Here is a 140,037-nt window from a genome sequence, read left to right as displayed (position 1 = left end):
CCCAGGACCAGAGGGCTGCCCTCTCCAGCCCCACCTTCTTTGCCTGCAGCATACAGATGGCAGCGGTCCCTCTAGGCCCTCACTCTGGCGTACTGTTTTCCATGTCCCATCCCTGAGGATGCCCCTCAACTCCTCTTCTCTGACCTCCACGCCAGGCCAGCCCAGGTGCCCCCCACTTCTGCGGGTGCTGGGCCCAGCACATGTGATTCCCCTTTGCCTCCTCCTGCTGACTGAGCGTCCTCCGTGTCCCCATCACAGGACCACCAGGACAGTAAGCCCTGGAAAACTTAATCTCCACCCTGCTACGTGCCTCAGATCCCACCTTTCTTGATGTGTAGGGGGAAGTGCACGCTGGACACAGCTGGATATAGGTTTATTGTGGCACTGGACGTGAAGAGGGGCCGGTGAGGCCAGCACCAGTGTGCGGAGGTGGTGGAGGGAGTGGGGGGAGGTGAAGCGGGTGGGCAGGGGCTCGGGGAACCGCAGGCTCAGGCCAAGAGTCGGGGTTGGGCAACTTTTGCTGGCCCTACCCAGAAATCTGGGGCGATGACTCCAGAACCAGCAACCCCTCCAGCTGGACAGGGCAGGGTGGCAGCAGTGGGTGGGAGGGGCTCACACGTGGGAGAAGGCGTGGCTCTTGCAAAGGGGCTTGTCCTTCTTGGAGTAGAAAGTCTTTCCTTCCAGGTTGATCTGACATATCTGGGAACAGCCAAGGTCCAGTTACATGGGGTTGGAGGTGGCAAGAGAGGCCCCTTCCCAACCTCTTCGGAATCCCAGAGGCAGGGGTGGGAGGGAGGCTGGTGAAGAACACAGGGCTCTGGGGGCGGGGCCTGAGTCGGAGGAGGGGCACTCACCGCGCACACGAAGCATGTATCGTGCCAGCTGAAGCCCAGCGCCTCCAGGAAGCGGTCCCCGGCATCGATCTTGAAGTCACAGCCTCGGCATTTTGTGCCAAACATCTTCTCATAGTCTGGAGACACACAGAGAGGAAGGGGCCCCTGGGTTCTCCCCTGCCGCGCCCCGCCCCCTCACCCAGCCCCGCCTCCTTGCCTGTTCCACCCGATACCTCGCTCGCAGTAGGGGGCCCCCTCCTCCATATAGAAGGCCCTATTCCGAATGGGTGTCTTGCAGGCCGCACAGGTGAAGCAATGCACGTGCCAGGTCATCTTCAGGGCGTGCATGATCTCCTGGGAGGAAGCGACAGTCACTTGGCAGCTCAGCACCCTCCTCTCCAGAGCCGGGGACACAGGAAAGCAGGCTTGGGTCCTCTTTCTTTCAGGGTAAATGTTACGTCTGCACACGCATTGCTGCTACTTTCTTTCTCCAACCCTGAGGTCTCCCCGTGGCTGTCCACCACGCCACGTCTAAAGCTCAGCTCCCCATCTCTGCACCCCATACCTCTCGCATTCCCACAGCTGTCTCCATCTCAGTTGATGGCAACTCCATCCACGTGGACCAAATTCCCTGCTTTCTCCCACACCTCACTTCAGGTCCACCAGGAAATCCTGCTGGGTCCACCTTCAAGATGCGTCCAGATTCTGAGCACTTCTCACAGCCTCCCTGATGTGAGATGTGAGCCTTGGGCACCTCTGACCTGGATGACTGCATGAAACTGGCTTCTGTGCTCCTCCTTCTGCCCTTACAGACTGATATCAACCTGTGCCAGGCCACATCCTTCTCTGCCCCAATTCCTGCCTAGTCCACATTTCTCTGAGCAAAAGCCAAAGCTCTGGGAAGGGCCCAGAGGCCAGCAAGTCTGGCCTCTGTCCCTCTGCTCTCCCCATATGGCCTCTCATCCCTGGTTGACACACCAGGCACACCGTCTTGGGGCTTCACACCAGCTGTCCCCTCTACCTGGACTGCTCTGCACCAGATACCTGCAAGGCCCACCCCTCACCTCCTTCAAGTTTCTGCTCAAAGGTCACCTTCTCCATGAGGCCCACTCTGACACCACCAGTTCATAGGCCAACCCGCCTTCCCAAAGCCACACTCCCAATAGCGCTTTCCTTTTTTCCATAACATACTACCAGGTAATTTACCTATTTTGTCATTGCTTATTGTCTGCTCCCCACCCCCCTCTTCTTCCTGATCCAGTGTAAGGTCCAGGAGGGCATGAAATACCAACTGTCCTGTTAGTAGGTATATCCCAACAGTGCCTGGTCCATGGGTATGCATCACAAGTGCTCGTGAGTTGAGTTAACCTGCTCCAATGGAGGCCTGCCAAAGCAGAGGCTGCTGGTGGGCTGAGCTCTCCCTGGGGCTGGGACCCCCGGGCCAACCAGGGCAGCAGCATTCCTATCCGGAGCAGGCAGAAGGCAATGTGGAGCCCGGAGGGGGGATCAGATCTTTGAGTTCAGCCAGACCTTAGCTGTGTGGCTTGCCCAACAGCTTTACCTTCTCTTTACATTTGGCTCCTTCCCTTTTGAACTGAGAGCCTAATCCCAGCTTTGCAGGGGTGTTGTAAAGATGGTCCCACATCTAAAGCCAGGGGTCCCAGACCCAGTACCTGCCAAGGCCAGGTGGGGACTGTGCTGCGGGAGAGCACCTGTTCTCCCTGCGGGGGTGGTGCTGACCACTTCATTCAGGAACGCCTGGAAGGCTCAGGTGGAAATCTAGGTGTTAAAGTCAAATCCAGTTTTTCAATGTTGGCCATTAATTTAAAAATGAAGTGTGGACCAAGTAAGACAAGACATAAGCGTGGGAAGCACCTAACTCTCAGCTGGCCCGTGTGACCTCTATAAAATCTGTCACAGGAATTCCCTGGCAGTCCAGTGGTTAGGACTCCATGCTCTCACTGCTGAGGGCCCAGGTTCGATCCCTGGTCGGGGAACTAAAATCCCACAAGCTGTGTGGAGTGGCCAAAAAAAAAAAAAAAATTTGTCACATCTCACATATACCTCTCAACCACCCTGGCCAGAAAGTTACTGCCACCCCCATTTTAGTGAGGCCCAGAGAAAGTGACTTGCCCCAGGTCATACAGCCAATAGATGGTGGAAATGTGTTTTGAGCCCAAGTCTGGCTCGCTACAAAGCTGGCCCTTCCCACTGCCTGGTGTTGCCTCTTTGCAAGGAAAAGACAAAGGGTTGGGGGAAGGAACTTGGCTGTGAGCCCACAGAACAGGGTCTTGGCAGGAGCATGGGGAGCCCAGAGCTGGGCCCAGTGGGAACATGGGCAGGGAGGCAGGTCTCTGCCAGTATCCAGAAGAACCCGTGAGCCAGTGTTCCCTGTCTCATGACCAAAGCTTCCTAAATCTATCTGCCTCTCCCATCCCACCATGCTGACCCAGGGCCAGCAGCTCAGTTCTCCTCCTCTAGCTGTCTCCCTCTGCCCCAGGGAAGCTTGCCAGGCACACCTGACCTCAGAAGTCCCCAGCTCTGAACTTCTAACACGGCCCCTGCCCCCCTCTTCCGCCTCATCTCACACCCTCCCTGTGTGTTGCCTTGTGACACAGCTCTTCCCTCCTCTTGGAGCACTTTCCCCTGATCCTTCTCCAAGCTAATTCCTACTCATGTTTTAAGTTCAGCTTAGAGGCCACTTCCATCCACTCCTTCAAGTGTTAATTGACCACTTCCTATATATTGGGCACAGCATAATGTGTGAGCAAAACAGCCCTGGTCCCAACCCATGAAGTGCACCCTGCGGAAGAGATGGGACAACAGGACTGGAAGGTAGTGAGCAAACAGTGGGGAGCCTGGCTGGTGGGGAGGGTGGGTATCAGGGAAAGTACCCCTGAGGAAGTGCTATTTGAGTCCCGGATGAGAAGAAATGAGGTAAAGAGAGTGCTAAAGAGTATTCCTAGCAGAGAACAGCCTGTGCAAAGGTCCTGTGGTGAAGGGAACAGCACACTGGCAAAATGGAGAAGCGCATGTGGCTGGAGCATAGAGTGAGGGGGGCTGGTGGCGAGTGGTGAGCCTTGAGAGCATAGTGTTCCAGAGGGTCCCCAGATCAGGGGACAGGTCCCCTCTAATGTGTCCCCTCCAACTCTGCTGAAACAACCTGATTGTCCTGTGTTTCTCTCCCCACGCTCCACTCTGAGCTCCGAGAGCAGGCATAGTCCCAAGCACCAGGCACAGGGAGAGCCCAAAGCGCGTGGTAAATTGGGAAGGTTAGCTTTCTGCCCCATGCGAGGGTGAGGTAGGAGCTTCCTGGGGTCTGTCAGGCCCTGGAGTCCCTGCAAGAGGGGAAGCTGAGGGCCCTTGGGCCACACTGTGGAACCACTGGCCTGGGCTGGGGCAGGAGCAGGGCTTGCCACCTTACTCTGGGCTTACTCTAGGACCCAGGAGCCAGTCAGGCTCTGTGAGCCTTGCCTCCTCATCTGTGGCCTGGGTGATAACCCTGCCCACCCAAAACTGGGGCAGGGAGGGACAAGAGTGCCGTGCAACACAGGCAGAGCCATCAGCGAACAGCAGGGCCTTGATCTGTGGGAAACAAACCCAGATGCCAGCTTAAGAAAGGTCCTGGGATCCAACCCGTTCCGCTAGAACAGTCCAACAGGGTATGGCCTAGGCTGGTGGAGAAATTACTGTGATCTTGGGCAAAATTTCCTCAACTGTAAGATGAGAATAATCAAACTGACTTCGTAGTACGATTAGTTGGATGCCTACGCATAGTAAATTACCCACAACACAAGACTGTGATAATATCCTTTCTTCCCTTCCAGTCTACTGATGGAACCCCCATTTTTTGCTGGGCACATATCTATACCAGACTATATTTCTCAGCCTCCCTTGCAGCTCAGTGTGGTTATGCGATTGAGTTCTGGGCAATGGGATGGAAGCGGAAGGGTTGGGTGGCAGCATCTTCTAAAGATGGCTCCCAAAAGCCTTCTTCTCATTCCAACATCCTGCTGGTTGGAACGTGGAAATTTTGCCTGAAGCTCAAGCGGCATCTTGGACTACAAGTGGTAAGTAAGCCAATGTTGAGAATGTCCGAGAAACAAGATCCAGGAGCCTGGATCTGCCTACAAGTCCCAGATTGCCCACCTCTGGACTTTCTTAGGTAAGTAATAGCCGCCATTATTTTTTCTATCACTTGCGGTCAAGGTAATCGTCACTAACATGACCATCACTACAGAGCTCTCTAGCCACATCTGGAAGCTCTGCCTATGAATCCAGAAATGGGGAGAAGCGTGAACGGCAAGAAGAGCCCAAGCTGAAAGTCAGCAGTGCCTGGGGCTGCTCTGGCTCGGCCCTCATGCTCTGCAGCCTTGGGCAATTTCTGCCTCTCTCTGGACTTCAGTTTCCATACAGGTACAACTGAAACCCCCTCAACTTGTTACCCTGCCTGTTATGCTCCCCTTTCCTCAGGCTGCTGAGCCCCTGACACCCTCAGAGTCCCCTTCCTCTGTGTGAGCTCCTGGGGGCAGGGCCACGCCTGTCTCTTCACAAGGTGTCCCTAGCGTGGGGCATACTGCCCACACTCAGTAAAGAGAACGAATGGGAGAAGGTAGATAGTGCATCACTCTTAACCCATGACCTGTGCTGACTCAAGTCCCAAGCCCAGCTCTGGGTGGCAGCTAGGTTGCCCTGCCGGAGACCAGGCCAGGCTATGCTGCATATTTAGCCTCAGCGAGGAGAACAGGATTTTGAATCACAAGTTTTTGAGCCTAAATTTCTGGCTTTGCAAATCAATAGTCCTGTGTCCTTCAAGCCCATCAAGTCATCTTTCAGAGTTTCCGTTTTCATATGTACTAGGGGCGGCAGACACGGTGCATTAGCCTCCCAAAAGCCTGTCACAACCCCCTTCTCTTTTGCCTTTCTCCCTTACAGAGGACAGAAGCTAAAATACTGGATTTGCCAGCTTCCGCCATGGTCCAGGTGCTCACAGGATAACAATTCCAACAACTGAGATAAGGATTCAAGTTCCTGGTTTTTCTTCCAGAGTCAAAAGGCAAAACCTCATTAAAAGAAAGCATCTGCCCCAACCATGATACAATACACTTGAGGACAAAGATCTACATGCTAAGGGTTTCGGAACTTAAAAAGAGGAAAAGCCTAAAGGCATCCTTGAGCTTCTATTCCACCCCTGGAATTCTTGTGATTGAAGTAAATATTACTCCTTCTGTTTCAACCTCTGTAGTGGGGTTTTCTATTACCGAAGCTGAATGCAATCCCCACACAGCAGCCATCTCTTGTTTTGGCCTGACTAGCACTTACCTCCCTTCTTTGGGTAATGTCATCCTGGTTTTATTTTCAAGGAACCAGTCCTGTGGTTCAGGCAAGGCCACCAGACCCCACTCCAGGAGGGGGTGTCACCCAGGCCTGGCCAATTAGAGTCATGGGGCTTGGTTCAGAGATGGGTATCAGCACTGGGACTCTTTATACATCAACTGGCACAGAGATGCTCTCTTTCACTTTGTGGTGCTAACCTGGGGAGATGTAACCCTGGAGCCACTGTGGCACCATCTTTGCCGCTTTCTAGGGAAAAGCATGCTGGGAACTAAGCCAACAAAGATGAAACCAGAGGCAAGTAGTAGAAAGACTCCTGATGACCCCGGGATACGCATTCAGCTGGGCCTGAAGTTAGCACCCCTCAGCCTTTCTGATTATTTGCGCCAACACTCTCTTGCTTGAGCCCTTTTGAGTGGGATTTAGGTCATTTTTAAGAGGATCCTGATTAATGAAAAGTAAGGTCAATATAGCAGCCCGACTGTTAGGCTGGTAAGGTTCCAATAGGCTCCTGCAGGGAGAGCTCCCAGGCTCAGGAGTTGCTCAACAACACTCCTCAACACTCAAGGGTCAGACTTGCCTTCCCAGCCACCCACCAGCCCCACTCACGCCAGTGATCTTCTTCTTGCATTTGGCACAGCTGGGTGCATAGCGCACGTCATAGCAGGGCGGGCAGAAGATGGCGCCCTTTTCCTCGAAGAAGCCACCCTCTTCCAGGACCTTCCCACACTGACTGCACACAAACTCCTCGGGGTGGTATGCGTGGCCCAGCGCCACCAGGTAGCGGCCCCTGGCGGGAGGCAAGGGCAGTGAGCAGGAATGGATGCAAACGAAGTCGGGGTTCCTGGCTAGAACCCCATGGAGTTTACCCAAAACCTACTATGAAGCCTTGAAGGGAAAGTTAATTCTCTCCATCTCCAAATAGGGGAGAAACAGGCTTGGGAGGTGACTTGCCCAAGGTCACACAGCAAGAGAGACAAAGCTGCACTGTTTTGATGACAGGAGATGAGGGAGAGGGGCAGTGTTGGAAAAGGAGGAAGGTTACACTGGGTGAGAGCTGCTGATTTGGGCCTAATAAGTTGAACCCAGGGAATTGGTGCCCTGGGTGGGGGGGGGGGCAGGACGCCTGGAGTGCCCGTGAGCCCTGAAGACCAGTGGGCACTTGAGCTGAGCCTGGTGCCCACCCTGTCCTGCTTGCCTGTTCCATCTGGCCTGGGGAGGGCCCTGCAGGTCCCAGAGAAATGGGGATGTCTGAAGGAGGGGGTGCTTCACAGAGCCTAAGAGCTGACAGGAATCTAGAGCAGTGCAGGGCCTGGGATGAGAACTACGAAGGCACACTGTCACACTGATTCTGGGGGGCTGTGTGACTCTGCTGGGCCCCGGGGAGCAGTGCAGAGAGGGAGGGACTTCAGAGGCTTAGCGGAGAGAGACCGAGTGAGCAGGAAGGAGAGAGGCAGAGGGACTGGGAAGGGGAGGCCCTTCCTTGCCCAGAGAGCAGCAAGTCTAGGGCTGCAGCTTGGCTGTGTCATTGGCACTTCCTCCATTTCACCAGGGCAAATGCTGAACAGAGGCTAATGACGGGTGGGCTGCGGGTAAGGAGTGCGGGATTCAGAACCTGAGGAACCAGCCCAGGTCTCTACCCTCACTCCAATAGGGAACCGAATCCTCATCCTCCCGCAGGGGCGGCTGAGATGAGTGGGGAGATATATGGGGAGCAGAGATCAGAAAGACACCAGGGCTGGACTTGAGGTCAGGAAAGACCACGGTAGGAAAGGAACAGGGCCACCCACCGGATGACCTTGTGGCACTGGTGGCACACGGGAGTCTTGCCATTGCTGCCACCGCCGCCTCCAGGGCCCCCTCCAGCGGCAGCTTGCACAATGGAGGTGCGGTTCTGCATGGGCGTGGGTGTGGCTGGCTGGGTGTGCCGGGTCAGCACCGTGCTGGTCTTGTCCGGGGCGTAGCGCTCGGCGAATGCAGGGTCCACAGCCCAGGGCGGGCGGCTGGTGGGGCTGGGGGTGGTAGGGCCTGCCAAGGCCAGGAAAGTGACTCCAGGGGGGTGCCCAGGGATGCCACAGGACCGTGGGGAGACCCCAGGGCAGCTTGGAGGGGCCCACCCCCATGCCTCTGGAGGCTACCCACCCTTCCCCAGGCCCGAGCCCACTCTCTCTCACCAGGCCAGGGTTCCTGGGGTGTAGCTGAAGCTGGGGCTGGGGCTTCTGTCCTGGGCACCTGGCTGTAAGATCTGCCATTCAAGGCCCTGCACGGCTAAGGCTCCTGGCATGGCTCCACCCCCCAACCTTGGTCCTGCTGGCCCCATGGGAGATGTGTGGGTGCATGAGAGCTGCTGGGTTGGACTCCAGGTCCCACTGGGGTAGGGATGGGTAGGGCAGCTTCTCCTAGCCAGGTTCCAGCTGGCTGGTCTGTGGCACAGGGCTGGGAGGTGGAGCAAGGCTCTCACTTCTGGGGCAACTCTTGGGTCTCCTTCTGATGGCAAGGCCCCCTTTTCTGTGTACCCCCACCCACTGAGACCCAAACTGGCAGGGCCCATACTGGATCTTATCCATCTAACACCCCCTTACCCCAAATGCAAACCAAGCCTACAAAGATAGAAGACAGAGGCAGAAAAAGCAGGGCCGAGCATGTTTATTTTCATGCCTAAGCCAGCACAGACCTGGCAGACAGCAGTACCATAGGGCAAAGAGTGAAGACAGTGTCAGATGGAGCCGGGCCCTGTGCCAGGAGGGCAGCCGAGGCCAGGCCAGTAGGAGGCTCAGTCCAGGGGCAGGAAAGGGAGGGGTGAGGTAGGCAGAAGCTGGAGGCACCAAGGTGGGGGTGCCTGGGAGGAGGAACAGAAAAAGAGAGGCAGAGAGGGCAGCCAGCCGGCGAGGGCCAGGCTACGACTGCACGTTGAGCACGTGGGCAGAGCGCTGGTGGTGCCAGTCCCGGAGGCGGGTGTAGCGTGGGCTCTGCAGCTCCAGGACATACTTTTCCCTGAGGGGCAGAGAGAGAAGGAGGAGAAAGTGGAAGGAAGGAGAGATGGAAGGGAGGAAGGGAGGAAGGGAGGAAGGGAAGGAGGACTGAAGAAGGGAAGGAGAATGGAGAAGCCTGGCTAGGGATGGCCAGGAGCAGACACAGGATGGTGGGTGGAATGGGAGAGGCAGGAAGTGAGAAAGAGGGGCTGGAGCTCGTCCTGTTACCTTGATTTCTTCAGATGCTCCTCATCCGGGTCTTGCACTGAGAGGGCAGAGGCAGGCATTGACCAAGAGCAGACAGAAGGCCACCCCAGCCCTGAGCCCTGGCAGAGGGTCACGGGGTGCCGGAGCAGGCTCCAGCTAAGCCCAGGCCCGGGTTGGGGGCCAGGAAGAGAGTCTGCCCTGCCCTGGGATGGCACTTACTGAACTCGGTGCCCGTGAGGTGGGCGAGAATGCGGAAGGAACGGGACTGGCCTGTCCCAGGCCTCGGCCGCCAGTCCTCCGTGTCCTCCATCAGCCGCTGCTTGCTGGCATCTGGGACCAGCGGTCGGAGCGGCTGTCTGTGGGGAGGGTGTGGCTCAGAACCTCATGCTGGGGTGGGCAGTGGGGGCAGCCCCTCCCCAGATTTGGTACATGTGGGCTATGGTGATGGCAGAGTGGGGAAGGGCAAGGCCAGGGCCCTGCTGGGTGGGAGGTTGGATAGGTAAGTGAGAGGGGAGGAGGGCAATCAAGGTGAGAGTAGGGCAGCCAGGGTGGGGAGGGGCCACCACCCAGAGTGCCAAAAGGAAGAAAGAGAGGGACAGGCAGAGGGGGCTCACTGACTTGTCAGGGGTCTGCACCTGTGAAGGAAATAGACACATGGACAGATAAAGGGACAAAGAAATAGACAAGGGGAGGAAGAAAGACGGCATGGGGTCAGAATAGCTTGAGGCAAGGCTGCACTGAGCGTCTAGGGCTCAGACGGCCCGACACTAAACCCCAACCCCAGGCCACCAGCGAGGGGGCGCTGCCTCGTTCAGAGCCTCCAGGAGGACAGTGCCCAGGCAGCAGCCACACCCTCGGTGGGGCCCTGTGCCTGCAGTCCCCGCCCTGGCCGCCAGGAGTCGCTGCCGCACGGTTCCGGCCGGGCTGGGGCACAGCGCAGACTGAGCAGCAGCGGGCAGCGGGCGGGCGTGGGGTTGTGGACAGATGGCGTGGGCGGTGGGCGGGCAGGAGGGATGTGGGCGGGCAGGGTGGACGTACCCATTCTGCTGCGGGGCGCTGTCAGCGGGCTGGGGGGCCCCGAAGGGCCGGGCCGTCTTGTTGAGGGAGGCGCTGGGTGCAAAGGTGTACCGCGGGGGGTCCGCGGCTGGGGCCAGGGCCTGGGCGGAGACAGAGCGGGCAGGGCGGGCAGGGCGGGCAGGGGCGGGGACCTGGCTAGAGTGGGGTGCCCCCCTGGCGCGGAGAGGACTGCGGCGCTCCAGCCCCACCCCCACACATCTGGCCTGAGGCTACGGGGAAGGGGCGACTCGGGTTTCAAGGGTTTCAAGGGGCCCATTTGGGAGCGATGATCTCAGCCCACGCGGCCCGAGGGCTAGGGCAGACTAGTGCAGCTTGCAGCACAGGCCGGCGGGAGGCAGACAGGCAGACGGACAGACAGGCAGATACGCGTGGTACCCTGACCGTGCGGCAGCCCCCGGCCCAACTCCCAGTCCCCAGACTCCCCAGCTCTGGCCTCCACCCTCTACTCCCAGCCAGGGATGGGGGTACCAAGGCTGCACCAGGGAGGGCAGTTCAGCCCAGACGTCCAATCCCACCCCGCCTGCCACCCAGATGTCCCAAGCCCCTCACATACCTTCTGCGGTTTGCTCTGAGGCGGCTGGGCCCTAAAAGAGAAGGGAAAGGGGTGTTGATGGGCAGCCCCAATGGCATGCCCACCTGCCAGGCCTGCTCAGCGCCCGCATACCTGCTGAGACCCAGGCTGAGGTGCTCCCCACAGGCACGGATCTTGTTCTGGGCTTCGATGTGTGTGAGGCCCCCCGCATTCTCACCATCGATACTCAGCACCCAGTCGCCCACGGCCACGCCGGCCTGCGCAGCTTTACCTCCAGGAGTGAGCTATGGAGAGACAGAGGATCGTGGAGGCCCAAGGCTCTGCAGGCCAAACTCAGGCCAACAGCAGCCAACCCTGCCTTTCCTTAGCTGCCCCACGTGCAGAACCCAGAGGCCTCTTCATTCAACATATTTCTGGGCAGCTGCTGCATACTAAAGCCATCTGGAAGGGGGTGGGGCTCACCTGAGCTTCACCACCGCCCCAATCACCCTGCTTATTTATTCGTTCACCTCCAGGGACCCTCCCCACAGTCCAGAAACTGCTGACATCAACAAGCAGCCACCTTCAGGCTAAAACCCAAGCTTCTCAGCTCCAGCCGCAGCCTTTTGAGGCCCCTGCTGGCCTCTCGCCCAGGCCATTCCACCCACCAGACATGCCCTCTGGCTTGTGCATGTGGCATGTACCTCCCTGAGCACTGTTGGGTGCTCTCATTGACCTCTTACATTCCTAGCACCCTGTCCTGGAGCCATCGTCAGGGATCTACTGGAACACTTCAAGCACCAGGAATAGGCCCCCTCACCTCTAGGTTCCCGGTGATCAGTGTGACTGAATGGGGTCCAAAATGTCAGCTGGGGCTTCATAGGTTGTAAATAAATATGGATGTCACCCCCAAGCCCTCAACTGCCACATCACCCTCTGCCCCCAATCCTTCAGGCTCTGAGTTGTGAATCCCTGGTTCCCATGGCAAATGAGAAGCAATACTAGGCTGGAAGGAATGGTCACCACCAACATGAGCTGAAACCATCAGGATGACTTCTGGGAAGTGGTGGGCTTTGGCGAAAGGAGAGTGGGATGGGCTGCCTATGGTGTGAGAGAGTCCAGCTATTTACGACGGCCTCAAATGCTGGAAGGAACCAGGATTTGGCCTTGAGATTGGGAGGAACCAACAGCAGTTTTAAGGCCCAGGGTGGGGTATTTGCCAGGGTCCAGATAGAGGTGACCCTGAAGAACCCCACTGGGCCCTCCCAGCCCTCTAGCCTAGTGGCAGCAACACAGGCAGGAGTGGCACTGCTGTTCATAAGTCTAAGCCCACAGGGCTGCCTGGCCATCTGGCAAGGGGCCTGGCATTGAGCAGGCTTGTGGGGAAGTGCTGGGAGGCAAATTCACAGTGAGATTTGAGGGGTACAGGCTGTCTGTGGCCCCATGAGGCTCATCAGGTAGGCTGATGCTCAGACTCAGTTGAGGCAGAGAGAGGAGATAAGGGGTTCCAGAGAGATGGCAGAGGGACCAGATGCAGAGACTAATGGCACTAGGGAAAGAAGGGAGAACTGGGTTTGATGGCTCTATTTCATGCTTGGGAAGTTAGAAGGGTAAGATAGCTGGGTGGCCCTTTCTTCACCTGCTAAATGGTAATAGCAGCTTACGCTTATTGAGTACCTAGTACTGCCACACACTGAATCCTTCAACAACCCTGTGGAGTAGAGTCTGGGAATATACCTATTTTACACATGGAAAAACAGAGAGGTTAAGTAACTTGCTTCAAGTTACCCAGCTAGCAACTCAAGAGGCAAGGCCAGGACCCTGACCCTAAGGCCCCACCCTACCAGGCCATCTCTGCTGAGAGCTGGGGCCCAACTCAGAGGTCAGCCCTCTGGCTTGAAAGACCCCCTGACCTCCTAGCTGGGTTTAGGGCTTGGATCCCCTACTTACCTCTAGTCCAATCCAACCCCTTATAATGGGCATGGGGAAGTGACGCCCTTGCAAGGAAGTGACTTACTCAAGGTCGTGGTGAGTCAGTAGACGGGAAACCTGGTCTGGCCACTCCCTACCCACACTGGCTGGCTCCTGGGAGGTGTGGGCTAAGCCTGAGGTGGGGGTCTCAGGTTGAGCAGGAGCAGTTGGCTCCCAGAGAGGAGATGGGGAGCTGGGGACTACTTCCTTCTCTCGAGTGAGGAGGATAGGAAGCACAGGAGGGATAGGGGAGTGATCAGAAAGGTGGAGACAGAAGCAGAATGGGGGGGGCCGGGGGGGTGGGGTGTGTCTGGAGAGAGAAGCAAGAGGGCCCAAGGGACCAAGGAGGGGAAAAGCCAGGGGGCTGGACACTGCATGGAGTAGCGGGTGAGTCAGCCTGAGGGCTCCACTGAGCAGCCCAACCCCCAAGTCCCAGACATTACCTCATCTCCCAGGCCCGGGCCTACAGCCAGCCCTAGCCCCTCCCTGCCCCACTCCATGCTGGGGTCAGGGGAGAGAAAGGGTGCCAGCCCAGCTCAGAAAAGACCACCCCACACACCCACCCACCAGGGCCTAGGTCCAAATCCAGGGATGGGCTCGGCTAGTGGCCCCACCCACATGCTGGGGCTGCTGACAAGGAAGCCTGGGCTCAGACTGCCCCCAACAGGCCACATCTGAAAGTCCACCCCTTAGGCTACTTTGTTGCCCATCCTCACCAATGAAGAAACTGAGGCTCAGAGGTCAGCCAAGGCCCCAGCCACACTGGCCAGCACTTGCCCAGGGAGGGGAGTATAGGGTAGGTTTCCAGGGCTGGCAAGGCTTGAGAACTGGGTGTGGGATAGGTGTATGTGGTAGGGACACCACTGCCCTTGGCTACCTTGCTGGTAGGGCAGCTTCCAGGGAACCCTGTGGAAGGGTCCCTGGGAACAGTGACTGCCTGCCTGCCCTGGCCACCAAGCCCAACTCTGACAGACTGCCTTGGGGCCCCCTCTAGCTGGGCCCTCTGGCCCCCTCCAGGCTGTGCTTGCCCTGGGCTTTCTGCCAATAGCTGCCTGCCCACCAGGAGCCTGGGTGGGCCTCTCTGGACAAGCGGATATGGTGACAGGAAGTCCCCACCCCCTCCTGACCCCCAGGCCACAGTCAGAGACACCAACCCAAGGGCTGGCCTCGTGCTCTCAGTGCAAGCAGTTTGTTCTATGTCCCACAACTGACCCCACAGCTGGAGCCACAGCCTGGTGGTGATCAGCTGAGGGGCCCACTCATGCGGTTCAGGGGTCCAGGCCTAGGCCAGCTTTTTTCCAGCTCTGCAGACTCCAGCCACCAGTTGGCCATCCCAGCATGGGACTGCATTCTTGGGCTTATAAGGCAATCCCCCTGCCATAGGGAGGAGCCAGCCCTCAGCTCCACCCCCACCAGAACAGGCTCTTGGGAGCTGAAGTCACAGCTCTAGAGCCCGGTCCTAACCCCTGCTTGGGGTCAAAGGCCACTGCATCCTGAATGGGACCAGTGGCTGGGATAAAGGTCCTCACATAGGCTGGGGAGAGGCAACCCACCCACCCACAAAAACTACAGGCCATCCCTGTGCCTGAATTCCAATCCCTGCTTTGCCATGGAATCGCTGAAGGAGCCCCTTCACCTCTCCAAGTTATCTCAACTGGATAAACAGGATGACAGTTGCTATTCCTTGGGTGGCAATGAGGATGGAGTGAGATCCTGCAGTCAGAGTGCCCTGCCTGGGGTCCAGCTCCAAGCATTGCTCCCTGAAGCAGCTTAGGCCCTTCCTGGAGACCTGAGGCTCCCCTCCTCCAGAAATGGCATCTCCCTGAGCCTCGAAGGTGGCCCCAGGAGCTTCGTGGACTGGCATCAGGTACAGTGCAGTGCTGTGGAAGTGTGGGAGCTCCTTTCCTAGTATCTGCCTAGTTGGCAGTCCTTGTGGCAGGAGCCCACATCTCTGGACCTGGACACCTCCTGGCCTACTGGCCTCAGCTCACTCCTGCTCAGACGCCTCCCATCACTCACTGGAGATCTGAGCACCCAAAGATTCCTGAAGGAGCCCCTGCCTCAACCTAGGCTCACCCGGGAGATGGAGAGGGGCACATTGAAGTCCTTGCCCCCCTGCAGCCGGAAGCCCCAAGGTGCTGGCCCCTCTAGCACCACCTTGAAGGAATCCATGGTGCCGCTCCTGAGAGGAGAGAAAAGGTGAGTGATGCATAGTGGGTGCACAGGCAGGCCCATCACAGGACACCAGCCTCGGACTAGTGCCAGGCAGGCACGGGCAGACGCTGAGCACACCCAGGGGGAGGGTAGGCGGGCACCTTGTTAGGTTTGGCTGGGCTACTAGCTGGCAGACCTCACTTTAGAAAGACAGGGGCAACCCCCCTTCCCTAAGGAACTGGGAGGGTGAGGGGAGCCCGCATCCAGTCTTGAGGTTCCTCTCATCCAGGAGTGGATCGCAGGGCTAATTTGGCACGGCCTCCTCCCAAGCCAACCTTGAGCCTCGGACTGGACGGCAAGGCCAGTCCGGGGCCGGCGCTCCTCTCCCCCGCCCCCAGGTCCCGGCAGGCAGGCCTCGACTGGAGCCTGCTCGGACTATATAAGGCATGTAAGCTGACACTGTGCGGAGAGCCAGCGGAGGGAGCACACAGGGGCTTCGGACGCGAGGGGGAGGGGTGGGGAGGGAGGCGGCTGGAGCGGGTCCTAGCCATTCCAGGCCCAGTCGAAGCTGCTGGGAGCCAGGGCGGGACCCCTGGGCGCTGGGGGGGACTGCGCGGGGGCGCGGCCCCTGCGGAGGCTGGTGGGGGCTGGGACTCCAAAGCGTGGCCAGGAAGGGGATTCATCGTGGAGCTCAGTGGGGGTGGTGCCTCCCACACAGGCCTGCTACCATCCAGACGTGACTCAGTTTCTCCCGCCCGGGCCCCATGCACTGGCCGAGTCCGGGGAGTAGGGAGCGGCGCAGGCGCCAATCAGCCCCGCCGCAGCCGGCTTTGCCGCAGGAAGGCGGGGGCGGGGGTAGGGGCTCCGGCCCACCGGAGGAAGCGCAGAGCTGGCTAAGACCCCCAGTACCCTCTGTGGTCCCCAGTAGGCCTCTGCTACCCGCCTGGTCCTGCCCGAGACGCCCCGCGCTGTCTCATGTACCTGCCCGGCCCCGCCGGGGCGCTGCTCGCCGGCGATCTCCAAAGAGCAGCGTTGGGATCCGCCGCCCGAGTTCTGACCCCGCCCCCGTGGCCGTCGTCCGCTTTGAGCCCGCGTAAGGGGGCGGAGCCAGATACCACGCCCCTGTCAGAATCACGGCCTCTCGGGCGGTGGGAAGCCCCACCCAATCCTTCCGCTCCGCCCAATCACGAAGTCCCATCTCGCTTTGAGCTGTAAGACACGGTCCTCGGGGCTTGGACGGGGCCTGGGCGGGGACTGGGCTGCTGGACGCCTTCCTCGCCCCGGAGCCCGACCCGCCGTTCTCCTGGCCCCTTGCGCCTCCCGTTGGAGGAATGGAAGGAAAGCCGCCTTGGAAACCAGACAGATCTGGACCTCAGTCATCTCTGAACCTTAGTTTCCAACTCGGAAAAATGGGACAATAATACTCGCCTCTCAGGGCCGCCGTGAAGATAGGCACAGTTTGGCGTAAGGCACAGCCATTGGCGGTTCCAGAATTTCTAAATCGGACGGATTTGGTAGAGAGTTGTGGGGGGGGTACCTCGAGGTGGGGTTAGTGGAGGAGGACACAGGGGAGCTTGAAGTTAAGTTTGCAGAACACTCCACTGAAAGCAGAAAATAATGGCAGCGGACGGAGGTGGAAGGGCCCTTGGCTCGGCCCCGATCCTGACCTGTGGGCCCTGCCCTTACTCCTACCCCCGACCCCCGGCAGTCAGCAGCCTGTGGCCCTGCAACCACGGCTCAGCGCTGACTGTCGCGATGGGCTGTGTCCTGGTATCCCGCTCCAGAGCGTGCAGCGCCTCCAATGGTGGTGTCAGCGTCCCCACTTTGCCCCAGTGCTCAGCCCCGGCAGCTAAGCGCAGGCGGCGGGGGAAATTGAGCAGGGACCGAAGTGTGTGGGTGGACGAATAGGCGTTCACCCTTCAACTCTTTTTAGGGCATGGCCCATGCTATTCTCCCCCCTCCACCATCATCTTCTGCATCACCCCCTCACTACAGAAACCGATGTAAGCGTTCTCATCTTTAAAGAAATTCTCTCTTGATCCCACATCCCTCTCCAGCTATCTCTCTTTTATTCTACTCCCCTTGAGAGTAAAACTCCTCTTGAGTTGTCTATCGCCCTGCCACCCTTGCTTTCCTCCCGTTCTCTCTTGAACCCACTCCAGTCAGGCTCTTGTCCCCACCAGTCCTCTGAATTAATTCCCTCTTCAAAAGGTCTATAATGATTTCCAGGTTATCAAATCAATGGTGGTTTCTCAGCTTTCCTCTTACCCTGTCTAGGAGCAGCTCTGGTCCAGGTGCACTCCCTCTTCCCCATGGCTTCATGCCTTCCTCCTGCCCCACTGACTGCTCCTTCTCCACCTCCTTTGGCAGCGTCTCATTTACTTCCCAAAGTGGCCATCAGATGTTTCCTCTCTACATTCACTCTCTGGGACCCCATCCTGTTCTGTGGCTATCAATAACACCTACATGCCAAAGACTCCCAACTTACCTGTCCAGCTCTGGCCTTCCCCCAGGAGCCCCAGACTCTAGTATCCAACAGCTTGTCAAACCTTGGATATCTACTAGGTATCTCAAATCATCATGTCCCAATTTAAACTTGCAATTTCCCCAGCTCCCTAACTCCTTCCTCACCTCGGTTAAACAAAACAGAAAACAAAACAAAAAACCCCCGCAATACTATTCATCTGCCTGGTCCAGTAAAAATTATGGTTTTCCTTCCTTTATCTTCTGTGTCATACATCAGATTCTGCAAATTCCACCTTCAGAATCTGTTCCACACCTGGCTTCCATGGTTGTCCCTGACACTTGTCTCATGCCTGGACGTCTTAACAGTCTCCTGATAGAGCTCCCTGCTTCTACCCTTACCCAGTCCAGAGTCTTCTCCATGCAGCAGCCAAAGTGGTATTTTTATTTTTATTTATTTTCTTAAAAGATGTGTTTATTATTTTATTCATTTATTTTATTTATTTTTGGCTGCATCGGGTCTTAGTTGCAGCACGCAGGATCTTCATTGAGGCATGCAGGGTCTTTAGTTGCAGTGCGCGGGCTTCTCTCTAGTTGTGGTGCAGAGGCTCCAGGGCGTGTGGGCTCTGTAATTTGTGGCACACAGGCTCTCTAGCTGAGGCGCACGAGCTCAGTAGTTGTGGCACACGGGCCTAGTTGCTCCGCGGCATGTGGGATCCCAGTTCCCTGACCAGGGATCAAACCCGCGTCCCCTGCATTGTAAGGTGGATTCTTTACCACTGGACCACCAGGGAAGTCCCCAAAGTGGTATTTTTAAAGCAGAAATCACACTACATCACCCACAGCTTTTAGCATTCCAGGGGGCTGGCATTGTGCTTAAAACTAAAGTCTTTCAGACATACATGACACTGATAAACTGGGTCCACCCCCCATCACTCTGCTCCTCGCTCACTCCACTCTAGCCACTCCGGCCTCCTCACTAATCCTCCAACACAGCAAATGTATTCTTGCCTCAGGACCTTTGCACTTGTGACTCCTGCTTGAAACACCTTCTCCCAGATATCTAAACAACAGGCTGTCTCATTGTGTTCAGGTCTCTTGCTCAGATGTTGCCTCCTCCTTCCTTGATTGTCCTATCTAAAACAGCAGCCCCCTGACACCTCACCTGCATAATGCACTAGTCCCTTATCCTGCTTTATTTTTCCCTATAGCACTTACCACCATTTGACATTATATTAAGTGTTTGTTTCTTCATTGCCCTTTGTCCCCATTAGAAAGTCATTCCTATGAGAGCAGGGGCTTGTCTGTCTTGTTCAGCATCTCCCCAGTGCCTGCACACAGTGGATATGAATGAACAGATGAAGGAAGGACTGAGAAAGTGAAACAGCAAATGAGCAAAGGAAGAAGTGGCAGCCTGGGGCCCTGGGCAGTCCTCCAACAGAGAGGGCCCTGGGATCCCAGTCCTTGGGTCCCTGCAGGGCTCAGACCTAGATGGTGCCACTAAGAGATCCCTGCACAGACAGCCCCTGGGTAGAAACAGGCCTTGGGCTAGGACACAGTGCCCCCTGGTGGTCAGGACACCTGCAGCTCCAGGGCCAGTTCCCTAGATGTTTCCAAAGACTTTCTCTTCCACAGTCTGGTTGGAACCTCACAAAAATAGCCATGAAACAAAAAGGTTTAGATTTGTAATAAAAAAAAGTATGCCAAAACAAAAAGAATCTACTGTATAAAACAGTAAACTATATTCAATATCTTGTAATAACCTATAATAGAAAATAATTTGAAAAAGAATGTATATATGTAACTGAATCACTTTGCTGTACATTTGTTTTTTTTTTTAACATCTTTATTGGAGTATAATTGCTTTACAATGGTATGTTAGTTTCAGCTTCACAACAAAATGAATCAGTTATATATATACATATATTCCCATATCTCTTCCCGCTTGCGTCTCCCTCCCTCCCACCCTCCCTATCCCACCCCTCCAGGCGGTCACAAAGCACCGAGCTGATCTCCCTGTGCTATGCGGCTGCTTCCCACTAGCTATCTACCTTACGTTTGGTAGTGTATATATGTCCATGCCTCTTTCTCGCTTTGTCACCGTTTACCCTTCCCCCTCCCCATAGCCTCAAGTCCATTCTCTAGTGAGTCTGTGTCTTTATTCCTGTTTCACCCCTAGGTTTTTCATGACATTTTTTTTTCTTAAATTCCATATATATGTGTTAGCATACGGTATTTGTCTCTCTCTTTCTGACTTACTTCACTCTGTATGACAGACTCTAGGTCTACCCACCTCATTACAAATAGCTCAATTTCGTCTCTTTTTATGGCTGAGTAATATTCCATTGTATATATGTGCCACATCTTCTTTATCCATTCATCCGATGATGGACACTTAGGTTGTTTCCATCTCTGGGCTATTGTAAATAGAGCTGCAATGAACATTTTGGTACATGACTCTTTTTGAATTATGGTTTTCTCAGGGTATATGCCCAGTAGTGGGATTGCTGGGTCATATGGTAGTTCTATTTGTAGCTTTTTAAGGAACCTCCATACTGCTCTCCACAGTGGCTGTATCAATTTACATTCCCACCAACAGTGTAAGAGGGTTCCCTTTTCTCCACACCCTCTCCAGCATTTATTGTTTCTAGATTTTTTGATGATGGCCATTCTGACTGGTGTGAGATGATATCTCATTGTAGTTTTGATTTGCATTTCTCTAATGATTAGTGATGTTGAGCATTCTTTCATGTGTTTGTTGGCACTCTGTATATCTTCTTTGGAGAAATGTCTATTTAGGTCTTCTGCCCATTTTTGGATTGGGTTGTTTGTTTTTTTGTTATTAAGCTGCATGAGCTGCTTATAAATTTTGGAGATTAATCCTTTGTCAGTTGCTTCATTTGCAAATATTTTCTCCCATTCTGAGGGTTGTCTTTTGGTCTTCTTTATGGTTTCCTTTGCTGCGCAAAAGCTTTTAAGTTTCATTAGGTCCCATTTGTTTACTTTTGTTTTTATTTCCATTTCTCTAGGAGGTGGGTCAAAAAGGACCTTGCTGTGATTTATGTCATAGAGTGTTCTGCCTATGTTTTCCTCTAAGAGTTTGATAGTTTCTGGCCTTACATTGAGGTCTTTAATCCATTTTGAGCTTATTTTTGTGTATGGTGTTAGGGAGTGATCTAATCTCATACTTTTACATGTAGCTGTCCAGTTTTCCCAGCACCACTTATTGAATATGCTGTCCTTTCTCCACTGTACATTTCTGCCTCCTTTGTCAAAGATAAGGTGACCATATGTGCGTGGGTTTATCTCTGGGCTTTCTATCCTGTTCCATTGATCTATATTTCTGTTTTTGTGCCAGTACCGTACTGTCTTGATTACTGTAGCTTTGTAGTATAGTCTGAAGTCAGGAAGCCTGAATCCTCCAGCTCCATTTTTCGTTCTCAAGATTGCTTTGGCTATTCGGGGTCTTTTGTGTTTCCATACAAATTGTGAAATTTTTTGTTCTAGTTCTGTGAAAAATGCCAGTGGTAGTTTCATAGGGATTGCATTGAATCTGTAGATTGCTTTGGGTAGTAGAGTCATTTTCACAATGTTGATTCTTCCAATCCAAGAACATGGTATATCTCTCCATCTATTTGTATCATCTTTAATTTCTTTCATCAGTGTCTTATAATTTTCTGCATACAGGTCTTTTGTCTCCTTAGGTAGGTTTATTCCTAGGTATTTTATTCTTTTTGTTGCAATGGTAAATGGGAGTGTTTTCTTGATTTCACTTTCAGATTTTTCATCCTTAGTGTATAGGAATGACAGAGATTTCTGTGCATTAATTTTGTATCCTGCTACTTTACCAAATTCATTGATTAGCTCTAGTAGTTTTCTGGTAGCATCTTTAGGATTCTCTATGTATAGTATCATGTCATCTGCAAACAGTGACAGCTTTACTTCTTCTTTTCCGATTTGGATTCCTTTTATTTCCTTTTCTTCTCTGATTGCTGTGGCTAAAACTTCCAAAACTATGTTGAATAAGAGTGGTGAGAGTGGGCAACCTTGTCTTGTTCCTGATCTTAGTGGAAATGCTTTCAGTTTTTCACCATTGAGGACGATGTTGGCTGTGAGTTTGTCATATATGGCCTTTATTATGTTGAGGAAAGTTCCCTCTATGCCTACTTTCTGCAGGGTTTTTATCATAAATTCGTGTTGAATTTTGTCAAAAGCTTTCTCTGCATCTATTGAGATGATCATATGGTTTTTCTCATTCAGTTTGTTAATATGGTGTATCACGTTGATTGATTTGCGTATATTGAAGAATCCTTGCATTCCTGGAATAAACCCCACTTGATCATGGTGTATGATCCGTTTAATGTGCTGTTGGATTCTGTTTGCTAGTATTTTGTTGAGGATCTTTGCATCTATGTTCATCAGTGATATTGGCCTGTAGTTTTCTTTCTTTGTGACATCCTTGTCTGATTTTGGTATCAGGGTGATGGTGGCCTCGTAGAATGAGTTGGGGAGTGTTCCTCCCTCTGCTATATTTTGGAAGAGTCTGAGAAGGATAGGTGATAGCTCTTCTCTAAATGTTTGGTAGAATTCGCCTGTGAAGCCATCTGGTCCTGGGCTTTTGCTTGTTGGAAGGTTTTTAATCACAGTTTCAATTTCAGTGCTTGTGATTGGTCTGTTCATATTTTCTATTTCTTCCTGATTCAGTCTTGGCAGGTTGTGCCTTTCTAAGAATTTGTCCATTTCTTCCAGGTTGTCCATTTTATTGGCATAGAGTTGCTTGTAGTAATCTCTCATGATCTTTTGTATTTCTGCAGTGTCAGTTGTTACTTCTCCTTTTTCATTTCTAATTCTATTGATTTGAGTCTTCTCCCTTTTTTTCTTGATGAGTCTGGCTAATGGTTTATCAATTTTGTTTATCCTTTCAAAGAACCAGCTTTTAGTTTTATTGATCTTTGCTATCGTTTCCTTCATTTCTTTTTCATTTATTTCTGATCTGATTTTTATGATTTCTTTCCTTCTGCTAACTTTGGGGTTTTTTTGTTCTTCTTTCTCTAATTGCTTTAGGTGCAAGGTTAGGTTGTTTATTCGAGATGTTTCCTGTTTCTTAAGGTAAGATTGTATTGCTATAAACTTCCCTCTTAGAACTGCTTTTGCTGCATCCCATAGATTTTGAGTCGTCGTGTCTCCATTGTCATTTGTTTCTAGGTATTTTTTGATTTCCTCTTTGATTTCTTCAGTGATCACTGCGTTATTAAGTAGTGTATTGTTTAGCCTCCATGTGTTTGTATTTTTTACAGATCTTCTCCTGTAATTGATATTGAGTCTCATAGCATTGTGGTCAGAAAAGATACTTGATACAATTTCAATTTTCTTAAATTTACCAAGGCTTGATTTGTGACCCAAGATATGATCTATCCTGGAGAATGTTCCATGAGCACTTGAGAAAAATGTGTATTCTGTTGTTTTTGGATGGAATGTCCTATAAATATCAATTAACTCCATCTCGTTTAATGTATCATTTAAAGCTTGTGTTTCCTTATTTATTTTCATTTTGGATGATCTGTCCATCGGTGAAAGTGGGGTGTTAAAGTCCCCTACTATGAATGTGTTACTGTCGATTTCCCCTTTTATGGTTGTCAGTATTTGCCTTATGTATTGAGGTGCACCTATGTTGGGTGCATAAATATTTACAATTGTTATATCTTCCTCTTGGATTGATCCCTTGATCATTATGTAGTGTCCTTCTTTGTCTCTTGTAATAGTCTTTGTTTTAAAGTCTATTTTGTCTGATATGAGAATTGCTACTCCAGCTTTCTTTTGGTTTCCATTTGCATGAAATACCTTTTTCCATCCCCTTACTTTCAGTCTGTATGTGTCTCTAGGTCTGAAGTGGGTCTCTTGTAGACAGCAAATATATGGGTCTTGTTTTTGTATCCATACAGCCAATCTGTGTCTTTTGGTGGGAGCATTTAGTCCATTTACATTTAAGGTAATTATCGATATGTGTGTTCCCATTCCCATTTTCTTAATTGTTTTGGGTTCGTTATTGTAGGTCTTTTCCTTCTTTTGTGTTTCTTGCCTAGAGAAGTTCCTTTAGCAGTTGTTGTAGAGCTGGTTTGGTGGTGCTGAACTCTCTCAGCTTTTGCTTGTCTGTAAAGGTTTTAATTTCTCCATCAAATCTGAATGAGATCCTTGCTGGGTAGAGTAATCTTGGTTGCAGGTTTTTCTCCTTCAACACTTTCAATATGTCCTGCCACTCCCTTCTGGCTTGCAGAGTTTCTGCTGAAAGATCAGCTGTTAACCTTATGGGGATTCCCTTGTGTGTTATTTGTTGTTTTTCCCTTGCTGCTTTTAATATGTTTTCTTTGTATTTAATTTTTGACAGTTTGATTAATATGTGTCTTGGCATATTTCTCCTTGGATTTATCCTGTATGGGACTCTCTGTGCTTCCTGGACTTGATTAACTATTTCCTTTCCCATATTAGGGAAGTTTTCAACTATAATCTCTTCAAATATTTTCTCAGTCCCTTTCTTTTTCTCTTCTTCTTCTGGAACCCCTATAATTCGAATGTTGGTGCGTTTAATGTTGTCCCAGAGGTCTCTGAGACTGTCCTCAGTTCTTTTCATTCTTTTTTCTTTATTCTGCTCTGCAGTAGTTATTTCCACTATTTTATCTTCCAGGTCACTTATCCGTTCTTCTGCCTCAGTTATTCTGCTATTGATCCCATCTAGAGTACTTTTAATTTCATTTATTGTGTTGTTCATCGTTGCTTGTTTCATCTTTAGTTCTTCTAGGTCCTTGTTAACTGATTCTTGCATTTGGCCATTCTATTGTCCATTCTATCTCCAAGATTTCGGATCAACCTTACTATCATTATTCTGAATTCTTTTTCAGGTAGACTGCCTATTTCCTCTTCATTTGTTAGGTCTGGTGGGTTTTTATCTTGCTCCTTCATCTGCTGTGTGTTTTTCTGTCTTCTCATTTTGCTTATCTTACTGTGTTTGGGGTCTCCTTTTTTGCAGGCTGAAGGTTCGTAGTTCCTGTTGTTTTTTGTGTCTGTCCCCAGTGGCTAAGGTTGGTTCAGTGGGTTGTGTAGGCTTCCTGGTGGAGGGTACTAGTGCCTGTGTTCTGGTGGATGAGGCTGGATCTTGTCTTTCTGGTGGGCAGGTCCACGTCTGGTGGTGTGTTTTGGAGTGTCTGTAGACTTATTATGATTTTGGGCAGCCTCTCTGCTAATGGGTGGGGTTGTGTTCCTGTCTTGCTAGTTGTTTGGCATAGGATGTCCAGCACTGTAGGTTGCTGGTCGTTGAGTGAAGCTGGGTGCTGGCGTTGAGATGGAGATCTCTCGGAGATTTTTGCTGTTTGATATTATGTGCAGCTGGGAGGCCTCTTGTGGACCAGTGTCCTGAAGTTGGCTCTCCCACCTCAGAGGCATAGCACTAACTCCTGGCTGCAGCACCAAGAGCCTTTCATCCACAGGGCTCCTTAATTTGGGATGATTCGTTGTCTATTCAGGTATTCCACAGATGCAGGGTATATCAAGTTGATTGTGGAGCTTTAATCCGCTGCTTCTGAGGCTGCTGGGAGAGATTTCCCTTTCTCTTCTTTGTTCTCACAGTTCCCAGGGGCTCAGCTTTGGATTTGGCCCCGCCTGCGCGTGTAGGTCGCCGGAGGGCGTCTGTTCTTTGCTCAGACAGGACGGGGTTAAAGGAGCCGCTGATTCGGAGGCTCTGGCTCACTCAGGCCGGGGGGTAGGGAGGGTCACGGAGTGTGGGGCGGGCCTGCGGCAGCAGAGGCCGGCGTGACGTTGCAGCCTGAGGCGCGCCGTGCGTTCTCCCGGGGGAGTTGTCCCTGGATCCCGGGACCCTGGCAGTGGCGGGCTGCACAGGCTCCCCGGAAGGGCGTGTGGCTAGTGACCTGTGTTCGCACACAGGCCTCCTGGTGGCGGCAGCAGCGGCCTTAGCGTCTCATGTCTGTCTCTGGGCTCCGCACTTTTAGCCGCGGCTCGCGCCCGTCCCTGGAGCTCTCTCAAGCAGCGTTCCTAATCCCCTCTCCTCGCGCACCAGGAAACAAAGAGGGACGTAAAAGTCTCTTGCCTCTTCGGCAGGTCCAGACTTTTCCCCGGACTCTCTCCCGGCCAGCCGCGGTGCACTAACGCCCTGCAGGCTGTGTTCACGCCGCCAACCTCAGTCCTCTCCCGGCGCTCCGACAAAAGCCGGAGCCTCAGCTCCCAGTCCCGCCCGCCCCGGCGGGCGAGCAGACAAGCCTCTCGGCTGGTGAGTGCCGGTCGGCCCGATCCTCTGCGCTGGAATCTGTCCGCTTTGCCCTCTGCACCCCTGTTGCTGTGCTCTCCTCCGCGGCTCCCAAGCTCCCCCACTCCGCCTCCCGAAGTCTCCACCCGCGAAGGGGCTTCCTAGTGTGTGGACACTTTTCCTCCTTCACAGCTCTCTCCCGCTGGTGCAGGACCCGTCCCTATCCTTTTGTCTCTGTTTAGTTTTTTCTTTTGCCCTAACCAGGCACGTGGGGGGTTCCTTGCCTTTTGGGAGGTCTGAGGTCTTCTGCCAGCGTTCAGTAGGTGCTCCGTAGGAGTTGTTCCACGCGTAGATGTATTTCTGGTGTATCTGTGGGGAGGAAGGTGATCTCCGCGTCTTACTCTTCCGCCATCTTCCTGCTGTACATTTGAAACATTGTAAATCAACTATACTTCAATTTAAAAATGAATATAGGGTTTCCCTGGTGGCGCAGTGGTTGAGAGTCCGCCTGCCGATGCAGGGGACACGGGTTCGTGCCCCAGTCTGGGAGGATCCCACATGCTGCGGAGTGGTTGGACCCGTGAGCCATGGCCGCTGGGCCTGCACATCTGGAGCCTGTGCTCCGCAACGGGAGAGGTGACAACAGTGAGAGGCCCGCGTACCGCAAAAAAATAAATAAATAAAAATGAATATAAATGGGCTTCCCTGGTGGCAGAGTGGTTAAGAATCTGCCTGCCAATGCAGGGGACACAGGTTTGAGCCCTGGTCTGGGAAGATCCCACATGCTGCGGAGCAACTAAGCCCGTGTACCACAACTACTGAGCCTGTGCTCTAGAGCCCTAGAGCTACAACTACTGAGCCATGTGCCACAACTACTGGAGCCTACGCGCCTAGAGCTCATGCTCCGCTACAAGAGAAGTCACCACAATGAGTAGCCCCTGCTCGCTGCAACTAGAGAAAGCCTGCGTGTGCAGCAATGAAGACCCAACGCAGCCAAAAATAAAATAAATAAATAAATTTATTAAAAAAAAAAAGACTGTATCATTGTGAAGTGACAGTGGAGTGTCACTGTCATAAAGATGAGGCTTGGGATGTACCAAGGGTGTGAGCAGCTGAGGTGGAGTTGAGGTCAAGGGGCCAGGAGGCCGGATCTTTGGGGGCACGATCCTTGAGTGCATGGTGGCCCAGCGTTGGTGACAGGAACAGCAATAAGGGGAGGACAGTAAGGCAGGCACTAAAGTCTTCAAGAGACTCCTTATTTCCCTCTGGAGTGAGGACTCCTTGAGAACAGGACTGTGGCTGTAATGAACATGGCCGTGACCTCAGTGCCTGGCACAGAGTAGGCACCTGATCAAACTCGAATGAATGTATGCTTGGTATGCAATTTGATCTTTATCCTTGACAGTTGAGGAAGACTGAGGCCAGGGGTTCCACAGAAGTGTCTGTGCATTTTTGAGTCTCAGTGGGGAGTGTTTTGGGTGTGCGCACATTTGAACTCCCTTCCACCTGCCCGTCTCCCCCCCGCCCCCAACTCCTCCCCAGCCCAGGCTTTCTGGTCCCTCAAAATCAGCCTCCACACTGCTTCCCTGGCTGACTATGTCCCTCTACTGAGGATGAGACCAAGCTCATTGTAGGATGGTGAGGTCTCTTATGTGCGGCCAACTCTCCCTCAGCCCCTTGGAGCCCTCCAGGTCCATGGTCTTCCCTTGCTCTCTGCACCCACCATGCCCACCTTCATCCTGGAAAGCTCCAGGGCTCACTGCCAGCCTGGTGAAGCCCTGCCTGCCCTTCACACTCAATTCAGGGGGCACCTCTCCCATCAGCAAGCCTTATTTCTCCCTCTGCCCTACTGTCGGAGTTATTTCTGCTGAACAGGACCACGTGGAGCCGTAATTACCTGCATCTCACCCTCCTGCTCCAGGAGACTTGAGCCTACTGGTGGCAGAGGTCAGGTCCAGGTCACGTGTGTCCCTGGAACCCAGCACAGGGCACTGGTGTTTGCTGCAATGCCTGTGTTTGAGGGTCTGTGTGGATCCGGGCAAGCCACTGCAAGGAGCCGTAGGGAGGAGGTATGGACTGTGGGCCACAAGGTGGGATGGAGAGGAGAACTAAAAGGCTTTATTACCAGCAAATCTGTACACTGTACACTGGGGTCCAGCAGGGCACCTGAGGGGTCCTCCCCAGGCTGTCTGCCTTGTCCCTCCAGGCTAGAGTGAGTGTGGGGGTGTGTCTGCAGATGTCCATTGTTCCCCCGCTCTCTTGTCCCAGGGAGAGAGCCTTCCTCTCCTCCGGCCGCCACGATACTTGGTCAGGGCCTGTCGCAGGGAGCCGGTCCCTTCCTGCGCTCGCGGCTCAGCAGCGTCACCAGCTTGGCCTTGAAGCCCAAGTGGGCGCCGGCGCGGGCGCAGCCCCCGGCCTCGTCGCCGTCGTCGGCCAGCTCCAGCTCCAGCAGCCGCTTGTACTGGGCCTCCAGGCTGCTGTCATGGGCCGCGCCGGGCCAGCCCAGGTCCTGGCTATTGTGGTAGATGTGGCTGGCCAGGGGGCTGCGGCCGCCCGGGCCCTCCTGCTCCGGACAGCCGACGTCGGGCGCTGGGCCGGCGTCCAGCACGCACAGGTTCTCGTACAGGTGCTCGGCGGCGTCCGGAAGCTGGCTGGCCCGCTTGCACACCGACGCGTAGAGCGCGGGCGCCGGCTCGTCCGGGGCTGCGTGGCCCAGCAGAGGGGGCAGGCTCTGGGGCCCGGGCTCGGCCACGCGCGCCCTCCGGGAGCCGGGCGCCTCGGGCCCCGGGGGCACCTCCCGCAGCTCCCCCGGAGGCTCCAGCAAGGGCAGGGAGGTGGCCCGCGGCAGGGGGCAGGGCTGGGGCCCCGCCGTCTCCGGGAGCCGCTCCCGCTGGCGGGCGATGGCGGCGGCTACGGCCCCGCATAGGTCGCGGGAGCGGGGGCTGATGAAGGCGAAGAGGCCCTCGCCCGAGTCGCAGCGGCGGCCGGCTTCAAAGGAGAACACGCCCTGGGCACGGGCGGCACGGGGAGTCAGCGGCTGAGGGGCCGCTCGCCAACCGCTACCCTTCCCTGCGGGACCAGTGGGGCGGCCGCCCAGCACCTCACCTTGTCGGAGCCGAACTTGCGCAGGAATCGGTAGGGCCAGGTGTAGAGCGCCTGGGGGCTGGCGGGCTCGTTCAGCTGGATGGAGTCCTGGCCCAGCAGCAGGAGGTAGGGCCCCTTCAGCTGGCAGCGGGCGGCTGCCTCCGTCCTCTGTACCACCACTGGAAACTCGCCCACTGCAGGCACGGCGCCGTGAGGGCCACAAGCACAGCCCCCTGGGGGGTCCCGGAAAGATCCCAGCCCTGTTTGTGCTAGGGCTGAGGCTGCCCCTGTACCTCCCCGACTCACCTTCCTGCCAGGAGGAGTAGATGGAGTTCTCCTCCATCTGGACCAGGCCCTTCTTGGGAGCCTCTGCTTCCCCTGGTCCTTGGGAGCTCTCCCCTGTGCCCTGGGGAATGGGACAAGGTCAGAGGTTAGTGTCCCATCCACTCCTCTTCCCACATCCTTTCTCTGGGGTTCATGACAAGCAAGGGCACCCAGAGACTTGAGTGCCAGTCCCAGTTCTGCCCCTGACACACTGCAAGACCCTGGACACCCTTCTGAGCCTATTTCCCCACCTGCAATCCCCACCGGCTCCCCCTTGAGGGTGCTGAGTGCTATAAAGCAGAGGGCACAAACGAGGCTGTCCATTGCCCTTGAGGCTGGCCAGCGACTGGGCCGGCCTGTGTGTGTCCCTGACAGCTTGGAGCAGTAAAGGGGTGGGAGCTTCAAGGGTGGGACCCACGAGTGAATGGCCACTTGTTCCTCCCATCTCTGGCCTCTTTCCCCATCTCCCACCATGTCCTTTGGGCTCTGACCCTGAGCTCTCCATCATGACCACCTTGGCCCATGGTACCATGGCCAGGGTCAAATGCAATGGCTTTCCACTGGTCTCCTTGCTCCTGTTTATTTCCCTTTTTTTTTTAAATTATAAGAATTGTGGTAAAATATACAACATAAAATTTACCATTTTAACCATTTTAAAGTGTATGATTCAGAATTTTATCATCATTCCAAATGGAAGCCCCGTACCCATTAACTGTCACTTCCCATTCCCCCCTCTCCCCATTCCCTGGCAACCCCTAAGCTGCTTTCTGTCACTATAGATTTGTCTCTTCTGTATTTCACATTAATGGAATCATAAAATGTGTGGCCCTTAGTGTCTAGCTTCTCTGACTTAGCGTGTTTTCAAGGTCCATCCATGTTGTAGCATGTATCAGTGCTTCATTCCTTTTTATGGCCAAGTAATGTTCTGTTGTATGGATAGACTGCATTTGGTTTATCCATTCATCAGTTTGATGGACATTTGCATTGTTTGCATCTTTGGGCTATTGTGAACAATGCTGCTCTAAAGATTCTCGTACAAGTTTTATTTTGACACCTGTTTCAGTTCTCTTGGGTATACACCTAGGAGAATTGCTGGGTCATATGTTAACTCTATGTTTAGTTTTTGAGGAACCGCCACTCATTTCCTTTTGGTCCATCACGGATCCTGTAAAGCTTTAAAACTCTCAGCTTCTGTGTCCAACTCCCCAAAGGCTTCTCCTCACACTCAGAATAAAATCCCAAACTCCACATGTGGCCCAAGGCAGTTTCAGTTGGCTCCCACCGGACTCTCCACTGTTGCCTCTTCCTGGGCCCCCTCTCACTCCTTACCTTCCAGCCACACTGGCCTTTCTGCTGCTTGAACATCAAGCTTTTCCCTGGGCCCTTGCCCATGCTGCTCCCTTAGTTCAGGGGACTCCTCAGACCTGTGTTTAGGACACTCTTTCCTCAGATCTTTGCCTGGTGGGTTATTTTTCCTCAAGGATTCAGGCGCACTCTCCTCTCCTGAGAAGCCTTCCTGGACCATCCTAACATCCCCCTACTCACTCCTGCTCCCACCCAGCCTCTCATTTTCTCCATAGCATGCATGGCCATCTGAGATTTGTTCTGTGGGCTTCTGGGCTGTTTCCCAGGCTTCTAGGTGCTTGGCAGGTGCTTGCTGAGTGATGAGATGTGAATGAGCATGGAGATGAACAAGGTGTGAGTGAACTGGTCTCCCCGGCTGGCCCCTGGATGCCTTACCCGCCCACTCTGTGCTCACCGGGAAGGCCAGCTGGCAAATGGGGGCCATCCAAGACTGGCGGTGCTGTGCGGCCAGCAGGTGGCTTCGCTCCGTGGTGGTGAGCAGGAAGGCACCAGTGTCCCGCGGGCAGCTCTCACCGTCAGCCGGCAGCACGGATACGCAGTCAGCCAGGCGGATGACCCGCCGCTCTCCTCTCCGGCCAGGCCCCACAGACCTGTCACCTGTTGGCCCCAGGCCACCATCCCGGACCTCCCAGCTCTCTAGCCGTGCCACGCCTGATGGGCCTCCTGCATACAGTAGACCCCATACCTTCCTCCAGGACTTCTGCAGGAGATGAAGATGGGGGAGATGACCCTCGGGTGGCAGTTCTCCCTGCAGCTCAGCCTAGCACAAGCCACTTAGCAAACACTCCTGGCCACCTAGGCTGGCCTCTGCCTCGCAGCTCTTCAGGCCACAGAGGATGCCTTGCCAGAGCCAGCCCGGCAGCAGGAAGCGTCTGTGCTTGGAGTCGGTCAGCCCTAGCTTCAAATCCACCCCACGCTTTCCTAACTGTGACCCCCCCCATAAGCACTAGGATCCTCGTCTCTCAAAAGATTATGAGAACACGGGGCTGGGGCTTCTACTGGGCAATGTCTGTAAAGTATCTAGTGGCCAGAGCAGACCACCTGACACTACTGCTTTGTTGGTGCACCCACCCCCTGTAAAGAAAAGGTCAATTGGGCCACGGAACAAGGGCTGGGGCGGGAGGGAGGCCTCAGTCTCATGATGGCAAGGAAGGAAACATGCAAATAGCGTCGAGCAAAGGAAACAGACGGTTTATCTGCCTGGGCAGCAGCTGCAGCTGAGCTGTGGGTGTGCAGGGCCTGCTACCCCAGGACAGGGCTGGGAGGAGCTGAGCCCTCTTCTGCAGAATGGAGCTCCACTTTTGGGGGCTCCTCCAGCTCAGCCTCCAGCCCTCTCGAGGGGCCACAGTGCCACTAGTAGATGGGATGGAAGGCGGTTGGATTAACCAGCCTCTCAGCTCTGCCCTGCCCCAAGGGTTCCATTCTTGGCTGCCCCCGCTCTTGGCTTCCCATCTGTAAATGAGGCAGGGTCTCAAAAAGGCCCACTCAGCCCAACCTGCTCAGGCTGAGAATGGGGCTCTGTTCCACTTCCCCACACCTGGGTTGGATTCCCCACCTGGACTCCTACCCCCATTCTCCCAGGTTCTGGTGGGCTGTCCAAGGCTGGGGCAGAGGCCCACCATCTGTCCCAGGCAGCTGCCTGGCAGCCAGGGTCCCCACCTTGCCAAACTTGATGTGCTGCTGGTAGAGGATGCCGTCCTTGATGGGTGTCTCCAGAGGCTCCATGGCCATGGCCGCCGCTCCGAGGGCCTGAGGAGACTGGTGACGGGCCGGAGGGGAACTCCTCACACTTCCCCTTCTGGCCACTTCCCCCTCCCTCTGTCCAGAGAGGCAGCTGCAGGGTTGGGGGAGGGGAGCCCTGTCTTCGGAAAAGGAGCTAGGATGGGGGTGAAGGGCATCACATATTTCTTCCTTGGGGTTCCAGCTGGCCCAAGGTACCCACTAGTGCCAGGCAGGGGCCTTGGACCACCAGATGACCCGTGCCTGCCTGGGTCAGCTGGGTGTGAGCCTCTGACCGCAGGCTGGCTCCTGAATCAGGAGCTCCTACCCCTCCCCCATCCTGGGGCTGTTGTGTACCCTGGGGCCTGTCATTCCCACAGCCTGGTCCCTACCCCAGGACCTTTCTCTAGCCAGACTGGCAAATTCCTTGTTTTCCCCCTTGGAGTCCTGGTTGGTCTGCTTGTCTTTATTCTGGAAATAGTTCTAATGTTCACTTGCTCCTCTCCGTCTTCACAGCCCCTATCCATTGCCAGCTTTGGCATCTCCCCTTTGAACCACGTCCCCACCTGGGCCCACCGGGCCCTCTCTAACCCCAAACCAACCTGTCTCTTCCCTCCCTAAATGCTTCCTGGCTCCCAAGTGCCCTGAGGTTTAGCTTGGACTCCTTGGCCCAGCATTCAGGGTGCTGGGTATTCTGGCCTCCACCTCCCCCAGCCTGGCCCCTTCAGGGCACCTCTCACCATGCTGCTCAGGGCTCTGGGACTTCTTCCTCTGGGAGGCCTCCCCAGACCACCCCATGCTGTCTGAGAGCACAAAGGCCCCAGCCCTCATGGCACGGCCCCAGCCACGTGAGCATGGGTGGCACGCCCCCAGCGGGTTCCCTGGAGAGCTCACAGGCTTTTTAAGCTCTGCTTCTTGCTAGAGTCCTGTTTCAGTCTTGTCTTCCTGGAGGCCAGTATGGGAGCTCTGCATATGAATCTGAATCCTGAGAACAGCCTCATTTCATTTATTCAGTGCCACCTCTGGGAAGGAATGTGTAAACAGGCTGAATACTGTTTGGTGGTCACGTGTGGGGTGTGTAGCTTCTCGGGCAGGAAATCTTTTCCAAGGGCCTCATTCACCTGGCTTTGTGCCCACTGTGGCCCAAGCAGCCCTGAGCTCTGGCAGCCTCAGACACCATGTCCTTTGCATTCTCATTGCCATTTCAGCGATGAGGAAATCAAGGCTCAGAAACATTAAGTAACTTGCCCTAGGCCACACACCAAGTGACAAACATGGCTTGAGCAACTGCTGTCCTGCTGGGATAAGCATGTGGCTTTGCACATGAAGTGCCTGGACAGAGGAGCTATCACCAATGCTTTTTCTGTCTACCCTTTGCAAGATGCTGAAATCCTGGCCCATTTGCCAGCAGTCCCGTGACCGCTGCCCACATTTATTCATGGCTGATCTGTCTGTCCCACTCACCTGTGAACTCCTCAGAGGGCAACTGCCTGGCTCATTTGTGTCCTGAGCCCAGCAGATACCTGGGCACAGAGCTGGGTCAGTGGGTGCTTGTGGCCTGAGTGGCAGTCCTGTGGCATCTGCTGCCCCCTTGGCAAACAGAGCACAGGGTTCCCTACTGGGAGCCTGTGTGGGCAAGGGGCCTGAGGCAGGAAGTCTCCTCCTAAAGGGCCTTAGGAGAAGCCCCAGGACCTTTACACAGTGACAGGAAGAGGGAGGCTGGGGCAGGGCTGGAGATTATAACAGCCAATCAGAAAGACCAGTAGACCCAACCAACCATTTCCCCTTGGTCCATCAGTGTGGTTCTTCTCTGAGTCATAAATCCAGGTAGACTAGAGGAAATACCCTAAGCCCCCAGAGGGGAACCTGGGTAGGCAGCTCCTTCCACAACTGAGTACCAGCAGGTATGGCAGTAGTGGTGGGAGATGCCAAGGCCCTACCTGAGAGGGGCTCTGGAGGTCAGAGGGTGAGGCCTGCCCAGGAAGCACAGGGCAGAGAAGGCAAAACACAGAGGCTGAGACCAAAAAGGCTGGTGTTTTAATGGCAGCTGGGATAAAGAGGAGCAAAAATAGTAATTCTGGGGGGCACAGGGAACAGGCAGCCAGGTCCAGCCTGGCCCAACCCAGGCCAGCTGGGCCGAGGATGCTGGCTTCTTGCCCACGGGGCAGGGGTGTGTGGGAGGTGGCTGGAGCCCCAGGGACGGAGGCCCCTTGGAGAGAAAGAGGGATGACAGCCAGCTCAGAAGTCCATGGAGCTGTGGGCCAGGTAGTCCTTGCGGCCGATGTTGCTAACCTGCTTCGTCTGCATAGCCTCGAGTTTGGGGCAGTCGGTGATCCGATGGCCCAGGCCCCCACAGAAGGCACAGCCACGCTCTCCTGGGGGAATGGGGTAGCGGTGGGTGGGGGAGGAGGGTCAGCATGGTGATGGGGCCAGGCTCTGTGCCCCAGACCCTGGGCCCCCATCAGACCCCCAGGCCACTGAGGGGCAGAATGGACTTGTTCCGTGGTGTTCCCGTCACGCCCCCATTGGACTAGTGTCTCCCACCCCGTGTCACCTCCAATGTCCAGCATGGACTCGTCCCCGCAGTGCAGTACTTGCAGCACGGGTGGAACCTTCTGCTTGGCCTCCAGCAGCAGGGCTTTGAGATCCATCAGCACCGACTCATCTGTGGGGGTGGCGGGGAACCATCAGATCCAGCCCTGGGCCCTGTAGCCAGGACCTGGCTGGTCATAGGTGGAGGACCCAGGGGACAGCCAAAGGTGGCCCTGGTGGCAGACTCACCACAGGCCTTGTTGATGAAGGTAGTGGCAATGCCTGTGTTTCCTGAGCGCCCAGTGCGGCCGATACGGTGCACTGCAGAGAGAGGGAACAGAGCATCTGGCCCACTGCCCAGGGGCTGGGACCTAGGCCGCAACCCCAGCCCCCCGAACAGCCCACCATAGTTCTCGATCTCCTCAGGCATGTCATAATTGATGACGTGCTGGATGGCAGGGAAGTCCAAGCCCTTGGAGGCTACGTCTGTGGCCACTAGGACATCCTTCTTGCCCTCCCGGAATGCCTCAATGGCCTTGGTTCGTTCCTCTTGGTCTGGGAAGGGTCAGGTAGGAGCTATTAGAGCGACAGCAAGAGTCTGGGGAGTAGTGGCAGGCCGGCCAGGTAGGGGAAGGGATAAGATGAGGGGCTGCTATGGCAGCGGGGTCCATGCCTATGCACGTGCCACGCTAACCTTTGCCCCCATGGATGGCCACAGCCTCAACCCCCTTGAGGAGCAGGTACTCATGGATGGCGTCCACATCTGCTTTCTTCTCTGCAAAGATGAGCACCTGTCCAGGAAAGCCAACTCCAGTCACAGGGGCTGACTCCTGGGCACCCCCGCAACCTTCCGCCAGCATGCTGCCCCTGGGCTAGCCTGGCTGGCAGCACTCACGGGCGGCGGTGTCTTCTGCAGGCACTCAAGCAGGTACACCATCTTGGCTTCCTCCTTCACATATTCCACTTCCTGCCACCACCAGGATCAGGTTAGGTGGTCCTGAGAACAGGCTCACCAGCCATGGCCCTGCCACAGAGGATGGGCCCCCAGTCCTGGCTAGGAGGTGACCAGAGAGCCTCTTGCCAAGGGCTGGGTACCATGAGAAGGCTTCCTGCTAAGGGCTGTGGCTGTGAATGAAACCCCTAGTGCCCACAAGGTGGCCCCCCACCCGGCTCCGATCAGCTAAGGGAGCCTCGCCAGATCCAGCCCTCACAGGTGAGACTGCCCATCAGGAGTGCTTGCCCACCTGGATGACATCCAGGCTGGCAGCCCCGGCACGCCCCACATTGATCGTGACAGGCTTTACCAGGGCGCTCTTGGCAAAGTTCTGAATCTTCTTAGGCATGGTGGCACTAAAGAGTAGAGTCTGTCGCTGGCCCTAAGGAAGAAGAAGGCTGGGGCTGAGGGCACGTGGGGCCTGGGGAGCCTGAGGGGCTGGGACAGTGGGTGGGCAGCACAGGGCCTTAGGGCCCTCCAGAGTTGAATGTGGTGTGTAGGGGGAAGGTGGCAGGAGCGTCCCGGCCAGGTGGGGAAGGGCACCTTGAAGTAGGAGAAGATGGTACGGATGTCACCCTCGAAACCCATGTCGATCATGCGGTCAGCCTCGTCCAGGGCCAGGTAACGACAGATATCCAGGCTGACCATCTTCTTCTGTAGCAGATCCATGAGGCGCCCAGGGGTGGCCACCATCATGTGCACACCACTGGGGACCAAGGAGGGACACTGACAGCAGGGCCACCTGCTAAGCCCTACCTAGAGGCCGGCACTCCACCTTGTTCTGCCCTCCAGCCTCTTTCCTATCTCTCCTCACCTGACGCTCCTTGTCACTGCCACCACCTTGCTCTATGGACGGCACAAGGCTCTCCTGGAGAGCGCTGCAACCTTCTCGACCACCACTCTGTTCCACTGCTCTACCCGAGCCATGTGGTCACCTCGGCCCCACACACCCTTCCCCCAGGTCACTCCTCTTGCCCCCAGGAGGACGGTCCTAAATCTTCAGATAGGGCTCAGCCTGTGCTCCCACAGCTCCCTTTGTAGACCTCAAAGGCTCACTTTCGTAGTACAATGAGCTCATCTTTTCCATGTCTGCAACCTCCCTGACTAGCAATGCCTATGAAACAGGAACTGGGTTTGGTCTGTCTGTAACCCTGGACATCTAGTGATGTCTGTTGGGAACTGCACTGTGTGGAAAGGGCACAGGTCCAGCCATGCCCCAGAGCCTCAGCCTCCTCAATGGGTCACACTGAACAACCCTGACCTTCCTGGACACCCCGGGGCCCCCACCTCTTTGCCTTCTGCCTGGAATGCTCCGGCTCTTTGACCTCCCAGATGCCCCCGTTCCATCTGCTGTGTTCCCACAGTACCTCACCACATCCCTCTGTCCCACCCCAACCAACCTCCCCATTAGACTGGGGCTCATTGAGGGCTGGGCCCATGAGAGGCCTCTGCAAGGATCTGTCGAGTGGCTAAAGCAAAGGGTCCTTTAGCTTGTCTAGGCAGCGACTTTGGGGAAGCCCTTGGGGCGGGGGTGCCTATACTCACTGTCGGATGGTCTCCATCTGCTCTTTGACAGACATGCCCCCGATGCAGAGAGCACAGCGCAGGAGTGGAGAGCTGTCCTCCTGCAGCAGGCGGCAGTAATACTCCAGGATGCCGTGGGTCTGCCGGGCCAGCTCCCGCTGCAGGTACAGGGGCAGTGGCTGGCACCAGAAGGTGGCCCCATCTGCACCCTGTCCTCCAGGCCAGGCTTTCTTACCGAGGGGCAGATAATGAGTCCATAGGGCCCTTCACGCTTAGAGAAAGGTAACCTCTTCTCTTGCTCCAGGCAGAACATGATGACCGGCAAAGTGAACACCAGTGTCTTGCCTGAACCCGTGAAGGCTATGCCTATCATGTCACGGCCAGACAGACTGGTGAGAGAAGAGAGGGCTGAGGGTCAGGTTCACTGGAATACAGGGACTACTTGTCATCTAGCAACCACTCCTCCCCAGGGCCACCAGGTTCACACTCACATGGTGGGAATTCCCTGGATCTGAATGGGTGTTGGGTGGTGGATGCCCTTCTTCTTCAGGCCTCTCAGGATGGCTACAGAAAACAACACTGGCATCATCCTTGTGTCTCATAGGTACTCCAACAAGCCCCCAAAGCCAAAAAGTTGGCACTATGTCCTTCACGTTACAAATGATGAAACTAAGACCCAGAAAGAAAAAAAGAAAGAAAAACAAACACGCAGACTTGTCCAAGGCCTCTAGGTTAAGCAGAGGCAGGATTCACACCCAGGTCTGTTTAAGGCCGTCATCACTTGCCCACCAAAGCTCCCTAATGACAGAAATTGGTAAATATGAACAGTTGCAACAACTGAAAAAGGAGAATAAAGACAAATCTCTCCTTCCCAAATCCCTCATCCCCACTGACTAGACCCAGTGCTGCAGTTGCTGGGCTTGGTGAGGGCTAGGCTGCAACCTTGCAGATATTTCCCTATCAAGATGTGGTGTTGCTCCCAGCTCCCAGGCACCTGCAGGAAATTTCATTTCCTTGAAGCTCTTGATGGGTGGTGGGATACCATCTCCTTCCACCAAGATGTGGTACTTCTTCCGTACACGCTCATGCCGCTCTTCAGACATGCTCAGGACGTAACGGGGTGGTGTCCAACTGTGGGTGGGTGGCAAGAGTCAAGAGAGCCCCTGGGCACAGCTGGCTTTGGGGTGTTCCCGCCAGTCTCCACCACATACTGTCTGAAGTAAGTGTGACTGACTTTCCAGACTGGAAAGACATACCTAGTTTTGATTGGATCGTCATACGTGATTCCCTTAGCCATCTCCTTCACTGACATCAAGGCTGAGGAAACAGATGTGGCTCAGGGCTGGTTCCTGCTTCCCAGAGGCCAGGCCCTTTGAAATATAACATGCCTAGGACTGGGGGAGGAGGCTCAGTCCACCTCCTCTCTGCCCTAGCTACAGCCATACCTCGACCCTCAGCCACACTCTCCAGGATCTTCTCCTCTTCCTTCAGTTGCTTCTCTTTGGCAGACTCCTTGCGGGCTGACCAAACAAGCAGAAGATGTCAGAGAGACACAAAAGCAGTGCACCAAGCTGAGCCTCCCGCCTGCTGCCCAGCCCACCTTCAGCCTTCTCTTTGAGGTGCTGGTGCTGATCCAGGAGGCTGACGTTGGACTGAGGGCCCAACGGGATGTCGTCCTCATCTCCCCGCGCCTCGCTGCCGCTGTCCTGCTGCTCCTCTTCAGCAGCTCCCTTGCGTCTTCGCTGCAGCAGCTTCTGGAGCTGAGGTTCCACCAGCGCCCCACAGAGCCGAGCCCAACGCACAGTGGGGCATCGGGCCCAGGGGCCTGAGTCAGGATCCTGGCTTTTGGGACTGGGTTCTGTGCCCCGAGGCGCACAGCTGCCCCACCCCTCAGATCAGGTCGCCAGTTCCTCGTTTGCCTGAGGACCACGCTCCCGTGTACGTGACACTTTACTCCGCAGACCGGGGACCACCCCCCATCCCACCGCCAAACCCCCATCTCCTGCCCTCGTTCCACCCTCGAGCCGGGGCCCTCACCAGCAGTTGCCGGCGCTGTCGCAACGGCACGTACGGCACGTAGTCCTCGTCGTCCTCATCGTCTGCCTCGGAGCGGCTTCCTGTGGCAGTCGCCTCGTCGGTGCGAGCCCGCTGCAGATACACACGAGTCAGACCCGGACCCCCGCCCCCCACTTCACGATCGCTCGCCACCCGCGCGGACCCCCACCTGGCTCCCACCTTCCGCTCGGGTTCCGATTCCTCCATCCTCTGCTGCACGCATGCGCACCGCGGTAAAACCCCCGCCTCGCCTATGATGAGATCCAATCAGATGTGAAGAAACGGACGTCGGCGCCTAGCAACGACCTCTTAAGTGCCGGATCGCGCAGAGGGACAAATTTTCTCCTGAGCCCCTGTCTTGCGGTGTGGCGTCTCCGCCCCCTGTGGGCGGCTACGCAGCTGTTGCCAGGGCTGAGGGCGAAAGCGTCAGGCAAGGCATTGTGGGACGCTGGAGGACTTGCAGCACGCGCTGAAGGCGCAAAGCGAATCGGGTTGAGTCGTGGGGACCGCTGATCCCGAAGACGGCGGTGTGCTGGGTCCCCAGCCTCGCCCAGGGCGTGACGTCACCCGGCACGCCCCCGCCAGCGGACACTGCGCCCTCTCGTGGCCGGGGTGCGGTGGGACCCAGCCAGCTGGGATCCCGACCCGCTCTCTATCCCGCCCCCATTAACCGGCGCGGGCCAAGGAGGGCAGGGCGGGGCTTGAAGAGAAAGTGACTCAACACACGCTGCCGCTCTGACTGGTGTTCTCATCTGTGTGAGACGCCTATGTTCAGAGTGGTGAGGGATAAACAAAATGATGACGGTGGGTTTTAACTGAGGGCCTGTGTATGTATGTAAACGATTATTTAATGTAAATGCTGTAACAGAACTCAGAGTGTGACTGGGGAACCAGAGAAGGCTTCGAGGAGACCTGCATCTGAAGTTACAAGGAAGTGTGGAATCTCAGAGCTGGGAATTCAAGAGAGGGAGAGGCTTCCTGATAGAGGGTCTAGCAGGAATGAAGTTCTGGCCATGTGCAAGTTCCCAGGGAACAAAGTGATCACGTGGCCCGTGTGGGGTTGGGTAGTCAGAGCTAAGGCTTTAAGGTAGACCCAGAGCATGCAGGGCCAAGACTGTCAGGGTGATTTCAACTTCACTGGGAACTTTTAAAGACGAGTGATGGGTCAGTGCTGTTTTCTTCCTTCATATATTAAACATGAGTATGTGCTGGGCATTGTGCGTAGTGTCGAAGCAGATAAAAGATGAACAAGACACAAACCTGGCTTGTGAGGACCTTACAGATTAGGTGAGGAGACAAACACAGATAACTGGTTTTGAGATTAAGAAATCTCTAAGACACAAAAGGTACCACTTTTGGAATTAGCATAAACGCAGGGCAAACTTGATTCTCACAGTAAAAGTGGCTTCTCAGTTGAAAGAAAGGGATGTGAAAGTTACGGTGGAATTCATGAACAAAGTGTTAACTGGGAAGAGGGAAACAAGTGAGCAAAAGTCAGAAGCCCCGAGGGTGCCAGGCCTAGCTGGAGACTGAGGTCATCAGGTGTGGAGAGAGTGTGCCAGAGGCAGGGGCTGGGCTTACAGGGCCCTCAATGCCATTCTCAAAAGTCTTCTTTCTCTGTATGTAAAGTGGCTGCTTGATCAGACCTGCAACTTTGAAATGATGAAGCAGAATTTTAGATAGTTGTGAGAATTCAATTGCAAGGCAGGAGCCTAGTGTAAGAGCTGAAGGGAGAGAGGAGCACAGGTAATAAATACACAGAGAAAAGTTTCACAGAAGTGTCCACACTTCCTTGGGGATTGGCCAAGGGACCAGGAACTGTGAGCCCATGGTTAATGCTGTTTTACCTCTTTGGAAAAGGAAGCGCTTGTATTGGGGCGGGGCGGGGGGGGAGAGAGAGAGAGAGACAGACAGAGAGACAGAGACAGAGAGAGAGAGAGAGAGAGAGGGAGAGAGAGAGAGAATATATGTGTCCAACCTTGGAGGAGGGAGGGACTGGTTTCCGATTCTGCTCCCAACACTCCACAAAGGGCTCTTAGTGACTGCGTCGCCACTACCACTGTCGCTCCACACATTGAGCTCAGGCTAAGAGTTGGTTATAGTAGGAAAATGGAGAGGATTCGGGACAAAAGTGTGTGTGAGGCATTTCTAGCAAACTATTATATTAAAATCTGAATTCACTAACCAGATCCACGGTGGGGAGGGGGGGATGAGATAGTTCATTACTCTCCTAACTCTCAACTACTTAGGCTGCACGTCCATTCCCATTGTAAAGTCAAATCCAATTTATAAAAACTCCATTTACCACCAACTTCCCCTGACAACTCCAATCGTCCAGGCTATAGATGCACAGTTCACAAAGTCCTCAAGGCTTCCCCTGATACCTTCTCAAATCAGCTGCACAGAGATCAAGTTGCACCCCTCCAACTCATCCATCTTGAAGGGAGGGAAACTAAGACAGTGTGGGGAAGGGGTTGCTCAGGGTTTCCATACCAGAGTCCTCCCAATGGGTGAAATGGCACAGATGCTGCTGGCATACAGGCCTATGCTCTAATCCTAGTTGGTCAAACTGAACTCAGTAGAGTCACCTTCTTGTCTGAGCTTTAATTTCCACATCTGTAAAATGGAATAACAGTCCCACTTAGCATTGCTTCGAGAATTAAGCAGAAACGATGCCAACCTGTTGACAGGTAGCACATGCTCAAGAAGGTTAATGACTAAGAAGGACTCCAATGCTTCTGAGTACATCCTTCACCCTCACTCCCCACCCAGACAAGCGAACCACCAACATACCAACTCTGTGTCCAAATGTTGCTTTATCTTTCGGCAGGAAAGATCTTCACAGTATCAAAAAGAATTGAAAAAACAAGTAAAACAAAATACCAAACACAAAGAAAGCAGTGTTGGGCCAGCAGTACCATCAGCCCCCAAACCCAAAGGCCAGCCCAGCCCCCGGGCTCTGAATGTGGAGGCTGCGTAGCACCAGGAAGCGGTTCTGCAGAGGTCCTGAGGGGCCCCAGCACACACGGCATCTATTCAGCTTTTGGTTGGTCCGGGATGGCAGGGAGGGTCTTGGGCAGGTGGGTGGCGATGTGAAGGAAAAAGGTGTAGACCTTCAGCTGGCAGTCAGGGTCTCAGGACACCCTGAAGAAGCTTGATCTGGCAGGGGCTGAGAAAACAAAAGAGCATGGCCACACGGTGAGCAATGGCTCCCACCCTAGCCTCCTCATGCTGGCTCTGAGTCTCCACAGGTGCCCATGGAGGCAGGAACAGCTGCCTACTATTTTTGTCCCCTGGGCTGAAAACACTGAACAGACGATCACCTCCAGCAGGGGATGAAGGTTAAGTCACAGTTGGGGGACAGAGCCCCGGCCCCAGTGAACATCATCCTAAATCTCAAGGAAAGTGGACAACACTCGAGGAGCCCACAATGCTCTGCTGTAGGCCAGGGTGGAATAAGAGGCCAGCCTCTGGCATTGCGCTCCTGTTGACAGTGAAGAGGCCACCTATGCACTCAGGCTCCTGCCTCAGGCTCCAGGTACATGGCCCGGGCTGGGTCCCGAGTCTGTGCCAGCACTGCTTTCTTAACGCACTTGGGGCTCACAATCACGCTATGAGGAGGGTGGAGAAGGTCAGAGGAGAGCATTCACTGGAGGGGAGCATCCCCTGTCTTGAGAAAGAGATCAGCCAAGAGGGAGTGGGAGAAAATTATGGCTGGATGAGGTTTCCTAGATGACAGGGGCATTGGGCTGTAGGAGGAGGTGTGACCCGTTTTCTCTCATGAAGGGCAACAGATGAAGGTGCCTGGGGTCCTTGTAGCTCCTGGTTCTTGTAGAAGTGGTGAAGAAAGGCAGGAGGGCAACCCAGCCCTAGCAGAAGCTCCTGGGGGCATGGATGTATCAGTCTGGCAAAGGATCAGGAAGCCCAGGCCCACAGAGCAGAGGGGATGAGGTGAGTCTGAGGACAGTCCTGACTCTGGGGTAGTACAAAGGTGCCATAGGGAGCCCAGCCCTGAAGGCTGCCCCTGGGAAGCTGAGGTCAGTGTCAAGGGTGGGGGGATCCTCACCCAAAACGGGACTCGGGGACTCAGCCCAGGGTCCAGAAGTCTGTTTCCCTGGCACTGGAAAGAGGAGGAAGAGGACAGGTGAGGACATCCTCCTGGGGGGTTACTGAGCTCAGCCCACTTGCCCCAGCTTCCTGTTGCCTTGAAGGCAGCTGTGTGGTTGCCAGCCAGAAAAGGCCTGACCCCAGGGACGCATCTTAGGGTGAACTATGGCACTGCATAGCCATTAAGCCCCAAGCCCAGGACCAAGGCCTGCCAGACAGCCATCTCTTTTGCCCTTGGTTCCCAGCCCACCACTGCCTTCTCAGTTTTCAGCCTGGAACATCATCTGATATGTCAATATTTCAGACAAAAGGACCCTTGCAGGTGACTGGGAGAGGAGGCCAGAGCCCAGGTTGGGGCCAAGCTCTTCTTCCAGGAGGCGGTTTCACTACCAATTTCCTCGTGGAATCTGTCCTGTTTGGGGAAGAGGGCCCACCTATTCCTCTATGCCTAAATGACTTCCAAGGCCTTGGTCTAGCGTGGCTGCCCTGTCACTGTTCCCTTGGGGCTGTGTCCTTTTCGCATGGCTTCAACTCGGAAGCACCTTGGTAGCCTGCGTGGAGAAGCCAGGCCAGGCAAACGAGATTCAACCCTCAGGCTGATAATGTCAGGCATGGGGGCAGCCCTCTGAGGCCCATGGCCTCCTGGACACTTTGGGAGGCAGCTGGTGAGGGAAGTAGAGGCCTGGCAGTGATACCCCAGGAGATGGCAGGGCTGGAAGGGCCCTTCAGGAACACAAGCAGGAGGGCTCTCAGGAGAAGAGATGTGGCCAGCCGAGCACCTAGTCCAACTCTCTATGCCCCAGAGCATGAAATGGCCTGGCAGGGGCACAAAAGGTGGCACAGCATGGGAAGAGAGGGTGCATGCAACACTTGAAGGGGGTCTCTATACCTCACTGAGCTGTGCTGGGAGTGGTTTTCTTGAGGCTGAAGTTGGTCCAGTTCACGGCAACTTTCTGACGCGTTTGCTTTGCAGAATCCAAACAGAACCTGTTAGGTTCGGGAGATGCCAGAGAAGCACAATCAGAGGTTCCCTCCTCTCTCCATTGGACCCTCTTCTAGACCTGTGTGTCATGGTCACTAAAGAAACCAGGTCAGCTCTGCACAACCCCTCTGGCTCCCAGGTGTTGGGGTCTAGCAGTATGGGGCTTCCTGGATGAGATGCCCACAGGCCCAGGGGACAATGTGTAAAGAGAGTGACAATGCCTTAGGATACAGCCTCCCTCCTCACCCTGTATTTTACTCTAGCTATACTGAGATGCCTTCTGTTCCTTCAAGGATGATGTGTTTCTTCTGCCCTCAAACTCTTTTCATTTTACTTGGCCCACTCATTCCTATTCCTCAGGTTTCAGCCTGGTTACCACCTTTTTTGGGAGGGCTGCCCTGGCCACCCCACCTCTCAGCTTGGCCATTCCTAGGCCCTAGCCCCATGCCCTTACTCCTCGGACAGCACTTATCACTGGATTGTATGTTTATGGCTCTCTCTCCCCACCTAGATGGACTGTGTTTGATTTGCCTCTGCCCCTCAAACTCATCCCCGGCAGAGCAGAGGAAGTGCAGGTGAATAAAACTGGAGAAAGCCCTTGTTCTTGGGGTCTGACATGCCTCCTGCTCCCTGACCCTTGCACCTTCCCAGATGACCTGTCCTGCCAAATCATCCTGGCTACCTGTGTCCCAGCAGATAGGCTGGTGGGAGAGAGCCAGGAGGGGCTGGACAAGTTCTCCCTCCAAGGGCACATGGCTGAGAGTGAGGCCTTTCTGAGGATTGAGTGTGTATGTGTGTCGGGGGGGCCCTGGAGTCCACCGTGAGCGGGAAAGCAGGCAGCCTCATACCTACCTCTTGAAATACTCCACCTCCCGGTCAGTCTCATCCATCTCCACCCCATCCATGTCCTTGGGCAGGAACACATCGTCTAGGAAGACACAGCCAGGAGGGCTCAGTGCTCACAGCCAGGCGTCTGGGTCATGCTTTTGGGGCAATGCTGCTCACATGTGAGGACTGCCCTCCACCCCATGGCCTGGCTGGGTGGGGGGGTCAGCCACTCAGTTCCTGGTGCACTCACCCAAGGAGGAGGCTGACTTCTCCTGCTTGTTGCGGCTCCGGCGGCTGCGGGCCTTGCCCTGTGGCAAGCTCTGTGGCCTTGCTGGGCCTGGGGGCTGCACAGACTCCTGCTCCAGAGGCTGTGCCTTGGCTTCACCTGGCCAGTTTTGCCAGGAGCTGCCCTTCTCCTTGTCAGCTTTGGGGCTGCTAGCCCAGCCTGGTCCTGGTCGGGTCCCCTGGCTCCCTTCTCCAGCCTCGGCACAGCTGTCCACTCTGGGAGGCTCTGGGGCCTTGCTTGGCTGCTTGGGGCTGGGGGTCTGGCCCTTGGCACTGGGAGTCTCAAGGCAGGCTGGGGACTGGGGAGCTGGGCTCACCTTGCTCTTCTTGGCCTGACTACCCTGTCTCTTGCCCTTCCGTGGCTTGCCACCTGAGGCCACAGGCTCAGGCAGCTCCTGCTTGCAACCAGGGACCTCCTTTACACTTAGCTCCTCAGAGCTAGGGTTACCTGGCTTGGGTGTCTTGACCCAGATCACCCGGGACAGGTTGGGCACGGTGTTGAGTCTCCTCACTAGCCCATTCTCAGGGATGATACCAGGAGGGGGGCCCCTCACCTCTGTCCATGGTGGGTGGAGACTTCTCATTTCTGCCCATGGTGGGGCTGGCTCGCCTGGAGCATGTAACATATGGTTCTGAGGGGAGCCCAAAGTCAAAGGGGACAGGTCAAGGTTAACGTCAGGCCGTTGCTCTGAGGAGCCATTGAGGTTTGAGGGGGCTAGACTCTGAGGCTCTGGCTCAGCAGCCCCCTCTTTAGTGAAGCCATTGCTGTTCATGCTGAGCTCACACACACTGAAGCTGGCGCAGATGGAGTCCTTGACAGTGTTCTTGATCTCCTGTAGACGGCTGCTCAGAAAGCTGTTGACCCGATCCAGCTCCTGATCGGGCCACTCCAAGAGCCTCTCCCTGGTAGGCCTCAGCTCCCGGCTTCCAGAAACACTACGATTTGCCTGCTTTAGAGCTTCTGCTGCCAACTGGGCCTTCTCCTTTTCCTGCCAATACAAGAGGCAGTTTCCGCAGGGCCTTGGCAGCTGCCAGGCACAATGCGACACCTGACATGTCTGCCTCTGGCCCAGCTTTGCCACTAACTGGCTAGAGGCAGGGCCTGGCAATCCTGGCCTGCTCACCCTGCAGTAATGAGGATGAAATGCAATCAGATAGGTACATATCCTGGGGATGGAGGCAGTTATACCCACAGAGGATAGGGTTTTTACATCTTGTTCATCCAGGGCCCCAGTAGCAGTTCTAGGGCCTAAAAAAGCTAAGGCGGCTAGGACTCAAAAGGGATAGGATCTGCCTCCCAGGCATAAGCTTAAACAACTCACTCACTTGCTGAGTCTCAGTGGACTCATCTGCAAAATGGGGACAATAATTCTGGAGTGAAGACCAACGTGGGGATGCATTAAGGAAGATGGCTGCTACAGAGGCATTCTCTCCAATTCTGCAGGTGGTAGGGGAAAAAAAGCCATGACATCAGGTAGGTCTTTCAAGAAGAAAGATGTGGGGTTGTGAGACTACCATGGTAGATCAGACTTCTCTGGGTGGCTGGGAATGTGTGTGCCCTCCTGATGGCGCATAAGGGAGGCTATTGGAGAGGGCCAAGTTCCCACAGGAAGGCCACTCAGTGCTTAGTTGGCCTCGGGCAATCAAGGCCATGCCTAAAGCATGCCCAGTGGCATACAACAGACAGCTACATGTGGCCCCTACAGCAAGATGTAAAAGCAGCCCCTTTGCCCAGGTGAGGACCAGGAGGCTGAGGAAGGCTGGACCCTGCCATTCAGCATTGACAGAGTCAGATCTGGAGAGCGAAAACATGTCTGTGGGCTCTGAGTCAGCTCACCCCTCTGCCTAACCTCAAGGCACCAGCAGGCTAAGGAGGCCTTTAGAGGGAGATGGGAGACAGTTGTCAAAAGCCAACGGGGGGCTTCCCTGGTGGCGCAGTGGTTGAGAGTCCACCTGCCGATGCAGGGGACACGGGTTCGTGTCCCGGTCCGGGAAGATCCCACTTGCCGCGGAGCGGCTGGGCCTGTGAGCCATGGCCACTGAGCCTGCGCGTCCGGAGCCTGTGCTCCGCAACGGGAGAGGCCACAACAGTGAGAGGCCTGCGTACCGCAAAAAAAAAAAAAAAAAAAGCCAACGGGGACAAAGTGGTAGTCATGTGCTAGGAGCCAGATGATTTCACCATTTCACCTATTTCAGGCTGATTTGGGAATGGAGAGGGAGAAACAGGATGAGTGAAGCGAGAAAAGAGGTCTTGCGACCACCTCAATGTCAACTTAACAGGTGACCCTGTGCCCCAGGGTTATTTATTCTCTTAAAATACTAGCTCCACAACTGTGGGACCTTGGACAAATCACTTATTCTCCCTGAACCTTAAAATCTCCATTTGCAAATTTGGGAGAAAAACTGCCAACCTATATACGTCAGAGGGTCATTATGAGGACACCTGAGTGGGTGTGTGCCCCTTTCCCTGGGCACTAATAAGGCTGTGCCTTGGCAATGTGGTACTCAGGTGAGGAAGAGAAACAGTCTAGAGCAGCTGTGTGCCGTGGAGTTCAATGCTACAGAGCTCTGAGGCCATGGGGATGGACAAAGGACTGGAAGGCCCTTCACACTGCTCCTCCTCTGCACCAGAACAGCTTTGCTTTTATTTGTTAGGAATTGAGGTTCCATGGAAGATTTCAATTGCAGAAAAGAGTTTTGCTGCTCTACAAAAGACTGAAAACTACTGGTGTAGAGGGAGTGACGTGGAATCATGTATAATTTGGTAGTGAGAGAAGGAGAAAGCACAGAACCACGCATTTTCTGCTATGTACCATGAGCCTGGTACTTCCCCATGTTGTCTCACTTAATCCTCACAACTGCCCTTGCTGTGTCGTTATCCTCAATTTACAGATGAGGAAACTCATCTTTGGAAAGAATAAGGAACTGGCCCTAGATTACATGCTAATTAAGAGGCAGAGTTGGGAAAGCACACCCAGGGGTGATCTTCAGAAGTTCTTATGTTTTTCAATATCCTTTGACAATCATTTTTTGACTTGTGATTCTATGAGGCACTGGGAATTCAGCCATGCGTGAGACAGTCTCTGCTCACTGACTTGAATCTGCCAGGGGAGACGGACATGCAAACAGGCTGTTTAATTCTGAGTGCCAGTGACAAGAGGTACAGGGAAAAAAGCACAGAGTGCTCTGGGAACCCAGACTGGGCCATCAGGAGGTGGTTGCCAGAGAAGGCAGGATCTCACTGAGCACTGAAGGGTGAACAGGATTATCCTGGGAAGTGTGAGACAAGCACTTTCTAGACAAAAGGAAATAGAAAGGCTGGGAAATGGGAACAGGCGAAATATTTAGGGAATGCAAACATTCAGAGGGACAGCTGGAGCACAGATTTCTTCTGGTGGGGGGGAGTGGGCAGGAAGGCAATAGGGGCAGACTGAGAGATGAAGCTGGAAAGCTAAGCAGGGGCTGGATCCTCAAGAGCCCTGCAGGCCATGCTTGAGCCTGGATTTGACCCTAAGGGCAATGTTCAGCCACGGAAGGCTTTTTAAGCAGTGGCAGTAGGGTGTGAGCTACTTGGGAGGTAGCACAGCCAGGACTTTTGGTTACGGGGCGGGGAGAGAGAATGAGATGAGTCATGAAATCAACATCAACAACCACTACTGCTGCTGCAGCAGCTACACTGACCAAGCGTTCACTCTGCCCAACCTTTCTGTGCATCACTCCATTTTATTCTTGCAAAAGCCTTGAATTAGGTTCTACGGTTATTCTCATTTTATGGAGGAAGAAACTGAGGCTTAGAAGTTAAGTGATTTGCCCAAGGTCATACAGCAAACATGGCAGAGCCAGGTTTCAAACTGGGGTCCAATTCCAAGGCCCACTGCTCTCCATCACCATGATGTAGTCCTCCCAGATGGCACCTGGGGTTCTGGTTCAGGCAACTGGGTGGATGGTAGTGCCGTTAACTAGACAGACAACGGAGAAGGAAAAGCGGGCTCTTTGGACAAAGATGACAAGCTCAGTTTGGTATATGCTGAGTTTGGGTGCCTGCAGGACATGTGTGAGGAGGTGCCCAGCAGCAGGAGATGTCACCATGAAGCACAGGGAGGAAATAGGTGGACATAATGACCTGGGAGGCAACACTATCTAGATGGCTCTTTCCCAGGGACCTGTCCTCAAGGGGGAGGGCCAGGCAGAGGAAGAGGCGCTCACAAAGGAGGCAGGACAGAGGGCAGAGAAGAAGAGAGAAATGTGGAGAATGTGGCCTCCCCATTGCCCTTTCCCCACCCCCACTTGGCTGAAGTTGGAGGAGCCAAAGAAAACAGTGTTTGAAAAGGAGAACAAAGTGTGAGATGTTGCCTAGTGGAAAAGAAGATGGAACAGGAGAGAATGATTTGGCAACAAAGAACTCATTGGTGGCTCTGTGGAGCAGTGGAGGTGGAAGACAATTTGCAGTGAGCTGACAATTGCAGAGTAAATGCAGATGACGTTTTTCTGTGAAGAGGAAAGAGACTGGGGTAGTGTGAGGTTGTATGCTCAAAGGACAGTCTTCTTTCAAAAAAGAGAGTACTGGGCACAGTGAACTGCTGACGGGAAACAGCCCAGAGAGGCTGGAGCCACACAGCAGGAAGCCGGTGTTAGACTGAGGAGGAGGAAGGACTGCACAGGCCTTAGGTAGGAAAAGGGCTAACTCTTCCCTCATGACAAGGAAGTCTGCAGGTGGGGTGGTAAGACATTGAAAGAGTGCCTGTCCACTTGGCTTTTAATCCTTGTTGAAACAGTAAGTAAGGTTATCTGCCAAAAAATAAGGTGGGGGTGGGGAGAGCCTGGCAGTTGGAGCAGAATGGAGGTCTGACAAAGGGACTGGGGAGAATGGAAGTGACGAGGAGCCAGAAGACTAGAGAGCAGCAAAGTGGGGGCTCAGGCACTCGGGAGACCACTCGGCCTGGGTGCCACAGATAGATTCAATCCAGTGCCTTCCTCAAGGTGTAGAAGGGGAGAGGCAGGCTGGGGTCGAACCCAGGACTGGTTTTTCTGAGCGGGTGTAAAGGAAGGGCAACGGCGCAAGGAACTAAGAGGACTGGTAGGAGAGTGAATGAATGATGGTCAAGGTAAGGGAAGGACAGGAGACAGTCTTCAGTGGATGAAGAGGAGTGGTGGTGGGAGGTTGCAGATGACACAGCCAGGGGTTGGTTTCAAAGGAGCAAGGGTTAGGACATGAGAGAGAGAGAGAGTCATGGTCCAGAAATTGTATGAGGGAGCAAAAAAATACCCAGCTTTACCTGTCTCCCCAGGTGGGTAGTGGGTGGATGGTTCTTGGTGGAAGCTGTGTTTTTGATGGACTGTAGTTAAGTCTGGGAGGTGGAGGAGGGGTACTGGGGAGGAGGTTGATGTATAAACAGATAATGACCATGATCGCTAGTTATAGGATATCAGAACTACCCGCTTCTGTGTTTGTGTTGTATCTTGGCCTCTAGACTGGGCAGGGCAGACAGTAGCTGTGCAGGAAGTTTCTGAACGAGTAGAGAATGATAAAAGGCAGACTAGAGAGACGTGCGAGGTGCAGCCGTAGCACAGCGGAAGATATTACCTGAGGAAGACTGCAAAGAAGGAAACACGTGAATTGGGCTTGGGAGGAGGTTTTCAGAAGGAAAACGAGGGGGCAGACATGAAGGAGAAAGGATATCCAGGCATAGCGATTTATGAAAAGCACACCAGGCCTGGGAACTGTGAAGCGTACTTGCTGGGACCTAACTAGGAACCACTGCCTTGGGAGGCCAGGAAAGGCCAAAGAGACCACTGTTGCCCACTGCACACTTCTGGCCAGGCAATGCTGGCCAGGAGACAGAAAATGCTGACCATTTTCTGAAGGCAGTGGTGGGACCCTTTGGCTTACTACTTCAGGCTGCAGAGAAGGGGTCCTGGTTTGTCCTTTGGTTTGGAAAAAGATGGAGAATCATTGCTGCTTTCCAGAGCACCAGGGCTGTTTGACCACCCAGGACCTGGAGCTAGCTAGTTGTCAAACCCATTCTCTTCGGCTGAGCTCCTGAGTGTGGCACTGTGCAGACAAAGCTGAGGGCAGGCAGGCCAAGAGGTGATGGGGTGGCAGGGGTTGAGCCATCAAACTGTGGTGCTTGCCTGGCAGCAGGGTTGCCCAGGAATAGCTCCCCTGGTTCTATCCTCAGCCTTCTGGGAGGAGCTCACTCAGCCCTCAGGCTGGGTCATTCCCATAGCTTCAATTACATCCCCATGCCAGCAACTCCCAGACCCACACCTCCATCTCCGCTTGGACGTCTCATGAGAATCTCTGAGTCACCGTGTCCCAACTGAATTCCCAGTCTTCTGCCAATTCCACCCTTGCTCATTAAAGGTACGCCATCCTGACAGTCACCCTAGCAAACACCTGGAAGATAATCCCAAACTCCATCATCTCCTTGTCCTGCAATCAGATCACCTGCCTCCTCTGAAAAACCCATCTCTCTTGCTCCAGGCCCATTATCAATCATTCCTCTCCTGGTTCTTGGTTCTCCAGCCTGGAGTATTACCCCTCCAGGCTACCTTCCATACTGTCACACCGTAATCTTGGGATGCAGATCTGGCGAGTGCATTCTGTGATTAAAGCCCTCCAGCGACCACCCCACCCCCCTGCAGCTGCAGGATCAAGTCAAAGCCCAAGAGGCCCTTCCCTCACCTCCACTATCTCTCCTACCTCTCTTGGGTTTGAGCTCTGGCTTCACAAAGGTGCTGTGGACGTGCTATTCCTGCTGCCAGGAGGGCCCTCCTGATGAATCTGTACTCACCCCCTACAACTCAGCTCCCAAGGCAGCCTCGTTGTACAGCCATTTCCAGCACGCCCAGGCAGGACGGGGGGCTTCCCTCATCCCAGCACTTGTCACACACTAACGTGCTTGTCCAGTTTTGTGTCAGTCTCTCCACTGGACTGAGTTTCTCCAGGGTGAGAACTTAACTGCATCATATTTTAGCGCCCAGTATTTGCAGAAGTGTTTGCTGAATGAATACCTGACTGAAGCAAGTCCTGGGGCTTTGAGGAATCCAGCAAGCGGCTTCTGACGCTATGACTTGTTTTTCCTCCAATCACTGGCCCCCAGGCTCCCTCACCCTGATGCCTCCCAAACTTATTCAGACCTTCCCAGAGCAGAGAGCCGCCAGCACCATTCATGCCCCAAAAGTCCTGGGGGTTGGGGCGAGGGATTCCTCGGGGAGAAGAGGTGGTAGAGCTGGGCTCCCGCCACACCCACCTTCTTTTTCAGTTTGTGCCGGGCCCGCTTGGCGGCCCTGGCGCTGTTGGGGACTTTGGGCTCCGTGCTGTTGATGAATTCCAGCAGCTCATCCACATCTCGGTGGTCCACGGCAGGCTCCCCAGGGATCCCGCCCAGGGCGCCCCCCTTCATGGGCAGCTCCTCTTTCCGCCTGGTCAGCCTTGAGCGGAGCTTCTCTCGGATCTCGGTATAATTCCGACTCGTCGGGGCAGCGGGTGGCTGGGGGAGGGGGAGGTGCTGACGTTACACCCTGGGCCTGTGAAGCCCGTAGCACTCCCACCCGCCGGCACCAAACGTGGTGAGAAGCGAGACAACTGTTCTTTCTACCACAGCCACTAAGGCCAAATGGCTTCACCCTCAGCCAGGCCCGGAGCCAAGGCAGTGGTGGGTGGAGGGAGTGAGAGGTACGCAGCAGTGTTGGGAGCACAGTAACTTGGGAGCCAAGAAAGCAGGTTTGAGCCCAGGCTTTGTCACTCAGAAGCTGTATGACCTTGGGCAGGTTCACTGAGCCTTTGTGAGCCTCAATTTTGTCATCTCTAAAATGAGGATAACAACCGCTAGCTCAAAGGTGACTAGCCATGTAATTACTTTCATTTCTTCTGTCCTCAACTGCTCTCCCTTAGCCAGCAGCCCTTCCCTCTTCACCTTATGAGACTTCTGAACTGCTTTCTCCCCGTCCAGAGACAGCATGTACTCTGCTCTGAGCCTCCTTCCTGGCACCACCTGTGTTCACTACCTGTCCCTCAGCTGGCTCTCACACTGGGGACTGAGAGCTTTTGCTTCCACTCTGCCTTCATCATGCACAAGCCTTCACTTCTCTGTGATTACACACGTATACATACTCATCAGAATCATAGCTTTCCTCTGCCACCTCCTTTCTTTTTGCCTAAGGAACAAAAGTGAATCTTAAGAGAAACCATGAGAAGAGCAAAGGCAGCAAAATGTTGAGAAATCTCTACCTCACCAATGTGCTGTGAGGATCAAGCGAGTGGACGCTGGTGGGAGGACTCACAGGGTCCAAGCACAATTATTAGCCCCATGAGCAAGGGGGCCTTGGGGAGAGCAGGGTGCTCCTCTGGCTCCCTTCGGCTGGCCACAAGCCAGCTCTGGCCTGGGCGGGGCGCACTCACCGCATTGTGGCCGAAGAACTCACAGTAGCAGCAGTCACAGAACTTCCCATCTCTCTGGTGGGTGGAGGATGAGGTGCAGGAGCTACGCTCTGAGCTGCTGTCCTCTTCCTCGCCCAGCCCCTCGTCTGCCTCGCAGGGCTGGGGTAGCTGGCAGGTCAGGCCACTATGGGTAAACTTGTGCCCCTTGCACCCAGGGTCCCTGCTGATGGGGAAGAAAGACAGGCCCAAAGGTGAGGAAGGGAAGGACAGGAGCAGGCCACGAGGAGCCCAGGAAGCATCCCCACCATCACCTTCAACTGCCTCATCCCACAAAAGCCAAGGCAGTCAGACCAAATCAGAACCTCACAAAAACAGGGCAAACACTCTCTCTGTCCCTCAGGGCCCAGCTCAATGGCGCTATTCTGGAAAGGTTCCCTGTGCCTCCTGCCCACGCCTACCATGTGAGCCTCCTGGACTCTGAGGACACCAGGTATACCTCTATCCTACAATCACGCTTTATAGCAATGGTCTGTTTACCCATCTTTCTTTCAGATCAGATTGTGTATTCCTCAAGAATAGGGACTATGCCACTTCTATTTTTGGGCCCCGGTGTGTAGCATAACAACCTTGTACACAGTAGGTGCTCAGTAAGTATGTGTCTGAACAGATTAGTGGACTGATGGCTCCCTGGAACATCCAAAGGAGGTCAATGTCCTTTTACTAAGGCCCTTTTTTCCCCATTTTGTTTGTTTTTGGCCATGCCACGCGGCTTGTGGGATCTTAGTTCCCTGACCAGGAACTGAACCTGGGACCCTGGCAGTGCAAGTGCCGAGTCCTAACCACTGGAGCACCAGGGAATTCCCTCTAAGGTTCTTATGATTGAGTCTGAATCACTGGACAGAGCTGCCTTAGCCATGGGGCCTTGAAGTTAAGAAAGCAAATGTGCCTTGTGGGCCACAGACTCTAAGAGCTACTATTTGCGCCAGATACTGTATACAGCATATTATTTCTAACAATCCCCCAAATCCTGCAAAATAGGTGCTGCCATCCCCACATTGCAGTGGAGGAGGTCGAGGCTCAGAGTGCTTCACTGCTTTGCCCAAGGATCAGCTAGGACTCAGTCTGTGTACACAGCTCATGCTCTCTCACTGCACTGCTCTGCCTGTGGATTTCTGGAAGCACCCTGTAATATAGACTATTTTCCCAGGGTAAGGAAGAGACAGGCCTGCAAGGTCCCAGAATTGGAGCCAGAAGAGTCAGAGCCCTGGGTTGGCCATCAGCAGTAGGAGTGCCCCAGGGCTAGGGCCAAGGGAGGCAGGAGGAAGGGTGGGGCAAGGAGCAGGGGTGGGCCAACAGTCCTACTCAGCCTTGAAGCAGTTACAGAAGACAGACCAACCATTGCCCTTCTGCTTCCCATAAGAATGTGGGAGTAAAATCTTTGAGGGGGGGGATGAAACAGGAGGGAAAGGGGCAGGGCACAGCCTTTGAAAGAATGACATAGCCCAAGGACATGACATAAACTGATTAGAATCAAATGGGTCCAAGATGGCACACTAGTTAACTTCCACTAGACCTTGAGCCTCTGTATATGCTTACTGTAACACATCAGCAAGCTAAATGACACACCCACAGGCACCATAACAGTTCCAAGATGGACCAAAAGGATCAAAAAGTGGGCTCTGGCCCAATTCCTGGAAATCCCCGCCCCTTCCCAGAAGAGCTGGAACACTCCTCCCACTCATTAGCCTATGAAATTACCCACCCCTATAAAAACTGACAACCCCCATACTCTGGGGCCTTTCTCACCTTCTGAGATGGGAGAAGGTGAGGGAGGTTCCACGGGGAAGGAATCATTATCAAGGTGCTTAGAGGACTTTCCTGGCAGTCCTGTGCTTAAGACCCGAGCTTCCACTACAGGGGGCATGGGTTCAATCCCTAGTAAGGGAATTAAGATCCCACATGCCACCAGGCATGGCCAAAAATCACACACATGTGATTTACAATATAAAAAGATAAATCTATCTTCTCCAAAAAATTGTATCTTTCATATATATATTAATATAAACTTTCTCAGTACTTAAGAGTTACTTCTAGGAATCTATCTTAAGGACAGAACTCCTGACTCAAACAGATTTGTGTGCAAGGATGCTTATTACAGCCTAGTCTATAACAGTTAAAAACTAGAAATGCCTAAATATCCAGGAATAGGGGAATGATAAACTATGCGAGAGCTGTACAATTAGACACTATATGGCCACTGAAAAGTTTTCTGAAGAATTTTAACTGGGGAAGTGATCATGGTATACTGTTAAAAAATAAACACACAAAAATATATAGAATGTGGACCTCGTTTTGTTATTTATATATATTATTTATATATAGAAATATCACGGGACTTCCCTAGTGGTCCAGTAGCTAAGACTCCGCACTCCCAATGCAGGGGGCCTGGGTTCGAATCCTGGTCAGGGAACTAGATCCCACATGCCACAACTAAGAGTTCACATGCTGCAATTAAAGACCCTGCATGCCACAACTAAAGATCTCGCATGCTGCAACTAAGACTCAGCGAAGCCAAATACATAAAAAAATATTAAAAAAAAAAAAGAACATCAAGAAAAAATGTACTGCAGTGTTAAAGTTTAGGTTGCCAGGAATTTTATACATTTCTAAATTTTTCCAAGTTTTTAAATAATAAACACATATTTCTTTTATAATTGAACAAACTATGGAAAAAACATAAACACATTAATTTCTATCCCAAAGGTACCCTTTGCAAAGTTTCCCAAAACTCTTTTAAGTTCAAGCTGTCAGGGAGTTTGCTCTTTGCGCCACTCACCTGTGAGTGCTAGTGAGCTGCTGAGAGCTGGGCGGTGGGAGGAGGGGCCCGCTGCAGTGCCCGCTGCAATGCCCACTACAGGGGTGGCTGCAACCCGAGAATGGTGGAGGCATCTTCAGGAGCGGCATGCTAGTGGAGGGAAGGTGGGGGCTCTGACATGGCCCTGGGGTGTGGGGGGCAGCAGCCATGGCAATAGGGCATTCTGAAACCTGGGCAGGGAAAGGTGCTGCCGGGGTGGTGGGCAGCAGGTGCGGGTGGGGTGGTGAGCCAAAGGATCCGGGGTGAGATGGGATCAGCAGCGCTGGCTGGGGGTGGTGGCCGGTGGGGCTGTTAGGTGGAGCAGTGAGGTCTGAGTGCCGGTGGTGCTCCGAGATGGGGAAAACCTCACCTGTGGGCGGACGGGGGAGAGAGGTGTCAGTGGGAGCCCAGATCTTGGGAAGGAAGCCCAATGACTCGTTGCTGCAGCATCCTGCTTACTGTGACCATAGGGAACATGCCTGGGAACAGCCTTTCAGCATGGTGGACTTGTGAGCTTTCGGAAAAGCCCAGCAGTAGCTTGGGCTGGAGAGATTTCTCTTTAGGCAGCAGCTAGACAGGCTGAAGTCCAGGCCTGAGAGAGAAGGCACCAGGAATGCCAGCCCCATGCAAGGCCACAACACCTCTGCTGGCATAAACAGGGGATACATGTTCTGTCTCTCAGTGCCTCTTTAGGACCTGCCTGTCAACAGGCATTCCTCAGGCCCAGGGCAGGATCTACAGAAGCCAGTGGAGCAGCAGGTTGAGGCTCTGCCTCTGGGCCATGTGGACTGAGGCAGCCAGGGTATGCCAGACTCCCGGGTGGCCCCAGATTTCAGAGGACAAGTGGGAAAAGGCTTTGATGACTCTCTCTGGCTTATGCACCAAAATAACTGGAATTATGCATTACTCAACTCACAATTCTGGGGGCAGCACCCCTTTGAAGAATTCAGGTCCTCCATTTAGAAGCAGACAGTAATTCATATTTACACAGTACATCAAAAACCCAAGATTTTTTCTTTGGGTCACTAAGTGTTATCTCAGAGTCTAGAAAAGGCTTACATAGCTGCAAAACTGGCTAATAATCAAGGCAGCTCACACTGCCTATCTCTTGTGGATGGAAGTGCAGTGCTTTTATAAAAGCACCCATGCCCTAGATGGAGAAAAGGAGGCACCCAGGCCCTCTGTGCTGCTGCAGGAGTCAGGTGATCTGATTCCTAATTCCCTAAAGGCCCTTTCAGACTTCACTTTCTGTTCAGCCAGTGCTTACCAGGTCCCCTCTTGGATCCAATGGGAACAGCTATCAGAGCCAGTCCTGGGGAAAGGATTCCCACCAAGACAGTCAAGGGCTGGATTCCCTGCTTGGCTTCCACCAGAACAGCTCCACTTTTACTTATTGGGTTGGCCAAAAGAGTTTGTTCAGGTTTTTCCATAAGATGTTATGGAAAAACCCAAACGAACTTTTCGGCCAGCTCAATATTTTAATAACCGATCTTCTGATTGTTTGAACAAGCAGTTAGGAAAACAGAGCTCTCTCCACTTATGGGGCCTGGCTGTCTTCCGAGCTTGAAGACTCACCAGGGATGGAAGGAGGACTCCCGAGAGAGCTGCCTGGCATGGCCCCACTGGAGTGCGGGGAGTTCCAGAGGCCCGAGAGCTTATGTGCTGACAGGAACGAGCTGGGATCCCAGTCCCCTGAGTTCCCATGGCAGGAGGACGACGAGGATGAGGACGATGAAGAGGAGGACGAAGAGGAATGAGAGTCACCCCCACAAGACTGCGATTCGCAGGATGTGTGTGACAAGGAGATCTGGGGAAGGGGGAAGAAAAAGGCTCATGGTAAAAGGGGAAACATCAGAGCTAACCCTCTGCTGCCTCAGCTTCCCCAGGGACACCTCCTCCTCCAGGCCCCCATGCCATGGCCAAAGCACAGTTCCCACAACTAAAGGTTCAAGGGCAAATGCGGGCCAGGCCTTTGCCAAGAGGGGCTGTGGTGCTCCCAGTGAAGTATGTGGATATGATGAGAGAGATTCTGGTAATGGCAGAGACTGCCTGTTAACTGTGGGCCTTTGGGGAGTCCTGAGAGCTGGCAAGGAGAGGAACAGTCTTTAAATTAGGAGTCCTGAAGCTGAACTGATTCTGGGTAAAAGGGGAATAAGAAACAAGGAGTCGGACCTCTGTGATTCAGGAGATAGCACTTGGACAGCTTCTAGGCATCTTGGAAGCCTTCTAATGGAGGCACATTGCAGACCCTCAAACTGACCTTTGCCCTCCATATCATATTGGTTGGCTTTTGAGCTGCCAGAGAGCTGAAAGCAGCACAGTCACAGGGAAGGGTCAGGATCTCAATCTACCAGTACATCTGAGCCGGCCCTCACACTGTGCACTGTCCTCAGGGGCTGGTGGGCTGCCTGAAACCTCTCTTTTCTTCCCCCAAATGTGAACCCAAGCTGCTAATGCTGTGTGGATGCAGCCCAGCAGCCTCTTGGCACTTGGGCATAGGTGCTGCCTGAGGAGAGCCACCTGAGAGGACAAGGCAGCAACGGCTCAGCAGCCTGACTTCTTTGGGCAGGCAGCGCTCCTGCATTCAGGGACCCCTTCTCAGCGGTTACCTACCGCCACTGCATGTTCTCGACCTGTCTGCCTTTCATCTTCCTCCATGCTCTTTCGGCAACTCTGGCAGACCCATAGAGGCATCTCGCCTAGGAGATTCTTGACGAGCTTTGGCATGAAGTCAGGGGGCAGCTTCTCACCCTGCAACACCAGTCCATTTTGGGAAGGGCCTTCTTCCCAGCCTTTGCGTTCCCGGTGACACAGCAGGCAGCAAGTCTGCACAGACTGGCTGGAGGTGGGGGGAACCTGTCCAACAGACAGAAACAGGGTTTCCCAGAAGGGGAAGGGCTCTGCTTAGAAATAATATTAACAATACTAATGACATCACTTATTACGTGCCAGGCACTGGGTTAGGCACTTTATTTACCAAATTTTAGTCCTTGTAACAGCTCTGCAAACTAGGTGTTATCATTCTTCTCTTTTTTTTAAAAGAAGAAACAAATTTCAAGAAGTTAAATAAGTTGCCCAAGGTTATAGAGTTAGTGAGTGGTTGAACTAGGATTTGAACCCTAGTGAGGCTGACTCCAAAGCTCATGCTCAAATGCCCTAATGCCCCGATGTCCCCAAATCTTGAAGGTTAATGAGAAGATGGCCCTTCCTTCTCTGGCATGTCTGGGAGACGCCACAAACCTTGGGAGTCTGTGAAGTCTACAGACCAATCCCCACCTGAAAGAAAAAATGTTTCAGTTAATGCAGTTTGGGGGAACATGTGGGTTTCCTGAAGAGCTGCACAATTCCATTAGGATCACAGCAGCATTTTGGAGGAGCCAGTCAAAGAGTTATCAACTCAGTTGAAAACTGAGTTGGAGGGTAAGGCAAATCCTGGTGCTTCTGAGAGGCAGTGAGGTATGGTGAAAAAAACCCTGGGCTTCGGGGGTCAGACTGACACACATTCTAATCCTTCCCTGACCACAAATTAGCTGGGTGACCTTGAGCAAGTTATTGAACTTCCTGAGCTCTGACTTCCTACCTACCTTGCAGAGTTGTGAGGGTTCGTGCCTAGATAGGGAAAGTGCCTAGCCCTGTGTGTGCCGATAGCATGGTCCCAGTACACGGTAATTATTATTTGGATTTTGTTTTTCCCTTCTAGGACAAACTTTACCTAGAAATATAAGTCTACAGGTTTTCTGTCACATTGAGGGGTACTGACTGGGAGACTGATTGTGTCTAATGACCCCAATTAATGGCTTTCCTATATCCTGCAACTTTGTACTATAGTCCCTTCTCACTCTGACAGTCACGTCACTTTCTTCAGCCAACGGGATGTTAGCAAACATGCTGCCAGCATAAGCTTGAAAAGTGTGTATGCATTTCTACTTGCCTCCTTGCATGGCTGGGCTTGCTCGCTCTCGCACCCGTCATGCCATGTAAGCATGACCAGGCTAGCTGCTGGAGGGATGTGAGAGACATGTGGGGAAAACTGAGTCTTCCCAGCTGATTGGCCAGCAGATCAGATACACGAGTGAGCACAGCTGAGATCAGCCAAGTAGGCCGCGATCAGCAGAAACACCCAGTCAACCCAGAGACTCATGACAAATAATAAATAGTATTGTTTTAACCCACTAAGTTTTGGGGTGGTTTGTCACACACAGTAGTTAACTGATATACCTTCCAAACTTACCCACCACTAGGTAACAGGTATTTGCAGAGGCCTAAGCAAAGGAATTAATAAGAGTATTATTTTCATCCTACCAATAAAATAAATGGCATCATGTTTTTCGAATAAAATCACCTTCTCACAATAAGTTGGCATCAGGGTATCCTTAAATCTGTAATGTTACAATTACACTGACCTGGGTCCCTGGTTTCTAGAAAAAGAAAGGAATCAAACAGTAGTACCAGAAGCATACTGAAACATTTACAGAAGTACAAGGACCTTGGAAAAGAGTACCAGAGAGAGAGAGAAAGAAAGGAATCTTACGTATGGAACTCATGTGAGATGCTGCCTAAACAGTCCGTGCCAAGGGGACATTTCAGTGAGCAAGTCGGCTGCTTAATGGCAGTTGCAAAAGAATATAGGCTTCTAGAACCCACTGGTGATGAGTATCTCATGGAAAGAGTGGAAGGCTGATGGAGAAGGATGGTGTTCAGATAAGTTATGGCAAGAGAAGCCTTTCTGAGATGTGTACCCAGGAAACTTTCCATAGCTACAAAATGCCACAGTAACTCCAGAAGGAGGAGATGAGGTCAATGCCCAAGTCCCTTTCCCTGTGAGAAATAGAAAAGTAACCATATTTTTAAGGCAAACACCAGGACATGTAATTTTACTACAATGGAGTTTCATTTCATTTCAGTGTTAGGTTCTATAGTTATTACATAAGATGAAAATCTTGTATGAGTAAAATTATTCTCGAAATTTTTTATATGGCCTGTAAGGTACAGTATATATGGTTTTGTAGATACAACCAAGAATTCAAATGTATAATGTAAATGACAAGGTGTAATAAGTGATTTTTTCTGTTTTCTTTTAAAAGTGAAAACAGAATTCTTATAAATTAAATATGTAATCAATGTGACTGTACTTAGTGCCAAAGTACTTGTGGGAGGTGCTGGGGTGTAGCAGAAACAACACTCACTTTGGCATTAATCCTGGGCCTCCATCACTTACCAGCTGTATAATGCTGGGCAAGTTCTACTTATTCTACGTCTCTCCATCTATAAAATGGGATTAAGTCCTGACTTGCAGAGTTGGCTGTGAGCATTGTGATAAAGCACCTAGTGCCAGGCATATATGTTGCTCAACATATGGCACTAATTATGAACATGATGGGGGCAATGGGAAACAGTATTTAAAATCAGGATTACGATTGAAAATATAGAATATACAATCACTGTATTTTAAGAGAATGCAAGAGTCTCTCACATGCAATGAACTGAAGGTGATTTTTAGGCATCTTAATCTGTCCTCACTCCATGAAGTCATTCCTTAAGTTCCCCAAATACTCCCTGTACTCTTATGTCATGCCTTTGCTAAAGGGGATCCTCTGCCTAAAACCCCCTTCCTCCCCACATTTACCACTAAGTAGAAGGGCAAGGCTTAAATAAGGCCCAGCTTAGATCCAATCTCACCCAAGCTTTCCTAGAGACTCCCTCTTATAATTCACCTCTCCTTCCCATATCCCCACAGCACATTGTGCCTTTGTTACAACATCTGTGCCTTCCACTTAACTTATTTATCTGTCCCTTCTACTAGATTGTGCTCTTAGAAGGCAAGTACCAGATCTGATTCTTGTCTGGATCCCTCACAGTACAGCACAGGGCACAGGCTCAGCTGGGCACATAGTGGCTAAATCAGATTTGTTAAGTGTCCCCATGGCAATACAGCTGGCAGGCAGTTTGGTGAGACATTGCTTGAAATTACTGTTTCCCACAGAAAAAGGCCATCTCCCCACCCTGGACCTCCACCCAAATGGTTACAATCTCAAGTGTGGAAGAGTGGAAGATTGCATTCCTTGGGGATTACAATGAGATTCCACATTCATGGAAATAACATGACTTTCCCTAGAGCCAAAATGGTACACATGATAAATAAGAATAGCCATCAATGGAAGTGAATTTACAGGGCAGGCTCTTTCTGGTTAAAGGAAGAAACACAGGGCCTGGAAAGCTAATTAAGTACAATCTGAAGCAGGGATATACCACCTACATTGCATAAGGTTGCCCAGAGGATTAAGTGACATTAGAGATGCAAAGCACTTAGCTCAAGGGATCCATACAGGAGGTATTCAATCTATCATCTATGCCCCTTGGCTGGTCTGTTCTTAATAAGTCTACACTGGAAACTAGCTTATCCACTGTCTTGAGTTTGGTATACTAGATTCTTTCTTTCTAGGCCCAGGTAGTTCTGGGGGCCACCCTCAGAGCTGTCTTAACTCTAATCTTTGGTGCCTGCCCCTGGGTAAAACTCCCAGTGGAGCCTGGGGACTTTTCCCTCTGACATTTTCATCTCTACTTTAATTGCCAGAGGGTTGTTTGAATTCCAATCCCTGGAGATATTATATACAGTTAATACTACCAGATTTTTCAAATTTTTGCTTTGGCAGAGAAAAGCTCTTGGTTCACAGTTCCCTTTGACTGCAATCTCCTGCCATTTTCCAAATTCCTGGCAATCATGACTTCTTATCCTCTGTAGTCAATTCAGGCTTTCAACTAGCTGTTCTCAAGCTGTACTTTTCAGCACCTGGCACAGTATTCCCACATGAATAACATAATCAATAAATGTTTATCGAATGAATGAAAATTCCAACCATGTTTCTTCATCATAAAGGCTGATGGAACTGATTCTTAAATCCAGAAACCCTGGGCAACAGCTAACTATTACTTCTTACCTCAGTTTAAATTCAGAGCCTCTCCAGATTCCAGTCTAGCCTTAGGTAAAACATGGAGGAGAAAAAGGAAAGGTTCTTGTGGTTCTCTAGATTTGGGATCTGCTCAAAAAAGCTCCAAGATAATTCTGCTTCATTCTCTGAGCAAACCCCAAATCTCTGGACAGTGTGGGGTTACTCACACAGGGGATCAGTGTTGTAGCACGCACAACCCCAGAGCAGTCAATGAGCCAGGGGAACCCTAGACTGTGGCCACTCTCAGCCCAGGAGGCTGGCATGTGCAGCCATTAAAACCAGTGCCTGCTCCCTCGCCTGGCCAGGCCCAAGACTTTTCTTCTTTGTCTGAGAAGCATTATGCTAAGACATTCTAGTTTTCCTGTGAAAAAAGAGATAAAATCAAAGAAAGGGGAAGACAGTTTTTTCATGGAACACCATTTTTACTTCAAAGAATGACTGACAAACTATGGTTATTCAAACCTGGGTTACTGGCAGACATTTTCTCAAAAAATGACCAAAACGAGCGTGTCACTTCAAGGAAAACAACTCTGTATTTATGGTCAATGATAAAATTCAAGTTTTAGGAGAAAATTAGAATTTTGGAAAAGTTGTATCCACAACAATGAGCTTGACAGCTTCCCAATACTTAAAGACTTTATGATGAAATTGATGGTGATATTAACAAATGTTATCTTTTGATATTATAAAATGAAACAGGAAAACATTTGGAAGATCTACATAACTCAGTGAACCTACTTTCCAAATGATCAAAGCATAATGTTACAGAATCATGCACTGGTATAAAGTCCACTCAAAGTGTCAGGTGAACCAACAGATTTTTTTTTTTTTTTGGAACCAACTGATTTTAATGTAAATGAGTATAAAGACTTTATTGATATGGTCTCAGATTCCATATTGCAAAGAAGAATACCAACAATCGTCTGGACAGGCTATCAAAATACTTTTCTCTTTCCAACTATGTATCTGTGTGAGGTTGAATTTTTTTTTTTAACATACTTCAATCAAAATGTATTGCAACAGACTGAATACAGAAGCATATGAGAATCTAACTTCTTTCTATTAAGGTAGACATAAATTTGCAAAAGTGAAAACAAGACCATTTTTCTAATTTGTTTGGAAAATTATTATTTTTAATTTAGAAGTTGTTATTTATGTTAATGTGATAGGTTTAATATTGTTATTCTGCAATGAATTAGTAACTAAATATTTTTAAACTTTCTCAGTTTTAATACTTAATTTGGTAAATATCAACAGTTTAACCAACAAAAGCTCTTTCGGGTCCTCAAAATGTAAAAGGGTCCCAAGACCAAACCCTTTCAGAACTGCTGATGTAAAGCATCTAACAGTGCCTGTCACCCAGTGAGTACACTATAAGCAATAGTGATTATTAACAACCATATAGCAGTTCATGGCATATCTGGATAGCTCTTTGGGGGCATGAGTAAACTTTGCACTTCAGACTTTCTGGCCACAACTTGGGAATTATGTGTCACTAGGCCAGATGGCTGTCAAGGACTGCTCTTGAAGCTGGATCTAATTTCCAGAACCAAACCTGCTCTCATTCCTTTCATGGATTCTTTTTACTCCCAAGAGTTTGTGTATGTTTGAGACGATTCCCCCAAGACACATGCTGTATCTAACCAGCAGCCCTGCAATAGTTTCCAAATTCTATTCTGAAATGGCCCAGTAGAGCACTCTACTCTCAAGTCACCCAACTCCAAAAGCCTCCTTGTCACTGAGGCAGGGAGAGGACAACAGTTAAAATTCCCTTCCAAAAGCAGAGAAAATGATTAATCCCCAGCCTAGAAAAACTTATCAGCCCAGTCATTACCACTCACTCTTCCGTTCACCCATTCATTCCCTCATTCAACAAACATTCTCAGGGCCCCTACCTGGTGCCAACCATTGTGCTAGGTGCTGTGAACCATAGAGTTCCTGCCTTAAGAACACATGCATAAACCAGGCAGGTTCATGCACGGGGTTGTCAATGCTCCCAAACTCCCAGGATGCCTCATATTCATTTTGGAGAATCAGGTAGGAACACATTAAAATAACATACAATTATAATAAACAAAATAATACATAAATTAAAAACTGATTAGGACATTGGGCTTCTCTACTTAATATTAGCTTATTATGTGCCTTCTCACATACCTATCCAGTTTGAGGATCTCTTTCCTTTACCTCCTCTTTCCTACCTTAGTCTCTCTTTGATCTCTAGGCTCCTTTCTGGTGGAGCTCGCTACCAGGGCACCCTTTGGCCCCTGGCATTTATAACTTGGCCCCAGCTGACCTCTCCATACTCCATTTCCACACTTAACACCTGAGAGCCATAGGTTCTATTCATACTGTTCCTCAGATACACCTTGCCCCTTCAAACCCCAGCACCTCAGCTTTACTCCTCAGGAAATTCCTACTTATCCCCTAAAATCTTGGTCAAAGGTCGTTGAAGCTTTTGCTGGACCAGGCTGAGTAGAATTATTTCAGTATAGCACCTATCACATTGTGCCATAGACATATCTTCTGCCTACTCCAAATCCTGGTAGAATGGGAGCTCTTTGGGGGCAGGGAGTAGACTGCGGCCATTTAAGTGTATCCAGGAACTAGGCTTGGCTTGGGTCTGGCACATAGTAGGCATTCACTGAATAAATGAACGAATCCTTAAAGCCCATCTGGCTCATGTCTCAGCTGCTCTACACAAAGGATAGAAACTAAAACACAGCCAAACCAGCCCCTTTCCCGACATACCATGTTGAAAAGGCATGGCTGCGTCACTCCAGGCCACTAATGGGTAAGAATCTCAGACCATTCTACTGCTGGCCATCAGAGGTGTAGTTAATTCTTAGGGAGCTGATACAACCTCAGTGCCCTGGAGCTTTCACCCGAACTCCCACTCAGGCTGTTGGCTCAGGTCCTTCCAAGAGGTAGGACAATAGTTTCACAACATAAAGCCATTTTGTGGAGAATTCTCTTCGGTTGTACAAGCTGAGTCAAGGATAGGGCAGTGAGTCTTTCTGACCCCAGGGGCCCTCTACCCGCCAAGGCTAGTTCATCTGTCAAACCTGCCTCCTGGGTGTAATCAGCCACAGGAAGGCCTAAGCTGCTTCTTATTTACCTGGAACCTTGGGCAAACCTTATTACCGACTACTCTGTAATGGCAACACAGAGTTCTCATGGGTGGAAGAGTATGAACTTTGGAGACAGACTGTTGTGAGTTCAAATCCCAGTTCTGCCATTTTCAGTATGATCTTGGATTATTACTGAATTTCTTTGAGCCTCAATTTCCTCATTTATGAAATGAGAATAAAACCATACTTCACAGAGTGGTGAGGACAGAAGGAAATAAATTATATAAAGTACCTGGCCTGGGCCTGGCACACAGTAGGTGCTCAATACCCGTTAGTTTCTTTCCTCTTCTGTCCTGGAAGAAATGACAGGGAAACTTACTAAGTGAGACTTGCCCAATCCAAAGTTATTACTTGAAGCACAGGACAGAAGACTAGACAGGTGACCTTCAAGGTCTCTTTGACCCCCGCCACCCCCCCCCACCCAGCCCACATTCTCTGGCTGCAACTTCCTAATAAGAACCTTCAATATTTCCGGGCCCTTCTTTCTGCCTTAGTTTCCCTATATCTATTCACTTCAGAATGGAGGGGGAAACCACAAAGGGATCTGGATAGCTAAGAGCCTTGGGTAGGAAATAAAGGACAGGTGGCCTATAGGACTGTACCATGTTCATCCACCTAGAGTCTGAAGGATGAGGGTGGGAACATGGGCACAGAACTGAAGGGTGCAAACACTGGGCCTTTCCCGGGACACAAGCATGCCTCTCCTCAGTCCTTCTCTGCTCTGCATATTCTGCCACGAAGAACCATTAACCACTCCTTCCCACAATATCCATTCCCCTTCTCCAATACATAAGCACTCACATCTTCACTCACACTGTTCCCTCTACCTCTTCCTTTTTAGGCTCAATTTGGGTGTTACATTCTCCTAAGTCCACAGGCAAAATAAACTGTGCTTTGCTCTGGGATGCCCTAACACTTTTTTACATGTCTCTTGTAGAGAGCTTATCACGTGTATCATGATTATTAAAATCTGTCTTCTCCACAGAAGACAGCTTTTCAAGGGCAGGGCCTGTGTCTCATGAATCAGTGCATTCCAATCATTCAGTAGAGGTGGCAGCACGTGTTTCCATACACGAAGAAAGATTAGCAGTTGGAGAATATGGGCAACAACTGGAGAACTAGGAAAAGTTTGTTTTTTTAAAAAAACTAAGGCTGTTTCTTCTCCTGCTTATGGAAAAGCTCTCTTCTCCCCCAGGAAGCCCCATTCTTTAAAGAATAGCCTAGGCCTCCGCAAAGATCCCCATGGCACCCTCAGTTCAGCAATTCCCAGACCCAGCCACACATCAGAATCACCTGGGGCAATTTAATAACAATAGATGCTGGGCTTCAGACCTAAAGACTCTAGGTCTGGGATACGGTCCAGCAAAGCACAAGGGATCTGATTATTAGTTAGGCTGGGGTGAGGGAGAGGTAGAGGTAGAATCAAGCAATCACAGCTGCCTCTCCCACTGAGAATTACTTCCATGCTATCAGAGAGAATTTAATGAAGCACATCACATTCACTTTCCTACTTAAAACCTTTCATTGATTCCTCATTGCCTACAGGATAAAGCCCAAACCTTTTGGTTTTCAAGAACCTGCTAAACTCTCCAGCCAGACCTCTCACCACTCTCCATAAGCTGGGCAGTTCTGGCCTCTGGGTCTTTGTCTATGCTGTTTGCTTTGGTTAGACACTTTCTCTCACCTTCTCTGGAGGACCTTCTACTTGACCTTGAAGCCTCAGCTCTGAGAAGCTTTTTCTAGGCTATCACGTCTGTGCATCCTCAGAACAAAGCATCTATAATAATCACAGCTACCACTTGTGCTCAGTGCTTGACATGCAGTACTTGCTGAACCCTAGTGTGAGCCCAGCATCACTGTCATTTTATACATAAAAAAAACCTAAAAGGCTGAAATACTTCTAAAAGCATGTACTAGGATCTAGGATTTGACTCAACTCAGAGGAAGCAATGCTCTTCTAGCCTAACTGCAATTATTATATGTATGTTCTTTAGACCATGAGCCCCTGTGGGCAGGGACCATGTCTGATTCACTTCTGCATTCCCAGCTAGCCCAGGGCCTGGCACAGATCAGGTGTCCATTAGTGTTGGTAGAATAAATGAACGCCAGGTCAGGTGAGAGGAAGGCTGGGCATGGTGTGTGTGCAATGTGCCTGAATGAATGACTGCCAGCCTGGCCTAGCAGTGCGGGCAGATAAGAAAAAAGTGCTAGAAACCTAACATCTCTTTTATTATAATTTAGTTTAACAGCCATTCATTGAACACATAAGGACCATGCGTAATAAATACACCAGAAATGAATTAAAACATAGCCCATGCTCTCAAAAATTCTAGGTTTAGTAAGTAAAGGTGTTAGGACCTTAATAGTACATCTGATATCATTTATTAAGCTTATAGCTCTGGGACATTTTAAGGAAATTTTAAATTTTAATTATTATTATTATTATTTTTTGCGCTGTACCGCATGGCATGTGGGATCTTAGTTCCCTGACCGGGAATTGAACCCATGCTCCCTGCATTGGAAGCTCGGAATCTTAACTGCTGGACCAACCAGGGAAGTCCGGAAATTTAAAATTTTAAAATCTTAGTAGGTAAGTCTTCATCTTCAAAAGACTTTTGGCATTTCTACATAGTGAATCTCTACTGGCTTACAAAGAACCAGAGGAGACAAGGATCTCTCCTCAGTACCATTTCTTCCTATCTGCAATGAAAATGGCTGGGTGGGCAGTGATTTTAAGGGGGAAGTCCCAGGGTATAGGGATTATCTCATTCATCTGTGTGCCCCGAATAAAGGCCTTGGCACAGAGATCGTTAATACTTGCTGAGTGGATTAAACATAATGAGATGATTTTAATAAAGATACTGGCTGATCATCTGCTCCAGTCCCATGAGGGAGCAGGTTTAACTCTGAGCAGTGGGGGAGCCAGGTCTCTAGAGTTCCTTTAAACTAGGCTGGGCAAAGTCCCAGGTGATGCTGTAGAGATGAGAAATGGGAAGGGCAGGATGAGCTCAACCCCCACCAAATGCCAGTTTACAGTCTAGCAAGTCTCCTGGGGGTTTACTGAGTGTGCACCTGGACTACAAGCTGAGTGGTCCAAGAGAACTAGAGACAGCCAGCAGAGCTGGCAGGTGAGAACACTCAGGCTTTGGATGGCCAAATGGCTCCCTGCCACACGTCACGTCCAATTCTAGCTCTGGCGTGAGGAGCACTAGGTGCTATGTGGGTTGCTCCACATTCTCTGGTGAAGCTCTAGAAGAGGCTTAAAGAAGAGAAGAAACATGCCCACAGCAACAAAGCTAAGAGAATGAGCAGGAAGCTCACCCCAAGTCTGCAACATTAAATACTATGTCTCACTGCCTCCTCCAGCTGCTTTGTAAGTTGGGTGTTTTTTTTTTTCTTTGCTAAGAAGGCTGTAACTGTTTTAGTCTTCTTGTGAAATAAATGAGGATTTGGGTTTTTAGTGAATGTATCAATGTAGTTTAGTGGCCTAATCAATTAGAAGTAAGGACTTTTGGGATTCCAATTAAGCTCAAAGTCCTGCATTTAAATGTGTACAGGTTATGAAAATGAGCAAAGGAAACTGGATGCAACCAGTGGCCTATAAGCCTTAACTCAGAGGAAGTAATGATCTTCTAAGCCTTACCGCAAACTACTATAAACCAAACTCATTTACTCATTTGGTCTCTAGACCAAATAAGCCCCTTGTGAGGAGGGACCACGGCTGATTCACTTCTGCATTTCCAGCTGGTCCAGGGCCTGGCACAGATCAGGTGTCCTTCATATGATAAAGAGGGCAGACACTTCTCAGAGACTGCAGATTACTGCCTCCTGGAAATGTGGGCCCAGGAGCACCAGATTTTAAGAGATGGCACAAATCCAGTTTTGCAGGAAACCTTTGATTTTTAAAAATACTGGCTCAAATCAAAACAAAAACAGAAACAAAACTACATGTGACTTGAGGCATTTAAACCTGTACTGAAAGTACAGGTACTGAAACCTGGACTGAAAGTGATCTCATTTGCCATCTTTGGCTTCGGTTTGGCATATGACACTGAATTTCACCTTACTTACCCACTCTAAGTATTTAAGATAGGGTTCTAAGTGGTGGTGGGAGCCAGTGATCCTCACCAAAGGTATGCCTGTGGGTAGAGCAATGACTGATCCCAATTCTTTCAGCAGGTGCTTTTCACCAAGGCACAAAGGCCTGCTTCTGGCACACAGAACCCCCTTCCCCAACAAAAATGGGGCACAATCAGAGGAGTTTGTCAGTTTGTTTCACCTATTGTGGCTAGAGTAAAAAAATGCCTTGTTAAATACCCCACAGTACACAGAGTGTCCTGTTTTTGGTGGTAGTGGGGGCACCTATAGTAGGAGTTATTTGGGCAAATATTTAGTTTCTCTGAGTTTCTGTTTCTTCATCTGAAAAACGGGGTTAATAGTATTTATATCCTTCAGTTCATTCATTAAAATTTGTTAACCACCAGGCATAGGGGTACAATGGTGACTGACTTGGTTCCTGCACTCTCAGAGTTTACATAGCAAAAGCAGACCAATAATTACACCAATAGCTAACTCATCACATTTGTGCTAAATGCTGAGAGAACACGGGTGGTGGGAAGGTATGTAAAGTGCCTAGTATGAATAAATGAATGAATTGGCAGGTCAAGCAGTGCAGTAGGTAGGAACCTACATGTTAAAGTTGTGTCCTATATAAAAACTAAATGGTTAAGCCATCAACCAAACTTTCTGGCCATGAATACTATAGGCTGGTTAAGTGGCAGGGGACCCTGAATGGGAAAGAGAGAAGACAACAGCTTCCTGGTTCTCTCCTCCCCCACTATCCCCTTCTGGAGAACAGCACTCCCAGGGGGCCCAGAGAAGGGAAAGAGAAAGCTAGAGGAGAAAGCAGCTTCAGGGTGGGATGTCAGACCAGGCAAGGGTGGGGTCCAACCTGAGGAGTCAAATCCTTTGGAACCAGTCTCAGCCCAGGGTAGGGGTGAGGATGAAGGTGGGGCTTCTGACACTCAATAAGTGGTGACATCTTCATTAATTAAAAATCTGATTGTGATCTGAGACACAAAGGAGACCAGTATCAAAACTGGGTTACAATAAGTACAGCTTCTCAACGGATTCATTCTCTCTCATTCACCTAGTTATTCCTACTCTGTGTCAGCAAGGCCCAGGGCTAGGTGTGGAGGACCAGAGATAGATGGCATGATCTGTGCCCTGGTGGAGTTCAAAGTTCGGGGCGGGGGGCACAGACACATCAACAGACTATCTCATTGTAGAATGGGGAGTGCTACCAGAGGGGAGCACAGGGGGCTGTGGGACAGAGGGGGCACCTCACGCAACTGGGGAGGTTAGGGAAGGCTTTCTGGGAATGGTACCCCAAACAGCATCCCCACTCACATGCACAATTCCAGAGATTCTACTAGAAGGCTGTCAAGAGCCATGCCTTCTGGCTGCACCAGCCTCCCAGAGTCCCCTGCTGCCCGATGCAGTGTCTGCAGAGCCAAACGCATCTTCTGCCACGCCTCATCCTCATCCGGCGCTGCATCCGACCCTCCAAGACTCCTGCAGGAGCCTGCCTTCCTTGGCAGGCTCATCCAAAAAACCAACTCAAAACTCTTTTGTCAGAGCAAGCTTAGGGCGAGCCACCCAGCCCCAGGTGCCATAACCCTCCCAGAGCAACTGTGGCTCATGCCACCCCAGCTTCGCAGTGAACACCGGCAGGGTACCTCCTATTATCTCCTTTGCTCAAATGAAAGTGACCTTCTCCCAGGTGGCAAACTGGAAGCTTTGGAGAGTCCTTCTACTGCTCACTCTCAGCAAGATTCGCCAAACCCAGGGATTTGAGGGTCTGGGTGGGCCGCCTTGTAGGTCGGGGGTATACAGGGGAGAAAGAGCAGGCTTTGCTGGGTTTCCACCTCGGTGCAGGAGACCCACCAAATAGTTTTCTGGGCAGCCTGGCTGTCTGCTGCAACTGCTCCGCTGGGCAAGGAGAGGAGGGAGGCCCCGGGAGACATATGCTGGGGGCACAGCTGCTGAGGGGGCAGCGAGGGGAAGGGGTGGAGCCGCTCCCGGGGGGAGAGAGAAGAGGCTGCAGCCTTCCAGGCCCCAGCGCCCCGAGGTGGCCTATGGGTGGGTGGGGAAGCAGGTGGGCCCAGGAGAGGTAAAGGGCACAGACCTAAGCTGTAGCCTCAAGATTGGTGCGCGGTCCCAGTGTGGGTGTGCGACCAGAACGTTTCCCGGAGGCGGCGGGAGAGGGCAGGAAGCCTGGTCTCAGGAGAACCGGACGTGCCGTGCCTCGGCTTTGGACCAAAGGATCCAGACTCCACTCCCGCCTTGGGGGAGAAAGCCTCAGCCCTGGCCCAGGGGGTAAGGCTCTGGCCCCAGCCGGGGGAGAATGGTCCATCCCCAAACCCGTCCCGGCCCCGCTCCGAGGAGGTAAAAGAGCCCGAGCAGCCAGACTTGCCTCGCTCGCTCCTACCTGGGGACCGGGAGCCAGATTGGGGTCGTCCTCCTCCCTGGGGCCGTCGCGGTAGGGCTCCGCCGGCGCCTCCGGGGGCCCTGCACCCGCTCCTGCTTCCAGGCTCGGCGGCGGCGGGGGCTCCGGCGCCTGGGGCTTCTGCGGCCCCGCGGCCCGCGCCCGCTCGCGCCGGCCCGCGCCGCCACTCGGCCTGCTCCGCCTCCGAGTCATGCTGCTGCTCGCGCCGCTCCCTCGCTTCACTCGCGCCGCCGCCTCCGCCTCCGCCGCCGCAGCCGCCGCTCCCCTCGCAGGACAACAGCCAATATGGCGGCGCCCGGCTCCCCCTCTGTCGCTGCCAGCAGGTCAGAGGGCACGCGGAGTCCGCGCCGCCGCACTAGCCCCCGAGGCTGCCTGCGCCATTTTGAGTAAGGTCACCACCCGGAGTTCCGCGGAAGAGTGAACCTGATGAGGAAACGCCCTCCCCATCCTAGGATCCAAGGGATGAGACCTGCGCGAGGGGAGGGTGTGCGCTGTAGTAATCGTGCTGCACGGCCCTGGGCGCTTAATAACTGTTAAATGGATGCGTGAATTCGTAATTTCTGTAGTGCTACGCTACTTTCACAGCCATGACCTGACTCCTTGTACCTACACTGAGTGGCAGGTACAGTAGTTCCCATTTTGCAGCGGAGAAAACCGAGGCTGCAAAAGGCGAAATGGTTGCTCAACATCAGCCAGCCAGAACTCATGGGCTCGTGGACAGCCTGAGCTGAAAGGCACAAAGGGATTGTCTAGATTCGTATTTTCAGTGTATGGTACACGGGGGGTCTAGCGTTTGGTGCTTGGGACAGCGAGACTCACCGTCTCAGTCTGGTGGGGAGAGTGGACACTTAAATACACAATTACAAGTGTGATAAAGATGAGATGACTGGGGCATGTACTAGGTCAGTGTCCAAAAAAGTGGTATGTGTGCGAGAGGATTTTGAGTGGTACACAAAGGAACATTTAAAAAATGTAATGATTATGTATTTCATTGTTAAAACTGGGATATTTTCCCTCCCTTTCTTTTTTGAATATATGACATGCGTATCGTACAAATTTTTAAAAATAGTTTTGAGTGCAACTTGTGTCATGCCAGGGCCAGTGGTGTCCTGAAACCATATGGTGGTTATATGTAGAGTTGCTGTTGATCCATCAACAAGGGCAGAATTCTGACATTGGCCCAACCCAAGGGAGCAAGGACTATTTTGAGAGGAAGGGCTAAATGGAAGGCCCTGGAGCTCTCCCTAACTGCCAAATGAAAAAATAATACTTCATCTCATTACAGGGATTAGCACCGCCATCAAAGATTTGAAAGATTCAGGGTGATTCCCACTATATCAACATTACCTCTTCAGTTTGTCCAGAACAGAGGATAGATGGTATTTTTTCCCATTCATTTATTTTCTTTGTGGTAAAATTTGAGTAACATAAAACTTATTGTCTTAACCATTTCTAAGTGTACAGTTCATTGGTATTAAGTACATTCATATTGTTGTGCAACCATCACCACCATCTATCTCCAGAACACTTTTCTTCTTGTAAAACTGAAACTCTGTACTCATTAAATAACAACTCCCCATTCTCCTGTCCCTTCAGCCCTTTGCAACCACCATTCTACTTAAGAAAACCTCCCCCTTTTCCCTACACCCCAGCCTCTGGTAGCCACTATTCTACTCTCTGTTATTATGAGTTTACCTTTTTTTTTTTAATATTCCACATATAAGTGAGATCATGCAATATTTATCTTTTTGCGACTGGCTTGTTTCACTTAAAATGTCCTCTAGTTTCATCCATGTTGTTGCAAATGGCAGGATTTCCTTCTTTTTTAAAGCTGAATAATATTCATTTATATTTTATATATATATACTTTTTGTATATTCCTCATATATATTCCTATATATATTGTAGATATTTATATATTCCTTTATATACATATACACATATACAGATATCTATCCATCTATATCACATTTTCTTTATCCATTCATACATCAACAGAGAAGATCTATCTATCTATCCATCTATCTATCTGTCTATATCACATTTTCTTTATCCATTCATACATCAACAGAGAAGATAGGGCTTCCCCGGTGGCACAGTGGTTAAGAATCCACCTGCCAATGCAGGGGACACAGGTTTGAGCCCTGGTCCGGGAAGATCCCACATGCTGTGTAGCAACTAAGCCCATGCACCACAACTACTGAGCCTGTGTTCTAGTGCCCACAAGCCACAACTACTGTGCCGGCGTGCAACAACTACTGAAGCCCTCGCGCCTAGAGCCCGTGCTTCGCAGCAAGAGAAGACACTGCAATGAGAAGCCCGTGCACCGCAACAAAGAGTAGCCCGTGCTCGCCGCAACTAGAGAAAGCCTGCGTGCTGCAACGAAGACCCAATGCAGCCAAAAATAAATAAATAAAATAAATAAATTTATAAAGGCAATAGTAAAAAAACCCCAAAAAACAAAACCAGAGAAGATGGATGGTCTTAAATCATGACCGAGCATTATGATAAACTCATTCTGGTAGGCCAGTGCAATTGTTGGCCCACAATTATAGGTCTGATCAATGCTTTTTTTTTTTTTTTACGGTACGTGGGCCTCTCACTGTTGTGGCCTCTCCCGTTGCAGAGCATAGGCTTCGGACGCGCAGGCTCAGCGGCCATGGCTCACAGGCCCAGCCGCTCCGCGGCATGTGGCATCTTCCCGGACCGGGGCACGAACCCGTGTCCCCTGCATCAGCAGGCGGACTCTCAACCACTGCTCCACCAGGGAAGCCCTGATCAATGCTTTTTTAAAAAAATATATTTATTTGTTTATTTGGCTATGCCAGGTCTTAGCTGCGGCACGTGGGATCTTTGTTGCAGCATGTGGGATCTAGTTCCCTGACAAGAGATTGAACCTGGGCACCCTGCATTGGGAGCATGGAGTCTTAACCACTGGACCACCAGGGAAGACCCTAGTCAATGCTATTTATTCTATACCAAACCTCAGAAAAAGTTTGTGTTCCTCTGGCAGGGGCAGCAGTAGACCTTTACTGTCTTGCTTCAGGGGTATGTCACTCTCTGGACATACTCAGTTTATCGGAATTTTTGACCAAATCACCATTTCAGTGGATATCAGGCTAATCTACTGTGATGCTGATGACAATATCCTGAAGGACCTTGAGAACAGGAAGTAGCAGATACCCTAGATGATTTGGTAAGCATGATGTGTGTGCCAGAGAGCAGATAATAAATCCCACGAATATATAGTGGCCTATCTACTCAGTGAACTATCTAGGGTTCTGGGGTGTGTTTTGATATTCTGCACCAAATAAAGGACAAGCTGCTGAACATCACACTCCTGACCACTAAGAAAGCAGTACTGTACTTGGTGGGCTTCTTTACTTGGTTATAAAATATACCATATTTAGGTATATTATTTTTACCTATTACTGGGTCACATGAAAGCTATCAACTTTAAGGGGGACCATACAAGGAGAGAAGGTTTTCTTACTGGATCAGGCTGCAAAGTAGGTAGTTCTGCCTTTGGCCCTTATATTCAGGCATTGGCTTTTGGAGCAAAGTTGTGACCTTGTTCAGCAGTTGTTTTCCTTCTGAGAAACATCTCCTGGCTTGCTTCCCGGGTATGTGGAAATTGGATGCCTGACCATGGCATAGCAGGTGACCACGTGACCTGAGCTACCATGTTATCTGATCTACCTAGTCATAGAATTAGGGGTAGCCAGCAGTACTCCATCATGAAGAAGAAGTGACATATATGGCCTCGGTCCAGCAGGCCCTAAAAGCACAAGTAGGTTGCCTGAGCAAGTTGTTTACATTCCTCTCCTACTGATGTTCATGGTCTCCTGGAGAGTTGTTTGTGATGGGTTGACTAAGGAAGAATAATCTAAAGCCCTGTTTATAAACGGCTTTGCACATTATGTTGGCTCCAGCCGGCAATGGATTGTTGGGGTCTTCCAGTCTTCCTCCGAGAAGGCCTGAGGGACCTGGAAAAGGGAAGTGTGCCCAGAGGCCCCAAAGTAAAGATGCACTGATTCCTAGCCGTTGGATAATGGTTTAGTCTGTTGGTCAGGGACTTGGAAGGAACCAGACTGAAGGCTTAGTGACAAGAAGTTTTGAGGAAGATAAATGTGGATAGACTGCCCAGAATGGCTTCAGAGCATAGAGTTATTAGTGTGCCAGATGAACATTCACCAAAGGGTCTCACTACAGAAGAACTTCTTAAGAGCCTGGTGGGCAGCTTGACTCCTTCTGTGGCTATCAGGCAGTCTCCTTCCCTAGCCATCTCAGGACTTGCTCCGTGGGTTTATGTGAAAACTGGCCCAGTATTACGGACTGCTCCCTCCCACGGCTGGCCTACTCTTTGTGCTGAACCCAATTTGCAAGCCTCAGGGAACCAGCCTGAGCCCCCAGGTGGAGCCTTACTTTGAGGGAAACAGCCAGCTATCTCATGGCAGGGAGATTACATTGGGCTCTGTATTAGTCAGGGTTGGCTAACTGCTGTAACAACTGACCCTGACATGTCAGGGGGTTAAAACCATAATAGTTTAGTTCTTGTTCATGTCACAATTCAATGCTGGATGAAGGGGACTTTGCTTCATGCAGTCATTCAGAGGTCCACTCCCTCTCTGTCTTGTGGCTCTGCCCTCATCCAGGTTCTCTCCATTCAACGAGAGGATGGTAAAGATAGAGCGAGGGTTGCCTGGGCTGTTTTTATGAGCAATACCTAGTAATGACTATACATCACTTTCACTCACATTCTGTTGGGGAGATTTCAGCCACATGGCTCCACCTGACTGTAATCTTTCCTTCCCACTCCTTCCCCTCTCCCCAGGCAAACACTGATCTGCTTTCTGTCTCTATGAATGTTCTATATTTTCATACAGTATGCACTCTGTTTTGCCTGACTTCTTTCCCTCAGCATAATTACTTTGCAATTTATCCATTTCGTAGTGTGTATCCATAGCTCATTCCTTCTTAGTACCGAGTGGTATTCCATTGTATGGAAGTACCACAGTTTGTTTATCCATTCAATATTGATGAATAGTCATGACAGACCTTTCTCATACATTTAATTAACTTATTATACTGCTCTGAGAACTGGAAGAAAATATTTTTAAAGCATGTATGCAAGGTACTAAAATCACATCTTTTGCCACTGCTTACATTTATATATTTTTTTAATATGCTAACCTTAAAATGTGTGAGAGCAGGGCCAGCTTCATGGATGTACAACCTGCACAGCCACTCAGGGTCCCTTATTCGGAAGGGCTCTGAGCTTGGCTTAACTTTCTGCCATCACCTTCTTGAAATTCTCTCTCTCTTTTTTTTTTTTGGCCATGCTGTGCAGCATGGAGGATCGACCCTGTGCCCCCTGCAGTGGAAGCGCAGAGTCTTAACCACTGGACCGCCAGGGAAGTCCTTTGTAATTCTTTATAATGTTTGAACAAGGGGCTCACATTCTCATTTTGTACCAGGCACTCCAGTTTATGTAGCTGGTCCTGAATGAGAGGGTGTGTAGTTTTTGAAACTGTTTTTTGGGGGCATGAAGCAAAAGTTTGAAGGCCACTGGCCTTGACTGTCAAGTCTGTAAGAGCTTGGGCTTTTGAAACACAGCATCCAGGATGGTTTGCAAGTTCTCCTACCTTCCACTCTGTGATCTACCTTACTCCTACTGCAAGGCAACAGTTACAGAACTAACTGCTTGAGTGGTGAGGAGGGAAGGGGAAACTATAAGGGTGATGCAAACCACATTACCAGATCAGCATAGTGTCCCATCTGCACAGGTGTGGTTGGGCACCATGGGCCTCACACAGCTAACTGAGGGTTTTACCCTTTCCCTGGGGTTGTGTTTAAGGCCCTGGAGTCTTATCTAGTACTCAACTGTGAGTGTGTGTGTATGTGTGTGTGAGAGAGAGACAGTGAGAGTGAGTGTGTGTGTGTACAGGTGTATCTAGTTCTCAAGGTCATCCATCCACACAGGCATTCATGGAGATGTCATTTGTCCCCAGTGGCTGCTGCTGAGAACTGGCTGTTCTCACTCACATGTCTACTAGAGACCCCAGCTCTCTTCCTGCCTCATGAGAATCTTGGTGAGGTTACCTAAGGTTCTTTTTGCCTAGATGTGCCCCAGAGCCATCTCCATGCCCGGTTTTGCTGTTTCCCCAGGCAACCTTCCCCTCTATTCTTGGATTCTTTGCTTTTCCTCCGGCCTCTCTCTGTGCTCTCATCGCTTCCCTCCATCCTCCTCTTCTTTACTTCTGTGACGGGGGAGAGCCAAATCTGACTACATGTTGGATCTGTTTCTTTTACTTTAACCTTTGCTTTCCACTGCTTTTGTTCACTAAAAGGATACTGTCTATACGTAATGGCCTAATAATGCCTCGGGGAACCCTGCCCCTCTGCCTGAATGCTAAACTAAAGTGCCTTTGTTCAGGGAAGCATCCTCACCCTGTCCACCTGTGGATGGCTGCAAGTAAGAAGAAATTAACACATCCCCTCCCAGAGGCTGGCCATTCCAGGGGATATTTACAAAACGTATAGCGTTTTTACTTTACTTCCTCATCTCCTCCCCCAGCCCCACCCCACGCCCGCACCCCTACCTCGTTCTATAAAAGAAATGGGCATCCAAACCCCGATAAGATGGTTTTTTGGAGAATTTAGTTGGCCATCTTCTCAGTCTGCCGGCTTTCCGAATAAAGTTGTACTCCTTGCCTCAACACCTTGTCTCCCGATTTATTGGCCTGTCTTCTGTCATGCGGCGAGCAGAGTGAGCTTGGACTCGGTAACACTTCCATTTCTCCAGACCCCTGAAGTCCTCCTTTTGGAGTATCTGGAGGAAGCCCCAGTAGATAACACTGTCTTCTTCTTTTTTTTAAAATATGTATTTATTTATTTATTTGGTTGCACCGGGTCTTAGTTGTGGCAGGCGGGCTCCTTAGTTGCGGCTCTCCGGCTCCTTAGTTGTGACTTGCAGGCCCCTTAGTTATGGCACATGGGCTCCTTAATTGCAGCAGACAGGCTCCTTAGTTGTGGCATGCATGTGGGATCTAGCTCTCTGACCAGGGATCGAACCCGGGCCCTCTGCATTGGGAGTGTGGAGTCTTAACCACTGCACCACCAGGGAAGTCCCAATGGCACTGTCTTCTTGACTAGAGTTCTCTACATACTGGAAAATGAAGCAAAGGAGAGGCAGGTGGAGGCTGAATATTACCATATTACTGACAAAGACCAGGGCAGAGCATTTGCTCAATGTGGGCAACTGAACCCCCAGCCCCCAGTCATGGCAGTGCTAGAATGGGTGGACCTCCCTTCCAGAGCCCCTGGAGGGGTGGTGGATGTGGCAGATCCTAAGAGGAAGAAGGGCAGAACTGAGCAGAGCATGTACCATGTTCTTCCCAAGTACACAAGTACACTAATCAGATGAGTTCTCTCTCCTAAGAGCAGAAGTTTCCTGTCAGTGGAACCTCTTCACCCTGGGCCAGTTCTTCCTCCCCTCCCCTCCCCTCCCCTCCCCTCCCCCCCTCTCCCTCATGAAGTTTCTTAAAACTTTTCAGGGACTTCCCTGGTGGTGCAGTGGTTAAGAATCCTCCTGCCAATGCAGGGGACACGGGTTCGATCCCTGGTCCAGGAAGATTCCACATGCTGCGGAGCAACTAAGCCCATGCACCACAACTACTGAGCCTGAGCTCTAGAGCCCGCGAGCCACAACTACTGAGCCCGTGTGCCACAACTACTGAAGCCCGTGTGCCTAGAGCCCATGCTCCGCAACAAGAGAAGCCACCGCCATGAGAAACCCACGCACCACAACGAAGAGTATTTCCCGCTCACCGCAACTAGAGAAAAGCCTGCGCACAGAAACGAAGACCCAATGCAGTCAAATATAAATAAATTAATTAATTAAAAAAAAAACTTTTCAGCTGTGGCTGACACTTCTCTCCTTTGCCCTGAGTCCTTGTTGAAACCGAATCCAGAAATACTTAAAAAAAATCTTTTTAGGGCTTCCCTGGTGGCGCAGTGGTTGAGAGTCCGCCTGCCGATGCAGGGGACACGGGTTCGTGCCCCGGTCTGGGAGGATCCCACATGCTGTGGAGCGGCTGGGCCCGTGAGCCATGGCTGCTGAGCCTGCGCGTCCGGAGCCTGTGCTCCACAATGGGAGAGGCCACAACAGTGAGAGGCCCGCGTACCGCAAAAAAAAAGAGAAAAATCTTTTTAAAATAAAAATTTAAAACATAGACAAATGTAGACAGAATTCTATAATGAGTCCCCTTGCAGTCATCACCCAGCTTCCACAATAATCAACTCATGGCCAATCTTGATTTATCTATAAATTTTACCTTCTCCCCCCCATCCCAACTCCTGTGTTGTTTGAAACAAGTCCAACGTATCACACTGAAAAGACTCTTATTCTCTGCCCTGTCACATTCCACCCATGAGGAGCAATGAGCACAGAATGGACTAGCTGTTGGAAACGGGGTTGGAGTGAATTACTAGGGGAAAAAAAGTGGTAACATTATAAAGATATTATCCTGCCATAGTAGTTAGGCTGTTTCCATTTTCCTTGCCACAGTTGAGGTTCAAGGACTTATCATTTGTCTCTGGCAACAACCTTGTTCTTAGTTTCCTTGCTTTTCTCCCTCTGGATTACTAGTGTTTCTTCATGTGACCACCTGCATCAGAATCCCTCGGAAAACTTGTTAAAATGCAGACCCTGGGCCCCTCTCCAGCCCTGCTGAATCAGATTTTTTTATTTTATTTTATTTTATTTATTTATTTTTGGCTGTGTCGGATCTTCATTGCTGCGCACAGGCTTTCTCTAGTTGCAGCGAGCGGGGGCTACTCTTCCTTGTGGTGTGCCGGCTTCTCATTGCGGTGGCTTCTCTTGTTGCAGAGCACGGGCTCTAGGCGGGTGGGCTTCAGTAGTTGTGTCACGCGGGCTCTGTAGTTGTGACTCACGGGCTCTAGAGCACAGGTCAGTAGTTGTGGCGCACGAGCTTAGTTGCTCCGCAGCATGTGGCATCTTCCTGGAGCAGGGATCGAGCCCGTGTCCCCTGCATTGGCAGGCGGATTCTCAACTACTGTGCCATGAGGGAAGTCCCTGAATCAGACTTTTGAGTGTGGTTCCAGATGTTTTTTACAGGGAGCCCAGAATGATTCTGATGCACACTGATGTTGAGAACTGCTGTCCCAATCTAGCCTCCATGCTGTCCCCAGATAGTCTTCAAACACCAAATCTGACCATGTCACCCCCCACTTTGGACAACCAGGAGGCCCCCCAGACACACAGGATAAGTTCCAGGTTAAGGCCTGGTACTTAGGGCCCTTCAAGAGCTGGCCTTTGCGTGCAGCAGCCTCGCTCCCCACCACTCTCTCCCTTGAACCCTGGGTTTCAGCCCTATCATAAAACCTTGATGCGCTCAACACTGCATTCTCTCCCTTACCCCTCCAGGGTTTAATAAACGTGTTCTGATTATTCAAGGGCTGGGCCAGGCCAGTGTCTCTTCTTCTTGGAAGCCATCTGTGACTCATTCCTATGTACATTGTGGTAGAAAAGCTGGGGGTTCAGATAGACTCAGGTGTCCATCTAAGCTCTACCACTTTATGGCTATGTGACCTTAGGAATGTCCTCGATTGCTTTGGGTCTCAGTCTCACCATCTAGAGAATGGGGATGAAAGCAGTATCTCATGGGACTGTGAGACATAAATGGAGACCTTGGCACAGTAGGGAGGCAAAACTTAACCTCTGTCCTCTTAGAATCTCTGGCTGGTTCCAAGAATTAAATTGACATGGGACAGATTAAAAGAAGAAAATCATATAGATCTTTACATGGGAGCCCCCACAGGAAAAACAAAGATCCAGAGAAGTGGCCAGGCCTAAGTGTTTATATAGTAGGCTGGACAAAGAGAGACAGTTGTGGAAAAGTAACTAAAATACATGGAGAGGGACTTCCCTGGCGGTCAAGTGGTTAAGACTCCACACTTCCACTGCAGGGGGCAAGGGTTTGATCCCTGGTTGGGAAACTAAGATCCTGCATGCCGTGTGGCGTGGCCAAAAAAGAAAAAATGGGGAGACTAAAGATGAATTATTTTAATAAGGTCTGTTTGTGCAGATTTCTCTTGGTCTCGACTTCCCATCTCTGGTGATAAGAATCTTTCCTCCTGGTACAGAGAGAGCATCTTTCACAAATTTTGTCTCCTGTTTTCAGGAAGAAAAGCGGAGGTCAGAGTACCCTTCACATACCTGCTATTTCTTCAAGAGCCTTTAGCTCAATAATTCTTATGCCAAAGTGGCATATTTGGGATGGCATATTCTGCCACTTTTCAGCACAGTGCCTGGCACATACAGTAGGGTGTTCATAAACAAGAGCTCCCAAACAAGGCCCTGGCCAAGAGAGAGTTAAAGGCCAGAGCATCTCAGATCACTCTGCTATCTAATGGAGCCCATGCTGTCAGAATTCACCTAATACAATGATTTATCATGACAATAACTATGAGGGCATCATAACAATGAGATCATCACTGCTCATTGGCCAATATTAGCTCCATCACAGGGCACTCTGACTCCAGTTTTGTCCCCTTTGGCCCCCTGCCACCTTAGAGTGACTTTTCTAGTAAGTGTTATAATGTTGTAACCCAGGGTTTTAGTAATTTCCCATTCCAAAATAGCATTCCAGATCTGTCCTTAGACTTACACCCTTTTCCAGTTTTCCCCAAAATAGTCAAACAGAAGTAATAGGAAAAATTCTTCTATATCACTGGAAATTAGGAAGGGTCTCACGTATACCCTGAGAATATATAGTCATGGCAGAGTATGGATGGGGAGTCTGCTGGTGACACCCCACTCCCCCACTTCCCAGTCCCACTGATATCTCTTGGTTTTAAGTGGGGCCAGGAGATGAGAGCTCTAGTAGTCTGCAAAGGACGTGAACTCCAATGGACTTGGAGCCCACACCCAGGGACCCAAGTCTGTGGGCAGTGGGGATCTTGCACTGCTCACATCCAGAATGCCATTATGGGGATGGGGGCGTTCTGGACGAAGGTGAGGAGGTGGCTTCTTGAAGAGTAGTAAACTGGGGAGGTGGACTGTTTTAGCAACAAATTATACCAAAACTTAGTAGCTTAAAACAAAAATAGACATATATTCCTTAGTTTCTGGGGGTCAGGAATTTGGGAGCAGCTTAGGTGGGTGGTTCTGGCTCAGGGTCTCTCACAAAGTCAAGATGTTACTCAAGGCTGCATCATCTGAAGGCTTGGTGGGACTGGAGGATCTCTTCCCAAGGTGGCTCACTCACATGGCTATTGGCAGGAGGCCTCAGTTCCTCACCACAAGGGCCTCTCCACAGGGGGACTGGAGTGTCCTTGTGCACTGGTGGCTGGCTTCCCTCAAGTGAGAGAATCAAGAGAGCAAGGTGGAAGCATAATGCCTTTATGACTCAGCCTTAGAAGCCACATGTTGTCATTTCTGCAGCATCCTATTGGTTACATAGGTCAACACCATTCAGTGTGAGAGGGGACCACATAGGACCATGGATACCTGTAAAGAAAAATCATTAGGGACTGTCTGGGATGCTGACTACCACAGGGATGCTGTCTCAGACATACTTGTGTTGCCAAGACGTGGGGGAGGAGGAGAGGTCCCCCCACTCTCAGCATAAAATATTACACAAAATTTAGATACATTGTTCAGCTAGAAAAGAAGGAAGGGGCATTTTCAGAGCTAGGAGAAAGAGGAACACTGCAGTGAGTGAGCCTTGAAGGCCTGTGGCCAATGATGAGTGAATAAACCTTAGGGGTTGGGGTTCTCTGGCTCTAGGCAAGTCAGTGCACAGCAACCTTGACCTACAGGACATCATGTTGGTCTACTGCATGGATGATATCATGCTGACAGGAACAGCTTGGATTCCCCCTCATCAAAAAAAAAAAAAGTTACATGTCTTTTAATATTCCTATTAATTGGCTTGGGGCCCTACTCACATTCCCAAGGATGTCCTCCTTCCTGTGGTAGGTCTGCAACTCAGTTGCCCTGGCTAGTTTGGCGTGCAGATGTTTATTGGATAGGACCCCAGAAAGCTTGGGGCATCTCCAGAAGCACCCCATTTTCTCTGGCTACTGTTGCTGCCAAGCCCCACTCTGTAGCCAGAGGTCCAGCAGGGGTGGGGTACCCTGTTCTGGTGCAGCTGGAGTGTCCTTAGGAAGCTGGGGTTCTGCTCCCATCCGTCTGCCAGTTACCACTTCTGCCACCATCAGTGGCTCCAGGAGAGAGAAAGTGATGGAAGGTTCAGGTTCTGGCTCACCCTGGCCATCTTCTCGAAGAAAGAAGCAGTTCTGCTGCTTTAGAGCCTCCAGAGACTCTCTGATGTTGGGCTGGACCACACTGGTAGCCTTAAATTTGGGAGGAGACTTCCTTTCCTCTATTCCAAAGCCTACCCTCATTTCCTATCCCAGAAGAGGGACATCACTTGGGGAGATGGGAGGAAACTAACCTGGCTATTTTCTCCTCTGCAGGTAAACCTTCGCAGTTAGTTACATGGGTGATGACCTCCCTCCAAAAGTCCTTTCTTGGAGGTCACCTTGTGGTAGAGATGTCTTGTACTTCTAGCCTGGTCCTCCAGGGCTGAAGATTTCCGCATACAAAATACCCCTTCACAGAGCTTGTGCATGGGATCAGTAGTTGTGCCTCGCGGGCTGTAGGGCGCAGTCTCAGTAGTTGTAGCGCACGGGCTTAGTTGCTCCACGGCATGTGGGATCTTCCCAGCCCAGAGCTCCAACCCGTGTCCCCTGCATTGGCAGGCGGATTCTTAACCACTGCGCCACCAGGAAAGTCCCAATGACCTAATGATTTTAAAGACAGAGAAATAGAATTTGAGTTACTTCATTTCTGTCATTCTACATGTGACCACATTTATTTCTGTTTAACATGTAAAACAGTGAGAGAGGAAAAAATGCAAACTGTGAGGTGTAATAATCTTGTTAGATTTTCGTTCATATATGAAGTATTTTATTAAGTTTGACCCATATCATTACAATTGATAGTTGTTTTAAATTGTTAATTTTTTTACTAAAAAATGAATCAAGAAGATAAAATATTTCATCAGTGGTATGATTTAGTAGTTGCCTCAAACCTTTTGTAGATGTTTTTATTTATTTAATATTTAAAATTGTGGCAAAATATAAATAACACAATTTACCATTTAGACCACTTTAAAGTGTACAGTTCAGTGGCATAAAGTACGTTCATAGTGTTGTGCAACCATCACCATTATCCATCTCCAGAACTCTGTTCATCTTGCAAAACTGAAACTCTGTACTCACTAAACAATAACCTCCCCCTTCCCTCTCCCCCTAGCCATTGGGAACCACCATTCTACTTTCTGTCTCTATGAATTTGACTGCTATAAGTGGAATTGTACAACACAGATTTTGGGTTTGTTCAAATTCATGTATCAGTTAATTTACTAACTAGTCATAGTAATAACTAGACATTTATTTACATATGATATTACTAAATCAGACTACAAGAAAGAGGAAAACCGCCCCTGACATCTAGGGCTGGCCTGGCACTCACAAGTAGGCCTTGGTGTTCTGTTGAACATGACCAATTTCATAGGACCTCAACATCAGATGAGGTCACTATGTGACTGTGATGGATCAAGAAACAGGATTCCACTCAATAATCAGGTCTAACCACAGACAAAAACTTGACCATTGTCCCAACCTCCCAGAATGACCAGGCATCCTCTGGTCCTGGCACGTACGAGGGCTGCTTCTTTACCAATCACACCTTTAGCCTTCATTCATTCCTCCTGCCTTACAGATTGGATTTATTATACATCCTCTGGTCGTAAAATTACCCCCACTTCTTGACAGCATCCAATCCAGAGGAAAACCCACTGCCTTGAGCCCTCCTCCAAAATGCCTACAGGAGCCCTAATCCCATAACAAATTCTTTCCAACACCCTCTTGCTGAGTTGCCTCAGGGTTCCCCTGTGATGTGCATCCAACTTTGCTGAAATGAAAAACAAACCCCACTTGTTCAGTTGCGGGTGAGCTCTTGCTGGTCTTTGGCTGGAGGATGTTGACAGAATTGGAGGTTCACCAAGATTCAGCAGAAGCCCTCCCAACCTTGGACCAGGACCCTTGAATCAGTAATACTGTGTGCATCTGATACTCCTCCCAGTCTCTACCTATTTGAGGTGTCCATGGTCAGGAGACAAGCTCATGCTGAACTGAGATCTGATGTTTTGTTGAAATCCCTCAGCACTGAGTTTCTTTTTTTTTTTTTCCAGGAATAAGGCCTCTTGAGGTTGTTTTGGTTACTTGTTTCTAGCCTTCTAACACTTGTTCTATGGTCTATCTGCCTGCCCAGTGTCTTGAGCATTTTTTTATAAGATGAAAACTGTGTTTTTTTAATTGAGATGTAATTGACATATAACATCGTATTTGTTTTTTTTTAATATTTATTTATTTGGTTGCACCAGGTCTTAGTTGCGGCAGGCGGGCTCCTTAGTTGTGGCTTGCTGGCTCCTTAGTTTTAGCATGTGGGCTCCTTAGTTGTGGCATGTGAGCTCTTAGTTGCGGCATGCATGTGGGATCTAGTTCCCTGACCAGAGATTGAACCCGGGCTCCCTGCACTGGGAGCGTGGAGTCTTATCCACTGTGCCACCAGGGAAGTCCCAACATTGTATTAGTTTTAGGTGTACAACATAATGATTTGAAATATGTATATATTGAGAAATGATCATCACACACCAGGATAAATTTAATAAACATCCATCACCACATATAGTTACATAATGTTTTTCTTGTGAAGAGAACTTTAAGATCTACTCTTTTGGCAACTTTCAAATATACAATACAGTATTATTAACTATAGTCCTCATTGTTGTACATTACATCCCCAGAGCTTATTTATCTTGTAACAGGAAGTTTATGCCCTTTTACCACCTTCACTCATTTTGCCACTCCTATCCTGCCGCCTCTGGCAGCCACGAATCTGTTCTCTGTATTTATGAGTTTGTTTGTTTGTTTAGAATCCACATGTAAATGAGATAATATGGTATTTGTCTTCTCTGACTTATTTCACTTAGCATAATGTCCCCTAGGTCCACCCATGTTGTCACTATTGGCAGGATCTCCTTCTTTTTTATGGCTGAAAAATGCTCCTCTGTGTGTGTGTGTGTGTGCATGTGTGTGTGTGTGTGTGTGTGTGTTTGTTACCATGTCCTGGATTTACTGTAAATAATGCTGCAATAAACATGGGGGGTGCAGATATCTTTTTAAGATAGTGATCTTGTTTGCTTCGGATGAATACCTAGAAGTGGGATTGCTGGATCATATGGTAATTCTATTTTTAATTTTCTGAGGAACCTCCATGATGTTTTCTGTAGTGGGTGCACCAACTTACATTCCCACCAACAATGCACAAGGGTTTCCTTTTCTCCACATCCTCTCCAGCATTTGCTGCTTCTTGAGAATGAAAATTCTATGGGAGAGATGGGCATAACCCTGATAAGTTCATTCTCTAGTTGGACATTCTTTGTCTTGGGTCATCATTTCAAAACCTTGTAAAGATTTCCTCCTTGATCTTGTCCTTGTATCCCTGAGAACTATTTTGTTTAGCTTAGTTTGCCTAGAATTAGGAGGTTGTATCTGGCTCTGATGGGTGCTGATTGATTGGCCTTTGGCCAAGCTTCAGAGAAATAAAGTTACACATGAACCATCCTTATGGACCATTCGGTTCCATGGGCTCTTTTAAAAAAGGACTTCTTCCTGGTCGAACACTTACCTGCTGCATGCTTTCTAACCACAACACCACCAACTTGTACTTAGTTTTCTGACTGCTCCAATTTCACCAGTGACAATTTGGAATTGCAGTAGCCACTTTGGGGGGCTTTTAAAAAATTTTTAATTTTATTTATTTATTTATTGCGGTACGCGGGCCTCTCACTGTTGTGGCCTCTCCCGTTGCGGAGCACAGGCTCCGGACGCGCAGGCTCAGCTGCCATGGCTCACGGGCCCAGCCGCTCCGTGGCATGTGGGATCTTCCCGGACCGGGGCACGAACCTGTGCCGCCTGCATCGGCAGGCGGACTCTCAACCACTGTGCCATCAGGGAAGCCCACTTTGGGGGGCTTTTGACATTGAAAAGATTGTTCATTTAAGAGACACCTTCAAGCAAAAAACAAACTCTCATGAAGAGATTGTCTTGTTTGTTGAAAAGAGAGATCATTTTATTTAATGTAGGATGAACTCCATGCCTCCATTTCCATACCTCGGGGATTAGTAAATGTGGGCTTTCTAATTGTAAGGCTTGAGAAATTTGTCAAAGGCCCAAGTTACTCTCTAAACCAGCTGTAATGTGGTTTCTTCTGTTTTTCTGTTTCTAAAGTTCTTCCCTTCCCTTGCAGAGGAAACATAAGTAGTCTTTTAAAATAACAATTTCAGATTGGTCTAAAGCCAGCTGCTTCTCACTTTTTCTGTTCCTCTCTCTTATGCTCTCAGTAAACTTAAAGATTACCATTAAAATGGAAAACAAAACAAGACATTCGGTTGTTATGTGCACACTCTAGAACTATCTAGTCCAAATAAATAGTAAAAGTTGTCTAAAACAAAATTATTCAACTGTGTTTTTTATGTGTGTAGACACTCGAAAGTCTATGTGCATAATAGCCTTTGTTAAAAGACAAGAAGAAGCTTTAATTCCAAGATAAAAGAGCTTTGGGCATGGTTGAGAGTCTTGGAAAAGTAGTTTACCATATAAAAATAATGTCAACACAATATTCTGGTTTGTACATGACCAGGGTTAAATTTCTCATGATTTAAACTTTCTAAATTTCCTGATTCATTTTATGAGGTACGTAAGTTACCACTGTTTCCATAACCTGTTTAAAATGAAAGATATGTATATAGTTTTATGTCACTAAATGAAATTATAATGTTGGATGTCTTTTTTTATTGTGGTAAAATATACATAACATAAAATTTTACCACTGTAACCATTTTTAAGTGTACAGTTTCGTGGTACTTAGTACATTCACATTGTTGTGCAATCATCACCACCATCCATCTCCAGAACTTTTCTTCATCCCAAACTGAAACTCTGTACCCATTAAACACTAACTCATCATTCTCCCCTTCCCCCAGCCCCTGGGAATCATTGTCCTACCTTCTGTCTCTATGAATTTGGCTATTCTAGGTACCTCATGTAAGTGGAATTATACAATATTTGTCCTTTTGTGTCTGGCTTATTTCACTGAGCATAATGTCCTCAAGGTTCATCCATGTTGCAGTGAATGTCAGAATTTTCTTGTTTTTGAGGCTGAATAATATTCCATTGTATGTATATGCTACAGTTTGTATATTCATTCATCCACTGATGGACATTTGGGTTTTTTCCACCTTTTGGCTATTGTGAGTAATGCTGCTATGAACATTGGTGTACAAATATCTGCTCAAGTCCCTGCTTTCATTTCTTTTGTGTATATACCCAGAAGCAGAATTGTTGGGTCATAACGGTAATTCTACATTTAATTTTTTGAAGAACTGCCATACCATTTTCCACAGCAGTTGCATACATTCCCACCAGCAAAGCACAATAGTTCCAATTTCTCCGCTTATTGGCCATTTGTATATCTTCTTTGGAGAAATGTATATTCAAGTTCTTTGTATATTTAAAAATCAGGTTGTTTGTTTTTTTGTCATTGATTTGTAGGAGTTCCTTATATATTCTGGATGTTAATCCATTATCAGATATATATAATTTTAAAATATTTTCTCCCATTCCATGACTTGCCTCTTTACTCTGTTGATTTTGTCTATTGATGAAAAAAAATTTTTTAATTTTCAAGTAGTTCTATTTATATAGTTTTTCCTTTGTTGACTGTGCTTTTGGTGTCACATCAAGAAATCATTGCCAAATCCAAAGTTGTGAAGCTTTTCCCCAATGTTTTGTTCTAAGAGTTTTATGGTTTTAGCTCTTATATTTAGGTCTTCGATCCACTAAAAAATAATTAGCTTCGTTAATTTACGTTATTAAAATTTTACTTTATTTAGTTTTTAGTCATGATAAAAAAAACATAAAATTTACCATCTTAATGATTTTTTAAAATATATCATTTTATTTTATTTTTTATTTTTTTGGCCATGACGTGCAGCTGTGAGATCTTAGTTCCCCCACCAGGAATTGAACCCACGCCTTCAGCAGTGAAAGCGTGGAGTCCTAACCATGGGACTGCCAGGGAATTCCCCATCTTAATGATTTTTTTTAAAAAGATTTATTTATTTAATTTATTAGTTTTGGCTGCGTCAGGACTTAGTTGCAGCTCATGGGCATTTCGTTTTGGTGCGCGGGCTTCTCTTTAGTTGTGGCGTGTGGGTTTTCTCTCCCCTAGTTGTGGCACGCAGGCTCCAGGGCATGTGGACTCTGTAGTTTGTGGCCCGCAGGCTTTCTAGTTGAGGCGCACAAGCTCAGTAGTCGTGGCACGTGGGCTTCGCTGCCCAGCGGCATGTGGGATCTTAGTTCCCTGACCAGGGATCGAAGCTGCGTCCCCTGCATTGTAAGGCAGATTCTTTACCACTGGACCACCAGGGAAGTCCCTCTTGATGATTTTTAAGTGTACTGTTTAGTAGTGTGAAGTACAGTGTATTCACATTGCTGTGCAACTGATCTCTAGAATTTTTCATCTTGCAAAACTGAAGCGCTATACCCATTAAACAGTAACTCCCCATTTTCTCCTCCCCACCAGCCCCTGGCAACTACCATTCTACTTTCTGCGCCTATGAATTTGACTACTCTAGATATCTCACACAAGTGGCATCACACAGTATTTGTCTTTTTGCAACTGGCTTACTTCACTTAGCACAATGTCTTTAAGCTTCACCCATGTTGTAAGCATGTGATATGATTTCCTTCCTTTTTTAAGGCTGAATAATATTCCATGGTATGTATACATTGTATTTTATTTATCCATCCATTCAATGAACACTTGTGTTGCTTCCACCCCTTGGCTATAGTGAATAACGCTGCTATTTTGAACATGGGTATGCAAATATCTCTTTGAGATTCTGCTTTCAATTATTTTTAATATACAGCAGTAGGATGGCCAAATCAATATGGTAATTCTATTTTTAGTTTTTGAGGAGCTGCCATACCATTTTCCATAGTGTTGTGCTGTTTTACATTCCCACCAACAATGCACAAGAGTTCTAATTTCTCCACATCCTTGTCAACACTTGTTTTCTGTTTTGTTTTGATTGTAGCCATTCCAGTGGGTGTGAGATGATGTCTCATTATGGGTTTTTTTCCTTTTAAACAGACTTTATTTTTTAGAGGAGTTTTAGGTTCACACCAAAATTGAGCAGAAAATGCACTGAGTTCCTGTAAACCCTCTGTCCCCACACAGAGCAGCCTCATCCACTTTCAACATTCTGCACCAAAGTGGTACATTTGTGACAATCGATGAATCTTACATAATTATCACCCAAAGTCTATAGTTTCATTAGTGTTCATTCTTGGTGTTGTACATTGTATGGGTTTTGATAAATGTAGAATGACATGTATCTATCATTATATTATCATACAGAATAATTTCACTGCCCTGAATATCCTCTATGCTCAGCCTATTCATCCCTCCTACCCTCCCCTCCTAACCCCTGTAGCCACTAACCTTTTTACTGTTTCCATAGTTTTGCCTTTTTTAGAATGTCATATAGTTGGAATTGGAGAGCAGATTAGGCCACCCCAAGAAATCATCCTTATTGTCAGGGATAGGGAATTCAAGGCTGAGAAGGCTCTATAAACAAATTTTGTTTCTTTTCATTAATTTGCTACCCCAAGTCCAAACCCCCTTGTTTTGTCAGATCTTCACAAGTAATTGTTTCTTTGTCTAAAAGGTTAAGAAGCAACCTGCTTTGGTAACTTCTCTGAGTCTCACATTCCTTCAAGCACTCATATGTACAAATTAAATTTTTCTCCTGTTAATGTCTTACGTCTAATTATTAAACCAGCCACGAAACCTAGAAGGGAAGAAAGGAAAAGTTTTCCTCCCCTAAAGAATAATACAGTATGCAGCCTTTTAAGATTGGCTTCTTTCACTTAGTAATACACTTTTAGAAAAAAAATTTTATTTATTTATTTTGGTTGCTCTGGGTCTTAGTTGCGGCATGCGGGATCTTCGTTGCGGCATGCACATGGGATCTAGTTCCCCAACCAGGGATTGAACCCAGGCCCTCTGCATTGGGAGCGCGGAGTCTTACCCACTGGACCACCAGGGAAGTCTCTTAGTAATATACTTTTAAGGATCTTCCATGTCTTTTCACGGCTTGATAGTTCTTTTTTTTAGTGCTGAATAATATTCCATAGTTTAGATATACCGCAGTTTTTTTAATTCATTCACCTACTGAAGGACATCTTGATTGCTTCCAAGTTTTGGTAATTATGAATAAGTCTGCTATAAACATTCATGTGCATGTTTTTGTGTGGACATAAGTTTTCAACTCATTTGTGTAAATATTAAAGAGCATGATTGCTGAATTATATGCTAAGAGTATGTTTAGTTTCATAAGAAGCTGCCAGTCTTCCAAAGTGACTGCATCATTTTGAATTTTCACCACCAATGAATGAGAACTCCTGTTGCTCTACATCCTCACCAGCATTTGGTGTTGTCAGTGTTCTGGATTTTGGCCAATCTAATAGGTGTGTAGTGGTATCTCATTGTTGCTTTAATTTGCATTTCCCTATGACATGATGTGGAACATCTTTTCATATGTGTGTTTACCATCTGTATATCTTTGGCAAATTGTCTATTCAGGTCTTTGGCCCATTTTTAAGTTGGATTGTTAGTTTTCTGTTGTTGACTTTTAAGAATTCTTTGTATATTTTGGATAACAATCCTTTATCAATATGTCTTTTGCAAATATTCTCTCCCTGTCTGTGGCCTGTCTTTCCATTCTGACAGTGTCTTTTGCAGAGCAGAGGTTTTTAATATTAATTAAAATGAAATTATTATCTATTATTTATTTCATGGATCATGACTTTAGTGTTGTTTCTTATAAGTCATTGCCATATCCAAGGTCATCTAGTTTGTCTCCTGTGTTACCCTCTAGGAGTTTTATAGCTTTGTTGTTTTACATTTAGGTCTGTGATCCATTTTGAGTAAATTTTTTTTTTTTTTTTTTTTTTTTTGCAGTACGCGGGCCTCTCACTGTTGTGGCCTCTCCCATTGTGGAGCACAGGCTCCGGACGCTCAGGCTCAGCGGCCATGGCTCATGGGCCCAGCCGTTCCACGGCATGTGGGATCTTCCCGGACCAGGGCACGAACCCGTGCCCCCTGCATCGGCAGGCGGACTCTCAACCACTGCACCACCAGGGAAGCCCCCCCCATTTTGAGTAAATTTTTGTGGAGGGTGTAAAGTCTGTGTCTAGATTCTTTTTTTTAAAATTTAATTTTACTTTTGGTTGCGTTGGGTCTTCGTTGCTGTGTGCAGACTTTCTCTAGTTGCAGCAAGCGGGGGTTACTCTTCGTTGCAGTGCATGGGCTTCTCATTGTGGTGGCTTCTCTTGTTGTGGAGCATGGGTCCTAGGTGCATGGGCTTCAGTTGTTGTGGCGCATGGGCTCAGTAGTTGTGGCTCACAGGGTCTAGAGCACAGACTCAGTAGTTGTGGCGCACGGGCTTAGTTTCTCCGCAGCATGTGGGATCTTCCTGGACCAGGTATCGAACCTGTGTATCCTGCACTGGCAGGTGGATTCTTAACCACTGCACCACCAAGGAAGTCCCTAGATTCATTTATTTTGCATATGATGTCCAGCTGTTCCAGCACCATTTGTTGAAAAGACTCTTTTCTCCATTGTATTGTCTTTGCTCCTTTGTCAAAGATCAGTTGACTACATTTATGTGGGTCTATTTCTGGGCTTTCTACTCTCTTCCATTACTCTATTTGTCTATTCTTCCACCAATACCACACTGTCTTGATGACTGTAGCTTTGTAGTAAATCTTGAAGTTGGGTAGTGTCAATCCTCTAACTTTATTCTCTTCCTTCAATATTGTGTTGGCTATTTTTCTTCCAGTTACTTCATTTTTACTAGTTCACATTTTCAGCAGACAAATCAAGGTGCAAACAGGGTCTTTTACCCTTCCATAGAAACTTTAGAATCAGTTTATTAAAGTCCATAAATTAATTTGTTGGGATTTTTATTGGGATTGTGTTGAATCACAATCCAGTTTGGAAGAACTGACATTGTGACAGTATTGTGTCTTCCTACCCATGAATATGGAATATCTTTCCATTTATTTAGTTCTTCTTTGATTTCTTTCATCAGAGTTTTGTAGATTTTTCTCATATAAATCTCGTACATATTTTGTTAGATTCATACCTATTTCATTTTTGGGGGTGCTAATGTAAATGATACTAGATTTTTTCTTTTCTTTTTATCGAACTATAGTTGATTTACAATGTTGTGTTAATTTCTGCTGTATGGCAAAGTGATTCAGTTACACATATAAATACATTCTTTTTTATATTCTTTTTCATTATGGTTTATCACAGGATATTGAATATAGTGCCCTGTGCTATAAAGTAAGACGTTGTTGTTTATCCATTCTATAAATACTAGTTTGTAGCTGCTAACCTGGAACTTCCACTCCCTCCCTCCCCCACACCCCTCTCCCCTTGGCAACCACGAGTCTATTCTCTATGTCTGTGAATCTGTTTCTGTTTCATAGATAAGTTTATTTGTGCCATATTTTAGATTCCACGATGATATTATATTTTTAATTTCAAATTCCACTTTTTCATTGTAAGAAAACAGTTGACTTTTGAATATCCATCTTGTGTCCTGCAAACTTGTATCTTGCAACCAGGATCACTTATTAGTTCCAGGAGTTTTTTGTTGTTGTTGTTGATTCTTTCAGATTTTCTACATAGATGATCAAAGTTTGTTTGATCATGGGGGAGCCAACCTTGGAGAGCTGAGCGTGAGGCAGGGTGCTGGGCTGGTGGGCTGGCCCCGGGCTCCCTGGCTCAGGCTCCTGACCCCACTTCCACACGGAGGCATTTCTCAGGACAACTGGCACAAGCGCAGCAAGACTGGGGGCAAGAGAAAGCCCTACCACAAGAAGTGGAAGTATGAGCTGGGACACCCTGTTGCCAACACCAGGAGTGGCCCCCGCCGCATACACACAGTCTGTGTGTGAGGAGGTGACAAGAAGTACTGGGCCTTGAGGCTGGACGTTGGGAACTTCTGCTGGGGCTCAGAGTGTTGTACACGCAAGACAAGGATCATTGATGTTGTCTATAATGCATCCAACAATGAACTGGTCCACACTAAGACCCTGGTGAAGAACTGCATCGTGCTCATTGACAGCACACGTACCAACAGTGGTACGAGTCTCACTATACACTGCCCCTGGGCTGCAAGAAGGGGGCCAGGCTGACTCCTGAAGAGGAAGTGATTTTAAACAAAAAACGTTCAAAAAAGAAATTCAGAAGAAATATGATGAAAGGAAAAAGAATGCCCAAATCAGCAGTCTTCTAGAGGAGCAGTTCCAGCAGGGCAAGTTTCTTGCATGCATTGCTTCAAGATCAGGACAGTGTGGCAGAGCAGATGGTTATGTTTTAGAGGGAAAGGAGCTGGAGTTCTATCTGAGGAAAATCAAGGCCCGGAAAGGCAAATAAATCCTCTTCCCTCCTATCTTAGCTCATGTAATAAAGGTGTTTATTGTTCTAAAAAAAACCCCAAAACTGTTTGATCACAGAAAGTTTTATTTCTTCCTTCTCAATCTGAATATTTTTATTTCCTTTTCTTGTCTTATCATATTAGCTAGGCTTTCAGTATGATGTTGAAAAACAGCGGTGAGAGGGGACATCCTTGCCTCATTTCTGATCTTAACAGGAAATCTTCGAGTTTCTCACCACTAGGTATGATGTTAGCTGTAGGGTTTTTTGTAGATCGTCTTTATCAAGATGAGAAATTTCCTCTCTATTCTAGTTTGCTGAGAGTTTTTTTAAAAAATAAATTTATTTATTTATTTTTGGCTGCGTTGGGTCTTTGTTGCTGTGCGTGGGCTTTCTCTAGTTGGGATGAGTGGGGGCTACTCTTCTTTGCAATGCACGGGCTTCTCATTGCGGTGGCTTCTCTTGTTGCAGAGCATGGGCTCTAGGCACGTGGGCTCTGTGGTTGTGGTGCACAGGCTTAGTTGCTCTACGGCATGTGGGATCTTCCCGGACCAGGGCTCGTACCCATGTCCCCTGCATTGGCAAGCAGATTCTTAACCACTGGGTCACCAGGGAAGCCCATCAAACATTTATTTATTTTTTTTATTTTTTTATTTTTTCGGTACGCGGGCCTCTCACTGTTGTGGCCTCTCCCATTGCGGAGCACAGGCTCCGGATGCGCAGGCTCAGCGGCCACGGCTCATGGGCCCAGCCGCTCCGCGGCATGTGGGATCTTCCTGGACTGGGGCACGAACCCGCGTCCCCTGCATCGGCAGGCAGACTCTCAACCACCGCGCCACCAGGGAAGCCCCCAAACATTTATTAATAGTTCTAAACCTTTTGTTTCTCTGTAAAAGGAAGCCAGTGTTCAGTAATTAATGTTTCAGTATCTTATTTTATTTGGAAACGACCTAGTTATTTAATAAACTTCCATCATTTAACTTAATTTAGCACAACTCTAAATTTTCATGTTGTTGAATATCTGGAGAGAATTTTTTTTTTTTAGCTTCAACCCCATGTGGCATGAAGGATCTTAGTTCCCAGACCAGGGATCGAGCCTGTGACCACTGCAGTGGAAGTGTGAAGTCTTAACCACTGGACCACCAGGGAAGTCCCTGGAGAGATTATTTTTAGATGGACATTCCTAAAACATAATTATTCCTAAAAAGTTCACCCAAAACTCTTATCTCATTTGCATTTTCTTTCCTTAAAAGTTTCCTCACATTGAGTTTCTCCAGCAGTCAGCCACAAAGGGCTTATGGACTGATGAGATCCTGATCTCCTTAGCTCTCACCCATGGCGAAGTCGAGCCTGAGGCAGCCAGAACCCCTGGGCCACTGGTCTTCAGTAGCAAGCATCCTCATCCATTTACCCCAGGGTGCTGAAAACTATTTCATTTTCTACACATGCAGTGAGTGAAAATGGCTGAAAAGTGGTGAGAAGAGCTAGTTTCTCCATTTCCCTGGCCCTGAACCAGATGGCGGAGTAGAAGGACGTGCTGTCACTCCCTCTTGTGAGAACACCAGAATCACAACTAGCTGCTGGACAATCATCGACAGGAAGACACTGGAACTCACCAAAAAAGATACCCCACATCCAAAGACAAAGGAGAAGCCACAATGAGATGGTAGGAGGGGCACAATCACAGTGAAATCAAATCCCATAACTGCTGGGTGGGTGACTCACAGACTGGAGAACACTTATACCACAGAAGTCCACCCAGTGGGGTGAATGCTCTGAGCCCCACGTCAGGCTTCCAAACCTGGGGGTCCGGCAATGGGAGGAGGAATCCCTAGAGAATCAGACTTTGAAGGTTAATGGGATTTGATTACAGGACTTTGAAAGGACTGGGGGAAACAGAGACTCCACTCTTGGAGGTCACACACAAAGTAGTGTGTGCATCGGGACCCAGGGGAAGGAGCAGTGACCCCAGGGGAGACTGAACCAGACCTACCTGCTAGTGTTGGAGGGCCTCCTGCAGAGGTGGGGGGTGGCTGTGGCTCACCATGGGGACAAGGACACTGATAGCAGAAGTTCTGGGAAGAACTCCTTGGCGTGAGCCCTCCCAGAGTCCTCCATTAGCCCCACCAAAGAGCCCAGGTAGTCTCCAGTGTTGGGTTGCCTCAGGCAAAACAACCAACAGGGAGGGAACCCAGCTCCACCCATCAGCAGTCAAGTGAATTAAAGTTTTACTGAGCTCTGCCCACCAGAGCAACAGTCAGCTCTACCCACCACCAGTCCCTCCCATCAGGAAACTTGCACAAGGCTCGTACATAGCTTCATCAACAAGAGAGGGCAGACAGCAGAAGCAAGAAGAACTACAATCCTGCAGCCTGTGGAACAAAAACCACATTCACAGAAAGATAGACAAGATGAAAAGGCTACGTACCAGATGAAGGAACAAGATAAAACCCCAGAAAAACAACTAAATGAAATGGAGATAGGCAACCTTCCAGAAAAAGAATTCAGAATAATGATAGTGAAGATGATCCAGGACCTCGGAAAAAGAATGGAGGCAAAGATGGAGAAGACACAAGAAATGTTTAACAAAGACCTAGAAGAATTAAAGAACAAACAAACAGAGATGAACAATACAATAACTGAAATGAAAACTACACTAGAAGGCATCAATAGCAGAATAACTGAGGCAGAAGAACGGATAAGTGGCCTGGAAGACAGAATGGTGGAATTCACTGCAGCGGAACAGAATAAAGAAAAAAGAATGAAAAGAAATGAAGACAGCCTAAGAGACCTCTGGGTCTTAAACACATTAAACACAAAAGCATTTGCATTATAGGGGTCCCAGAAGGAGAAGAGAGAGAGCAAGGACCTAAGAAAATATTTGAAGAGATTATAGTCGAAAACTTCCCTAACATGGGAAAGGAAATAGCCACCCAAGTCCAGGAAGTGCAGAGAGTCCCATACAGGATAAACCCAAGGAGAAACACACCGATACACATAGTAATCAAATTGGCAAAAATTAAAGACAAAGAAAAGTTATTGAAAGCAGCAAGGGAAAAACAACAAATAACTTACAAGGGAACTACCATAAGGTTAACAGGTTATTTCTCAGCAGAAACTCTACAAGCCAGAAGGGAGTGTCATAATATACTTAAAGTGATGAAAGGGAAGAAACTACAACCAAGATTACTCTACCTGGCAAGGATCTCCTTCAGATTTGATGGAGAAATCAAAAGGTTTACAGACAAGCAAAAACTAAGAGAATTCAGCACCACCAAACCAGCTCTACAACAAATGCTAAAGGAACTTCTCTAAGTGGGAAACACAAGAGAAGAAAAAGACCTACAAAAACAAACCCCAAACAATTAAGAAAATGGTCATAGGAACACACGTATCGATAATTACCTTAAACGTGAATGGATTATATGCTCCAACCAAAAGACACAGGCTTGCTGAATGGATACAAAAACAAGACCCATATATATGCTGTCTACAAGAGACCCACTTCAGACCTAGGGACACATGCAGACTGAAAGTGAGGGGATGGAAAAAGATATTCCATGCAAATGGAAATCAAAAGAAATCTGGAGTAGCAATACCCATATCAGATAAAATAGACGTTAAAATAAAGAATGGTACAAGAGACAAGGAAGGAAACGACATAATGATCAAGGGATCAATCCAAGAAGAAGATATAACAATTATAAATATATATGCACCCAACATAGGAGCACCTCAATACATAAGGCAACTGCTAACAGCTATAAAACAGGAAATTGACAGTAACACAATAATACTGGGGGACTTTAACAGCTCACTTACACCAATGGACAGATCATTCAAAATGAAAATAAATAAGGAAACAGAAACTTTAAATGACACAAAAGACCAGATAGATTTAATTGATATTTATAGGATATTCCATCCAAAAATAGCAGATTACACTTTCTTCTCAAGTGCGCACGGAACATTCTCCAGGATAGATCACATCTTGGGTCACAAATCAAGCCTCAGTAAATTTAAGAAAACTGAAATCATATCAAGTGTCTTTTCTGACCACAATGCTATGAGATTAGAAATGAATTAAAGGGAAAAAAACATAAAAACACAAACACATGGAGGCTAAACAATACGTTAGTAAATAACCAAGAGATCACTGAAGAAATCAAAGAGGAAATTTAAAAAAACCTAGAGACAAATGACAATGAAAACACATGATCCAAAACCTATGGGATGCAGCAAAAGCAGTTCTAAGAGCGAAGTTTATAGCTATACAAGCCTACCTCAAGAAACAAGAAAAATCTCAAATAAACAATCTAACCTTACACCTAAAGGAACTAGAGAAAGAACAAACAAAACCCAAAGTTAGCAGAAGGAAAGAAATCATAAAGATCAGAGCAGAAATAAATGAAATAGAAACAAAGAAAACAATAGCAAAGATGAATAAAACTAAAAGCTGGTTCTTTGAGAAGATAAACAAAATTGATAAACCATTAGCCAGATGCATCAAGAAAAAGAGGGAGAGGACTTAAATCAATAAAATTAGAAATGAAAAAGGGGAAGTTACAACAGACACTGCAGAAATACAAAGCATCCTAAGAGACTACTACAGGCAACTCTATGCCAATAAAATAGACAACCTGGAAGAAATGGACAAATTCTTAGAAAGGTATAACCTTCCAAGACTGAACCAGGAAGAAATAGAAAATATGAACAGACAAATCACAAGTAATGAAATTGAAACTGTGATTAAAAATCTTCCAACAAACAGAAGTCCAGGACCAGATGGCTTCACAGGTGAATTCTATCAAACATTTAGAGAAGAGCTAACACCCATCCTCCTCACACTCTTCCAAAATATTGCAGAGGAAGAAACACTCCGAAACTCATTCTATGAGGCCACCATCACCCTGATACCAAAAGCAGATAAAGATACTACAAAAAAAGAAAATTACAGACCGATATCACTGATGAATATAGATGCAAAAATCCTCAACAAAATACTAGCAAACAGAATCCAACAACACATTAAAAGAATCATACACCATGAATAAGTGGGATTTATCCCAGGGATGCAAGGATTCTTCAATATACACAAATCAATCAATATGATACACCATATTAACAAATTGAAGAAGAAAAACCATATGATCATCTCAATAGATGCAGAAAAAGCTTTTTTTTTTTTTTTTTGCATTACGCGGGCCTCTCACTGTTGTGACCTCTCTCATTGCGGAGCACAGGGTCCGGACGTGCAGGCTCAGCGGCCATGGCTCACGGGCCCAGCCTCTCTGTGGCATGTGGGATCTTCCTGGACCAGGGCACGAACCCGTGTCCCCTGCATCGGCAGGTGGACTCTCAACCACTGCGCTACCAAGGAAGCCCCAGAAAAAGCTTTTGAAAAAATTCAACACCCATTTATGATAAAAACTCTCCAGAAACTGTGCATAGAGGGAACCTACCTCAACATAATAAAGACCATATATGACAACCCGCAGCAAACATTCTCAATGGTGAAAAACTGAAAGCACTTCCTCTAAGATCAGGAACAAGACATGGATGTCCCCTCACACCACTACTATTCAACATAGTTTTGGAAGTCCTAGCTGTGGCAATCAGAGAAGAAAAATAAATAAAAGGAATGCAAATTGGAAAAGAAGAAGTAAAACTGTCACTGTTTGCAGATGACATGATACTATACATAGAGAAGCCTAAAGATGCCACCAGAAAATGACTAGAGCTAATCAATGAAATTGGTAAAGTTGCAGGATACAAAATTAATGCACAGAAATCTCTGGCATTCCTATACACTAATGATGAAAAATCTGAAAGAGAAATTAAGGAAACACTTCCATTTACCATTGCAACAAAAAGAATAAAATGCCTAGGAATAAACCTACCTAGGGAAAAAAAAGGCCTGTATGCAGAAAACCATAAGACACTGATGAAAGAAATTAAAAATGATACCAACAGATGGAGAGATATACCATATTCTTGGATTGGAAGAATCAATATTGTGAAAATGACTATACTACCCAAAGCAATCTACAGATTCAATGCAATCCCTATCAAATTACCAATGGCATTTTTTACGGAACTAGAACAAAAAAATCTTAAAATTTGTATGGAAACACAAAAGACCCCGAATAGCCAAAGCAGTCTTGAGGGGAAAAAAAGGGAGCTGGAGGAATCAGCCTCCCTGACTTCAGACTATACTACAAAGCTACAGTAATCAAGACAATATGGTACTGGCACAAAAACAGACACACAGATCAATGGAACAAGATAGAAAGCCCAGAGATAAACCCACGCACCTATGGTCAACTAATCTATGACAAAGGAGGCAAGGATACACAATGGAGAAAAGACAGTCTCTTCAATAAGTGGTGCTGGGAAAACTGGACAGCTACATGTAAAAGAATGAAATTATAACACTCCTTAACACCATATACAAAAATAAACTCAAAATGGATTAGAGACCTAAATGTAAGACCGGACATTATAAAACTCTTAGAGGAAAGCATAGGAAGAACACTCTTTGACATAAATCACAGCAAGATCTTTTTTGATCCACCTCCTAGAGTAATGGAAATAAAAACAAAAATAAACAACTGGGACCTAATGAAACTTCAAAGCTTTTGCACAGCAAAGGAAACCATAAACAAGACGAAAAGACAACCCTCAGAATGGGAGGAAATATTTGCAAATGAATCAATGGACAAAGGATTAATCTCCAAAATATATATGCAGCTCAATATTTTTTGTTTGTTTATTTGTTTGTTTTTTATGGTACGTGGGCCTCTCACTGTTGTGGCCTCTCCCATTGCGGAGCACAGGCTCCGGACACACCGGCTCAGCGTCCATGGCTCATGGGCCCAGCCGCTCCGTGGCATGTGGGATCTTCCTGGACCAGGGCACAAACCCATGTCCCCTGCATCGGCAGGCGGACTCTCAACCACTGCGCCACCAGGGAAGCCCCAATGCAGCTCAATATTAAAAAAACAAACAACTGAATCCAAAAATGGGCAGAAGACCTAAATAGACATTTCTCCAAAGAAAACATACAGACGGCCAAGAGGCACATGAGAAGCTGCTCAACATCACTAATTATTAGAGAAATGCAAATCAAAAGTACAGTGAGGTATCACCTCACACCAGTTAGAATGGGCATCATCAGAAAGTCTACAAACAACAAATGCTGGAGAGGGTGTGGAGAAAAGGGAACCCTTTTGCACTGTGGGTGGGAATGTAAATTGATACAGCCACTATGGAGAACAGTATGGAGGTTCCTTAAAAAACTAAAAATAGAATTACCATATGATCCAGCAATCCCACTACTGGGCATATACCCAGAGAAAACCATAATTCAAAAAGACACATGCACCCTAATGTTCATTGCAGCACTATTTACAATAGCCAGGTCATGGAAGCAGCCTAAATGCCCATTGACAGACGAATGGATAAAGAAGATGTGGTACATATATACAATAGAATATTAGCCATAAAAAGGAACGAAACTGGGTCATTTATTGAGACATGGATGGATCTAGAGACTGTCATACAGAGTGAAGTAAGTCAGAAAGAGAAAAACAAGTATCATATATTAACGTGTATATGTGGAAACTAGAAAAATGGTACAGATGAACCAGTTTGCGGGACAGAAACTGAGACACAGATGTAGAGAACAAATGTATGGACACCAAGGGGGGAAAGCGGTGGGGGGGTTGGGGTGGTGGTGTGATCAGTTGGGCGATTGGGATTGACATGTATACACTGATGTGTATAAAACTGATGACTAGGGCTTCCCTGGTGGCGCAGTGGTTGAAGAGTCCGCCTGCTGATGCAGGGGACATCGGTTCGTGCCCTGGTCCAGGAAGATCCCACGTGCCGCGGAGCGGCTGGGCCCGTGAGCCATGGCCGCTGAGCCTGCACGTCTCGAGCCTGTGCTCCGCAACGGGAGAGGCCACAACAGTGAGAGGCCCGTGTACCGCAAAAACAAAACAAAACAAAACAAAACTGATGACTAATAAGAACCTGCTGTATAAAATAATAAATAAAATTTAAAAATTAAAAAATGTTTCTTCACATTGAGTTATATTCCTTGCTGACAAATTTGTAACAGATATAACAAGATTTTATTTAGCTTATATTAAACCTAGGCACAATAAAAGTATCATACTTAATGTTGATGACTCTAAAAAAAACAAAAAACAAAGAAACAATACTATATCACTTCATGGGTAGTGCAAGTATCTTATAACAACAAAATATTTCTAATTCCTCTTTCCTATCCCTGTATCACTGCTATCATTCAGTTAACTTACCTCTAAGCTATAATCATTGAGTATCTTGTTGCTTTATTATCTTGAATGAACTGTTATCTATTAAATCAATTAAGAACAAAAAACTTAAGGTTTTCATTTTACCTTCGTTTATTTCTTCTCTAATGGAGATCTCTTTATGTAGATCCAAGTTTCTGACCTATGTTGCTTTCCCTCTTTCTGAAGAATTCTATTAACTCTTTTTTGTTTGTTTTTGGCTGTGTAAGATCTTAGTTCCCTGACCAGAGATGGAACCCATGCCCCATACAATGGAAACACGTAGTCTTAACTACTGGACCGCCAGGGAAGTTCCAATTAACATTTCTTGCAAGGCAGGTCTACTGTCCACAAATTCCTTCAAGTTTTGTTTGTTTGAGGAAGTCTCTATTTATGCTTCATTTTTGAAGGATAGTTTCACAGAATTATGAAAATATAATATAGAATTCTAGGTTGGTGTTTATTTTCTCTCAATACGTTAAATATTTCACTTCACTCTCTTCTCACTTACATAGTTTCTGAGGAGTAGTTGGGTATAATTCTTATCTTTGCTTCTCTATAGGTAAGAAGTCCCCCTTCCCCCAGTTTTTTCAAAATTTTTCTTTATCTTTGATATTCTGCAGTTTGATTATGATATAACAAAGTATAGTTTTTGTTTTTGTTTTCAGCATTTATTCTGCTTGCTGTTCTCTGAACTTCCTGGATCTGTGGTTTGGTGTCTGACATTAATTTGGGGGAAATTCTCATTCATTAATGTTTGAAATATTGCTTCTGTTCTTTTCTGTCTTTTCCTTCTGGTATTCCTGTTACACCTATATTATACTTTTGGTTGTTATCCCACAGTTCTTGGATAGTCTATTTCATTTTTTTCAGTCTTTTCTCTCTTCTCTTTCCAGTTTTGGAAGCTTCTATTGACATATCCTCAAGCTCAGAGATTCTTTCCTCAGATGTGTCCAGTCTACTAATGACCCATCAAAGGGATTCTTCATTCTGCTACAGCGTTTTGGATCTCTAGTATTTCCCTTTGATTCTTTCTTAGAATTTCCACCTGTCTGCTTACCTTATGCATGTGTTCTCTTATGTCATCTACTTTTTCCGTTAGAGTTCTTAGCATATTAGTCATAGTTATTTTAAATTCATGATTTGATAATTCCAGCATCCCTGCCATATCTGACTCTGATGCTTGCTTTGTCTCTTCAAATGGCATTTTTTTGTCTTGTAATATGCATTGTAATTTTTTTGTTGTTGAAAACCAGACATAATGTACTGGGTGAAAGTAACTCTGGTGAATAGTCTTTTAGGAATGTGGTGGTAAGGTGTCAGAGTAGGAGAAGCATTCTGTAGTCCTATGATTTGGTCTCAGTCTTTCAATGAGCCTGTGCTCCTGGGCTGTGAAGTTTACAAATGCCTCTTAGTACCCACCCACCCCCACCCCCCAATGGTTGAAGTTAGGTATTTTCCTTCTCCCAGGGTTAAACACTGATAAAATCTCAGTAGGTTAGGCTCTGGTAAAATAGTTTTTCTTGAGGGCAGGCCTTGTTAAGAAGAAAAGAATGCTTTGGCATATGTCAAAATGGTTACTTTTCCACTCCCCCTGATGGGAGCCCAAGGAGATTTTCCCTGATATTCAGGGGGATTCATAGACACTTAACCTGGTTGAGCTCCTGTGGATTAAATTCACAGAAGTGAGGGCCCCCTCTGGAGTTTTTAATTTTCAGACTTATCCACACTGAGCATCTAGCAATTTGTAAATTACAGTTCAGACTTTCCTACCCTGGTACTGGTTCCTGAGGAGGTTTCTGCTTGTGGGTTTCTGCTACAGTAAGTTGTGATTATTTGTATCCACTTTTCTGTCTCTCCAATTTTGGGGGCTGTGGTTTGCCCTGTGACCTTGCTTCTTTGACAGATCTAAGAAAAGTTGCTGATATTCCAGTGTTTTTTTCTTTCTTTCTTATTCTTAGAATGGAGTGTTGATTTCTAAGCTCCCTACATGCCAGACTGGAATCACTGTGATTTTCATTTGCATTTTCCTAATTATTAGTGTGTTGAGCATCTATTCATGTGCTTGTGCACCATTTGTATATCATCTCTGAAAAAATGTCCGTTCAAGTCCTTTGCCTATTAAAAAATTGGATTATTTGGGTTTTTGTTGTTAAATTGTAGGAGTATATATATTCTATATATTTTATATAGATTTGTAAATATTTTATCCCATTCCTTAAGTTTCTTTTTCACTCTGTGGATTGTGTCTTTTGATGTACAGAAGTTTTAATTTTCATATAGTCTCATTTATCTATTTTTTCTTTTACTGTCTTGTCACATCCAAGAAATCATTGCCAAATTCAAAGTCATGAATATTTTCCCCAATGTATGCCTCTAGGAGTTTTATAGTATTAGATTGTATATTTGGGCCTTTGATTTGATCCATTTTGAGTTAATTTTTGTATATGGTGTAAGGTAAGGGTCCAACTTTATTCTTTTGCATGTGGATATCCAATTTTCCCAGCACCATTTGTTAAAGACTATCTTTCCCCCAGTGAATAGTCTTGACACCCTAGCTGAAATTCATTTAACCATATGTGCAAGAGTTTATTTCTGAGCTCTCTATTCTATTCCATTGGTCTATATGTCTGTGTTTATGCCAGTACCACATTGTTTAGCTTTGTAGTAAGGTGTTTTTTGTTTTGTTTTGTTTTTTGGAGGTGGCATCAGCCTTTATTGTGGGGTCTGCACAGTAGGTGCCAGGCCCCTTCTGCTGAGGGAAGGCTGAGACTCCAGCCTGGACCGACCATCCAGTCTCCAATGAGCCCATCCTCCTGTGCACGGGGATCTGGGTCCTGTGGGGTAACTCTGCCTCCATCACCCCCTCCCACGTGCTCGGGTGCGTTGCTAGTCAGGAAGCAGGAGCCAGGGCGGGTGGCGGGTCACCTGGTGCAGCAGGCCTGGGGCTCGGGCCCTGGCCCGGCAGCTGCAGAGCCCCAGCTGGAAGCAAGGGCCGTGGCCCCGGCCATGCCACCCTCAGGCTCTGGGTCCAGGCTCTCGTAGATGGTGGGCAGCGAGGTGCGCTGGCTTAGCCTACGGCTAAGGCCAACCAGCAGGGGCTGGGGCAGGGAGGCCACATCCACGTTGTTGCCCAGGCCCACCCGGGCCAGCACCGGGAACTTGGTGGTGTCCTTGATTGCCTCAGTGAGCTCACGGGCGGTAGCCCGCGGCAGCCGGTTGCTGTTGAGCAGAAGCTGGGTGAGGCGGGGCAGCGTCCAGAGGCTGGGCAGCAGCCGGTGCAGCAGCTCATCACTCAGCCCCGTGAAGCTCAGGTCCAGCACTGCCAGCCTGGCGCCCTGGCTGCCCAGGTAGCGCATGATATGCTGCACGTCCCGCACCGACAGTTGTATCCCCGATAGGTTCACGGTCTCCCTTGCCAGCAGAGTCTTCTGGAGGTTGCTCTTGAGGCAGCTCGGGGTCTTCCTTCGGGGCAGGCTGGACCCCTGCTGCCGCTTGGAGTGAGGGGTGAGGTGGTAGATGAGCTGCCGGCAGGTCTTGTCTGAGGACTTCCAGAGCTCATAGTCCTGCGGGGGCAGCGCGACTTGGGGCACTGCAGGTCCCGGGCCAGGTTCACAAGCAGGTCGTGGGAGATGGGGTCCACCAGATTGAGGAAGGCCACATTCCTGTAGAGGATGTCTGTGAGGAGGGTCCCTTCGAGGCCCAGGTCCTGGCGCAGGAGGCGCAGCAGCTGCCGGGCGCGCGCCGGGCGCCGCTCACGGAGCGTCGACTGGATCTCGCGGAGCCAGCGCACCTGGCGCTCATAGGGCGCCGGCCCGCACCCCGCCTCCGCCCCAGCCTCCGAGCCCGCTTCGGGCCCGGGCCGCCGGCCCAGCCGCGCCCCCAGGGCCGCCGCGGGGCGGGCGCCGAGCCGGCCTGTAATAAGTTTTGAAACCAGAAAGAGTGAGTCCTCCAACTTGTTCTTCTTTTTCAAGATTGTTTTGTCTTTTTGGAAGTTCCCTTGAACTTCCATATGAACTTTAGGATGGATTTTTCTACCGTGCATAAAATGCCATTGGGATTTTGATGGAGATTGGGTTAAAAATGTAGATCACTGAGTATTGTGGAAATCTTAACAATACTGTTTTCTAATCTATGAACATGGGTTGTCTCTCCATTTATCTATGTTTTCTTTCATTTATTTCAGCAATGTTTTGTAGTTTTCAGTGTGGAAATCTTTTACCCCCTTGAATAAGCTAATTCCTAGGTATTTTATTCTTTTTGATGTTATTGTAAATGGAATTGTTTATTAATTTCCTTTTGTGGTTGTTCATTGTTAGTGTATAGAAATGCAACTAATTTTTTAGTGTTGATTTTATACCTTGCAATTTTGCTGATTTCATTTATTAGTTCTAAGAGGTCCCCCCCACTCCCCGCTTTGGTGTGTGTGTGGAGTTTTCTACATATAGTATAATGTCATCTGTGAATGGAGATAATTTTACTTTTTTTTTTTCTGGCTGCTCCACGCAGCTTGTGGGATCTTAGTTCCCCAACCAGGGATTGAACCTGGGCCCCAGAAGTAAAAGTCCTGAGTCCTAACCACTGGACCGCCAGGGAATTCCTGATGATGAGTGATCTTTTTTTTTTTTTTTTTTGTGGTACGCGGGCCTCTCACTGCTGTGGCCTCTCCCGTTGTGGAGTACAGGCTCCGGACGTGCAGGCTCAGCGGCCATGGCTCATGGGCCCAGCCGCTCTGCAGCATGTGGGATCCTCCCGGACCGGGGCACGAACCTGCGTCCCCTGCATCAACAGGCGGACTCTCAACCACTGCGCCACCAGGGAAGCCCCGATGAGTGATATTTGATGTTACTACTACAACCAGCTGAAAGCTTGGATGATGATTAGCATTGTTTAGCAATGACATATTTTAAAATTAAGTTGTGTACAATTTTTTTTAGACATAATGCTATTGCATACTTAATAGACTACAGGATAGTATAAACATAACTTTTATATGTACCAAGAAACCAAAAAATTTGTGTGACTCCATTTATTGTGACATTTGCTTTATTGTGGTGGTCTGGAACCAAACTTGCTTTATCTCCAGTTCTGCCTGTATATGTTGAGAACTTTTGCATTAATGTTCATAAGGGATATTGGTCTGTAGTTTTCTTTTCTTGTAGTATCTGTGCCTGGCTTTGATATAAAGGCAGTCTTGGCTTTATATTGTCATTCTATGCGTTAAGAAGTAATCCCTCTTCTTCACTTTTTTGGTTTTAGTTCTTCTTTAAATGTTTGATAGAATTTTTCAGTAGAAGTTTTCAGTGAAGCCATCTGGCCTATCATCTTTATTTGTCAGGAGATTTTTGATTACTGATTCAATCTCTTCATTAGTTATGAGTCTATTCAGATTTTCTATTTCTTTGTAATTCTGTCTTGGTAGATCTTTGGTTTCTAAGATTTCATCTAGGTTATCTAGTTGTTGGTACAACTATTCATAGCATTCTCATAATTCTTTTGTTGATTATCAAGAGCAATGTCCCCATTTTCATTTCATTTCTTGTTATTACTGAATAATATTTCATTATATGGCAGTATCACAGTTCATTTACCCATTTGCCTATTAAAGTACATCTTATGTTCCTCCAAATTTGGGGCTATTATGAATAAAGCTGCTATAAACATCTATGTGTAAATTTCTGCGTGGACATAAGTTTTCAACTTATTTCAGTAAACAACAAGGAGCGTCATTGCTGAATGAAATGGTAAGAATACATTTAGTGTCTGTAAGATACTGCAAACTGTCTTCCAGTTAAATCACTTTAGGTAGATATAAAAACCATGGTTTTCCACCCTTTTTGGGTACTGTGACATTTGTTTATTAACTTTATTATATATATAACGTTCAATAGAAGAAAGTTTTCACTTTCTGCATTTCTTTTCTAACTACCATAATTATTCATCATGATTGTTCTTGAAAATATTTTTCTTATGGAGGAGAGGGGTGTTAAAATATTATCTATTCCAGGTGTGAAATATGCTAGGTTCCTCACTGAAGGAATGAGATCTCCTTCAACTGCCTTCAAATATGTGTTCAAAAGTCATTTCCTCGTTCTGAGGCGCACCCTATTTAGAAATTACTTTCTCACAAATTTAGATAATATTCATGGTTTATATAAAAGTCAAGAATGTTAATAAAATATTCCAGGAAACATTTTAAAGAATCCAAGACTTAATTTTTTTAAAATTGCTTTCTCATACCCCTGCCAACCCTCTAGCACTCTTGTTGCCCTTACTCTGGTCTACTTTTTATTTTTCAATCTTTCTTATCGCTTCCAAGCTCTCATACAATGTATTTATTTTTTATGCTCATTGTCTATTTGTACTACTGGAAGGTAAACCCATGAGGACAGGGATTTTTGTTTGGTTCCATGATCCTTCCCAAGTGCCCAGAAGTGTCTGGCACATGATATATGCCCCATAAATATTTGTTAAAAGAATGACTTCATGACTCTCCCTGGGTGGATTGCACAGTGGTTGCAACCTAAGGATATGGCCTGACAGACCTTTCAGAGTGAAGTGTCAAACAGCTCCATTATTCCATTGTTGGTTGGTCCTCCACCCTCTTTCCCTGATCTTTGAGGAGTCAGATTCTGTTTGGCGAACTGTCTTCTTGGAATGTGCTGGAGGTGGCTTTACCTATCAGATCTCTTTTGTGGATCACCTTGATTTTTCCTATCCCACTGTCAGCCTGCACATCGTACACATGTAGGATTCTCAGTTTCCGATAGAATGGGACAGCCTGTCTACCAGTCAGCCATTTGGAGCTTACTGGAATAGCAGGAGGCCACAGCTATGCAGGGCTCACGGAAGGAATTCCTCCTTCAGGACTTGTCAGACCACAAGGGACCTTTTGGATCTCAAGACATCAACTCCTTTTGGAGCTTGGCATTAGGTCCTCCATCTCAGGAAGGAGACTCAAAACAAGGCCTGGCCCAAAGCCAGTCCCCTCTCCCATACTTCAGTTCTGCTCCCAGGATGGGGAACAATATCATTCTTCCTTCCTCCTACAGCATTTACATCAAAGTGTTCACCTTCCTGGGACCCTTGCTTGCCTTCACATCAACTTGGCCCCTAGCAAGGGAGGACACCCAATTAAGCAAATGAAAGTTCCCTTCTTCAGATTGATCCCACTTGTTTTCAGAGTGAACTGTGTGTCATGCTATGTTAAGACAGCTCATGTGTCCAATTGCTGATGTCCACTTAGTGACACTGCTATGCCTAAGATGTTACAACTTCAGTCCAAGTAAAATGGATCAGCTCTACAGCACAGGGATTGGTGGCTGCAAATTTTCTCTGGCACCTTTTGCATAGTAGTGTGGGTTTCTTCCATGGACTTGGGCTGGCTTGATCTCAGGATGGGTTTTCAGGGTACACTTGATATTGTGAAATAAAATTCATATTTTATGGCAAGACAAGAAAAATTTAAATATAAAAATTTTATCTGCCCTTTGGCCTACTCTGTGCATTGTGTATCTGCATTATACATCAACCAAAGCTTCCCCATTGGCAGAAATACCTGCTCAACAATGAAGAACAATATTCTCCTAGCATCAACAAGACAATTCCTTAAAGATGACATTCCTTCCTGATCTTGTAAGGGGCCACGATGATGCTTTGATCTGGACTGTGTAAACTGTCATTTAATGTACAGCCCTCTGTCTCAAAAAACTTATATAATTCTGCCTTGACTTCTAACAGGAGGAACAGTTCTCAGAGCTTTCTGAGATGTTTTTCCTGGATTATAATCGTCAATTTAGCTTGAATTAAATTTTCCATTTTTTTCTTAGATTGACTGATTAATTTTTTTGTTGACAATATGACCTGATGAGGTTAAAACCCCAGGTGTGGTACTGTTCCTCCTTTCTGCCTTCATATGTATTGCTTTCTAAGATGGGACTGTGTGTGTGTGTGTGTGTGTGTGTGTGTGTGTGTGTGTGTGTGTGTGCGTGTGGTGTTTGTTCCCCTACCAGTGAAGAAAACCTTATTTTCTTTAGTAATGTACCTCATAAGGAAGCTCGCCTTGCCAAGGAAGCGTTCATTTTCTTGCAGATGACAAAACTGTCTCCCTGGAGGAAAGAATATTCTTCCTGGCAACATAATATTGCCCTTTAGGAAGCCATAGCCCTAGAACCATCACATAAGGAGTGTTTGACACTTCCTGGGCCTGGCTCATCTATAGAACTGGCTTCACCAGGGATCTTAGGTCTCCCATGAAGTTACTTCTAGCTCCCACTTGATTTTCTTTGATTTAAAAAGATCATTCAGATGATAGAGTGTCTGTGTGTTTCCAGTTTGTCCCATTGCAAAAGAATGCCATTTATTCATTCAGTAGGCCTTTGTTTGCACTCCCTCCATGTCACAGCTCAGCTTGGTGATGGGTAAACATTTAGAAGAAAAAGATACTGTTCTTGGCTGAGGAGCTCCTGATCTAGAAAAGGGAGCACAGAGTGACAAGCCATTGAGTGCAATGTGATAGGGGCTCACATTAGGGACGCACGGTGGTGTGGGAGCCCAGAGGATCTGGGAAGGTTTTATAAGGGAGAGAACTTTGAGGTGAGCCTTCAAGGGTGTGTAGGATTTTGTTATGCTGGGGGCGGGGGGGCGCGTGGCGGGATAACTCTGCAGTCAGAGGGAATCACCAGTGAAAAGTTCAAAGTGTGAAAGGGTATTTGATGTTCCTTGAATAATACAGTGAGAAACCCCATGAGATTTGAGTGTGGAGATGAGAGTGGCTTTGAATGAGAGGTGTGTACTTTCTTCTATTGTTTATGGTGAGCAGCTGAGGGCTGTGAGTCTAGCTGGCAGGTAGAATGAGAGTACGGGCCCAATCTGTATTGGGAGGTGTTGTGGTAGAATTGATCCTGGCCCAGTTTCTTGCTGCCATTTCACCAGGGAATGCAAACTCAACATCCAGGGGCTTGGGCTCTTATTCTTTTTGAGCTCCAATCTCCCCATCAACTGAGACAGGCACTTATATTTGAAAGTTAACAGTGATGTCTGTTTGCTTACTTGCATAGCATTTTGCAAAGAAACAGCAACTACCATCTGCCAGGTGACCTTTGTTTTTTAAAGAAGATGTTGGGGGTAGGAGTTTAGTAATTTATTTATTTATTTTTGCTGTGTTGGGTCTTTTTTTCTGTGCGAGGGCTTTCTCTAGTTGTGGCAAGCGGGGGCCAGTCTTCATTGTGTTGCGTGGGCCTCTCACAATCGTGGCCTCTCGTTGCGGAGCACAGGCTCCAGATGTGCAGGCTCAGTAGTTGTGGCTCACAGGCCTAGTTGCTCCGCAGCATGTGGGATCCTCCCAGACCAGGGCTCGAACCCATGTCCCCTGCATTAGCAGGCAGATTCTCAACCACTGCGCCACCAGGGAAACGCAGGTGACTTTTTTTTTCAGTTAGAATTTTGGGGCAAAAAAATATGCATGGAATATCTGCATATGTGTATGTAAAAAATCAAACAATCTTTATTCTGAAATATAACATACATAGAGAAAATGTATATTTACAGTTGAAAGAGGAAATAATAAAGTGAATAGCTGCATACTCATCTCTCAGGCTGGGAAACAGACTGTTACCAGAACCATAACTAATCTATTTGTCCCTCCCCCACAAACCACTCAATGTCCCTAACCTCCCCCAGATAACCACTAGCCTCACTTATGTATGTTTTCTTTGCTTTTCTTTGTGGTTTTACTTCTATGTATGTACTCCTAAAGAATGCACTGTATAGCTTTGAAAACCTGAGTAGTAACCCATCTGTGTAAGGAAAGGGCAGTATGGCCACTGTTAAATGAAGCTCCAGAGGTTACACTGAACAGAGATTCTGAGGCATACCTCAGAACTTCCCTCTCAGGGAAGGTGGTGGGGAAGATCGTGAGTGAGTCTTGGAGGGTCTCATCACAGTTGGGAAATCCCACAGGGTTCCGGAGTTTCCAGGTGCTGCACATCTGGCAGCATTATGATAGGAGGAAGGGGCTATTTCTATGTGGTGGGCTGAGCGTTCTCAGCTGATGCAGGCAGCAGGGCATGGAACAGAGCAGGAACTTTTCCTGTATAACCAAGTACAGATGAAAATCAGGACCAGGCTCAGTAGGCCGTGTGTATTCCGGTTATAAAGACGGTGCAATGAAAGTCAGCACCAAGAGATTCTCCTTCAACGTTCTCCTGGGGATTTTCATCACTTCTTTCCATGTTGGGTCTTCTGGTTCTTCTAACCCATCTCTTCCCCTTTCTTGTTTATCTCTTTTGTTTTTGTGGAGAACATCACAGTAACCTTTCAAGAAAAGATGCTTGGGAGGTCAATTTTTAGACTTTGAATGCCTGAAAATATCCTTATTCAACCTTCCCCCTTGACTGCTGGTTTGTCTTGGATATGAAATTCTAGGATGGAAATAATTTTCTTTCAATATTTTGAAATGATTACTCCTTTGTCTTCTTCCCTCCAGAGTTGTTGTTGATAAATCTAAAGCCATTGTGATTCTTGATGTTTTTGTGTATGACTTGGTTTTTTCCTCTTTTCAAGTTTTTGGAATCTTCTATTTGTCCCCAGTGTTCTGGAATTTCACAGTAACTTTCCTTGGTGTGGGTCTGTAGGTTTTTGAAGCTTTCTTCCAACCTTCAAGTCAAGATCTTCAGTTCTGGCAACATTTCTAAAATTATTATTATTTTTTGTGGTTGTTGATTATCTTCTCCCCTCCATTTTCTCATTTAGGTGGTTGAGCTCCTGGAGAGTTTCTCTCATTTTTCTCATCTTTTCCAGCCCTTTTTTTTTTGCCCTCCTTATTGAGAGAGTTTCTCAAATTATCTTCCAACTTTTACATTGCATATTTTCCATTTATGCTTTCAGATTTTGAATTTCCGAGACCTTTTTTTCTTTTTCTGAATCTTCATTCCTTCCTTCCTTTCCCCCTCCATCCCTCTCTCCCTCTTTTCCTTCTATCCTCCTTTCTTTTTTAAAAAATAGCATTGTTGGTCTTCCCTGGTGCCGCAGTGGTTGAGAGTCTGCCGGCCGATGCATGGGACACGGGTTCGTACCCTGGTCCGGGAAGATCCCACATGCCGCGGAGCGCCTGGGCCCGTGAGCCATGGCCGCTGAGCCTGCGCGTCCGAAGCCTGTGCTCCGCAACGGGAGAGGTCACAACAGTGAGAGGCCCGCGTACCGCCAAAAACAAGAAAAAAAAATAGCATTGTTATTGTTTTAAGGATATTTATTTTTTTTAAGCATGACATTTAAAAATTTTTATTTAGTTAGTTATTTTTGGCTGTATTGGGTCTTCATTGCTGTGCATGGGCTTTCTCTAGTTGCGGTGAGCCGGGGCCACTCTTCGTTGCAGTGCGAGGGCTTCTCATTGCGGTGGCTTCTCTTGTTGCGGAGCACGGGCTCTAGACGTGCGGGTTTCAACAGTTGTGGCTCGCGGGCTCTAGAGTGCAGGCTCAGTAATTGTGGCGCACGGGCTCAGGTGCCCCCTGGCATGTGGGATCCTCCCAGACGAGGGCTTGAACCCATGTCCCCTGCATTGGTAGGGGGATTCTTAACCACTGCGCCACCAGGGAAGTCCCAAGAATATTTAATTTTTTAAAGATTTCAATGATAGTTTTTTAAAATCTTAATTAAAAATTTACATACAGTAGTATTCACTATTTTTGGTGTATAATTTGAAGAGTTTTAACCCATGTATAAAATATTCTCCCTGCATAGTGTCTATTTCCTCCAGGTTGCTTCTTTTCTCTTTTGTTTAAATGTGTTCGACATTTTTCTCAGATGTCTAGCAATTCCTGGCTCCCTGCTCATGATTAAGAATGGGGCCTAAGATACTAACTGGGGACTTTTTGAAAACATGGTGGGCCTTGTCAACTGGGAGCTTCACAGTGGGTAATGATGTGGGCCAATTGTTTGGGGTCAGATTCCCCAGTGAGGAGCCCTCCAGACTCTTGCATTCAGCATTTAGTATGTTTTTGGTATTTCCACCCTGTCTTATTCCTTTAAATATATTTTTATTACTTACTAGCTAATGACAGTATCTAGTTACTATTCTGCTGGGAAAGATGAGAAAATCAACATATTTATACTATCTTCCACCATTTCTGCCTCTCCTTTACTGACTTTACTGAAGATGGTTTCTTTGATTATTTCGAAGTCTATTTCCTGGAACCAAAGTCACTGCAGTCATTTTTGGCTCAGTTGTACATGTGAATGTATTCAGTGCTCACTACTGACTTTGTTGCTGTTGTTGCTAGTTTTTCTGTTCATTTTGGCTGAAAATTGTCTTCTAGGACAGTGATTTTCCAACTTTTATGTTCTTAAGGTTCACCTGGAGATCTTAAGACTCTGGTTCAGTAGGTCTGGGACGGGGTCTGAAAGTCTGAGTGTCTGACTGACATCTCCCAGGTGAGGCTGATGCTGCAGATCACACTGCAAGTGGCAAGATTCTAACAGGCTCTTCATGAGTTCTGAAACTTTGAAAACATCTCTCTGATGCCTTGATACTTGTGTGAAATTTGGGCATGACATTTTTGGTCACATTTTTTTCCTCAATGACTTTGCAGACATTGCTGCACTATCTGCTGATGGTGAAAGTTTTTTGGAGATTCTGAAGGTAGCTTGATCTACCCCTTGCAGGTGGCTTGATTTTTGTGTGCTTGTTTCTTTTTGGCCTGGAAGCCACAAGATTGTTGCTTTGCTTTATCTTTGAAATTCAGTGTCTTTGCAGGTGATGTCTCAGTGCTGACTGATGGGTGAGCATCTTTTCTGGGATGTGGTGTGATGCTCTTTTAAATCCGTGGACTCAAAGTTTCTTCTGTTTTGCAAGAGTTACCTGAATCTTTTTGTTTTATTTTCATCTAAATCATTTTTTTAAAAATTGAGATATAGGACTTCCCTGGTGGCACAGTGGTTAAGAACCTGCCTGCCAGTGCAGGGGACACGAGTTCGAGCCCTGATCCGGGAAGATCCCACATGCCATGGAGCAACTAAGCCCGTGTACCACAACTACTGAGCCTGTGCTCTAGATTCCACAAGCCACAACTACTGAACCCACATACCACAACTACTGAAGCCTGCGCACCTGGAGCCCGTGCTCCGCAATAACAGAAGCCACCGCAATGAGAAACCCACACACCTCAACAAAGAGTAACCCCCGCTCATGGCAACTAGAGAAAGCCCATGGACAGCAACGAAGACCCAACGCAACCAAAAAATAAATAAACTTAAATTTAAAAAAATTGAGATATAATTCGCACACTATTTTAGTATATTTATCCTTTTAAAGTATACAATTCAATGGTTTTAAAGTATAGTCACAAAATTGTAAAATCATCACTACTACCTAATTCCACAACATTTTCAACACCCCAGAAAAAACCCCATTCTCCTTATTGGTCACTCCCCATTCCCTCCACCCCCACCACTGGCAAGCACTAATCTACTTCTGTCTCTGTGGATTTGCCTATTCTGCACATTTCACATAATTGGGATCATATAAGATGTGACCTTTCATGTCTGGCTTCTATAGTCTGCATAATGTTTTCAAGGTTCATCCATGTTGTAGCATATATCAGAATTTCATTCCTTTTTATGGCTGAACAGTGTTCTGTTGTATGGATAGATCACATTTTGTTTACCTGTTTATCAGCTGATGGACAAGGGTTCCTGCCACTATCTGAATCATTTTTGAATATTTCTTTTTTTCTCTTGCTTATCTTCTTCAGAGATTCCAACTATTTGTCTAGTGGGATCTCTTTTGTTCTATGTCTGCCATTTTTCTCTAATCTTTTTTTCTGATTTGCTCGTTTTCAATTCATCTTTCTTAATATTTTCTATCCTTTTCTCTCTGTCCCTGATTGTTATCCGTAATACCTCATCCCCTCTTCATGGCTTCATATGTGGCCTTTATTTCAGGGATAGTCAAATTCTCCTCTCTCTCTTTTTCCTGAGCTCTGGTAGAAAAAAAATGTTTTCATTTCTTTCTGCTGTCCTATCATTGCTTCACCAAGCACCTGCGATTCAGCTTTGAGACCTTGCATGATGGAGGTGATAGTTTTAGTATACTCTATGAGTTCTTGGGGGCGTATCTTTGCTTATGATGCTCATCTTTTCTATGACAAAATCTTTTGGAGAGATGTTCTTCACTTGTTGATTTTTCCTCTTTCTTTTTTTCCTGCAGTATAGATTCTTTGCCTATTAATTTTGTGGTTGAATTCTTCTTGGATGAGCTGTTTTCACAAGGATGGTGTGGGGAGGAGCCAGGGTATTTGCATTATTTCATGGAGAAGCCTCATAAGACAGGTGTGTGTGATTGAGGCTGCTGATCTCTCCTCTGCTGAGCTAACCAAGAGCGGCAGCTGCTTCCCCTGGAGCCCCTCTCTACTCCCCATGTTAGCCAGGCAGCAGTTTGCCAGGTCCTGCATGTAACCGCTTATCTCTCTGAGCACCTTATCTCCTTCCACTCTACTGTATCAAATGTTCTTGTTTTGTCCCAACCCCCACCCCGGTTCGGCCACCCACTTGCATGGGTCTGTCCTGCACTGGTCCTGCCTTGAAGGTCTCTGTGGATGGCCCAGTGTTCCCTGCCCCTGGCAGTTTTTCTCATTTTATTTCAGAGTTTGGAGTTAGAGGTTTTCCCTCATTTAATCAAAGACAGAGAGTTGCTGTTTCTCATTTTCTTTTCTTTTCTTTTTCTTTTTTAATGGATATGGGTGCCTTAAAAAATCTTTTTTAATTTAATTTTTAAAATTTTTACTATTTTCATTTTTGGCTGTGTTGGGTCTTCGTTGCTGTGCGCAGGCTTTCCCTAGTTGTGGTGAGAAGGGGCTACTCTTCCTTGCAGTGTGTGGGCTTCATTATTGCGGTGGCTTCTCTTGTTGTGGAGCATGGGCTCTAGGAGTGAGGGCTTTACAAATTGCAGCAGGCGGGCTCAGTAGTTGTGGCGTGTGGGCTCAGTAGTTGTGGCTTGCAGGTTCTAGAGTGCAGGCTCAGCAGTTGTGGCGCACAGGCTGAGTGGCTCCGAAGCATGTGGGATCTTCCCGGACCAGGGATCGAACCCGTGTCTTCTGCATTGGCAGGTGGATTCTTGACCACTGCACCACCAGGGAAGCACGTGTTTCTCATTTTCTTTGCTGCTTTTGATGGGTTTGGGAGAAGAGGCAGACAGGAAGTCATTAGGAATCCTTTCTCACATGTAATTCCAATAAAAAGAATGACGAAAAGCAAATTAAATACATGTAAATTTCTGAATTCCGTTAAAAATCTTTACAGGGATATCCCCCACCCACACACTCCAGTTTATGATAGTAAAAATAAACGAAATGCCCCAATGTCTCTAAAACCAAATTTCAACTGTATTATATAGTTCATGTTTTAAGTCAAACTATGCCAAACATTGCTTCTGAATTTGGAGAAAATTCAGCCATCTCCATAAAATGGTAGAAAACAGTTATCTTACAGAAAGGCAGAAATACTACTTGATATAAAGGAGCAATGGGTGTAAAACACTTGGCAAAGTGTTGCTCCCATTTGAAATCAACATTGGGTTTTTCTCTTTGCCTCATCTCCTTCCCAGTCACATTGGGGACCTGGCCAGGCTGGACCAGGTCCTGGGCAGATACTGTTTTGGAGGGAAATGGAGCTCTCCATCAGGATTGGGCCCTTAGGACAGTCACTGGGACAGCCATCTCCCACCTGGTGCTGTTTTTGGCACCAGCAGGTCTGTGTCTAATTGCCTGTGGCTTGGGCCTCTCTCTCTGGAGCACTGTGACCTGGAGGGGCCCAGAGCTCTTTGCAGGGCTGATAAGAGACTGGTAATACCTGAAGTCACAATCTCAGGGCTCTCAGCCTTGTGTTTTCCAGCTCAGCCTCTAAAGCCAGTTCTCCAGGCCATGTGGCCTCTGTCACCACTTTGCTTGGTGTTCTCCACCTATGCCCACCCCCTGAAACGGCTACTGGAGTCCTCACGGCAGCTTTTTCACAGTCTTCCCCCCAGCTTAACTGAAATCTGGCTTCCCTCCCCCGTTGACCCTCATCCTCCCTTGCCCTGAGCCTCTTGGTGCAGAGCTTGCATTGGAGGGTCCAAATGCTGCTGCCCCTCCCTGCAATTCTGCTCTGCTGTCCTTCTGAAATCCTGTTTGGGCTCATCACCCTCCCCCGCACCACTCACCACCACTTTGGGAGTTCTGGGGCTGTGGCTCTTAGCTTCTGCTCTATGCCTGGGAGATTTCCAGGGCCCACCCTGCTGTGAAGGGTTACCTCTGTGGCTCCCCTGGCTGCCCACAGCACACCGGTCACCCCCAATATGGCCCTGACTCCTGGGCATAGTTCTCTTTATGTGATTGTCTCTACAAGCCCCCTGGAAGCTCCTCTCCCAAGATAGAGTCTTAGTCATCTGTATCCCATTGTCAAAGTTAGGGGCAGCCTATTGACCAGCACAATCTGTTTTAAGAATAAACAAGACTGGAAGTTAGGAATGTAGAGAAAGAAGCACAGGCTCTGCTTCCCTCTGCTGTGGCTCAGCGTGCCCCTTCCCCAGGATAGAAGCTTTTCTCCATCTGGCAGCCTCAGGGGACACTTCCTTGCTCCTCCTTCCTCCCTCCATAGCCCTTAACTTCCAGGACAAGTCCTGGGGCCCTGCTTCCAGTTTTCCTTTCTGCTTAGGGAAGGAGACTGGAGGCCTGCGCGGCCTGTGGCCGGTAGTGGGCAGGCACCCTCCCAGCTGGCAGGGGATTGCTGCCTCCCCTCCGTGCCTGGCGCCGGTTTTGGAGGCTCAGGTGAGATTAAGTAAGGGTGCATTGGTGCTGAGCCCTGAGCCCTGCTCTGCAGCCTCCAGTGAAGGATTTGACTACTGACCCAAGTAGGGTACCTGCCATGCGGAGGAAGCCTCACGCGGACAGGAAGGGATGAGGCTCCTGAGGTGGTGAGGTGTCTTGCCTCTCCTTTGGTGAGAGGCTCTTGGGGGCCAATGAGGAGGGAGGCCAAGCAGGGGCATGGGAAGAGCTCGAGAGGGAGAGTTGGGAGCCCAGGTTGGGATCCCCTCTAGGCAGGTATTCATTGCTGCCTGCTGTCAGCTCTTCCAGTCCCAAGGTCACAGGTAGAGGGAGCAGATTGTCTGGGAACTTTCCTGGGACTAGAAAAGAGTGGGTGGTTAGTCAAAGAGTTGTGTTTCACCAGGTCTGATTCTTCCACCCATTTATCCCTGCAAATATACAGAAGTAAAGAAATACAACAATGAACTCACATGTACCCATTCTCTAGATTGAATAATTACCAAGATTGTGCTGTATTTACTTTGTTACTTTTTCTTTGCTGAAGTATTTTAAGGCAAAGCTCAGACATTTTGCCATGTCACTTCTAAATACTTTGTTATGCATCTTTCAAAAATATGACAGCTACTTTCATACCATAATGCCATTATCATACTTAACAAAATTAACAATGGTTCCTTGGTATAAACTAATATCAGTTCATAGTTGAATTTCTTTGGTGTAGTTTTACTACTGTTTGTCATGTAAGACCCAACATTTGGTTGTGATAGCTCTTAAGTCTGTTTTGATGGACAGCATTCTCCCTTTTATTCTGGGTCAATGACATGTTGCTGACACTGGTCATCCTGTATAATGGCTCTCAGACTCTCAATCTGTTTATCTGTATAGTAGATAGTGTTGCTGCCCTGCCAGATTCCCTTTACTGGCACACCCAACATTTTTTAAAAATTAATTAATTAATTAATTAATTTTTATTTATTTTTGGCTGTGTCGGGTCTTAGCTGGGGCGTGCGGGATCTTCGTTGAGGCATGTGGGATCTTCTGTTGCGGCGTACGGGCTCTTTGTTGTGGTGTGTGGGCGTCTCTCTAGTTGTGGCCTGCGGGTTTTCTCTCTCTAGTTGTGGCACACAGGTTCCAGAGCGCATGGGCTCTGTACTTTGCGGAACGTGGGCTCTAGGCTCTAGTTGAGGCGCACGAGCTCAGTAGTTGTGGCCCACAGGTTTAGTTGCCCCACAGCATGTGGGATCTTAATACTCCGAACAGAGATCAAACCCATGTCTCCTGCACTGTAAGGTGGATTCTTTACCACTGGACCACCAGAGAAGTCCCTGGCACACCCAACTTTTGTCTGCAGTGAATGTTGGCTGTAAGGGCTCACAGCTGCCCTCTACTCAGGGCAATTGCTTGTAGAAAGTTGCTCTTAGCCTACCCGAGCTCACTCTCTTCATGGCCCGCAGCCAGTGATTGACAGGGGTACTAAAGCCTAGCTTCCTTGAGCTGAGGAGGGACAATACTGTAGTGGTACCCATGCTCCAGAGCTTTCCAGGGGACTAGGCAGAGCCTAGACTTCAACTGAAAGCACTCATTGCCTCAGCTTCTTCCCCTGTCCTACTCTGCCTCCCTCAGTTCCTTGCAGGTTTCTTTTGAGAGCACTTGCATGAGAATCCTAGGATCAAACTGTGCTTCTAGGAGACCTAAGTCTATTTTCTTCCTCAGAGTGTCACTTAACTTTTACTTTGATTTCTTGAATACCTACAAATGGAAATGAACTCTGGAGGCCTAGTCAGAAGCAGGTTCAACTCTTTATAGCAAGATTACTTCATCATATTGTAAGCCATCTGGAGGCATGGGGGATCAATGAATTCAGTCTGATCTCTCTGTTGTGAAGTTCTCTATCAACCTCTCATCTAGACACTCCACCCATTGATTATTCCCTGATTCAGTTACTGCACTAAGGGTGGGAAGGAGGATATTTTTCTAATTCTTTTTCTAACATCATTTCTTCCACATTTATCACCTGGAATATTTCCATAGGGAAGAATTTTCCCCGATCAATGAAAGCGATTTGGTTGTCCTGCAATGCAATTTATTCAGGAAAGGTTAGTTTCTTTCCTGTTAATTGACAATGCTCAGTAAAGAGGTGATGCCCTTTACTTCCTGGTTCTGTTACCATTATTACTCATGTCATCGTTTATTTCAGTATCAAAATATATGTGTATAAAAATTGAGATAAAACTCATATAACATAAAATTCACCATTTTAACCTTTTAAAAGTGTACAATTCAGTGGTTTTTAGTATAATCACAATATTGTGCAACCATCATCACTATCTAATTCCAGAACATTTTATCACCCAAAAGGCAACCCCACCCATTAAGCAGTCACTCCTCATTACTCCCCAGCCCCAGCCCCTGGAAACCATTAATCTACTTCCTGTCTCTATGGCTTTGCCTATTCTAAACATTTCATATAAATGGAATCATACAATATGTGGCTTTTTGTGTCGGACTTCTGTCCCTTGGCTAAATGTTTTCAAGTTTCATCCGTGTTGTAACATGTATCGGTACTTCATTATTATTCATTCACTATTGACTGATATTCCACATTTGGTTTATCCATTAATTGGTTGATGGATATTTGGGTTGTTTCCATTTTTTGGCTATTAGGAATAATGCTACTATGAACATTGAGGTACAAGTTTTTGTGTGAACATATCTTTTAAAGTAGCTAGAGGTAGAATTGCTGGTCATATGGTAACTCTATGTTACCTTTTTTTTTTTTTTTTGGCTGCATCTTTGTTGCTGCATGCAGGCTTTCTCTAGTTGCGGTGAGTGGGGGCTACTCTTTGTTGTGGTGCACAGGCTTCTCATTGTGGTGGCTTCTCTTGTTTCGGAGCATAGGCTCTAGGTGTGCAGGCTTCAGTAGTTGCAGCATGTGGGCTCAGTAGTTGTGGTTCGCGGGTTCTAGAGCGCAGGCTCAGTAGTTGTGGCGCACAGGCTTAGTTGCTCCGCAGCATGTGGGATCTTCCCGGACCAGGGCTTGAACCTGTGTCCCCTGCATTGGCAAGCAGATTCTTAACCACTGCGCCACCAGGGAAGCCCTATGTTACCTTTTTAAGGAACTGCTAAACTGTTCTCCACAGCCTCTGTTCTGTTTACATTCCCACCAGCTATGTGTGAGGGTCCCAATTTCTCTACATCTTCATCAACACTTATTACTTACCATTTAAAAACTTATGTCCAGTGCTTCCCTGGTGGCGCAGTGGTTGGGAGTCCGCCTGCCGATGCAGGGGACGCGGGTTCGTGCCCCGGTCCAGGAAGATCCCACATGCCGCAGAGCGGCTAGGCCCGTGAGCCATGGCCACTGAGCCTGCGCATCCGGAGCCTGTGCTCCGCAACGGGAGAGGCCACAGCAGTGAGAGGCCTGCATACCGCAAAAAACAAAACAAACAAACAAACAAAAAATTATGTCCACTCTGGTGAGTGTCAAGTGGTATCTCATGTGGTTATGACTTGCATGTTCCTAATGCTAATAATGTTGATCATCTTTTCATGTGCTTATAGGCTATTATATATCTTTGGAGAAATTTCTACTTGAATCCTTTGCCCATTTTAATTTTTATTGGATTGTTTCTCCTTTTGTTGTGGAGTTGTAAGAATTCTTTATAAGTTCTATCCAGACTAGACTCTAGGCTTTCTGCTGTCTTGATGCTATCCTTTGATGTACAAAAGTTTGAAACCCCCCCATTTATTGAGATATATTGACAAATAACATTGTGTAACATTGTATAAGTTTAAGGTGTACAATGTGGTGATTTGATATACATATATTTTGTGAAATGATAACCATATTAAAGTTAGTTAACGCATCCATCACCTCATATATCTACCATTTGTGTGAGTGTGTGTGTGTGTGTGTGTGTGTGTGTGTGTGTGTGTGTGTTTGGTGAGAACATTTAAGGTCTATTCTCTTAGCAAATTTCAAGTATACAATACAGTATTGTAAACTATGGTCACCATGCTGTACATTAGGTCCCCAGAACTTCTTCTAATTGCAAATTTGTATCATTTGACCAACATGTCAAATCTCCCCATTCTCCCCACTCCGAAATCCCTGGCTACTCTCTGTTTCAATAAGTTCAGCTTTTTTAGATTCCACACATAAGTAAGATCATACAGTATTTCTTTCTCTGACTTACTTCACTTAGCATAACACCTCAAGGTTCATCCATGTTGTCACAAATGACAGGATTCCCTTATTTTTTATGGCTAAATAATATTTGTGTGTGTGGGTGTGTCCATATCATCTTCTTTATTCATTCATCTCTAGACGGACACTTAGATTGTTTCCACATGTTTGCTATTGTGAATAATGCTACAGTGAACATGGGGGTGCAGATATCTTTTCAAGATAGTAATTTTATTTCCTTTAAATATGTATCCAGAAGTGGAATTGCTTGATCATATGGTAGTTCTATTTTTAATTTTTTTGAGGAACTCCATACTGTTTTTCTTTTTTAAAAAAAATTATTTATTATTTATTTTTGGCTGCTTTGGGTCTTCGTTGCTGAGCGCAGGCTTTTTCTAGTTGTGGCGAGTGGGAGCTACTTTTTGTTGTGGTGCACGGGCTTCTCATTGCCGTGGCTTCTCTTCTTGCGGAGCATGGGCTCTAGGCACGCGGGCTTCAGTAGTTGTGGCTTGCGGGCTCTAGGGCGCAGGCTCAGTAGTTGTGGCGCACAGGCTTAGTTGCTCCGCGGCATGTGGGATCTTCCTGGACTAGGGCTGGAACCCATGTCTCCTGCATTGGCAGGAGGATTCTTAACCACTGCGCCACCAGGGAGGTCCCTCCATACTGTTTTAAATAGTGACTGTGCCAGTTTACATTCCCCCCAACTAGGCATAAGGATCCCTTTTCTCCACATCCTCTCCAACACTTGTTATCTCTTATCTTTTTAATTATAGTCATTCTAACAGGTATCAGATAATATCTCATCATGGTTTTGATTTGCATTTCCATGATAATTAGTGATGTTGAGCATCTTTTCATGTACCTTTTCATCTTTCATGTACCAATCATCATGGTTTTGATTTGCATTTCCATGATAATTAGTGATATTGAGCATCTTTTCATGTACCTGTTGGTTATTTGTATGTCTTTGGAAAAGTGTCTTTTCAGGTCCTCTGCCCATTTTAAAATCCAGTTTTTTCTATTGAGTTGTTTGAGTTCCTTATATATTTTGGATATTAACTCCTTATCAGATACATGGCTTACAAATACTTTCTCCCATTCCACAAGTTGCCTTTTCATTTTATTGATTGGTTCTTTTGCTGTGCAGGAGATTTTTAGTTTTATACACTCCCACTTATTCATTTTTGTTTATGTTGCATGTGCTTTAGGTGTCATATTTAAAAAACTTGTTGTTAAGACCAATGTCAAGAAGTTTTTCCCTATGTTTTCTTCTGGGAGTTTTAGAGTTTCATGTCTTATGTTTAAATCTTTAATCCATTTCAATTTAATTTTTGTGTGTGGTGTAAAACAGTGTTGCAATTTTATTCTTCTGCTTGTGATTGTCCAGTTTCTCTAACTATTTATTGAAAAGACTATCCTTTTCCCACTGAGTATTCTTGGCTCTCTTGTCAAATATTAGATGAATGTATATGTGAAGGTTTATTTCTGAGCTCTTGATTATGTTTCATTGGTGTATGTCAGTACTATACCATTTTGATTACAATAGCTTCATAGTATAGTTTAAAATCAGGAAGTGTGATGCCTCTAGCTTTGTTCTTCTTTCTTAGGATTGCTTTAATTATTCAGGGTCTTGTGTGGTTCCATATGAATTTTAGGATTTTTTTTCCCATTTCTGTGATGTCTTTGGAATTTTGATAGACATTGTATTGAATCTATAGATGGCTTTGGGTAGTATGGAAATTTTGTGGTTTTTTGTTTTTTTGTTTTTGCGGTATGCAGGCCTCTCACTGTTGTGGCCTCTCCCGTTGCAGAACACAGGCTCCGGACGCGCAGGCTCAGTGGCCATGGCTCACAGTCCTAGCTGCTCCGCGGCATGTGGGATCTTCCTGGACCAGGGCACAAACCCGTGTCCCCTGCATTGGCAGGCGGACTCTCAACCACTGCGCCACCAGGGAAGCCCCAGTATGGAAATTTTAACAAAATTAATTTTTCTGATTAATGAACTTGGGACATTTTCCCATTTATTTGTGTCTTCTTCAATTTCTTTCACCAAAGTGTTATAGTTTTCAGTGTATAGATATTTAACTTCTTGGTTAAATTTATTCCTAAATGTTTTATTTTATTGTGAATGGGATTGTTTTCTTTATTTCTTTTTATATATTTCATTGTTAGTGTATAGAAACACAACTGATTTCTATATGTGGACTTTGTATCCTGCAACTGCACTGAAATCATTGATTAGTTCTAACAGTTTGTGTGTGTGTGTGTGTGTGTGTGTGTGTGTGTGTGTGTGAAATCTTTAGCATTTTCTATATATTCGATCATATCACCTGCAAAGACAATTTTACTTCTTCCTTTTCAGTTTGGATGCCTTTTATTTCTTTTTCCTGCCTAATTGTTCTGGCTACGACTTCCAGTACTATGTGGAATAGGAGTCGTGAGGGGGGCACCTTTGTCTTATTCCTGATCTTAGATGAAAAGCTTTCAGCGTTTGACCACTGAGTGTGATGTTAGCTATGGGCTTGTCCTATATGGCCTTTATTATGTTGAGATATGTTCCTTCTGTACCCAATTTATTGTGAGTTTTTATCATGAAAGAATGTTGTATTTTGTCAAATTTTTTCTGCATCTATTGAGGTAATCATATGATTTTTTTATCTTTCACTCTATTAATGTGGTGTATCATATTTATTGATTTGCATATGATGAACCAACGTTGCATCCTAGGGATAAATCCCACTTGAACTTGATGCATGATCCTTTTAATGAGCTGTTGAATTCAATTTTTTAATATTTTATTGGTAATTTTTGCATCTATATTCACCAGAGATATAGGCCTGTAGTTTTCTTGTAGTGTCCTTATCTGGTTTTGGTTTGAGGGTAATGCTGGCCTCATAAAATGAGTTTGGGAGTGCTCCCTCCTCTTCAAATTTTTGGAAGAGTTTGAGAAGGATTGGTGTCAATTCTTCCCTAAATGTATGGAAGAATTCACCAGGGAAACCATCTGGTCCTGAGATTTTCTTCATTGGAAGGTTTTTGATTACTGATTCAATCTCCTTACTTGTTATAAGTCTGTTCAGATTTTCTATTTTTCCATGATTCAATCTTTGTAGGTTGTATGCTTCTAGGTGTTTATCCATTTCTTCTAGGTTGTCCAATTTTTTGGCATATAATTGTTCATAGTAGTCTCTTTGATCCTCTGTATTTCTATGGTATCAGTTGTAATGTCTCCTCTTTCATTATTGATTTCATTTATTTTTATCTTCTCTTTTTTTCTTGGTCTAGCTAAAGTTTGTTAATTTTGTTCATCTTTTAAAAACCAGTTCTTAGTTTTGTTGATCTTTTTTATTGTTGTTATGGTCTCTATTTCATTTAATTCTGCTCTGATCTCTGTTATTTCTAACTTCTGCTAACTTTAGGCTTAGTTTTTTCTTTTTCTAGATCCTTGAGGTGTAAAGTTAGGTGGTTTATTTGAGATTTTTCTTTTTTTTAATATAGGTGTTTATCACTATAGACATTCCTCTTAGAACTGCTTTTGCTGCATCCCCAAAGTTTCTGTATATTGTTTTTCCATTTTTGCTTATTTCAAAAATTTTTTAACCTTCCCTCTTGATTTCTTCTTTGATCCATTGGTTGTTCAGGAGTGTGTTGTTTCCTTTTTACATACTTGTGAATTTTCCAGTTTTCCTCCTGTTATTGATTTCTAGTTTCATGCCATTGTGGTACAAAAAGATACTTGGTATAATTTCACTCTTTTTAAAATCGCTAAGACTTGTTTTGTGACCTGTACTGATCTATCTTGAAGAAGGTTCTGTGTTCACTTGAGAAGAATGTGTATTCTGTTCTGTTGGATGGAATGTTCTGTATATGTCTGTTAGGTTCATATGATCTAAAGTGTAGTTCAAGTCCAATGTCTCCTTATTGATTTTGTCTGGATGATCTATCCATTGTTGAAAGTGGGGTATTGAAGCCCCCTATTATTATTGTATTGTTGTCTATCTCTCCCTTCAGATCTGTTAGTGTTTGCTTAATATATTTAGGTGCTTCAGTGATGGATGCATATATATTTACAATTGTTATATGTTCTTGATGAACTGACCCCTTTATCACTGTATAATGACCTTCTTCGTCTTTTGTACAGTTTTTGGTTTAAAGTGTATTTTGTCTGATATAAGTACAGCTACTTCTGCTCTCTTTTCATTTCCACTTGCATGGAGTATCTTTTTCCATTCCTTGACTTTGGGCCTATGTGTGTCCTTAAAGCTGACATGAGTCTCCTGTAGGAGGCTTGTATTAGAGCAGGGGTCCCCAACCCCTGGGCCATGGACTGGTACCAGTCCATGGCCTGTTAGGAACCAGGCTGCACAGCAAGAGGTGAGGGGCAGGCGAGCGAACGAAGCTTCACCTGCCACTCATCATCACTCCCCTTGCTCACATTACCACCTGAACCATCGCTCGCAATACTGCCTAAACCATTCTCCCCCACCAAACCCCTCCATCCATGGAAAAATTGTCTTCCACGAAATCAGTCCCTGGCACCAAAAAGGTTGGGGACCACTGTATTAGAGTCTTGTTTTTTTAATCCATCCAGCCACTCTATGCCTTCTGATTGGAGAACTTAATCCATTTACACTTAGAGTAATTATTGATAGGTAAGGACATACTAATGCCAGCTCATTGTTTGCTAGATGTTTTGTTGTTCCTTTATTCCTCTCTTGCTGCCTTCCTTTGTGAGTTAAATTTCTGTGCTGGTATGCTTTGATTCCCTTCTGCTTATCTTTCATATATCTACTATAGGTTTTGCTTTGTGGTTACCGTTAGCCTTACATAAAACATCTTATCGATATTACAGTCTGTTTTATGCTGATAACAACTTAAATCACGTACAACAAGTTTACTCTTTTTTCTCCCTTCCTTTTATGTTTTTGATGTCATAATTTACCTGTTTTTATGTTGTGTACTTATTAACAACTTATTATAGCTACAGTTATTTTAATACTTTTGTCCTTTAACCTGTATAGTAAAGTGGTTAATATACCACCATATTACAGTATTAGAGTATTCTGAGTTTGACTATATACTTACCTTTATCAGTATGTTGTGTATTTTCATGTTGCTAATTAGCGTCCTTTCATTTTAGCTTGAAGAACTCCTTTCAGCATTTCTTTCAAGACAGGTCTAGTGGTGATAAACTCCCTCAGATAAACTCCCTCAGCTTTGTTTGTCTGGGAAAGTCTTTACCTCTCCTTCATCTCGGAAGGACAACTTTGCCATATAGAGTATTCTTACTTGGCAGTTTCATCCTTTCAGCACTTTGAAAATAACATCCCCCTCTCTCCTGACCTGTTAGGTTTCTACTGAGAAATCCTCTGATAGTCTTATGAGGGTTCCTTTATAAGTTACAAGTTTCTTTTTTCTTGCTCCTTATAAGATTTTCTCTTTGTCTTTGTCCTTTGACAATTTTACTACAATACGTCCTGGAGAAGATCTCTTTAAATTGTTTGGTGACCATATGAGCTTCATGAACTTGGATAGCCAAATCTCTTCCCAGATTTGGGAAGTTCTCAGCCATTATTTCTCTAAGTAAGTTTTCTGCTTCCCGCCCCCCTTTTCATTCTGAGATTCCAATAATTTGCAGATTGTTTCTTTTGATATTATCCCACGGATCACATAGGCTTTCTTCACTCTTTTTCATTAGTTTTTCTTTGTTCTCCCTGACTGGATAATTTCAAAGGTCCTGTCTTCTAATTCCAGATTCCTTCTTCTGCTTGATCCATTCTGATGTTGATGCTCTCTATTGCACTTTTCGTTCACTCATTGTACTCTTCAGCTCCAGAATTTTGATTTGGTTCTTTTATATGATTTCTCTTTGTTAACGTTCTCATTTTATTTGTGTAACATTTTCCTGATTTTGTTCAATTGTCTTTCTATGTTTTCTTGCAGCTCATTGAGCTTCCTTAAAACAACTATTTTGGGGCTTCCCTGGTGGCGCAGTGGTTGAGGGTCTGCCTGCCGATGCAGGGGACGCGGGTTCGTGTCCCGGTCCGGGAAGATCCCACATGCCGCGGAGCATCTGGGCTGGTGAGCCATGGCCGCTGAGCCTGCGTGTCCGGAGCCTATGCTCTGCAACAGGAGAGGCCACAACAGTGAGAGGCCCGCATACCGCAAAACAAACAAAAAAACCCAACTCTTTTGACTTTTTATCAGGAAAACTATAGATCTTCATGTCTTTGGTATTGGTTACCAGAAGATTATTGTGATCCTTTGGTGGTGTGATAGTTCCTTGATTTTTCATGTTCCTTGAAGTCTTGTGATGCTGTCTTCACATTTGAAGTAGCAGTTACCTCCTCCAGTCTTTACTCATTGACTTTGGGAGAGAAATACCTTCTGTCAGCCCTGCTAGGGATTCTGAGGTTTCTGGATATGCCTACTCTACATTCCTTGTTGTCTCTTGTGACAGAATTCTTAAGCTTATATGCCTTCTCTCCATCCTGCAATGCACCAGGCCAGAGGCTGACAGACTCTCTTTTGCTTTTGCAAGGATAGAGCTAAAGCTCGAGTTTGTGGTCTCTTCCTGGCCAGCAGATTTAGGCAAGCTTTCTACACATGTTCACTACTGTCTGCCAGAGCTTGCTCTCACCACCATCAGGAGTGCATTCAGGGAGATAAGCCACAGGGAGGTGTGTAGATGAGGCACATGGAGCATCGGCAGTGCCTGTGGGCCATTTGGAAGGATTCAAAGGTAAAGTGTCCCCAGCAGCTCATGACAGTTAGTAGGACCCATGTCCCTTTAATGTCCTCTGAGGGTCCTATGTGCTCTCACCGAGCCTCTTCCCACCCCCATGTCATGTAGCTCACAACTCAGTACTCTGGATGGAGCAAGAGAGAAATGACCTCTTTGACAGGATCTCACACTGCTGGAGAAGCTGGGTGCTCACTCACACACTCTCACTTTACCCTGAAGGAGAAATCACTGACCAAGAAAATGATTTCTTAGCATTGAGCTGTGCCAGTTTGGGGGACAGGTAATGCAGGTAAAGTCAAACTGTTCCTCTTACCCTCTCCAATGTGTCCAAATGTGTATTTTTCTGCTCCAACTATGTGCTGGAATTTCTCTTCTGGAAACCTGGATTTCCACAAAGTCTCTCTTATTCATAAGTGATTGTCTAAGACAGTGTTCTCCAGGGAGAGAGGCCCACTCCTTCCTCATAATCTTTATCATGCCTCCTGGATATGCACAACTGTCATTTTCTCACATTTATGTCAAGTCGAGTGTTGCAAAACAGCTCCAAGCTCTTTCATCCAACCAGTTTGCCTATCCAATATATCCCAAAATTTAAACTACAGAAACTGTGGCACTGTTACTGTTGTCAAATAATTTGAAAAAAAATAACACACAAAAAGGACAAACAATATACTTGCAGGTCACCAGTCTTCAGCCTCTGATAACAGCCTACTTCTAGTTGTCCAACTTGCAGTAGGTATATTCACTTCCATCCGTTGTTTGATCTAACTTTCCTCCTGTCTTCATCTTACTCATGCTACACTTATTTTCCTGATTCCTTTCTTTTTCAAAGTCTCTGTCTTACAGTGTTATATATTCATGGGTATTGGATTATATTTTGAATTATATTGAAATCTTTTGTACATTTGCATCTCTACAGGCTCCATTTCCCCAAAATGGAATTCATTCCCTATTCTTCATATTTAAACCATTTCATCTTTCAATGTTCTACTCATGTACTCTCTCTTTTATAAAGACCTCCTTGGCATCCCTTTTCCCATTCATCAATCCATCCATCCATCCATCCATCCATCCACCCAGGTCTCACCCCATTCCGAATTCTGAGAGCTCTGAGTACCCCATTTGTTAGATCACATGGGACCTTATCAGGCGTACACTTCTTGCTCTTTGTCGTGGGTTGAATGATGGCTCCACAGAAGACATGCCTATGCCCCAACCCCTGGACCCTGTGAATATGAACTTATATGGAAAAAAAGGTCTTTGTTGATATAATTAATTTAAGGACCTTGAGATGAGGTCATCCTGGCTTACCTGGTTAGGTCCTAAATCCAAATGACAAGTGTCATATGACACAGAAGAGGGGACACAAGAGGAGGAAATGGAGGCAGAGATTGGAGTGTTGTAGACAAAAGCCAAGTAATACCTGGAGCCACCAGTAGCTGGAAGAAGATGAAGGATTCTCTTCAAGAGCCTTTGGAAGAAGTGCAGCCCTGCTGACACCTTGATTTTGTACTTCTGGCCTCCAGAACTGTGAGAGAATAAACTTCAGTTGTTTTAATTTACCATGTTTTATGATAATTTGTTATGGTAGCCACAAGAAACTAGAAATTCAAATGGCCAGCTCTTTAAAATCAGAGGCAGTGTGTTTTACCTCTTTGTATGAGGTCTTTCCTCTACCTGGAGAAAAGTAGCCAGAACAGAGAAAAGAACACCAAGAACTGAGTTGAATTGACCAGGTTTCAGCATGGCCCATCCATTATTAGCTGGCTCTCTTTTCTAAATCAGGGACACATGCCATTTCCTCTACAGAGTGACTGTGAAGGTTTCATGTGGAAATGGATGGGGAACTCTCTTCTACTGTGTGTGTGCAGCTCTCCCATATACTCACTGTTGCTCTTTTGTGACTTGTTTCCCTATTGAAGTGTCAGGATAAGGTCTCACCTCTGTGGGTAGAGGACAGGGTTCCTCTGAAAAGGATGGTCATTCTGGGGTTAATCACTGGGGAAGAGGCAAGTCCTAGACATGAAATCATAAATTAGAAAGCAGGCTGCAGGCAGCCTCTCTGGAGTTGGGATTTTGCTATAGTGGCCTTCTTTCAGCTTCCCCAAATAGCCATGTGCTTTTTTGTTTTAGGGCTTCTGTATGTGCTATTCCCTCTAGCCAGAACATTCTTCCCCCAGCTAACTCCTATCCTCTGTCTCAGTTCTAAAAAGCAGCCTTCCATTACTACCTAGATTAGGCCAGGACTCCTGACATATTGCCCTTAGCCCATGCCCTTCTCCTCAGAAGTATACATCACCCTACGTCTTGTTCAACATTCTGCCTCATTTGGTGTCATACCACAGGTTCCATGGGCAAGAATGTGCCCACCTGGGTCTTGTGCTTCTCCTGCAGCAGAGAGCAGAGCACCCTCCCCACCCCCACCCCCAGCTTCAGATAAGGGAAGTGACCCTAAGGTCACATTCTCTGGTTAGAGGTTACTCTCCAGTGGTCCCCGCCCCCAGCCTTCAGTTAAGTCTCACTTATACTTTCTGAGGCTAATTGTGGCCAGACACACCAGTGAGCAGCACCCCTGAGGCTTGCAGTCATCCCTCAGGAGTATCCTAGGGGAGGGTGCATCTATCTCAGGGGCCAGGGCTTTCACAGCTGCCCCACCCTATGGGGAGTCTCCCTCATTGATATTCCTGACATTGACGATTTGGACTTGATTTTATTGAGGGTGCCAACCAGTGAATTTCCTTATAACAGAAAATGTCAAATTCATGTGAGAGATGGCTATAATCCAACAGGGCAACCAACATAGGGCTTGGTAAAATGTGGACTAGATCAGGCAGAAGCAATGGGGGGTATCTACCCCTGTGTGCACTTGTGAAGGTTGAGTTACAGGAGATGCTGAATGTAATGGAAACATTGACTTGGAATCTTTAGGCATCTCCTGAAAGGATTAGCCAATGGCATCATAAAAAGAGAAAGAGGTCAACTGAAAAATAGCAGGACGACAGAGGTGCCCATCAGACTCCTTGAAGAACCCAGCAGTCCAGGTGATTGGAATAGGATAGCACATGAGCCTGACCAGAGCCCAGAGAGAGAGAAGGCGGGTTGGGCACAGGATCACCACCAGCATTCAGGTTACCCAAAAGATGGGCCCAAATTGGACTTTTCTGGAAAAGGTTCCACATGTTGCTTCTGGGGTAAAAGTATTCTTCACCTCATCCATTTTGAGATCAGTCCCCCACTAATGCATGCAGGGCCTCAAATATTAATATCTGATTGGACACATATAATGAATTGCAGAGTAGGAGGCAATAAATATTTAGGTCAGAAAATTTGACAGTTATAATTTATATTCACTCTTAGTTCACCCATCCTGTTTAATGTGGGGGTTGGGGTAACACTCACCCCGCTCCTGCTCAGTCTCACAGAGCAGCAAAGGAGCCTACAGTTCCTCCCACCCATATGTCTCCAGCTTGAAACCCATCCTCTCCCAAGTCCTGGCTCAGAAACCAGTTTAAAGAGGTCCTCTGTCCCCCACCCCACACACACCAGTAACAAGGAAGTCCCTCAGGGTTGGGAGGGGTGGGAGAAGCCAGGAGACAGACCAGGCCAGGCCACTTCCCATTATTCAGCAGAAGGGGAATGAGTGGGGGCTAAGCCTCTGGTCTCTGGGGCTCATCTACACCAACTTCTTGGCTTTAAAGAAGCTCTTGAGGTGCTGCATCTGCCAGATGCCAGTGGCCACAAGGATGAAGGTCTGCAGAATGAACCACCACAGCACCCGTTGGTTGGTGCTCTCGCTGGTCTGCCGGAAGCGCTCCTCTCGCCACTGTGGGAGGGGAGAACAGGAAGGTGTGGCTAGAACTGAATTGACCCCCAGGGGAAGAGCTGAAAGAGCCACTCCCTGGGAGGTTACACATCCACTGTCCCAACTGGCCCAGCCCAGCCCCTCACCCTCTGGTACTCCTGCTCCTTCTGGATCTTCTCCACTTGCTCCACCAGCTGCTGTATGCGCAGATGCAGCAGGGTCAGCTTGTCATTGGCTGCAAGTTCCGTATAATCATTGGTGTGTTCACCCAACTGCATGTCCAAGTGAATGGCCTGGGGAGCAGAGGAGCCAAGGGTGGGGGTCAGGGAGCTCAGCTCCACGCACCTGCCAGAAACCCAGCTTCCACACACCAGTCTGGGCCTGACTGAACTGAGCAGTTCAGTGCCTCACACTCATTGATGTGAGGACTAGCTCTGCTCCAGGTGCCAAAACACCAGATCAAGGCCCTGCTTGCATGGAGTTCCATGTCCAAAAGACAGAAGGGACAGAACAAAATGTGCAGAACAAAATGTGTATGACTCAGTGTTTGAGACAAGCAGCTCCTAGGAGTTCCATGTCAGTGGGAGGTGGTAATGAAGAGCCTGGGAGCGTTCAGCTGCTGGACAGCTCTGAATTTTACATTATGAAGCTTGGTCTTTATTCTAGGGATGGCAGGGAGCCGAGCGATGATTTCAAGTCAGAGTGACTCCTTCCTGGGTCCCCTCTCATTCTTCAGGACCTGTCCTCTGTATGCTTACTTCATGGAAAGCCCAGCCCTCCTCAAGAGGCACCGCCTACTGAACCCTTTTCACCCAAGGGACTGAGATGTTAAGGGTTGGTGACTTTCCCCTCCATACTCACCAGCTTGCCATCATAGAAGAGGGCGAACCGGATGGATTCGAGGTGAAGGCATATCTGGTGCTCTCCGGGAGACTGAGAAGTGAAGGTAAAGCTGCCCCGAGGGCCATACTGACGAGCCAGCAGATTCTAGAGGAAACAGCCTCTGTGAGCACAGAGAAGCTGACCAGAAACCTGCTTCTAGGAGAGGAACTCTGGGGGTATCCCAGGTTCTGATCCCCACAGGCCAGACCAGTAGGGAGGGTGTGAGGAAAATGGCATCAGTTTGGGCTTGAAAATCTCAGATCCCAGCACTGCTAGTACACAATACTCTACAGACTGCAAAGAGCATGGCCTTTCTTGAGCCCTCTTGCCTGTGAGGAGATGAGCCCTCCTCTGAGAAATGGAGGACTAGGGAGGACTAGACAATGACGCTGGAGACGTGGGGGTGGGAGGGCTGCAGGGAGTCAAGGCCTACCTCACCTTGTTCTCGGGGTCCTTCACAAACACGAACAAATTGATCCACTGCGGGGAGGGCTGGTACTTTTCCATAGCAGGGTCGTATAGCTCGGTCTTGTAGTTACCTAATGGGGAGGCAGCCTGAATGCATCCCCATCCACACTCACGACCAAGAGCCCGCCCAGGACCTCCAGGAGTCACGGGGGACGGGGGGAGGAACAGGAAGATCCGGGTGTCTGATTGCGGGGCTTGACCACAACCCTCTGCCTCTCTCCTTCCCTCTCCTGCCCCGCTTTTCTGCTGTCATCCGGGTCTGGATCAGACTTGCCTCCTCGGCGCCCCCCAACTCCGGCACAGGCAACGGAGAGCATGCTTTGCCCACACTGCTGTCCACCCATTTCCCACCCGTGCCTACCCCCGGCAGCAGAGGGGAGGTATGGGCCTGAGCTGATCCCGCGGGGCCTCATCCCCATTCCCTCTCAGGACTCTGGGTGCGGGGAGGGCAAGGCCGGGACTCTGGGTGCGGGGAGGGCATGGCTCGGGCGCACCTATGACCACTGTGCCATCGGGGATCTCCTGGATGAAGCACTTCTCCTCCAGCTCGCTGACCTCGAGGTAGAACGCGTCTCCGCCGCCTGTGAGCGCCAGCAGCTGCCCCAACAGCAGCGGCAGGGCCAGTTCGGCTGCCCTCGCTCGGCCCCATCCCCGCCGGGGGCCGGCCCCGGGCCCAGCGCCTTGCGTCCCGCAGGCCCCCGCCACCTTCCCAGCCGAGCCCGAGGGTGTCTTTGCTGGGCCTGCGAGACTGCAACTCGGGCACGGACTACAAATCCCAGGCGTCCCCGCGCGGACTCGCGTTGCGGAGGGGCCACGCGAGCTCCCACCCCACTAGCGAGGCGCTGCCCAGCGGTTTCCCTGCCCCGCCTCGCTTAATGCGCGCAGAAACCCAAGGAGGCGGTTGCTCTTAGCCCCATCTTGCTGATGTGGTAACAGCCTCAGAGAGAAGAAGGAAGGGACTAGCCCTCTGAAACTTGCAGGAGCGGCTGCCTGAGATGGGTGTTGAGAGTGTGGGCATGTCCAGGCATGACCTGGACCTGAACCTCGAGGAGGTTAGAAGTGATGGTGAGACAGAATGAGAACTGCAGAGAAGCCCTGTGGGGTTCAGAGGCTGACGTAGTAGTTCAGGAAAGGAACGGAGAAATGTCCCTTTTATGGAAGGGGTAAGTTTGACTCAAGCTCTGAAGGATGGTTAAAATCTCCCTGAGCAGTGACGGAGCAAGACCAAATTAGGTAGAGAGACCTAGAATTGCCTAACAGCAGTAGGCCAGCTAAGGGACTAGGGGAAGAAAGTTTATGGGCACATGGAGGGAGGAGGTAAGTTGGGCCGAATCACTGAGGGGGCAGGAGCTGCCAGGCCAACTTGCACAGGTGGGACTCTTCATCCAGTGGGACCAAAAGAAAAGACTGTGAGTGAGCCTGGAGGGTGAAAGAAGTCGGCAGGAATGCAACTGGAAAAGGAAAGGGAATACACAACTGAAAGGTGTGGGAGGGTGGGGCCAACATGACAAGACAGGGACCCAGGAATAGCAAATCTCAGGAATTCCGGAGCTCACGGTGCTCTGAGTAGGGCAGTGTATACTCAAACGTCAATATAAAGCAGTAGCCCTTCCCAGGTGGTGGGATGAAGTCCTCCACCATCTAGAGCCTGATGATAATAGATGCTCATTGGTTTATTCAGTAATATAAAATGATGATGAAAATAATAATACTTTTTATTCTTCTGTGCCAGCCACTGTTCTAAGCACTTTTAAATGTATTAACTAAA

The 140,037-nt window shown here is 48.1% G+C and overlaps 5 protein-coding genes, 1 non-coding gene and 2 pseudogenes across 12 annotated transcripts; 1 reads left to right on the top strand and 7 right to left on the bottom strand.

The window, feature by feature from the left end:
* Nucleotides 1-356: 356 nt before the first annotated feature.
* On the bottom strand, nt 357-16,141 carry PDLIM7 (PDZ and LIM domain 7). 4 transcript variants are annotated; one of them, XM_060008287.1, is made up of 14 exons: nt 16,041-16,141; nt 14,982-15,087; nt 11,088-11,239; nt 10,977-11,007; nt 10,385-10,503; nt 9,961-9,981; nt 9,566-9,702; nt 9,368-9,404; nt 8,342-8,403; nt 7,958-8,195; nt 6,777-6,957; nt 1,067-1,187; nt 855-970; nt 357-699 (listed from the first exon to the last, which is right to left on the bottom strand). In XM_060008287.1, exons 2-14 carry the CDS (start codon nt 15,075-15,077, stop codon nt 613-615), a joined length of 1,398 nt encoding a protein of 465 aa, XP_059864270.1. In that variant the 5' UTR covers nt 15,078-15,087; nt 16,041-16,141; the 3' UTR covers nt 357-612. The 4 variants fall into 4 exon arrangements, with proteins under 4 accessions (XP_059864270.1, XP_059864271.1, XP_059864272.1 ...); XM_060008288.1 differs by lacking the exon at nt 9,961-9,981; XM_060008289.1 differs by lacking the exon at nt 10,385-10,503 and having other exon boundaries at nt 9,965-9,981.
* An 11,765-nt stretch (nt 16,142-27,906) lies between these two features.
* DOK3 (docking protein 3) lies at nt 27,907-33,026 on the bottom strand. Its single transcript, XM_060006764.1, has 6 exons — nt 33,009-33,026; nt 32,209-32,407; nt 30,944-31,249; nt 29,167-29,266; nt 28,882-29,054; nt 27,907-28,783 (listed from the first exon to the last, which is right to left on the bottom strand). The coding sequence occupies exons 2-6, from the start codon at nt 32,278-32,280 to the stop codon at nt 28,085-28,087; spliced, it is 1,350 nt and encodes a 449-aa protein (XP_059862747.1). The 5' UTR covers nt 32,281-32,407; nt 33,009-33,026; the 3' UTR covers nt 27,907-28,084.
* Nucleotides 33,027-34,283: 1,257 nt separating this feature from the next.
* Nucleotides 34,284-39,639, bottom strand: DDX41 (DEAD-box helicase 41). The gene is made up of 17 exons (XM_060008286.1): nt 39,554-39,639; nt 39,356-39,466; nt 38,919-39,078; nt 38,764-38,838; nt 38,575-38,635; nt 38,313-38,449; nt 37,810-37,882; nt 37,554-37,707; nt 37,340-37,476; nt 36,338-36,500; nt 36,045-36,176; nt 35,696-35,767; nt 35,495-35,591; nt 35,206-35,355; nt 35,050-35,121; nt 34,823-34,933; nt 34,284-34,643 (listed from the first exon to the last, which is right to left on the bottom strand). Exons 1-17 carry the CDS (start codon nt 39,578-39,580, stop codon nt 34,507-34,509), a joined length of 1,869 nt encoding a protein of 622 aa, XP_059864269.1. The 5' UTR covers nt 39,581-39,639; the 3' UTR covers nt 34,284-34,506.
* Nucleotides 39,067-73,680, bottom strand: FAM193B (family with sequence similarity 193 member B). 3 transcript variants are annotated; one of them, XM_060008278.1, is made up of 12 exons: nt 73,384-73,680; nt 59,426-59,668; nt 58,388-58,619; nt 56,795-57,182; nt 53,980-54,181; nt 52,829-53,068; nt 45,541-46,564; nt 45,315-45,390; nt 44,370-44,467; nt 42,167-42,542; nt 39,356-39,466; nt 39,067-39,078 (listed from the first exon to the last, which is right to left on the bottom strand). In XM_060008278.1, exons 1-9 carry the CDS (start codon nt 73,591-73,593, stop codon nt 44,371-44,373), a joined length of 2,712 nt encoding a protein of 903 aa, XP_059864261.1. In that variant the 5' UTR covers nt 73,594-73,680; the 3' UTR covers nt 39,067-39,078; nt 39,356-39,466; nt 42,167-42,542; nt 44,370. The 3 variants fall into 3 exon arrangements, with proteins under 3 accessions (XP_059864261.1, XP_059864266.1, XP_059864267.1); XM_060008283.1 differs by lacking the exons at nt 39,067-39,078; nt 39,356-39,466 and adding an exon at nt 67,126-67,186 and having other exon boundaries at nt 59,563-59,668; nt 72,303-73,502; XM_060008284.1 differs by lacking the exons at nt 39,067-39,078; nt 39,356-39,466; nt 73,384-73,680 and adding an exon at nt 60,053-60,077 and having other exon boundaries at nt 59,563-59,668.
* Nucleotides 73,592-97,072, top strand: LOC132422358 (small ribosomal subunit protein eS8-like; annotated as a pseudogene).
* Nucleotides 97,073-108,314: 11,242 nt separating this feature from the next.
* Nucleotides 108,315-109,402, bottom strand: LOC132422357 (leucine-rich repeat-containing protein 75B pseudogene; annotated as a pseudogene).
* Nucleotides 109,403-109,914: 512 nt separating this feature from the next.
* On the bottom strand, nt 109,915-109,986 carry TRNAK-UUU (transfer RNA lysine (anticodon UUU)). The gene has a single exon. It is a non-coding gene; the product is annotated as a tRNA-Lys (tRNA).
* Nucleotides 109,987-135,813: 25,827 nt separating this feature from the next.
* LOC132421917 (transmembrane emp24 domain-containing protein 9-like) lies at nt 135,814-139,037 on the bottom strand. Of its 2 annotated transcripts, none has more exons than XM_060006762.1 (5): nt 138,825-139,037; nt 138,240-138,340; nt 137,781-137,906; nt 137,066-137,212; nt 135,814-136,940 (listed from the first exon to the last, which is right to left on the bottom strand). In XM_060006762.1, exons 1-5 carry the CDS (start codon nt 138,916-138,918, stop codon nt 136,791-136,793), a joined length of 618 nt encoding a protein of 205 aa, XP_059862745.1. In that variant the 5' UTR covers nt 138,919-139,037; the 3' UTR covers nt 135,814-136,790. The 2 variants fall into 2 exon arrangements, with proteins under 2 accessions (XP_059862745.1, XP_059862746.1); XM_060006763.2 differs by having other exon boundaries at nt 138,764-138,895.
* Between the last annotated feature and the right edge of the window lie 1,000 nt (nt 139,038-140,037).

Source organism: Delphinus delphis, chromosome 3 (assembly GCF_949987515.2).
Source record: "Delphinus delphis chromosome 3, mDelDel1.2, whole genome shotgun sequence".
Taxonomy (NCBI): Eukaryota; Metazoa; Chordata; class Mammalia; order Artiodactyla; family Delphinidae; genus Delphinus; species Delphinus delphis.
This window is presented reverse-complemented; position numbering and strand designations above follow the sequence as displayed.

Coding starts and splice junctions, on each gene's coding strand:
- PDLIM7 (XM_060008287.1), bottom strand. CDS start 15,077: ATGGATTCCTTCAAGGTGGTGCTAGAGGGGCCAGCACCTTGGGGCTTC. Junction 10,504..10,976: donor CTCAGAGCAAACCGCAGAAG/GTATGTGAGGGG, acceptor GTCTCCGCCCAG/GCCCTGGCCCCAGCCGCGGA. Junction 6,958..7,957: donor CAGTGCCACAAGGTCATCCG/GTGGGTGGCCCT, acceptor GCCTCCCGCCAG/GGGCCGCTACCTGGTGGCGC.
- DOK3 (XM_060006764.1), bottom strand. CDS start 32,280: ATGGCCATGGAGCCTCTGGAGACACCCATCAAGGACGGCATCCTCTAC. Junction 29,055..29,166: donor CTACTCCTCCTGGCAGGAAG/GTGAGTCGGGGA, acceptor CCGTGCCTGCAG/TGGGCGAGTTTCCAGTGGTG. Junction 28,784..28,881: donor GCAAGTTCGGCTCCGACAAG/GTGAGGTGCTGG, acceptor GCCCGTGCCCAG/GGCGTGTTCTCCTTTGAAGC.
- DDX41 (XM_060008286.1), bottom strand. CDS start 39,580: ATGGAGGAATCGGAACCCGAGCGGAAG. Junction 36,501..37,339: donor CAGATGGAGACCATCCGACA/GTGAGTATAGGC, acceptor CTTGGTCCCCAG/TGGTGTGCACATGATGGTGG. Junction 35,356..35,494: donor GGCCATCCATGGGGGCAAAG/GTTAGCGTGGCA, acceptor GACCCTTCCCAG/ACCAAGAGGAACGAACCAAG.
- FAM193B (XM_060008278.1), bottom strand. CDS start 73,593: ATGACTCGGAGGCGGAGCAGGCCGAGTGGCGGCGCGGGCCGGCGCGAG. Junction 57,183..58,387: donor GAGTCCTCCTTCCATCCCTG/GTGAGTCTTCAA, acceptor GTCCGCCCACAG/GTGAGGTTTTCCCCATCTCG. Junction 45,391..45,540: donor GAAGTCAGCCTCCTCCTTGG/GTGAGTGCACCA, acceptor GTGTCTTCCTAG/ACGATGTGTTCCTGCCCAAG.
- LOC132421917 (XM_060006762.1), bottom strand. CDS start 138,918: ATGGGGCCGAGCGAGGGCAGCCGAACTGGCCCTGCCGCTGCTGTTGGG. Junction 137,907..138,239: donor TGAAGGACCCCGAGAACAAG/GTGAGGTAGGCC, acceptor TGTTTCCTCTAG/AATCTGCTGGCTCGTCAGTA. Junction 136,941..137,065: donor AGGAGCAGGAGTACCAGAGG/GTGAGGGGCTGG, acceptor CCCCTCCCACAG/TGGCGAGAGGAGCGCTTCCG.